Source organism: Salvelinus namaycush, chromosome 16 (assembly GCF_016432855.1).
Source record: "Salvelinus namaycush isolate Seneca chromosome 16, SaNama_1.0, whole genome shotgun sequence".
NCBI lineage: Eukaryota > Metazoa > Chordata > Actinopteri > Salmoniformes > Salmonidae > Salvelinus > Salvelinus namaycush.
Window position 1 is genome coordinate 36,141,606 of NC_052322.1, and position 144,179 is coordinate 36,285,784.

Consider the following 144,179-nt stretch of genomic DNA (forward strand, 5'->3'; position numbering starts at 1 on the left):
ACATCTACTTTCTGTATTATATTACAACAGACCAGCTATATCTACTGTCTCTATTAAATTACGACATACCAGATAGATCTACTCTCTCTATATTGTGTTATGGCAGACCAGCTACATCTACTGTCTATATTATATTACGACAGACCAACAAGATCTACTGTCTCTATAATATTATGACAGACCAGCTACATCTACTGTCTCTAATATATTACGACATACTATCTAGATCTATTGTCTCTATTATATTACGACAGACCAGCTAGATCTACTGTCTCTATTATAATATGGCATACTAGCTAGATCTACTGTCTCTACTATATTATGACGGACCAGCTATATCTACTGTCTCTAAAATATTATGACAGACCAGCTACATCTACTGTCTCTAAAATATTACGACATTACCATCTAGATCTATTGTCTCTATTATATTACGACAGACCAGCTAGATGTACTGTCTCTATTATAATATGGCAGACTAGCTAGATCTACTGTCTGTACTATATTATGACAGACCAGCTAGATCTACTGTATCTACTTATTTATGACAGACCAGCTAGATCTATTATATTACGAAAAACCAGCTATATTTACTGTCTCTAGTATATTATGACAGACCAGCTACAACTACTGTCTCTAAAATATTACGACAGACCATCTATATCTATTGTCTCTATTATAATACGACAGACTAGCTAGATCTACTGTCTCTATTATAATATGGCAGACTAGCTAGATCTACTGTCTCTATTATATTATGGCAGACTATCTAGATCTACTGTCTCTACTATATTATGAAAGACCAGATAGATCTACTGTCTCTAAAATATTATGGTAGACCAACTAGATCTACTGTCTCTATTATATTATGACAGACCAGGCTAGATCTACTGTCTCAATTATATTTTGACAGACCAGCTAGATCTACTGCCTCTACTATATTATGACAGACCAGCTATATCTATTATCTCTATTATATTATGACAGACCAGCTACATCTACTGTATTTATTATATTACGACAGACCAGCTACATCTACTGTCTCTAATATATTATGACAGACCAGCTACATCTACTGTCTCTAAAATATTACGACAGACCTTCTAGATCTATTGTCTCTATTATATTACGACAGACCAGCTAGATCTACTGTCTCTATTATATTATGGCAAACCAACTAGATCTACTGTCTCTATTATATTATGGCAGACCAGCTGGATCCACTGTCTCTATTTTATTGTGACATACCAGCTGTATCTACTGCCTTTAGTATATTGTGACAGACCAGCTAGATCTATTATCTCAATTAAATTATGACAGTCCAGCTACATCTACTTTCTGTATTATATTACAACAGACCAGCTATATCTACTGTCTCTATTAAATTACGACATACCAGATAGATCTACTCTCTCTATATTGTGTTATGGCAGACCAGCTACATCTACTGTCTATATTATATTACGACAGACCAACAAGATCTACTGTCTCTATAATATTATGACAGACCAGCTACATCTACTGTCTCTAATATATTACGACAGACTGTCTATATCTATTGTCTCTATTCTATTGCGACCGACCAGCTTGATCTACTGTCTCTATTATATTTTGGCAGACTAGCTAGATCTACTGTCTCTACTATATTATGACAGACCAGCTATATCTACTGTCTCTATAATATTATGACAGACCAGCTACATCTACTGTCTCTAATATATTACGACAGACTGTCTATATCTATTGTCTCTATTATATTACGACCGACCAGCTTGATCTACTGTCTCTATCATATTTTGGCAGACTAGCTAGATCTACTGTCTCTACTATATTATGACAGACCAGCTATATCTCCTGTCTCTATAATATTATGACAGACCAGCTACATCTACTGTCTCTAATATATTACGACAGACCATCTATATCTATTGTCTCTATTATTTTACGACCGACCAGCTAGATCTACTGTCTATATTATATTTTGGCAGACTAGCTAGATCTACTGTCTCTACTATATTATGACAGACCAGCTATATCTACTGTCTATATAATATTATGACAGACCAGCTACATCTCCTGTCTCTAAAATATTATGACATACTATCTAGATCTATTGTCTCTATTATATTACGACAGACCAGCTAGATCTACTGTCTCTACTTATTTATGACAGACCAGCTAGATCTATTATATCTATTATATTACGAAAAACCAGCTAGATTTACTGTCTCTAGTATATTATGACAGACCAGCTAGATCTACTGTCTCATATCATGGCAGACCAGCTGTATCTACTGCCTTTAGTATATTGTGACAGACCAGCTAGATCTAGTATCTCAATTAAATTATGACAGTCCAGCTACATCTACTTTCTGTATTATATTACAACAGACCAGCTATATCTACTGTCTCTATTAAATTACGACATACCAGATAGATCTACTCTCTCTATATTATGTTATGGCAGACCAGCTACATCTACTGTCTCTACTATATTATGACAGACCAGCTAGATCTATTATATTATGACAGACCAGCTAGATCTACTGTCTCTATTATATCATGGCAGACCAGCTATATCTACTGTGTCAGAAACGTGTGTATAGGTGGCAGGGAAGTCAGGCGCAGGAGAGTCAAACGGAGTGTAAAATGGAGTCTTTTAATAAATGTCCAAGAAACATGCTCCATAACACTAAATAGAAAATGAATAATAAACAAATATGGGTACGAAGACCCGTCGCGCACCTATACAAAATAAACACTATACTGACAACAAACAATCTCTGACAAAGACATGAGGGGAAACAGAGGGTTAAATACACAAGAGGTAATGGATGGGATTGAAAACAGGTGTGTGGGAAGACAAGACAAAACCAATGGAAAATGAAAAATGGATTGATGATGGCTAGAAGACCGGTGACGTCGACCGCCGAACACCGCCCGAACAAGGAGAGGCAACGACTTCGGCAGAAGTCGTGACAGTACCCCCCCCCCCTGACGCGCGGCTCCAGCAACGCGTCGACACCGGCCTCGGGGACGACCCGGAGGGCGAGGTGCAGGGCGATCCGGATGGAGGCGGTGGAATTCTTTTAACATGGAAGGATCTAAAACGTCCTCCACCGGAACCCAGCATCTCTCCTCCGGCCCGTACCCCTCCCAGTCCACGAGGTACTGAAGGCCCCTCGCTCGACGTCTCGAATCCAAAATGGATCGAATAGAGTACGCCGGGACCCCCTCGATGTCTAGAGGAGGCGGAGGAACTTCACGCACTTCAGCCTCCTGGAGTGGGCCAGCCACCACCGGCCTGAGGAGAGACACATGGAACGAGGGGTTAATACGGTAATTAGTGGGCAGTTGTAACCTATAACATACCTCGTTCACTCTCCTCAGGACTTTAAACGGCCCCACAAACCGCGGACCCAGCTTCCGGCAGAGCAGGCGGAGGGGCAGGTTTCGGGTCGAGAGCCAGACCCTGTCCCCTGGTGCGAACACCGGGGCCTCACTGCGGCGACGGTCTGTGCCAATTTTCTGGCGCCTTATGGCGCGCTGAAGGTGGACGTGGGCTGCCTCCCAGGTTTCCTCAGCGCGCCGAAACCAATTGTCCACCGCAGGAGCCTCGGTCTGACTCTGATGCCAAGGAGCCAGAACCGGCTGATACCCTAATACACATTGAAAAGGAGTGAAGTTAGTGGAGGAGTGACGTAGCGAGTTCTGGGCCATCTCTGCCCAGGGCACGAACTTCGCCCACTCCCCCGGCCGGTCCTGGCAATAGGACCGCAGAAACCTGCCCACATCCTGGTTAACTCTCTCCACCTGCCCATTACTCTCGGGGTGAAAACCTGAGGTAAGACTAACCGAGATCCCCAGACGTTCCATGAACGCCTTCCAGACCCTTGATGTGAACTGGGGACCCCGATCAGACACTATATCCTCAGGCACCCCATAGTGCCGGAAAACGTGTGTAAACAGGGCCTCTGCAGTTTGTAAGGCCGTAGGGAGACCGGGCAAAGGGAGGAGACGACAGGACTTCGAAAACCGATCCACAACGACCAGGATCGTGGTGTAACCCTGTGAAGGTGGAAGATCAGTCAAAAAATCCACCGACAGGTGCGACCACGGCCGCTGAGGAACGGGTAAAGGTTGAAGCTTACCTCTGGGCAGGTGTCTAGGAGCCTTGCACTGGGCGCACACCGAGCAGGAGGAAACATAAATCCTCACGTCCTTAGCTAAAGTGGGCCACCAGTACCTCCCATCAAGACAGCGCATCGTCCGACCTATCCCAGGATGACCAGAGGAGGGTGACGTGTGAGCCCAATAGATCAATCGGTCGCGGACAGCAGACGGAACGTACAGACGACCAGTTGGACACTCAGGAGGAGAGGGCTCTGCACGTGACGCCCGCTCAATGTCCGCGTCCATCTCCCACACTACTGGCGCCACCAAACACGAAGCTGGGAGTATGGGAGTGGGATCCATGGACCGCTCCTCTGTGTCATACAGCCGAGACAATGCGTCTGCCTTGACGTTCTGGGAGCCTGGTCTGTAAGTAAGAGTAAACACAAAACGAGTGAAAAACATGGCCCACCTTGCCTGGCTAGGATTCAGTCTCTTCGCCTGCCGGATGTACTCCAGATTGCGGTGGTCAGTCCAGATGAGAAAAGGGTGTTTAGCCCCCTCAAGCCAATGCCTCCACGCCTTCAAGGCTTTACGACAGCTAACAGCTCCCGGTCCCCCACATCATAGTTTCGCTCCGCCGGGCTGAGCTTCTTCGAAAAGAAAGCACAGGGGCGAAGCTTCAGTGGCACACCCGAACGCTGAGAGAGCACTGCTCCTATCCCAGCTTCGGATGCGTCCACCTCCACGATGACTGGCAAAGAGGGATCCGGATGAGCCAACACAGGCACAGAGGTAAACAGAGTCTTCAGGTGTCCAAAAGCCCTGTTCGCCTCAGCTGACCACTGCAAGCGCACCGGGCCCCCCTTTAGCAGTGAGGTAATGGGAGCAGCCACCAAAACCCCGGATAAACCTCCGGTAGTAATTGGCAAACCCTAAAAAACGCTGCACCTCCTTTACCGTGGTTGGAGTCGGCCAATTACACACGGCTGTAATGCGGTCGCTCTCCATTTCCACTCCTGAAGTGGAAATCCGATGCCCTAGGAAGGAGATGGATTGTTGGAAGAACAAGCATTTCTCAGCCTTGACATATAGATCATGCTCCAACAGGCGACCAAGCACCCTGCGCACCAGGGACACATGCTCGGCGTGTGTAGCGGAGTATATCAGAATATCATCGATATACACCACTACACCCTGCCCGTGCAGGTCCCTGAAGATCTCATCTACAAATGATTGGAAGACTGATGGAGCATTCATCAACCCATATGGCATGACAAGGTACTCATAATGACCTGAGGTGGTGCTAAATGCCGTCTTCCACTCATCACCCTTCTGAATACGCACCAGATTGTACGCACTCCTGAGATCCAATTTTGTGAAGAAGCGTGCCCCGTGCATTGACTCAATAACTGTATTTATCAGAGGTAACGGGTAACTATATTTCACCGTGATTTGATTGAGACCTCGATAATCAATGCACGGGCGTAAACCGCCATCCTTCTTCTTCACAAAAAAGAAACTCGAAGAGGCGGGTGAAATGGATGGCTGAATGAACCCCTGACGCAGGGATTCAGAGATATATGTATCCATAGCCACCGTCTCCGCTTGCGACAGGGGATACACGTGACTCCTGGGATATGCAGCGTCTACCAGGAGATCTATCGCACAATCCCCCCGTCGATGGGGTGGTAATTGAGTCGCCTTCTTTTTACAGAAGGCGAGAGCCAAATCGGCATATTCTGGGGGAATGCGCACGGTGGAGACCTGGTCTGGACTTTCCACCGTAGTAGCACCAACGGAAACCCCTAAACCCCTACCTGAGCACTCTCGCGACCACCCTGTGAGAGCCCTCTGTGGCCAAGAAACAGTGGGGTTATGACAAGTTAACCAGGGTAGGCCTAGCACCACAGAATACGCAGGGGAATCAATAAGGAAAAGACTAATCTTCTCCTTGTGACCCTCCTGCGTTATCATATACAAAGGTGGGGTGACCTCCCTGATAAACCCTGACCCGATTGGTCGACTATCTAAGGCATGAATAGGGATATGAATATCTAAGGCATATCCACAGAAACAATAGGGATCCCTAAACTATGAGCTAAATTTTTATTAATGAAATTCCCAGCCGCGCCTGAATCTACTAGCGCCTTATACTGGGAATGCAGGGAAAAATCCGGAAAAGTGACAGAGACAAACATTAGTGCAGCAGAGGGCTCTGGATGAGAATGGTGCCTACTGGGGTGATGCCAGAGTGCCCTGCCTGCCTTCTCTATTCCCAGAGGAACCACCGCAGCACCGACCAGCAGTGTGATCTCTGCGATCATAGATGGTGCTCGAGCGGGAACCCCCTCCGGTCTCCCTGCGCACCATCCCTCCAGCTATATCTACTGTCTCTATTATATTACGACAGACCAGCTAGATTTGCTGTCTCTATTATATTATGGCAGACCAGCTAGATCTACTCTCTCAATTATACGACGAAAGACCAGCTAGATTTACTGTCTCTATTATATTACGAAAGACCAGCTAGATTTACTATCTCTAGTATATTATGACAGGCCAGCTACATCTACAGTCTCTAATATATTATGTTAGACCTGCTCTATCTACTGTCTCAATTATATTATGACAGACCAGCTAGATCTACTCTCTCAAATATACTACGAAAGACCAGCTAGATTTACTGTCTCTATTATATTTTGACATACCAGCTAGAACTACTGTCTCTATTATATTATGACAGACCAGCTTGATCTATTATCTCTATTATATTATGACAGACAAGCTACAACTGCTGTGTTTATTAAATTACGACAGACCAGCTATATATATTGTCTCTATTATATTACGACAGACCAATTAGATCTACTCTCTCAATGGTATTATGACAGACCAGCTACATCTACTGTCTCTGTTATATTATGACAGACCAGCTACAACTATTGTCTCTACTATATTATGACAGACCAGCTAGAATTACTGTCTCTATTACATTATGACAGACCAGGTAGATCTACTGTCTCTATTATATTATGACAGACTAGCTAGATCTACTGTCTCAATTATATTATGGCAGACCAGCTAGATCGCCTCTCTCAATTCTACTACGAAAGACCATCTAGATTTACTGTCTCTATTATTTTACGAAAGACCAGCTAGATTTACTGTCTCTAGTATATTATGACAGACCAGCTAGATATACTGTATCTACTATATTATGACAGACCAGCTAGATCTATTATCTCTAATCTATTATGACAGACCAGCTAGATCTACTGTCTCTGTTATATTATGGCAGACCAGCTATATTTACTGTCTCTCGTATATTATGACAGACCAGCTAGATCTACTGTCTCTACTATATAATGACAGACCAGCTACATCTACATTCTCTTATATATTATGATAGACCTGCTAGATCTACTGTCTCTATTATATTATGGCAGACCAACTAGATATACTGTCTCTATTATATTATGGCAGACCAGCTGGATCTACTGCCTCTTTAATATTGTGACAGACCAACTAGATCTACTGTCTCAATTATATTATGGCAGACCAGCTAGATCTACTCTGTCAATTATACTACGAAAGACCAGCTAGATCTACTGTCTCTACTATATTATGGCAGACCAACTAGATCTACTGTCTCTATTATATTATGGCAGACCAGCTGGATCCACTGTCTCTATTTTATTGTGACAGACCAGCTAGATCTACTGTCTCATTTGCATTACGAAAGTCCAGCTAGATCTACTGCCTCTTTTATATTGTGACAGACCAGCTAGATCTACTGTCTCAATTATATTATGGCAGACCAGCTAGATCTACTCTGTCAATTATACTACGAAAGACCAGCTAGATTTACTGTCTCATTTGTATTACGAAAGACCAGCTTGATCTACTGTCTCTACTATTTTATGACATACCAGCTACATCTATTATATCTATTGTATTATGACAGACCAGCTACATCTACTGTCTCTAAAATATTACGACATACTATCTAGATCTATTGTCTCTATTATATTACGACAGACCAGCTAGATCTACTGTCTCTATTATAATATGGCAGACTAGCTAGATCTACTGTCTGTACTATATTATGACAGACCAGCTAGATCTACTGTCTCTACTTATTTATGACAGACCAGCTAGATCTATTATATCTATTATATTACGAAAAACCAGCTAGATTTACTATCTCTAGTATATTACGACAGACCAGCTAGATCTACTGTCTCTATTAAAATATGGCAGACTAGCTAGATCTACTGTCTCTACTATATTATGACAGACCAGCTAGATCTACTGTCTCTACTTATTTATGACAGACCAGCTAGATTGATTATATCTATTATATTACGAAAAACCAGCTAGATTTACTATCTCTAGTATATTATGACAGACCAGCTAGATCTACTGTCTCTAATATATTACGACAGACCGTCTATATCTATTGTCTCTATTATATTTTGACCGACCAGCTAGATCTACTATATTATGAAAGACCAGCTAGATCTATTATCTCTATTATATTACGAAAGAAAAGCTACATCTATTGACTCTATTATATTATGGCAGACTAGCTAGATCTACTGACTCTACTACATTATGACAGACCAGCTAGATCTACTGTCTCTACTTATTTATGACAGACCAGCTAGATCTATTATATCTATTATATTACGAAAAACCAGCTAGATTTACTGTCTCTAGTATATTATGACAGACCAGCTAGATCTACTGTCTCATATCATGGCAGACCAGCTGTATCTACTGCCTTTAGTATATTGTTGTCAGAGTCGTTTGTATAGGTGGCAGGGAAGTCAGGCGCAGGAGAGTCAAACGTAGTGTAAAATGGAGTCTTTTAATGAAAGTCCAAATACATGCTCCATAACACTAAATATGAAACGAACAAAACAAATATGGGTACGAAGACTCGTCGCGTACCTATACACATAAAAACAATACTAACAAGAAACAATCTCTGACAAAGACATGAGGGGAAACAGAGGGTTAAATACACAAGAGGATAATGGATGGGATTGAAAACAGGTGTGTGGGAAGACAAGACAAAACCAATGGAAAATGAAAAATGGATCGATGATGGCTAGAAGACCGGTGACGTCGACCGCCGAACACCGCCCGAACAAGGAGAGGCAACGACTTCGGCAGAAGTCGTGACAGTACCCCCCCCCTGACGCGCGGCTCCAGCAGCGCGTCGACACCGGCCTCGGGGACGACCCGGAGGGCGAGGTGCAGGGCGATCCGGATGGAGGCGGTGGAATTCTTTTAACATGGAAGGATCTAAAACGTCCTCCACCGGAACCCAGCATCTCTCCTCCGGCCCGTACCCCTCCCAGTCCACGAGGTACTGAAGGCCCCTCGCCCGACGTCTCGAATCCAAAATGGATCGAATAGAGTATGCCTGGACCCCCTCGATGTCAAGAGGAGGTGGAGGAACTTCACGCACTTCAGCCTCCTGGAGCGGGCCAGCCACCACCGGCCTGAGGAGAGACACATGGAACGAGGGGTTAATACGGTAATTAGTGGGCAGTTGTAACCTATAACATACCTCATTCACTCTCCTCAGGACTTTAAACGGCCCCACAAACCGTGGACCCAGCTTCCGGCAGAGCAGGCGGAGGGGCAGGTTTCGGGTCGAGAGCCAGACCCTGTCCCCTGGTGCGAACACCGGGGCCTCACTGCGGCGACGGTCTGCGCCAATTTTCTGGCGCGCTGAAGGTGGACGTGGGCTGCCTCCCAGGTTTCCTCAGCGCGCCGAAACCAATTGTCCACCGCAGGAGCCTCGGTCTGGCTCTGATGCCAAGGAGCCAGAACCGGCTGATACCCTAATACACATTGAAAAGGAGTGAGGTTAGTGGAGGAGTGACGTAGCGAGTTCTGGGCCATCTCTGCCCAGGGCACGAACTTCGCCCACTCCCCCGGCCGGTCCTGGCAATAGGACCGCAAAAACCTGCCCACATCCTGGTTAACTCTCTCCACCTGCCCATTACTCTCGGGGTGAAAACCTGAGGTAAGACTAACCGAGATCCCCAGACGTTCCATGAACGCCTTCCAGACCCTTGATGTGAACTGGGGACCCCGATCAGACACTATATCCTCAGGCACCCCATAGTGCCGGAAAACGTGTGTAAACAGGGCCTCTGCAGTTTGTAAGGCCGTAGGGAGACCGGGCAAAGGGAGGAGACGACAGGACTTCGAAAACCGATCCACAACGACCAGGATCGTGGTGTAACCCTGTGAAGGTGGAAGATCAGTCAAAAAATCCACCGACAGGTGCGACCACGGCCGTTGAGGAACGGGTAAAGGTTGAAGCTTACCTCTGGGCAGGTGTCTAGGAGCCTTGCACTGGGCACACACCGAGCAGGAGGAAACATAAATCCTCACGTCCTTGGCTAAAGTGGGCCACCAGTACCTCCCATCAAGACAGCGCATCGTCCGACCTATCCCTGGATGACCAGAGGAGGGTGACGTGTGAGCCCAATAGATCAATCGGTCGCGGACAGCAGACGGAACGTACAGACGACCAGCTGGACACTCAGGAGGAGAGGGCTCTGCACGTGACGCCCGCTCAATGTCCGCGTCCAGCTCCCACACTACTGGCGCCACCAAACACGAAGCTGGGAGTATGGGAGTGGGATCCATGGACCGCTCCTCTGTGTCATACAGCCGAGACAATGCGTCTGCCTTGACGTTCTGGGAGCCCGGTCTGTAAGTAAGGGTAAACACAAAACGAGTGAAAAACATGGCCCACCTTGCCTGGCGAGGATTCATTCTCTTCGCCTGCCGGATGTACTCCAGATTGCGGTGGTCAGTCCAGATGAGAAAAAGGTGTTTAGCCCCCTCAAGCCAATGCCTCCACGCCTTCAAGGTCTGTACGACAGCTAACAGCTCCCGGTCCCCCACATCATAGTTTCGCTCCGCCGAGCTGAGCTTCTTCGAAAAGAAAGCACAGGGGCGAAGCTTCAGTGGCACACCCGAACGCTGAGAGAGCACTGCTCCTATCCCAGCTTCGGATGCGTCCACCTCCACTATGAATGACAAAGAGGGATCCGGATGAGCCAACACAGGCGCCGAGGTAAACAGAGTCTTCAGGTGTCCAAAAGCCCTGTTCGCCTCAGCCGACCACTGCAAGCGCACCGGGCCCCCCTTTAGCAGTGAGGTAATGGGAGCAGCCACCTGACCAAAACCCCGGATAAACCTCCGGTAGTAATTGGCAAACCCTAAAAAACGCTGCACCTCCTTTACCGTGGTTGGAGTCGGCCAATTACGCACGGCAGTAATGCGGTCGCTCTCCATCTCCACTCCTGAAGTGGAAATCCGATGCCCTAGGAAGGAGATGGATTGTTGGAAGAACAAGCATTTCTCAGCCTTGACATATAGATCATGCTCCAACAGGCGACCAAGCACCCTGCGCACCAGGGACACATGCTCGGCGCGTGTAGCGGAGTATATCAGAATATCATCGATATACACCACTACACCCTGCCCATGCAGGTCCCTGAAGATCTCATCTACAAATGATTGGAAAACTGATGGAGCATTCATCAACCCATATGGCATGACAAGGTACTCATAATGACCTGAGGTGGTGCTAAATGCCGTCTTCCACTCATCACCCTTCCGAATACGCACCAGATTGTACGCACTCCTGAGATCCAATTTTGTGAAGAAGCGTGCCCCGTTCATTGACTCAATAACTGTATTTATCAGAGGTAACGGGTAACTATATTTCACCGTGATTTTATTGAGACCTCGATAATCAATGCACGAGCGTAAACCGCCATCCTTCTTCTTCACAAAAAAGAAACTCGAAGAGGCTGGTGAAATGGATGGCTGAATGAACCCCTGACGCAGGGATTCAGAGATATATGTATCCATAGCCACCGTCTCCGCTTGCGACAGGGGATACACGTGACTCCTGGGATATGCAGCGTCTACCAGGAGATCTATCGCACAATCCCCCCGTCGATGGGGTGGTAATTGAGTCGCCTTCTTTTTACAGAAGGCGAGAGCCAAATCGGCATATTCGGGGGGAATGCGCACGGTGGAGACCTGGTCTGGACTTTCCACCGTAGTAGCACCAACGGAAACCCCTAAACACCTACCTGAGCACTCTCGCGACCACCCTGTGAGAGCCCTCTGTGGCCAAGAAACAGTGGGGTTATGACAAGTTAACCAGGGTAGGCCTAGCACCACAGAATACGCAGGAGAATCAATAAGGAAAAGACTAATCTTCTCCTTGTGACCCTCCTGCGTTATCATACACAAAGGTGCGGTGACCTCCCTGATAAACCCTGAACCTAATGGTCGACTATCTAAGGCATGAATAGGGAAAGGCATATCCACAGAAACAATAGGGATCCCTAAACTATGAGCTAGATCTTTATTAATGAAATTCCCAGCTGCGCCTGAATCTACTAGCGCCTTATACTGGGAATGCAGGGAAAAGTCCGGAAAAGTGACAGAGACAAACATAAGTGCGACAGAGGGCTCTGGATGAGAATGGTGCCTACTCACCTGGGGTGATGCCAGAGTGCCCTGCCTGCCTTCTCTATTCCCAGAGGAACCAACCCGGCACCGACCAGCAGTGTGATCTCTGCGACCATAAATGGTGCTCGAGCAGGAACCCCCTCCGGTCTCCCTGCGCACCATCCCTCCCAATTCCATAGGTTCGGGAGAGAGGGTGCGGGAGGATGGAACAACCAGACCCCGATCTAGACGTCCACGAGTAGCCAGCATGTTGTCCAGCCTGATGGACATGTCCACCAGCTGGTCGAAGTTGAGGGTGGTGTCTCTACAGGCCAGCTCCCGACGGACGTCCTCGCGTAGACTACAGCGGTACTGGTCGATCAGGGCCCTGTCGCTCCATCCAGCGCCGGCAGCCAAGGTTCTAAACTCCAAAGCAAACTCCTGTGCACTCCTCGTCTCCTACCTCAGATGATAGAGGCGCTCACCCGCCGCTTTGCCTTCGGATGGGTGGTCGAATACTCTCCGGAAATGGCGGATGAACTCCTCAAAATCGTCCAACGCCGCATCCTCCTCTCTACACACAGCCGGCAGTATCTCCGTTGTATCCAATGGGTAGGGGTAAATGGATTTTGTTCGGTTCAGGAGGGGAAAAAGTGTTCAAGGAATACCCTGGTTGTGGGAGTGGAGGCGCTGGAGAAACTCCCTGTCTCTCCCAGCGGTCCATTTTCTGGACAATGCGATCCATGACTGCGCTCAAACATTCAATCTCCTCCGTTTGTTCCCGGACGCGTTCCTCCACCTCCATGAGCGTAGTGTCCTCTCCTGCTGACTTCATATTGGGTCAGAGATTCTGTCAGAGTCGTTTGTATAGGTGGCAGGGAAGTCAGGCGCAGGTGAGTCAAACGTAGTGTAAAATGGAGTCTTTTAATGAAAGTCCAAATACATGCTCCATAACACTAAATAAGAAACGAACAAAACAAATATGGGTACGAAGACCCGTCGCGCACCTATACACATAAAAACAATACTAACAAGAAACAATCTCTGACAAAGACATGAGGGGAAACAGAGGGTTAAATACACAAGAGGATAATGGATGGGATTGAAAACAGGTGTGTGGGAAGACAAGACAAAACCAATGGAAAATGAAAAATGGATCGATGATGGCTAGAAGACCGGTGACGTCGACCGCCGAACACCGCCCGAACAAGGAGAGGCAACGACTTCGGTAGAAGTCGTGACAATTGTGACAGACCAGCTAGATCTAGTATCTCAATTAAATTATGACAGTCCAGCTACATCTACTTTCTGTATTATATTACAACAGACCAGCTATATCTACTGTCTCTATTAAATTACGACATACCAGATAGATCTACTCTCTCTATATTATGTTATGGCAGACCAGCTACATCTACTGTCTCTACTATATTATGACAGACCAGCTAGATCTATTATATTATGACAGACCAGCTAGATCTACTGTCTCTATTATATTATGGCAGACCAGCTATATCTACTGTCTCTATTATATTATGGCAGACCAGCTAGATCTACTCTCTCAATTATACGACGAAAGACCAGCTAGATTTACTGTCTCTATTATATTACGAAAGACCAGCTAGATTTACTATCTCTAGTATATTATGACAGGCCAGCTACATCTACAGTCTCTAATATATTATGTTAGACCTGCTCTATCTACTGTCTCAATTATATTATGACAGACCAGCTAGATCTACTCTCTCAAATATACTACGAAAGACCAGCTAGATTTACTGTCTCTATTATATTATGGCAGACCAGCTGGATCCACTGTCTCTATTTTATTGTGACAGACCAGCTAGATCTACTGTCTCATTTGCATTACGAAAGTCCAGCTAGATCTACTGCCTCTTTTATATTGTGACAGACCAGCTAGATCTACTGTCTCAATTATATCATGGCAGACCAGCTAGATCTACTCTGTCAATTATACTACGAAAGACCAGCTAGATTTACTGTCTCATTTGTATTACGAAAGACCTGCTAGATCTACTGTCTCTAATATATTACGACAGACTGTCTATATCTATTGTCTCTATTATATTACGACAGACCAGCTATATCTACTGTCTCAATTATATTACGAAAGACCAGCTAGATCTACTGTCTCTATTATATTACGAAAGACCAGCTAGATTTACTGTCTCTAGTATATTATGACAGACCATCTACATCTACAGTCTCTAATATATTATGATAGACCTGCTAGATCTACTGTCTCTATTATATTATGACAGACCAGCTAGATCTACTGTCTCAATTATACTACGAAATACCAGCTAGATTTACTGTCTCTATTATATTATGACAGACCAGCTAGATCTACTGTCTCTATTTTATTGTGACAGACCAGCTAGATCTACTGTCTCATTTGCATTACGAAAGTCCAGCTAGATCTACTGCCTCTTTTATATTGTGACAGACCAGCTAGATCTACTGTCACAATTATATCATGGCAGACCAGCTAGATCTACTCTGTCAATTATACTACGAAAGACCAGCTAGATTTACTGTCTCATTTGTATTACGAAAGACCAGCTAGATCTACTGTCTCTACTATTGTATGACATACCAGCTACATCTATTATATCTATTGTATTATGACAGACCAGCTACATCTACTGTCTCTAAAATATTACGACATACTATCTAGATCTATTGTCTCTATTATATTACGACAGACCAGCTAGATCTACTGTCTCTATTATAATATGGCAGACTAGCTAGATCTACTGTCTCTACTATATTATGACAGACCAGCTAGATCTACTGTCTCTACTATTTTATGACAGACCAGCTAGATCTATTATATATATTATATTACGACAGACCAGCTACATCTACTGTCTCTATTATATTATGACAGACCAGCTATATCTACTGTCTCTATTATATTACGACAGACAAGCTATATCTATTGTCTCTATTACATTACGACCGACCAGCTAGATCTACTGTCTCTATTATATTTTGGCAGACTAGCTAGATCTACTGTCTCTACTATATTATGACAGACCAGCTATATCTACTGTCTATATAATATTATGACAGACCAGCTACATCTACTCTCTCTAATATATTACGACAGACCAGCTAGATCTACTGTCTCTATCATATTACGACAGACCAGCTAGATCTACTGTCTCTATTTTATTGTGACAGACCAGCTAGATCTACTGTCTCATTTGCATTACGAAAGTCCAGCTAGATCTACTGCCTCTTTTATATTGTGACAGACCAGCTAGATCTACTGTCTCAATTATATTATGGCAGACCAGCTAGATCTACTCTGTCAATTATACTACGAAAGACCAGCTAGATTTACTGTCTCATTTGTATTACGAAAGACCAGCTAGATCTACTGTCTCTACTATTTTATGACATACCAACTACATCTATTATATCTATTGTATTATGACAGACCAGCTACATCTACTGTCTTTAATATATTACGACAGACCATCTATATCTACTGTCTCTATTAAATTATGACATACCAGCTACATCTACTGTCTCTAAAATATTACGACATACAATCTATATCTATTGTCTCTATTACATTACGACCGACCAGCTAGATCTACTGTCTCTATTATATTTTGGCAGACTAGCTAGATCTACTGTCTCTACTATATTATGACAGACCAGCTATATCTACTGTCTATATAATATTATGACAGACCAGCTACATCTACTCTCTCTAATATATTACGACAGACCATCTAGATCTATTGTCTCTATTATATTACGACAGACCAGCTAGATCTACTGTCTCTATTTTATTGTGACAGACCAGCTAGATCTACTGTCTCATTTGCATTACGAAAGTCCAGCTAGATCTACTGCCTCTTTTATATTGTGACAGACCAGCTAGATCTACTGTCTCAATTATATTATGGCAGACCAGCTAGATCTACTCTGTCAATTATACTACGAAAGACCAGCTAGATTTACTGTCTCATTTGTATTACGAAAGACCAGCTAGATCTACTGTCTCTACTATTTTATGACATACCAACTACATCTATTATATCTATTGTATTATGACAGACCAGCTACATCTACTGTCTTTAATATATTACGACAGACCATCTATATCTACTGTCTCTATTATATTATGACATACCAGCTACATCTACTGTCTCTAAAATATTACGACATACAATCTATATCTTTTGTCTCTATTATTTTACGTCAGACCAGCTAGATCGACTGTCTCTATTATATTTTGGCAGACTAGCTAGATCTACTGTCTCTACTATATTATGACAGACCAGCTAGATCTACTGTCTATATTATATTATGACAGACCAGCTACATCTACTGTCTCTAATATATTACGGCAGACCAGCTAGATCTACTGTCTCTATCATATTACGGCAGACCAGCTAGATCTACTGTCTCTATTATATTGTGACAGACCAGCTAGATCTACTGTCTCATTTGCATTACGAAAGTCCAGCTAGATCTACTGCCTCTTTTATATTGTGACAGACCAGCTAGATCTACTGTCTCAATTATATTATGGCAGACCAGCTAGATCTACTCTGTCAATTATACTACGAAAGACCAGCTAGATTTACTGTCTCATTTGTATTACGAAAGACCAGCTAGATCTACTGTCTCTACTATTTTATGACATACCAACTACATCTATTATATCTATTGTATTATGACAGACCAGCTACATCTACTGTCTTTAATATATTACGACAGACCATCTATATCTACTGTCTCTATTAAATTATGACATACCAGCTACATCTACTGTCTCTAAAATATTACGACATACTATCTAGATCTATTATCTCTATTATATTACGAAAGAAAAGCTACATCTATTGACTCTATTATATTATGGCAGACTAGCTAGATCTACTGACTCTACTACATTATGACAGACCAGCTACATCTACTGTCTCTTCTATTTCATGACAGACCAGCTAGATCTATTATATATATTATATTACGACAGACCAGCTAGATCTACTGTCTCTATTATATTATGACAGACCAGCTAGATCTACTGTCTCATATCATGGCAGACCAGCTGTATCTACTGCCTTTAGTATATTGTGACAGACCAGCTAGATCTAGTATCTCAATTAAATTATGACAGTCCAGCTACATCTACTTTCTGTATTATATTACAACAGACCAGCTATATCTACTGTCTCTATTAAATTGTAGGCTGGACTATTATCGAACGCACCACAGAAATGTTTACACCATGTCTTGGTTACAAACCACTGCCTGTGCACACTCCCCTGCACTGCAACCCGAGTTTGATTGAATTTGGGCCAGAGTTAATGGAACTGTGGAAGATAAAACCATCTTCAACAGTTGCACCAGAATGATACCCTTTTACTACCACCATCCCTATCTACTGAATGGGATTGAATGCACGCCAAATACTATCAGAAATGTTTAAAAACATATTTCCTAATGACCAGCTTACAGCTTACAGGGTTACATAACATCCTCAGGCGCTGAGTGATCACGCTCATGTTTATGTTCAGTATGAGGATAGAGGCACACTGGCTCTGGCTCAAATGGTGCTCTACTGGTCAAGAGCACTGTACTATATGTGTCTTTTTGGAACACAAATACTGTATCAATGGCGACATATAGCTATAATTCACCTCTGTAGAGACTACGATTTAGCAGGGGGTAGTGGTGACGTATGGTGGATCCCCTATGGTGGGGGTGGAAGGCAGATTTAGTGGACAGCCCGGGGATGTTTGAAGTACGAGATGACCCTAGATGTGAGCCGAGGCATCGAATTCTCCTCAGCTATTCCTATTCAGCGCTCAGAATACTGATTGCGGAACCCTGGTTTCCCTGGCAACAAGGCCTCTGCTAATATAGCAACCAGCGCACGTGTCAGAAGTTGTTTTTTTTCTTCTTCTAATTCCAACCACCCCTACTCTACTCCTGTCTTTTCAAACGGTTACATGCCTGTGTTGTTGAGAGGTGTTCCAGCTGTAGACCTCATCTCTCAGGTCCCTCACCCTCATCTCTCAGGCCCCTCTCATCTCTCAGGCATCTCCCAGGATCCTCCCCCTCACATAGCGGGTCCCTTCCCCTAATATATCAGACCCCTCCCACTCATATAGCAGGCTCCTCCCCCTCATCTCTCAGCCCCCTCTCACATATCATGGCCCTCCCCCCATATATCAGGCCCCTCCCCCTAATATATCAGGCCCCTCCCTCTCATCGCTCAGGCCCCTCATCTCTCAGGGCCCTCATCTCCTGCTTATGTTTAAGTGACACATTTGATATTCTGGAATTCCCCTGATTGTCTATTCAATTAAAATGTGGGTCAAAAGGGAAATAAAAGCACAATGGGCTATGCCATCATTGTAGTTTAACTAATGTGCAATGATTTAGCTTAGAATTGATGTGTAGTCTGTTGATGCTTTGGATAGCAGATGTAACGTTAACAGAACTGCGGGAAAACAGTGCTTGGCAGGCGGGGGCGAAGGACACTGTGTACCGTTCATATGTTCATTGTGTTTTAGTTTCGACCCAAAGTGTGTTGTCAGTTGTTTGGATGCTATCCTCTCTTTGGTAAACAGAAAAAAAGCTTCTGCTTCCTTCTTGTCTCAGGCCTGGAAGTGACGTTTGTAACTTCTGAGAGGGGCCTGAGAGATAAGGTGGGGCCTGACAGATGAAGTCTGCGGTTATAATCTATTAGAGATGTTCACTCCTCCTCCAAGGCATTCCCCTCTGCTTTGAACATGTTTTATGAGCAGCAGAAATCCCTTTCTATCCACCTCTAATCAGCTGGTTTGGGGTGCCGTTCTGTAAAATGTCAAGCAGGCAAGCACCCCAGGACAAAGAATTAATTGAGGTTAAGTTGGAAAATCACATTGCTGGAGCCTATTATCTACTAAATTGAGGCCTGAAGCCATGATTATTGTCATTACTGTCACTGTGTTCCCCGTCGGTGCCCCAAAAGCCATCACTCACTTCCTGGGGCCAGTCATTGCATGGGAACAACAGTAAACGATTTTCAGTGTTGAACATTTGCACAGAGATGTCTTTAGGCCAGCTAATTGCCATGTAAGATTGTACAATATTGTGCAATGTGGTGCAGACCAGATTCCTTGCTTGTGGAGTTGAAAATGTGAGCTTAAAAGAAGATCAAACCATTGGAAAGGAACCTTTTACCATAAATATCCACACAGTGCCATCTGTTGGCTGGCTTCAGCAGTATACTAAACTCCTCAATAAAATGTATGCTTCATCTGATGAGATTAGATCGGAGCAGGAAGAATTTGTGTCATCAATTCATAGGACAAATGTTTAGCATTAAATTTGGTTATGCAACCCTACTCCTTAAATGCACTACTTTTGACATCACAGACTACAAGTTGTGGCAGTGGCATGGGGACCAGCCTAGGAGTGCATCATCTAGGGACTCGCTGCTATGCTGCCTGGCTAACTGTGTTTTATACTGTACCTGTACCACTAGACACATACACAGATAGATGTCCTCTCCCCCTACTCAGTCAGCCATGAGAGGAGAGAGAAAGGGTGAGTCTGGATGTCCTCTCCACCACTCAGTCAGCTATGAGAGGAGAGAAAAAGGGTGAGTCTGCATATTCTAATCTGAAGCAACTCACAATGGGACTGAGAGACCGTAAAAAGTTATCTCATCCATTTCATTAATGTTCTATTTCAAGCCATATTCCAGTCAGAGCCTGCATGATTTTTTCCACAGTATCACTTCAAAAGGGACTGGGCAAGAGAATGCAGACACTAAGTGATATTTCGACAAGCATTCCCTTGGTTGTCAACTGCAGAAATATAAAATCCTTAGAGGCGGAGCAGACACCTGCAGTAATGGAGTGCTATAGCCTGATCTATCCAGCCCCTGATCTTTCCAGTCATAAATGCTTACGGTCATGTCACAGTGGAGATCAAACAGCAGAGCAGACATTATCCACTCAGCGAGGTGTTATTCCCATTCTGACAGGCCAATGTACTGGCCCATTATACACTGAACAAAAATATAAACACAACATTCAAAGATTTTACTGAGTTACAGTTCATATAAGCATCTGGTGGTCACAGATACCTTTAAAAAAGTTGGGGGCGTGGATCAGAAAACCAGTCAGTATCTGGTGTGACCGCCATTTGCTTCATGCAGCGCGACACATCTCCATCGCATAGTGTTGATCAGGCTGTTGATTGTGGCCTGTGGAATATTGTCCCATTCCTCTTCACTTGCTGTGCGAAGTTGCTGGATATTGTCAGGAACTGGAACAAGCTGTCGTACACGTCGATCCAGAGCATCCCAAACATGTCTGGTGAGAATATAGGCCATGGAAGAAGTGGGGAATTTTCAGCTTCCAGGAATTGTGTAAAGATCCTTGCGACATGCGTTATCATGCTGAAACATGAGGTGATAGCGGCGGATGAATAGAACGACAATGGGCCTCAGGATCTCGTCACGGAATCTCTGTGCATTCAAATTTCCATCAACAAATGCAATTGTGTTCGTTGTCCGTAGCTCATGCCTGCCCATACCATAACCCCAACTCTACCTTGGGGCACTCTGTTCACAACGTTGACATCAGCAAACCGATCTGCCACACGACGCCATACACGCTGTCTGCTATCTGCCTGGTACAGTTGAAACTAGAGTTAATCTGTGAAGAGCACACTTCTCCAGCATGCCAGTGGCCATTGAAGGTGAGCATTTGCCCACTGATGTCGGTTACGACGCCGAACTGCAGTCAGGTCAAGACCCAGATGAGGATGACGAGCACACAGATGAGCTTCCCTAAGATGATTTCTGACAGTTTGTGTAGAAATTCTTCGGTTGTGCAAACCCATAGTTCCATCAGCTGTCCTGGTGGCTGGTCTCAGACGATTTCGCAGGTGAAGAAGCTGGATGTGGGAGGTCCTGGGCTGGCGTGGTTACACACGGTCTGGGGCTGTGAGGCCAGTTGGGCGTACTGCCAAATTATCTAAAACGATGCTGGAGGTGACTTATGGTAGCGAAATTAACATTCAATTCTCTGGCAACAGCTCCGGTGGACATTCCTGCAGTCAGCATGCCAATTGCATATTCCCTCAACACTTGAGACATCTGTGGCATTGTGTTGTGTGGCGAAACTGCACATTTTAGAGTGGCATTTTATTGTCCCCCAGCACAAGGTGCCCCTGTGTTATGATCATGCTGTTTAAAACTTTAGGGCTAGGCCCTTTTTTTCTCCAATTCCACCTGAATGACGTGCCCAAAGTAAACTACCTGTAGCTCAGGCCCCGAAGCCAGGATATGCATATAATTGGTACCATTGGAAAGAAAACACTTTGAAGTTTGAAGAAATTTTTAAATAATGTAGGAGAATATAACACAATAGATATGGTAGGAGAAAATCCAAAGAAAAACAAACCAGATTTCTTTTTTTTTGAGAGAGACCATCCTCTTAGAAATGCAAGAGAAAGGTAATATTGTAAATTAGCTCCCTGGATGCAATTCCCATGGCTTCCACATGGTGACAGCAGTCTATGTTCAAGGTTTCAGGCTTGTAACTTCAACAACGAATAAGAAATAACAGTTTTAGTAGAAGGACACAGCCTTGGAAATCCGTGTTTGTGCACCATGAAGAAATTACGCACCTGCTAAAATCGGTTTCCTATTGAACATACTTCTTTCCGAAATAAATATTACAGTTTGATTACATTTTAGGCTATCTGAGGAGTAAATAGAAACATATTTTGACTTGTTGAAACAAAGTTTAGGGGTAGATTTTCGGTTTCCTTTCTCTGCAAGTTGAACGAGTGGATTACTCAAATCGATGGTGCCAACTAAACTTACTTTTTGGGATATAAAGAAGGATTTCATCTAACAAAACAACACTACATGTTATAGCTGGGACCCTTTGGATGACAAATCAGAGGAAGATTTTCAAAAAGTGAATATTTCATCTTTATATGTGAATGTCTGAAACCTGTGCCGTTGGAAAAATATTTTGATGTGGGGCGTCGTCCTCAAACAATCGCATGGCATGTTTTCGCTGTAATAGCTACTGTAAATCGGACAGTGCAGTTAGATTAAGAATTTAAGCTTTCAGCCGATATAAGACACTTACGTACCTAAATGTTTAAAATCCATAATATTTATTTGAATTTATTTGAATTGCGCGCCCTCCAGTGAGCTGTGATGCATCATGACTCTACATTATACATTTCAGTCATTTAGCTCTTATCCAGTAGTGAGTGCATACATTTTAAGTGCTTTTTCGCACTGGTCATATTGAAGCTGTTCCGATGGCTCGTGATGGCCCAACGCCCTATTTAAGACACTTTATGTTGGTGTTTCCTTTAATTTGGCAGTTACAGTGCATTCGGAAAGCATTCAGACCCCTTGACTTTTTCCACATTTTGTTACGTTACAGCCTTATTCTAAACCCCCAAAAATGTACCCCCTCAAACAACATACAATACCCCGTAATGACAAAGCAAAAACAGTTTTTTAGAAATTGTTGCAAATGTATAAAAAATAAAAATATCACATTTACATAAGTATTCAGACCCTTTACTCAGTACTTTGTTGAAACACTTTGGCAGCGATTACAGCCTTGAGTCTTCTTGGGTATGATGCTACAAGCTTGGCACACCTGTATTGGTGGAGCTTCTCCCGTTCTTCCCTGCAGATCCTCTCAAGCTCTGTCAGGTTGGATAAGGAGCGTTGCTGCACAGCTATTTTCAGGCTCTCCAGAGATGTTTGATCAGGTTCAAGTCCGGGCTCTGGCTGGCCCACTCAAGGACATTCAGAGACTTGTACCGAAACCACTCCTGTGTTGTCTTGGCTGTGCGCTTAGGGTCGTTGTCCTGTTGGACGGTGAACCTTCGCCCCAGTCTGAGGTCCTGAGCAGGTTTTCATCAAGGATCTCTCTGTACTTTGCTCCGTTCATCTTTCCCTTGATCCTGGCTAGTCTCCCAGTCCCTGCCGCTGAAAAACATCCCCACAGAATGATGCTGCCACCACCATGCTTCACCGTAGGGATGGTGCCAGGGTTCCTCCAGACGTGACGCTTGGCATTCAGGCCAAAGAGTTCAATCTTGGTTTCATCTGACCAGAGAATCATGTTTTTCATGGTCTGAGAGTCCTTTAGGTGCTTTTTGGCAAACTCAAAGCGGGCTGTCATGTGCCTCTTACTGAGTAGTGGCTTCCGTCTGGCCACTCTACCGTAAAGTTCTGATTAGTGGAGTGCTGCAGAGATGGTTGTCCTTCTTGAAGGTTCTCCCATCTCCACAGAGGAACTCTAGAGCTCTGTCAGAGTGACCATCGGGTTCTTGGTCAACTCCCTGACCAAGGCCCTTCTCCTCCGATTGCTCAGTTTGGCTGGGCGGTCTTGGTGGTCTTGGTGGTTCCAAACTTCTTCCATTTAAGAATGATGGAGGTCACTGTGTTCTTGGGGACCTTTAATGCTGCAGAAATGTTTTGGTACCCTTCCCAGATGAGTGACTTGACACAATCCTGTCTCGGAGCTCTACGAACAATTTCTTCAACCTCATGGCTTGGTTTTTTCTCTGACCTGCACTATCAACTGTGGGACCTTATATAGACAGGTGTGTGCCTTTCCAAATAATGTCCAATCAATTGAATTTATCTCAGGTGGACTCCAATCAAGTTGTAGAAACATCTCAAGGATGATCAGAGGAACCAGGAAGCACCTGAGATCAATTTCGAGTCTCATTGCAAAGGGTTTGAATACTTATGTAAATACGTTTTTTTATAAATTTGCAAAAATGTCCAAAAAACTGTTTTTGCTTTGTCATTATGGGATTTTGCGTGTAGATTGATGAGGACTTTTTAAAAATGTAATCAATTTTAGAATAAGGCTGTAACGTAACATGTGGAAAAAGTCAAGGGGTCTTTAAACTTTCCGAATGCACTGTAGCTGTATCATAATAACTGCCAATCTCTCCTCTCACTTGTTCTCCAGTTGAGCAGTAATAGTTACCTTGTGGTAGTGATGCGCGGGTTGATTCATAACCTGCAGTCCCCATGGTTATATCCGCATGGTCATGAAATATTGTGTGGATGAAGGGCGGGTGGCAGGCAGGTTGAATAAAGAGCAAACAATATATTAAAAAATCCATACATGTATACTTATTGTGCAATTTATATATATATAGGCTACATTGAGGTTTTTCTTTCTTGAGGCTATATGGTAGTAGTGCGTTAGCCTAAACTTTTAGGGATTAACTGTAAACGGGGCAAATAGCTTACATGCCAAATGCTTTTGGGAACGGGCAGAAAAAGTCAACGTCAATCCACGGAAACAAAAAGGACAATGTCTGAGTTAAATTCAATAAGAGAAGCGCCGTGAATTGGAGAGTTGAAAATAAAGAGAAAGGAGGGCCAAAAAAGTTATATTTGGTGAAGTGGTAAAAGAGGATAATAGCAGTGCTGGCTATGTTATGTGTGATGATTGTGAGGCGATATAGCCTACAAATTCGGCAGTCACAAGACGGGGACTTAATAGGCCATGGCCTGTCAAGGGAACTGTAGCCTCCTGTTCAGATGGGTTAAATGGAAACTGAAATCTGGACACTGACTGTATGTCTATAACCTCTCACATAGCCTTAATATTAACTCCTTCAAATCTAGGCTACATTTTGACTTGGGGAAAAAGAGTGGAAAAATATGATTTATTTCTTTCAGCATCTTGAGAGAATGCAAATGTGCAGTTAGATACCGTCTGTAGAGGTGCTATCTTTATCAGCATCATAAAAGCTGATAGTATTTTAATCACATCAAATATGCATCCAAGCAGAATTGGGTTTATTTAATCTTCTAGGGCAACATATAATGACAGAAGAGAAGCTGCATGTATCTAATTATAGACAAGTTGACTAACAAATAGCATACCAAAATGTCTGAAACTATAAGCAGAAACATATCTAAATCGGGCAAAAAAAATATATCCTGCACCCCGTCAAAAAATGGTTATGTCGTCTCTGACTGTAGCCTACAGCACATTTTCTATATTAGCAGGTTATGGTCGGGGTACAGATTTTCACATATAGTCGGGCGGTTGCGGATGGGTTATTAGCAATTGCTGGCAGGTGTGGGCTTCTCGGGTCCTCTGGGTTGGGACACGGTTCCTCTTCACCCCCGTCAGTGGCCTGTTCATCATCCTCTTCTTCCTCTCCATACATTGCCTCGACACCCTCAGTGTCCACATCAGGAATGTGGACACATCCAAATTCCATAATGATAGTAGATTGGGAATGCTGTGTGCGGGTTATACTTATTGACACTAACCATGCTGCAGTGTGTGGAGTTTGACTGGATCATCTGTGTTCACCACAGGCTGTCCATGTAGGTGTGGAATATTGACACTCCTCTGCCCTTCATGCCCAGGCCCTGCATCGGACATGGTGGCAGTGCACCAGTGCCCACTGCCACGGGAGCCCTGGCAACAAACAACCACAACGTTGTGAGCAAGAATATGAAGCCTGCCATTGTCAATGTGTTTACAGTATGTCAATGTGTTCATTATAGACAGCGGTAACAGCTAATCATGACTGCAAATGGATTCAGTCAATCAACCTTCCTGTTGCTAACAACTTTAACAGCACAGAAGTCCCCCTTCTTCACCTCTGGGAGACCACTTGGAGGCACCACCACTCCAGGCAGCATGAGATCTGTGGAGAAGTGGAAAATGGAGGATAGAGTTTCAGAATACATGTGAATGACTGATACATTGATTAATATCAATCCAGGTTTTATGTAGGACAAATAACCATACCTGCCCCTGCAGCCAGCTTATGTAACACTGGAGGCCATGTTGTGAATGCTGGCAAGACATGGGGATAACGCCAAAGCTTATACACTGGAAAACAACAAGACATACAGTAGTCAAGATTTCTATTTTTTTTCCTGAGTTGTACGGTCAGTGCATCTCTGCCACTTGAGACATTTGGACTGTAACCCTACCTGTGGGATAGACATGTTGACTGTAACCCTTCCTGTGGGATAGACATGTTGATTTTAACCCTACCTGTGGGATAGACGCGTTTCTCCAGCTCAAAGAACACTGGGTTCTTATGAAGCACGGAGAGGGTGACTACATCTCCCTTGTGGGCATAGATCTTCACTACATTGAGCTCCTATTTGTTTGGGACCAACTCGGACAGTTTCTCCGTAGACAGAGAGGGAAAGGCTATGGATATGTCAGCTTTCAGCTTCCTCCTAAGGTGGGTAGAGGGTCAATATGAAATATTGTTGTAATCTACGTGAAAAGGGTTTCAGGAAATGTTGTGATGCTTCAATCCACAAAAATCCTATGTGAATTATAAGCACCATGTACATCTTTAGTTGTTTGTGAGTGTGACTCTAGAAAATGGAACAGGGGTTATTCCATTTGATTTCAATCACTTTTTTTTTTACCTCACCCTTTACATTTGAATGAAACTTTTCCATACATATTTGCCCATGTTAGAAGTGGTCAGAAAGTGACTTTTTGGACCTGAATGCAAAAACATTCAAGAGATTTGTGCTGAAAGTTTACCCATTTTGCATACCCCACCATACCATGAGACATACATGTCTTCATCACTGGAAAATACAAACGGTTGAGTTTTATATCAGGGTGGGTGTCATTTCAATCATAGAAATATAATTAATAGAATGAACCTATCCTTCTGACCACTGCAATTTAGAAATTGTAATTTAATTACTACCACAAAGATGGCCGTTGGTTCACCCATCGTCGAATGTCAACTTAAATGGGAATGTCTATTCTATTATCAATATTTCTATGATTTCAATAGGTTTCCTATGGAAGATTGACAGTGTACTTTAAAACAACTGATATTACCATTCAAGTCAATAGTATCTGATGTGTAGACGTCCAACCATCTTTGTGTACCATTTGATTCCCATTCCCATTTTAGTAAATTTAACACCCACCTTGTGTTAAGAGCATGGTGTCTCAATCATAATGAATCATAGTGGCCAAAAAGCTGTATTAGCATGGGCAGCGTCATTGAGGGCTTCCACCATTTTAATGTAGTCAACAGGTATGACTTCCAACTTCATTGGCTGATCTCTCCTTGTGACCCTGTTGGAGTCATGAAAATGGACTGCTTAAATGGAAATAGCCTCAATGGCACTGCCCATGCTGTCAGACACAACGCTGAGTCCTCTATCTATCTCTATGGTTTCAACCGATGGCGGCCACAACTCAAACACTTCAGATGATATAAAATAGGGTCTAATGCTGTGTTCAAAACAGCTGGGAACTCGGAACTCTCTGACTTAAGTGCATTAAAAACAACTGGGACCTCGAGAAGAAAAGAAAAAGAGAGATCCGACTGGGGGAAAAATCTATTTGAACAATCATCAAACTCAGAATTCGGGCCTCTTTCCAGAGCTCATACTTTCTGACCTGAAGATCACTGACGTCATGATTTGACCTGGTAATTTTCAGAGTTCCCAGTTGTTTGAACGCCGCATAAACTATAACACAGGTGAAAATTGAAAATAATCTGAGTTTATGCATTTTTTGAGAATTTAAATTAAAGATACAAAACATTTTAAAGTTATAGAAATGATCAAAGAGTTTGACAACACTCTTGTAAGCTTTTAAATGATATCAAACTGGACCGTTAATCTTTTCCAGTGATGAAGACATGGATGTCTCATGGTATGGTGGAGTATGCAAAAATTGTACACTTTAGGCACCTCCTCTACTGAATGTTTTGGCAATCAGGTCCAAAGAGTCACTTTCTGACCACTTCTACCATGAGCAAATATGTATGGGAGGTTTTGTTCAAATTAAAAAGGTGTGCGGTCAAAAAGTGATTGAAATCAAACGAAACGACCTACAGGTCTGTCACAATCTAGCATAGATGAAATGGCATATCTTTTCCGGGTACCTTTCTAACTACCAAAGAGGCTGGATGCCTGTTGAGTTGAGTGGCGAATAGAAAATACCGTGTGTAATTGCTGCCTATTCTTTGGGTGCTGAAATGTGTCGTTTTTTCATTAAAACGTCGGAGCTCCAGTCGGCCCACTAGTCGTCGCTCAACTCCATTGTAAATCGTTGAGTTTAATGTGGAACGAGTGACTCCTCACCTATCGGAGCGTTTAATCACTGTGTTGGACTTGACACAGAACCCTTTCGGTAACATACTGAAAACGACACCGTCGTCAACTCTAGTTCTTAATCTTAAAATGTATTCAATTATATTTACTAGCTAAATTTAAACCCACACTTCGCAAGTTCTTAAAAAACAAAACAAACATTCATAACGAAAATGGACAGCAGCTTTTTTTAGTGCATCACAAACTACGTCCGGAAGGATTCTGTCAAATGCCGTAAATTGGGTCCTATGAGATACCTTAAAGGCCCAGTGCAGTCAAACACGTGATTTTACTGTGCTTTATATATATCCCCACTATGAGGTTGAAATAACACTGAGAAATTATGAAAATGCACTTTTAGTCAAAGAGCTGTTTTAAAAGATTGTTTGCCCTCTTCTCTGCCAATAACAACTAGTTTTTAGGTTACACATCCCTATCATTAGGCTCCTCCAATTAGGCCCCTCAGACCACTCCCAGACAGTCCTAGCAAAATTCTTGCTTGAGAAATTACATTTAGCTAAGAAGCTGTTTTTGTTAATTTTTGACAATTGTAATTCTTTAATTAATTTGTTACACATAAGAAATTATTTGATATTGAGATAAAAACGTCCGCATTGGACCTTTATGCACAATGTCCACCAGATGCAGATGTTTCGTCATGTCTAGTCCCCATTTTCTGTACTTGAGGCACTTGCTTCGCTTTCAACTTGCTAAAAGATAGCTAGTTGGAGTCTGTGTGTACTTCTGTTTGTACCACCGCAAGGTAAAGCAATGCAGGATAAGAAATATTGAATGCATGCGGAACAGAGAATGCACCGCTACCTAGTGCGGCACCGCCAAAGTAGCGTTGCGGACTTCTCCATTGAAAATTAATGACCTCCGTGGAACAGAAAGAGCTTGATTCATCTGGTGGATATGAGGCGTTAACGCTTCGAACACACAGCCAGAGTTTTTGCGATTAATAGCACGCAGCATCTGGATATGTATGCAACAAAAGTTCAACATTCACCTTCTGCTACCATTTCTGTCAAACCGGTATGCGTTCGATAAATCCAATGTATGCACTGCACCTGCCTCTGCAACGCCGCAATGCAAACGCAGCGTTTCATTGTAAATGAATGTAATTCTGCTGTACCAAAATGCAAAAAGACTGTCGGTGTTTTTGAAGCGTGAAGGGCCTTTAAACTGAATTTTGACTGCACTGGGCCTTTAAAATATCCAATCTGTGGGAAGATCTCAATTGTATTCTTCTCGCATCCTCCTCGCGTCTTCTCTTCTCTTTCTCGAAACCCATTGGAGGAGACGATCAGAGGGGCGGGACTTCTGTCTTGTCCAATGGGTTTTGAGAAGGATACGAGGAGAGAGGGCGCAAGTAGGTAGAAATGGAGATCTTCCCGGAGAGTAGTCTCGAGCTAGCTAAACGTGTGAGGTCATTATGACATGACGGTAGCGAGAGTGGGGGAAAAAAACAAACAAGATACAACCTGAAAGTCGTGTCGACTGAGTCGTTCGATACTGAAGTGTGAAGATTTTATTCAGTGGGAGCTACCTTGAAAAGATAGAAAAGCCACCCATACTGGACAAGATAAACACATGTTCAAAGAACGGAAAGCGGATGCTTAACGAAAAAAAGCTCCTCCTATTTCTGGTGGTGACTTCACTTCAATGCAGGTGGTAGAGTGTCGAAACGAGTGAATTTAGAAGCTTCAGAGAGTTAGCTTTGTCGCGAGATAACTTTGAGTATTAAGGGACGGTTCATGAGCAAGTAGCTTAACCAATACGCGTGTTAGCTAGCAATCTAACTAAAGTTATTTTAAGGCCACGAGTCTCGACTGGAATTTGGCACTGAGGTATTAATTGTATAACTAGCTAACGTTAGCATGCGAGTTCGACCACATATCAGCAGGTAGCTAGCATTAGGAAACCACTATTTTTTTTTTTTTTTTTTTAACTGAGGATTTCCCTGCGGTAAAATTGGAATAGTTATAAGTGAACCCGCTCTCTCAAACCAAATCAGAACAATGTTATCGAACGCTCAGAACCAGAACCAACCGGCCTTTCCGAACCAGCAACAACAGCAAGCGCCAAATCTGAACTCTGCCCCCTTTCCTCCGTTTTTCGTCAAACCCCACAACCCTCTTCAAATAAAAAAGAATGCCATAACTGACGACTACAAAGTTACAAGTCAAGTCCTTGGCATGGGCATAAATGGGAAAGTATTGGAGATATTCCAAAAAGGAAGTGGAGATAAATACGCTCTGAAGGTAAATGTGTTTTGTGCATTCTTGTGATTTGAGACTGTATACTAAAACGTAAACCGTCCAAGTGAAACAATGTAATTTTAAAGAATGGGGCTTTTATAGCCGTGCATATTTGAGAACTCAATCGAGTATGATTACTTCCCCCCCCCCATCCCACTTATGAATGACCAATTATGGTATTGTACTGCCATTCTGCAAAAGTTCTTTCATTTGGACAGAAAAAATGCTTAGGAATTCCTCAAAACATACCCACGCTTTTCAAAGCACACAATACACCACCTTATTCCATTTCCAGAGTGGCATTTGAATAAGTTCACGAGTATCACTTGCAACTTTGTTACCATATAATGTTATCAATGTGATTGATCTATCTGAAGGCGAGAGAAACGCACACCTGTTTAGGCGCGGCGCTGGCTAGCGGAGTATAATATTTGAAAAAGAAAAGGAGAACTCCACACTCTAGGAGCTCTGATGCAATAATTTTATAACCAACATTTCGACCCTGTCAAGGTTGGTTGTAAAATTATTGAATCTGAGCTCCTAGGGTGTGCAGCTCTCCTTTTCTTTATCAATGTGATATAGCCTAAGCCTAGATGATTTGAAGTGCACTAGGTCTGTTGCACAGACATTTTCAGTGAGTGCATTTTATTGTGTTCAAGTTTTCAATTCCATTTGAGTGAGAAAGAAATCTGTTTACTCCTATACTGCTCACAAGAGAGCCGACCAGAGTACCGTTGAGGCCTAGTTAATCTCTTGTGGGTGCCACTTCCTCTGAGTCCCTGACTGTACACTAGAAATCCTATGATTCATATCTGACCATCAGGATTGCTGATAATGTAATCAAGAGCAATGATTTGCTCTGTCAGCCTCTCCTCTCACTTTAAAATGGGAAAACTTTCTGATCCTATTTGAATGTCTGCATTTAGGCCTAGTTGGTGCTGTTGTTTAGTGTCAACATTGCTTTCAACCAGGGCTTTTCTTTGCTGGTGATCGTCATACCGCAGCTGTCATTCTGGTCCCCAAATAGCTCTGGCCTCTTGTCTACCCTGAAGCAGATATGGAAACTAACAAAAGGTCTTCTGCTGCCATTATTTATTGTTTCATTGTTTATTAATTACTCTGAAAAATTAAAGCACATTGTGTCTAACACATTATCATTGATCTGTAGGCCTATTTATATAACACAGTTAAATAGTCATTCTGTGTCTTTGCCCTGACATTATTGACTTAGTAGGCTGGGCTTCAGGTACAGGCATATTCAGCAACTGTCAGATTCAATGAGTCACGAATAATCCATTGTTTGTGAAAATATGTCTCGGAATAAAACTAATCCGTTTCTTTTGTGCTATCAGCTTTTATAACAGAGGTTCCCAGGAACTTTTCAGAAAAAGGCTGATGTTTTTCAAAAAATGACAACTTATTTCTGAAATTCAGAAACTGATATGCCACTCATTTGTTCGCTTCAATGCATTGTTCTTTGTCGACCCTAAGAATCTCTAGATCATTGACAGACTTGAAACAGATGTCCCATGCTGATTTCTAAGTTTCCCAGATAAGCCCTAAACAATAGCAGCATCCTGCCACCTCTCTCCATTCACCTCACACCCTCATCTCACAGACACACTCTTACCTTCTTTCATTGCCACTCAGGGCAGTGTTTCTGCCTGCTGAGCCCCAGTGTTAGCCTTCAGGCAGAGATAATTGATAACTTCCACAGATATTTCCTCAGTCTGCTCCTCTTGGATCTATTGGTCAGCCCTGATGCATGTATCCCCCTCCTGCTCTGATTGGGCGACAAGGGTTGGTGGCATTGTGGTGCTGAGCACAGCTTGACTTTGCAGTGGAGATGAGGATGAGGTGTCAGATGTGTATATTACAGCGGTGTCAAACTCATTCCATGGAGGGCCTAGTATCCAGCTTGTATCACATCCGGCCGTGATTGGCAGTCCCATAGGGCGGTGCACAGTTGGCCGGGGTAGGCCGTCATTGTAAATAAGAATTTGTTCTTAACAGACTTACCTAGTTAAATTTAAAAAATAAAACTGCAGGCTTTTCCCTTTCAATTAAGCCCTAGACTACCAGGTATGGGGAGTTCCTTACTAATTAGTGACCTTAATTCATCAAGTGCAAGGGAGGAGCGAAAACCCGCTCTCGGCCCTCTGTGGAATGAGTTTGATACCTCTGGTATATGGGTTTATCGATCAGCTTGTAATGTTGTATTGTGACTGTAGCTCGGTCATATGGACAGAAATCCATATCGCAATAAATTGACAGAATTAAGGACGATACTTTTAACTTTTTAAAAACCTTTTAAACTACTACTAGTTTGTTGTAGCCATCAATTGTCCCATTAACAATAACCCATATTAGCAAACTTATTTCATTTCAAACTTCACATTTCTCTAGTATAGGCTACTTATCGTAATGAACGATATCAGGAAAATGCTCACGATAAGTGGTTGTTGCCGTTCAGTTTCCCCCCCACCAGCTCTAATTGTGACCAGGGCTTTGACTCTCAGGCCCCTTAAACCGGTATGCTGTAGAAGGGCTTCATTCAGTGCTGTATTTTACAAATTGCCTTTAGGAGGAATTGCACAAGAACAGATGTCATTCTTTCTTTCCCACATAGTCTAAGGCTAAAGATTTATATATCTGAATAAAGACTCAAGATCATGAACCTCTGAATATCTGTGACCTCTCAAATCCTTCCTTTTCTACTGCGTCCAAAGTCTTGAGGATGAGCGCTTTGCTTTTAGGCTTAGTCTACACCCTTTCCTCCGCTGCCCGGGCCAGGCTAATACTATTAGGCCTAATGGGGATAGAGAGAAGAGCACATGTTCCCTTAAAACATTTGAGTAATTGGCCACTGCTTTGTTCTTACTCTACCTTAAAGTGCAACTGAAATCAATAAACAACTTTTCTGATCAAAAACGGCCTATGTGGCATCAATATTAGTCAAACATTTATTCTAGTGTCAAAATTGACTACGAAGTAAGTAGCATAATTTTGGTCAGTCTCATCCAAAATTGAGTTTTGTCATGAGTTACTTTAGGGTTGGGTTTTGATTTTGACAATGCTCACTTGCCCACTAACACCAGGATACACAGCTGCGGTGATTGTGCTCTATACAATCCTACCGCAGAACACAGACAGTAGGATAGACCAGCCCAGCAGCAATGTTCACTTATTTACTTGATGTAAATTTGAGTGACTAAAACCTCTGCAAAAATGTCAATGACAGATTTGTTTTAATTTAATTTAATTTTTTAAGTATCTTAGATTCATTCTGACTATTTTGAGGAAGTGATACTGGCTTTGTTCCTATGTCTCATGGGTGGACTAACACCATTAACTGCCACATTGAACCCCCCCAGACTGAAATGTTTTTCTTTAAAGAGCGACAGAGAGAACATGTGGAATCGGTGCGTTTAGTCGCTCAAAGTCAAGTTCATCTACGATCTGAAGCTGAAAGGTTGGCTATTAGTAACCCCATCCTTGCTGTCTCTTCCTTCCCTGCTTGGCCCGTCGTAATACTATTAGCTGGGGGAGAAAAAGCCTATGTCTAAAGCATAAAACAACCTGAGAATCTGACTGTTGGTTGGTGCATCACAGTAGGAGGCCTTCTTTTGCTAGAACAAAAGATGTACCTGCTGTGTACCGACGAACCTGCTGTTTTTACTTGTGGATTCACAATGCTCGGCAGTGGCCGATAACTTGACTTTGAGCCAATCAGAGGGTAGGAACCTCCGTGTGGGGGAACTGACAGCATTGTTCTAACTAAAACAATAAAGCTGCAAAAAAATTCTAGAGCAATTCTTTACATCTTATATGTCTAAGGAGTTTTCTCCTTGAATGATTTTTGATCATGTTTGTTTATTAGCTAGCTAACGTTAGCTTGCTAACTGAGCAAAGTAGTCACACACTTCTTATGAAATTAATGGGGTGGTAAGTGCAGCACAATGCACACAACACTAAATGCTTTACCAAGCTAACTATCTCGCCACTGTAGCTAGTAACATAATTCAATCACAATAGATTAGTTTCCATGACGTAGCTGCCTGTAGCTGGCTGCCAAGAGTCAATGCAGTGTCTTTACCTAGCTAGCACAACAGCTAGCGAGTCATGCTAATGTTAGCCAGCTAGCAAAAATTTATATATGGGCTGTATGTGTTTATGGACAGTGAATATAATTGTTTCTTTGATCTCGCTAGCTTGTTATATATCAGCTAGCTAGAAAACATTGACTAGACCAGGGGTATTCAACTCTTACCCTACGAGGTCCGGATCCTGATGGTTTTCTGTTCTATCTGAAAATTAAATCAACCTGTCCCAGGTCTAAATCGGTCCTGGATTTTAGAGGGGGAAAATGAAGAAACGCTGTGGAACTGGCGTCAAGGTCCAGAGTTGAGTTTGAGGGGACTAGACCCTAAAGCAACACAGACATCCATTGCCAAACAATGCTACTGCCACCTGGTTTGGAGTATTTTAACAGGGCTTTGGCTGACGACTTTAAGGTATTTGCTGTGTGAACACAAAAGACATTGACTGCTGACACTCTGTACAGAGGTGCTAAGTACTGTCGGCAGGCAAACATTTTGACAGTCCTTCCGGTGTGTTTGAGCTCTAAAAGTAGCCTGGCGCGAGAGGCCAGAGATGACTGGAGGATTATTCGGTCTGGATTTGTACAGCACCATGCTCCACGCAGACACTCAACTTTTATTGGGCAGGTGTCCTGAGACAGGCAAACCAGAGGAGAGACCTCCCTGGAATGACGAACCACCATTTTAGATGGCCTTTCCCTCTTTGGATAGGGGTTTGCCTACTAGCCTACCCTCAGATCTGTACGTGCTTTAGCCTCTTATCAAGTGGGCTCTTGAGCATAGTACTGTATGAATCGCCTGCTGTGTGTGTGTATATATGTGTCAGAGATTCTGTGCTGGAAATGGAACAACATTGCCCTTCCCGACAGTGTCCTTTCAGGGGCTGTTGTGTAAGCAGAGCAGATTCTTCCCTGTCTGCAAATGCCTGTCGGTATACGGCCAATGGCTAGGCTGTCTGTGAGGAGGGATGAGACTCCTTCCTGTTTTTGCCTGTATGAATTATCAGCTAACCGGAATAGCAGAATACTGAATCTTACGATTTAAAACTGACTGGGCTGGTAGTGTTCTCCCCTGATTTAAAATACATTTCAGCAGACCTGAAATTTGGTCAGTGCCCAAATTTTTTTGGGACGGAACATTGGTCACGACATCTAAAAAATATAGATGTTGTGACTAGTGATGCACCGATATGACATTTTTGGCCGATATCGATGTCCGGTTATGTTCCTTGCCCCAAAAAACTTTTTGTGACCTTTTAAGCGTTCTAGTACAGTTAAATAGTTAACACACACACACACACTTGGACGCAGCGGTCTAAGGCAACGCATCTCAGTGCAAGAGGCGTCACTACAGTCCCTGGTTCGAATCCAGGCTGTATCACATCAGGCTGTGATTGGGAGTCCCATAGGGCGGCGCATAATTGGCCCAGCGTCGTCTGGGTTTGGCCGGGGTAGGCCGTCATTGTAAATAAGAATTTGTTCTTAACTGACTTGCCTAGTTAAATAAAGTTTGCTCACACCACACTGACCAAAAAGTTATTTTGTTGGCATTTACGTATATCCCCATTTACCAGTAAAACATCATCAAAACCTATTTCTTTCACTTGCTGTGCTGTTTCGTTGTTCATTTGTTCAGTCGTTTCATTCTCAATCAGGATTTCTATGGAACGCCATTTGCGTGTCAAAAAAATATACATGTCAAATAACTAGAGGTCGACTGATTTTTCAACGGCGATACCGATTTATTGGAGGACCAAAAAAAGCCGATTTATATAAAAAATCGTCTGATTTAATCGGTATCAGCTTTTTTTGGTCCTCCAATAAATCGGTATCGCCGTTGAAATATATACTTGTAATAATGACAATTACAACATTACTGAATGAACAATGAACACTTATTTTAACTTAATATAATACATCAATAAAATCAATTTAGTCTCAAATAAATAATGAAACGTGTTCAATTTGGTTTAAATAATGCAAAAACTAACACGGAACCCAAACCGGCTGCGCTATCGTGCATAAATGTATTTTGCCCCCCCCCACACCAAACGCGATCACGACAAGCAGGTTAAAATATCAAAACAAACTCTGAACCAATGACATTAATTTGGGGACAGGTCGAAAAGAATTAAACATGTATGGCAATTTAGCTAGCTAGCTTGCTAGCTAACGTTAATTTGTCCTATTTAGCTAGCTTGCTGTTGCTAGCTAAATTGTCCTGGGATATAAACATTGAGTTGTTATTTTAACTGAAATGCACAAGGACCTCTACTCCGACAATTAATCCACACATAAAACGGCCAACCGAATCGTTTCTAGTCATCTCTCCTCCTTCCAGGCTTTTTCATCTTTGAACTTATATGGCGATTTGCATCTAAACTTTCATTGTACTTCCACGACAACCGGCAACAAAGTTCGTCTTTCAATCACCCACGTGGGTATAACCAATGAGGAGATGGCACGTGGGTACCTGCTTCTATGAACCAATGCGGAGATGGGAGAGGCAGGACTTGCAGCGTGATCTGCGTCAGAAATTGGAATGAGTTCTATTTTAGCCCTTGGCGTCGCAGATGCTCGTTGGCGCAATAATTGAATAACATGGATTTCTAAATTTATTTTGCGACGCTCGCGCACACGACAGGTCCGGTCTGGTCAGTATGTAAGTGTTGGAGAAGAAAGTAAAAGTGCAATATGTGCCATGTAAAAAAGCTAACGTTTAAGTTCCTTGCTCAGAACATGAGAACATATGAAAGCTGGTGGTTCCTTTTAACATGAGTCTTCAATATTCCCAGGTAAGAAGTTTTAGTTTGTAGTTATTACAGGACTATTTTTCTCTATACCATTTGTATTTCATATACCTTTGACTATTGGATGTTCTAATAGGTACTTTATTGCCAGCCTAATCTCGGGAGTTGATAGGCTTGAAGTCATAAACATTGCGAAGAGCTGCTGGCAAACGCAGGTGTGCTGTTTGAATGAATGCTTACGAGCCTGCTGCTGCCTACCACTGCTCAATCAGACTGCTCTATGAAATCATAGACATAGTTATAATAACACACAGAAATACGAGCCTTAGGTCATTAATATGGTCGAATCTGGAAACTATAATTTCGAAAACAAAATGTTTATTCTTTCAGTGAAATACGGAACGGTTCCGTATTTTATCTAACGGGTGGCATCCATAAGTCTAAATATTGCTGTTACATTGCACAACCTTCAATGTTATGTCATTGGATTAGCAAATTAGTTCACAACGAGCCAGGCGGCCCAAACTGTTGCATTTACCCTGACTCTGCGTGCAATGAACGCAAGAGAAGTGACACAATTTCCCTAGTTTAATATTGCCTGCTAACATGAATTTCTTTTAACTATATATGCAGGTTTAAAAATATATTCTTCTGTGTATTGATTTTAAGAAAGGCATTGATGTATATGGTTAGGTACATTCGTGCAACGATTGTGCTTTTTCGCAAATGCACTTTTGTTAAATCATCCCCCGTTTGGCGAAGTTGGCTGTCTTTGTTAGGAAGAAATGGTCTTCACACATGTTTGAAACGAGCCAGGCGGCCCAAACTGCTGCATATACCCTGACTGTTGCACAGAACGCAAGAGAAGTTACACAATTTCCCTAGTTCAATCAAGTTTATTTTATATAGCCCTTCGTACATCAGCTAATATCTCGAAGTGCTGTACAGAAACCCAGCCTAAAACCCCAAACAGCAAGCAATGCAGGTGTAGAAGCACGGTTAAAAGAAATTCATCTTAGCATGCAATATTAACTATATGCAGGTTTAAAAAATATTTACTTGTGTATTGATTTTAAGAAAGGCATTGATGTTTATGGTTAGGTACACATTGGTGCAACGACAGTGCTTTTTTCGTGAATGCGCTTGTTAAATCACCCGTTTGGTGAAGTAGGCTGTGATTCAATGATAAATTAACAGGCACCGCATCGATTATATGCAACGCAGGACAAGCTAGATAAACTAGTAATATCATCAACCATGTGTAGTTTGATTGTTTTTCATAAGATACGTTTAATGCTAGCTAGCATCTTACCTTGGCTCCTTGCTGCATTCGCATAACAGGTAGTCAGCCTGCCACGCAGTCTTCTCTTGGAGTGCAATGTAATCGTCCGTGTCCAAAAATGCCGATTACCGATTATGACAACTTGAAATCAGCCCTAATTAATCGTCCATTCCGATTAATCGGTCGACCTCTACAAATAACACTATTTGACATGTCAAATAAGCTTGTTGACCAATCAGGACTTGAATATGACTGCACGTCACATCATTTAATGCGTTCATACATTTTTTTTACGTTGTTATTACATATTGATTACACTCACTCGTATTTTATATGTCACAACGATTCATCGATATGTATGCTATGATGCTGGTAAAGTTGTCTTGCACACCTACAGTGCTGGTCATAAAATAAAAGCTAGCTAGCTCATGGATGCAAACAGTAGCTACTGTTTCAGTAGCTATAGCCAGGTATCATCTAAAATAACCCTAATTTATAAGACAGTTCTTATTTGATTAATGGTGGTCGGACCATCTATGTGAAGCTAGCCACAATAGTGGACTTTGCGGTTAGCTTTCAAAATAAAAGTATGTAATTGACAGTGATGCAAATTAATACAAATAGTATAGTTATGCCATAATTGAATAGATCATGCAAAATAAGGCTGGAATGTTATGTAAAATCAACAAAAGACAATTTTGTTAAGTTGACAATGTTGAAATCACACTGGATGTATTATACTTTAGAATTGCATTGGGGGCATACTTATTTAACAGCCTTACCCCATGTCATTGATCCACAATCCATAGGTATCAGTCTACTCAGTGACATCCAGAAAAACATTAGCATCGTAGCTCTTATTGCGGGACTCTGAAACAACGGAGTAGAGCCACATTTATTTTCAACCTATGTGTATTGAACACTTTGGGAGGACGTTGGGAAAAAATATATTGGGTATTGAGTAGACTGATACCCCATTTTATTGATCCCCAATCCGTTGGGAAAGCTGTACATTGCAATATGAATGTCAATACACCCAATAGGCTGACTGGGGAGGTGATTTCACACGTTCACAGTCCTACGATAAGACCTACAATGCTAATATTTGCGTAAACTCTGGCCGGTCTTTGCTTGTTTGCAGACTTTTTTGTACAGCTTTGACAGTGCTACTGATAGTAGTGGGGGCGCCTGGCCTGCAATTGCAAATTCTGCACACACAACATTCTATAATAGAACTGTTATTTGATGTGTCAAGTTAAAGGCTTATTTAATGCATCAAATAGTGTTATTTGACATGTATCTTTTTTGACACGCTTAGACCCAAATGGCGTTCCAAAGTATGTTGTGAAGCTAATAGCAGTGACGCTAATACTGTGTAACTCCGGTAGGGAAACATCTGAAAAATAGTGCACTTGGTAGTGTGTACCGGTGCTCGACCAGTCGCGAAAGCCAACATCACCGACGACAGAGAACGGTTGATTGTCAAGGGCAATGAATTCCATTATCTTGGCGATTTTAAGGGATTTCTCCTTTGAGTTGTCTCGCTGAAATTTTCTGTTTTGCCAGTGTAGCGCAAAATGTTATGTGGCGTCATTACGTCATGTACCTACGTTTTATATAGGTATGCACGGCAGCTTTGACATTGGTTTTGCACATCGGCATTAAACTAGACATCGGGCCGATACCGATGTTGGCATTTTTAGCCAATATCGTCCGATTCCGATATATTGTGCATCCCTAGTTGTGACCAATATTCCCTCAAATGTTTTCAGTCACTGAGCAAATTTCAGGTCTGCTGAGCGCAAACTTGAACATTGTGAAAATTCTCTGCAGCTGTGAACACTGGCTGTTCCTGCTTTAAGTTAGTTTTAAGTGGCCAAGTAGGCTACTGTGTCTATTTGATCATAGTGTAGGCCTACCAGAGTGGCCTACCATAAACTATGGTAAAAATGCTTCCCATATAATTTTAACATGGCAATAGCTGTTCTATCATTCAGCCTACAGTTGCAGCCAATGTGGTGTTTAATGTAGGCCTACATTCCATGAGACATTTGAAAAAAAACATGCAGGGCTTCACATTAACCTGTTTATCCACTTGTCCTTCAGACAAGGTGACTCAACATGTTTGGTTTGCATGAAAACACTTTACAAAATAAAATAAACAGAATCAGACACATTATGCTACCCCTCTGTCTATTGGCTACTTAACTTATTCAAGGCTGTCTCAAAATACAACACTGCCCCTTTAAGACAAACCAGATCTTTACCTGACTTGCTTTTCAAAGATGTCTAGAAATCAGCACATTTTGTGCAATTGTAGGACGACCGCCCCCCCAAAAAAGTAAATGGCACAACAAAAAAAGTAAATGGCACAGATCCATATATGGCAATGGTCTATTTGCATATAAGCCTACTGCAGCGCTGATTGGCTATGCCGCACCGGTCTGTGTAGAGTACAGGCTGAATTGTGTGCAATAGAATCCTACTCCTATGCCTTCTGCCTACAACAACATTTCTTGCATAGTTTGTTTCGGTATGTTGCGTTGAAAGTGGCTAATATTGCATTGATTCGATCACAATTGACACTGTAAAGGGAAACATTGATAGTGTTAACTAACAGGGAAAACTCTAGAAAGTTGAGTGAAGTTCAATCTCCTGCTTCTCTCCATGGGCTGGTATTTATTCTGCTCTTTGTGCAGTTCTCATTGCAAGGCTCAGGTAGCCCATAAACATGTCTGACGTGTGTGGGTACATACGCGTGGGTGGTGTGTGTTATGCTGAGGGAATGACAGTGCCAGCTGTACAGAGCCCCCTCCTCCCAGGGATACTGAATGACGTCAGGGAGTGACTTGTTTGTTGATGTGCAAGTGGGTAGGCTACAAATTGGGGTTTGGCACTATTCAGATTTTCATAACTTAAACCGTTTCTGTATCAAACCGGGTATACGGTATTACTGGAAGTGCACGCAAGGGGCACCATTACATTTTATTTTATATACAGTACCAGTCAAATTCGGACACCTACTCATTCCAGGGTTTTTCTTTATTTTTACTATTTTCTACATTGTAGAATAATAGTAAAGACATCAAAACTATGAAATAACACACGAGATCATGTAGTAACCAAAAAATTGTTAAACAACTCAAAATATATTTGATTCTTCAAGTAGCCACCTTTTGCCTTGATGACAGCTTTGCACACTCTTGGCATTATCTCAACCAGCTTCATGAGGTAGTCACCTGGAATGCATTTCAATTAACAGGTGTGCCTTGTTGAAAGTTAATTTTTGCTAAATCTTTCCTTAATGCTTTTACCAAATAGCCCTATTTGGTAAAAGACCAAGTCCATATTATGTCAAGAACAGCTCAAATAAGCAAAGAGAAACGGTAGTCCATCATTACTTTAAGACATGAAGGTCAGTCAAAGCGGATAATTTCAAGAACTTTGAACAGTCGCAAAAACCATCAAGCGCTATGATGAAACTGGCTCTCATGAGGGTTGCCACAGGAAAGGAAGACCCAGAGTTACCTATGCTGCAGAGGATAAGTTCATTAGAGTTACCAGCCTCAGAAATTGCAGTCAAAATAAATGCTTCAGAGTTCAAGTAATAGACACATCTCAACATCAACTGTTCAGAGGAGACTGTGTGAATCAGGCCTTCATGGTCGAATTGCTGCAAAGAAACCACTACTAAAGGACACCAATAAGAAGATACTTGCTTGGGCCAAGAAACACGAGCAATGGGCATTAGAAAAATCTGTCCTTTGGTCTGGAGTACAAATTTGAAGTTTTTGGTTCCAACCGCTGTGTCTTTGTGAGACGCAGAGTAGGTAAATGGATGATCTCTGCATGTGTGGTTCCCACCATGAAGCATGGAGGAGGAGGTGTGATGGTGTGCTTTGATGGTGACACTGTCAGTGAATAATTTAGAATTAAAGGCACACTTAACCAGCATGGCTACCTCAGCATTCTGCAGTAATACGCCATCCCATCTGGTTTGTGCTTAGTCCCACTATCATTTGGTTTCAACAGGACAATGACACAACACACCTCCAGGCTGTGTAAGGGCTATTTGACCAAGGAGAGTGATGGAGTACTGCATCAGAAGACCTGGCCTCCACAATCACCCGGCCTCAACCCAATTGAGATGGTTTGGGATGAGTTGGACCGCAGAGTGAAGGAAATTAAGCCGACAAGTGCTCAGCGTATATGGGAACTCCTTCAAGACTGTTGGAAAAGCATTCCTCATGAAGCTGGTTGAGAGAATGCCAAGAGTGTGCAAAGCTGTCATCAAGGCAAAGGGTGGCTACTTTGAAGAAACTCAAATATAAAATCTATTTTGATTTAACACTTTTTGGTTACCACATGATTCCATATGTGTTATTTCATAGTTTTGATGTCTTCACTATTATTCTACAATGTAGAAAATAGCAAAAATAAAGAAAACCCCTTGAATGAGTATGTGTGTCCAAACCTTTGACTGGTACAATAGATGGATCGATCTTTCTTTTATGCACACATTTTTTTGCCAAGACGCTTTACCTTGACATCTAGCCACTTAGATAACAAGTTAGCAAACCAAATGCATAGCTGGAGCTTTGACACATCTTACATTTCTTGTAGTTATAAATAACTTAGTTATAAGCAGGGGCGTAGCACGCACCCACGGTATTGAAAACCATTCAATTGGTATTTTGAAATACCCTGATAAACAGTATATCGCCCAAGCCTATTACGCACAGTAAACAGGGCCAGGAGGACGCAACACCACTGACACCTTGGGCCTCGAACCTCCGACATGCATTAAGTGCGAGCTTTCTTTAAGCCTATAAGTGCTGTTCACTTGTAAAAATCAATTTGCCTACTTTTTAGTTGCTCTGGATTTCTGCATGTTCGGGTTTAGTGCATAAAGGACTAGTTGCATTAAGTCAATACCAGGAGTCAAAGGTACTGGGTAATCCCACATTCATACAATACTTTGAGGAGAATACAGTGTTTTTCTTACATTCCAGAAGAGCCTGAAAGTGGAACTGACAGCGTTTTAAGTACTTCGCAAATATTAAAGACAATCATAATTGTCCATAACCTCAAATTCCGAGTTTATGCTGCCAAACCAACTTTTTATAAGAGGTTTTTAAAAATAGGTCATATCAGGTTGTAAATCATAGCTGGCCTGGTACATTGTTTGCTGCCTCCACCCATTTGGGATGCACTGTTTTTCAGAAAAACGGAGGAATGTAACTAAGGCTGGTAATGTCAATGCTAATTTGATTGTAAGGGCAGTGATAACATGATTAATAGGCTAGCATATCTGTTTATGTAGCTATTTACTTAGGCTCTGTGTTTTTAGCTTGCTAGCTGCTGGGAGGATGTCATGTCATTGGAGGACTGGGTGAGTGACCAACTTTTTCCACTCATATTGTTTTTCGGTGGCTACAGCTAGAGATGCAGGTGTCATTTGGTTAGCTAGCAAGAAATGTGAATCGCTATGCTGCACTTGAACGACTACTATCCATTTGGTCATATTCAGCCAGTTGCGAGTTCGTAACATGTTAGCAGCCTAACCAACTCTGCTAGGGTGAGTAAAATGGTCAGTGAGGTGTTCTCTCATTTGTCTGGAAGTATCTAGCCAACTTTAGCCAGTTAGCTTGGGTGCTTGACTGCCACTGTGAGGAACGCTGGGATCATACACCACCATCTACTTTACTGGAGTGTGAGGCCAGTCACGGCCTAACTACATTTAAATGACCTTCATTATTCCTGTTCCTCTATCCCCGAGCCTACTGACACACTGGAGGAAATTTACAAAAAAATAACTTTAGTTGTCAATCCAATGTATTTGGCATCAATCCAATGTATTTGGCATCAATCAAATGGGCGAGCAGGCAAGTTCACATTGTTGTCAAAACGTGGGTTGGGACAAGCATGCATTGGCAGGCAAGCTGCATAAGGAAGATTAGGCTACCCCATTGTTTATCAGTGCAATTTTGACAGCCAACTAGCTGAAAAGATTGAGAGGGTTTGTCTAATGTTCACTCGTTAGAGTTTGGCTCATCTCGCTTTGGCTTGCATTAGTTGATGTTGATGTGCGTACCTGAGGGAGAGCGAGCCAACCTTTTTCATGGTGGTTTGATCAATAGGACTGTAAAGTTCCCAAATGTAAGGGGACTCCTGTGGTATTTGCAGAAATCCATTTGGGTGAATTTTGTGGCTTTTCACGAATGCCTTTGAGCTAAAGTTGCGCTGTTGCTACTGCCTGTATACACAGTCCATTTCAAAGGGACTGATGGCAGGCCTGTGTGGCAATGGCTTATTTGCATAAAGGCCTACTGTAGCTCTGATTGGCTATGGTAACACCGCTCTGCATAGACTCAGGTATTGGATAAGACATATTTTATGTATTGCCATGTTTAACCCTTAGCCCACAATGGTAGCTTGAATAGGTATGTTGGTGTGACCGTATTACCATCACACCTGCTGTCAAGAAGGCAGTCAAATTCCGTGTGACCGTTTAGTCATGGTAAGGCGAGCTTCAATGCCGTACAACTCTCCTTCCGTGGCCTCCAATTGCTCTTAAATACAAGTAAAACTAAATGCATGCTCTTCAACCGATCGCTACCTGCCCGCCTGTCAAACATCACTACTCTGGACGGTTCTGACTTAGAATATGTGGACAACTACAAATACCTAGGTGTCTGGTTAGACTGTAAACTCTCCTTCCAGACTCACATCAAACATCTCCAATCCAAAGTTAAATCTAGAATTGGCTTCCTATTCCGCAACAAAGCATCCTTCACTCATGCTGCCAAACATACCCTTGTAAAACTGACCATCCTACCAATCCTCGACTTCGGTGATGTCATTTACAAAATAGCCTCCAAAACCCTACTCAATAAATTGGATGCAGTCTATCACAGTGCCATCCGTTTTGTCACCAAAGCCCCATATACTACCCACCACTGCGACCTGTACACTCGTTGGCTGGCCCTCGCTTCATACTCGTCGCCAAACCCACTGGCTCCAGGTAATCTATAAGTCTTTGCTAGGTAAAGCTCCGCCTTATCTCAGCTCACTGGTCACCATAGCAGCACCTACCTGTAGCACGCGCTCCAGCAGGTATATTTCACTGGTCATCCCAAAAGCCAACACCTACTTTGGCCGCCTCTCCTTCCAGTTCTTTGCTGCCAATGACTGGAACGAACTACAAAAATCTCTGAAATTGGAAACACATCTCCCTCACTAGCTTTAAGCACCAGCTGTCAGAGCAGCTCATAGATTACTGCACCTGTACATAGCCCATCTATAATTTAGCCCAAACAACTACCTCTTTACCTACTATATTTATTTTTATTTTGCTCCTTTGCACCCCATTATTTCTATCTCTACTTTGCACATTCTTCCACTGCAAACCAACCATTCCAGTGTTTTTACTTGCTATATTGTATTTACTTCACCACCATGGCCTTTTTATATTTTTATTTATTTATATATATATTTTGTTTGCCTTCACCTCCCTTATCTCACCTCACTTGCTCACATTGTATATAGACTTATTTTTCACTGTATTATTGACTGTATGTTTGTTTTACTCCATGTGTAACTATGTGTTGTTGTATGTGTCGAACTGCTTTGCTTTATCTTGGCCAGGTCGCAATTGTAAATGAGAACGTGTTCTCAACTTGCCTACCTGGTTAAATAAAGGTGAAAAAAAATGGTAATTAGGCTTCTCCAAGCTCTGCTGCTGCTGATGGTCATTAGCAAGTTTGGTAGGCTACTAACTGCCTGGTACTCAGCACTCTATTGTCCAGTGGTGGGAAAAGTACTCAATTGTCATACTTGAGTAAAAGTAAAGTTAACTTAATTGAAAATGACTCGTGAAAGTCACCCAGTAAAATACTACTTGAGTAAAAGTCTAAAAGTATTTGGTTTTAAATATACTTAAGTATCAAAAGTAAATGTTATTGCTGAAATGTAGTTAAGTATCAATAGTAAAAGTATACATTTCAAATTCGTTATATTAAGCAAAACATATGGCACCATTTTTTTTTAATTTTATTATATTTTTTTTTATTGTTTACGGATAACCAGTGTCGCCCTCCAGCACTCAGACATCATTTACAAACTACGCATTTGTGGTTAGTGTGTCCGCCAGATCAGATGCCGTAGGGATGACCAGGGATGTTCTCTTGATAAGTGTATGAATTGGACCATTTTCCTGTCAAAATGTAGCTAGTACTTTTGGGTGTCAGGGAAAATGTATGGAGTAAAAAGTAAATTTATTTTCTTTAGGAATGTAGTGAAGTAAAAGTTGTGAAATATAAATGGTAAAGTACAGATACCCCAAAAAATGACTTGAGTAGTACTTTATTTTTACTAAAGTACTTTACCCCACTGCTATTGTTCCTCTAACCACTCTGACATCAATGCAAATGTTACGAAAATCTAATCATACACTTCATGATGGCTCATGTTGCGCAACATTTCAATAGTCTATGCAATTGTGCGAGAGAACAGAGTGATGGCCTCTACTAAAAAGAGGGGGATCAACTTTCTATAGGCTAGGCATTCTATATTTATTTCTCTTACTTTCCTAATGTTAAGCACATTTCTAATTTACAACAGGAGTATAGCCTACCTGGCTGGCATGAAAATAAACCACAGGGAAAAGTGTCCTCCATTCGCTATTAAGTGCGTAGATTACATTTCCGCTGGCTAATATTGTCACCCTTAACTTATATATTACTTGTGAATGATGCCCAGCATAAGAAACAATGCATTTTTTGCGACTTTTTCTAGTCATAGTCACACACCTCATGTAGCCAAGCCCATAGGCCTATATGTTTTAATAAGCTTTAGTGATACAAAGTCGCCAAATAACTTCTTAAAATTAAGTACATTAATCTGCTTTACAGGGGTGTAGAGCATAACTGGCCTAAATAAGCAGAGCGTGGGTTTCAAGTTTGGGAAAGATAATTTTCACCATTAAAAACGCACCTTTTCATAATAAAAGGCATTACATGCCAAATTGCATTTGCGGTCACTTTTGATAATGGTGTTTTCTGCTAATGGAACATTCACGCTCAAATGTTTTGATCTGTTGTCAGCCACATTGCGTAAAAAAATGTTTTTGATGCTAGTGGTTGTATTAATTTGATTAAATCTCATCCCGCAACTGTCCCAGACTATGTTTGGAATATTTATTTCTCGGACAGAATAGAATAGGTCAACCTTTGTACTATGGGGGATAGTAGAATGAATTAAGCTAGTGTTTTAACTGTTCGTTAGGCCTACTCATCTTGTTCGCTGACAAAGTAAATGTGGACAGTTTACAATATCTTCAATTATGCACCTCGGAATTGGATAAGAACACGTAGTTGCGTCCCCGATGTGTCTGCCTTCACTTGTAGCCTGTGAGAAAGACCCGATCATGTGATGGAGCGTGCAGCACTCAGGGAGAAGGGCACACCGGCCACTGGCCGCAAAAGGCATGGATTTCTTATTTTTTGGGGGGATGCATTACAGCCACACAAAGGGGATGCGGCCGTGAGATTCTAGGCATTATCAAGTGCTTGTGAAATTGTGAATGAGTGACTGATATAGAGTGTAAAACTTGCACAAAAAACATAAGCAACTTTTCAAATCATCATTAGTCTCATCATACAGCCTTACAATGTATAACAATTCAAAATATAGCCCAACATTTGTAGAACAACTAAAGTTGCATTAATCATTCTAAATTAAGCATAAAGAGGAATACCTATTTCTTTGTTAACTGCTCGACACAGAATAGTGTGCGCACTTCCTCAAATCGTTTGGAGAAAATATCCTTTCTATTTTATTCAGCTTTGTTCAAAGTAATGCAACTGAATTCTAAGCAAATCTTGTCTGCTAAAATTGTGTAGCACACAGCCATTTGGCGTAGCCAGATCAGGACCTAACATAAGGACAACTCAGAGTATGCAATTTATGTTCTTCTGGAATATACATTTTCTTCATATCATGCTTCTTTAGACCTGTCTAAAATGAGTAATGGATTTATTGTGTAGGCTATATATATATATATATAGTATGAGACTCTTTTTTTTTTTTTATGTAGATGTTCCAAAGGTCTTCATCAGTGGCTTGTATGTAAGCCAGTAGAAGCTTAATGTGTTTATGTTCATTAACGGTCAGTTACCGTGAGACCGACAGTTATTTGCTTGACAATCACCGGCTGATGAAATTTCGTGAACGCCACAGCCCTAGGTATGACCATCTTAAAACAATTCCATATGTTAGCTTAGAAGCCCTGGGGGTGTATATGAACAGATTTGAATAACATTTCATGTAGCTAAAACACTGTCAGTTATACTTTTAAATGTCAGTCTGTCTCTCTGTGTGTTCCTGAAGCCTTTCCCTACCATGAAACTGCTCTGCTACACGTGACTTAACTGGCCTCTACACTGTTCAAGTCTCAGGATGTGACACAGGCTAGTGGACGTTATCCACAAAGTAATATAGTTTACAGCCAGCTTAATCTGGAGGAAGAACACGTTGGAGAATTGATGCCAATCCAAGATTCCCTTGATTAATGCATCTGACTGTAAAGTGTTTACCAATGTGTGCTTTTGTTTACTAGCATATCACAGCAGGCACGACGAGGGTTAAGCCTTTACCTTATTCACCAGCTTGGTGTTTCATACAGTATTGTTCTTGCACTCCCAAAGTTGTAAGTAAAGTCTTTAGGTTGCTTAAGGCTGGCTCCGGAGCAGTAGCATCTGGGAAGAAGGGAAATTCTATTATGATGTCTGAGGCTACCGTAATCAGATCTGAATGGCAGAGTCAGGGAAGTGACTACCTCTGGAAGGCTTTTGCCCCGTCATGGTTTGAGGTCTTCTCTAAACTCGTAGTAAACTGATGACTGATGACGGAAAAGCCACTGCGTTGTTTCTCATTTAGAAACAAAGGTGACAAGTTAGACACTGAAAGTTTGAGACCCCTGGCCTGATGCATCCTCAGTAGTTGAGGAAGTGGTACACTAGTCACTGGTTGAGGAGAAATCTAGACTACGTAACCTTCTTTGAAAGATGTCAGCAGCTCGGCTCTGTGTGGTTTACCATAAGCTTGCGTCATTGTTGGTTATTAGTTCAAGCCTAAAAATCCCCTTCTGATGCTGGGTAATTCTGACTGTCTGTTATATTGCTTTCACTTTTATGTAGAAGGCCTACTGTCTGTTATAATCAGTGGTGATGAGTTGTAACCTCTGATTCCATTCTCACCCTTCTCTCGTCTCCTCCCTCTCTTCAGATGCTGCAGGATTGTGCGAAGGCTCGTCGGGAGGTAGAGCTGCACTGGAGGGCGTCGCCCTGCTCTCACATCGTACGCATCATGGACGTCTACGAGAACCTCTACCAGGGCAGAAAATGCCTGCTCATCGTCATGGAGTGGTAGGTCACACATGCGCACACACACACGCACACATCCTTTTAGTCTATGTTATTAAATGTTTTTTCGATCTTTTAGCATGGATGGCGGTGAGCTGTTTAGCCATATTCAAGACAGAGGGAACCAGGCATTCACAGAAAGAGGTAAAGGCATATATTTTTTTTTTTTTTTTTGACCATTTGAATAATGTCTCCCTTCACTCCACTGGTATTCAACTGTTCACTTGCTCAGTAATGCCTTGAACTCTTTCTCCTCTCTCCCACCCCCTATCTAGAGGCCTCTGACATTATGAAGAGTATAGGTGAAGCCATCCAGTATCTGCATGCCATTGATATTGCTCACAGAGACATCAAGGTAAAGCCTGTCTGAACAGAATTGTACCGTACATGCCTTCAGGCAGAACAAATTTTATGTACATGTTTAGTCAAAAAATGTAATGCTTTTTTCCCATCTCTCAGCCAGAGAATCTGTTGTACACCTCCAAAAGGCCAGACGCCCTCCTCAAACTCACCGATTTTGGGTTTGCAAAAGAAATCACCACACTCAACTCCCTGGCAACGCCATGCTACACCCCCTATTATGTTGGTAAGGGCATGCCCCTCGATCTGCATGCTTGCTGTTCAACATGCTTACTGTCTCTGGTTTATAATACACCCTACATCTTGTTGGTGTAATTATTCATGAAGACCTCAATGCCATTAATTTACTATGTTCTTTAAATATAATGCTAGAATGTCTTTTGGTTTTTCTCCCTCCTTTATCCCAGCTCCTGAGGTTCTTGGTCCAGAGAAGTACGACAAGTCCTGTGATATGTGGTCTCTGGGCGTCATCATGTATATTCTGTAAGTGATACAAAATAGTTTGACAGCATGAATCATTTCCCAATAGCAGCATTTACAGGACGTAGCATGTTTTGGTTTGTGTAAATGTTCCTCTCCACCTCTCTCCCCAGGCTGTGTGGGTATCCTCCCTTTTACTCCAACCACGGCCTGGCCATCTCCCCAGGGATGAAGAGACGCATCAGGAACGGACAGTACGAGTTCCCAAACCCAGAGTGGTCTGACGTGTCTGAAGAAGGTAATAAAAAGAAGCCAGGGGCATTTATATGGGCCAAATTCAAAATGAATATCATGACATTGATGGGAATTATGTATAAAAACAATATACATTTTAATTTCACATATACTGCATAGGTGCAGTTTTAATTCTGTATGAATTGCTTACAATAGTTGTAACTCTGATTTCCTGTGTTTTTCTCTCTCCCAGCCAAGCAGCTGATCCGCCACCTGCTGAAGACTGAGCCCACCCAGAGGATGAGCATCACAGAGTTCATGAACCACCCCTGGATCAATGTAAGCACAGCACCCCTCTGTGTTCCCCCTAATATACCCTTTGGCCTAGGTGGTACACCCATTGAGCAACTGTTGCTACAGTGTGTTTTGATCACAATGTAATAGTACAAGGTTATTATTAAGAATATGTACAGAATCCAATACACTGTGGTGTTAAGTTCTTTTTTGTGATATCTGTACTTTACTATTTATATTTTTGACAACTTTCACTTTTACTTCACTATTTTTCTAAATAAAATAATGTGCATTTTATTTCAATGCCTCTGATCTGGCGGACTCACTAAACACATGCTTCGCTTGTAAATTACGTCTGAGTGTTGGAGTGTGCCCTTGGCTATCTAAAAATAAATAAATGGTGCTGTCTGGTTTGCAGTGGAGTAAAGTATTTAAGTAAAAATACTTTAAAATACTGAAGTTGTTTTTTTGCTGTATCTTTACTTTACGATTGATCTTTTTGACAACTTCACAACATTCCTAAAGAAAATAATGTACTTTTTAATCCATACATTTTCCCTGACACCCAAAAGTACTCATTACATGTTGAATGCTTAGCAGGACAAGAAAATGGTTATCAAGAGAAGAGAACATCCCTGGTTATCCCTACTGCCTCTGATCTGGAGGACTCACTAAACACATGCTTTGTTTGTAAATTATGTCTGAGTGATGGAGTGTGCCCCTGACTATCCGTACATAAATAAAAAACAAGAATAGTGCCATCTGGTTTTCTTAATATAAGGACTTTTAAATGATTTATACTTTATTACTTTTGATACTTAAGTATATTTTAAACCAAATACTTAGTATTTTACTGGGTGACTTTTACTTGAGTAATTTTCTATTAAGGTTTCTTTACTTAATAGTAAAGATGCCTTAAGTTAAGGACAAATTCTTATTTACAATGACGGCCTACCCCGGCCAAACCCGGGGTACTTATCAAGTATCCTCCAAGAATTTCTGAATAGTTTTCACATTTCCAGTTTGCTCCTATATTCACGTGCCTTGGTTTGACACAATGTGTTTTCTAACGCTATGTGCTAAAGCTAACCCATGCTGGTCTTCCTGCAGCAGTCTATGGAGGTCCCTCAAACCCCTCTCCACACCAGCCGTGTGCTGCAGGAGGAGCAGGACGTCTGGGAGGAGGTCAAGGTGAACACATGCACAGACACAGACACTGTAGTGATTTGATAGTGTTCTTTCTGCTTCTGACTTGGATCCACACGGCTCTTCCATGCTGATTGAGCACAACAATATCCTACTCTAGACTGTACAACATAGAAGCAAACACTCTACACAATTGCGTATTTGCTTCTTTAGATTTTCTATGTGCTTTACACATGATTTGAAATTGTTTCTATGTGATATGCTAATGGTGTTTTTATTTTTGTTACTAGGAGGAAATGACAAGTGCCTTAGCAACCATGAGAGTGGACTATGAGCAAATCAAAATCAAGACCATCAAGGACTCGACCAATCCGCTGCTGATGAAGAGAAGAATGAAGGCAACCAAAGCACTCACTGAAACACCGGGCCTGTGAAACAGACACACACACACTCATGCGGTGAAAGAGAGCTAATAGGACAAGCAGAGATTAAGGGGTGAAAGTCAGAATCTCAATCTTTTTTTTCTCCCCATTTTAGGTTTTAACTTAATTTTTAGCAGTTTTATTCTCATCGTTTTACCCCCTTTAATCTTTTTTTTTAACATTGCCATTCAAGGTAAAGAACTATATTTTTTTGTCTGCAAAGAGATCAGATGTTTATCACATGGTATCTGTGAGGCAGTGGGTTTTGTTGTTGTTGATCACTATATGCGAGCCGACAGCACTGTAACTAATTCAGTATCCGACCCATCTCTGTTCTGTGTTCTTCAATGTTGATTCCCCTCAGTATTGGCCACATGGTTCTCATGATGATACTGTCGTGGGTAAGTAGCTTAGAGACCATGGAAACATCCAGTTATACTGTGGTTACCCCTGCTTTAAGGACATGGCTATGTCTAATATTTGTTTTCCTGCTATGCACTGGAAACATTACCTGTGCACTGAAGGGCCACATTAGTTAACTCTTCACAATGGGGGATGCAATGTTTTCTGTTTCAATTGTATGTATTTTAGTTTATTGCTTTAGTTGTCATTCGTTGTATATACTTATTCACACCAACGGTATTCATTTTCTATTTGTTGTGTGGGACTTTTTCTTTGCCATGAACTCTTTGCTTTGTTTTAGATTGGACTTTTGAATTGTATGACTGAAATTTAATGGGTTTTCTTTGTTGGTTGGGTTTGATTTCTTAGCCAACACACCTGTAGCCAGAACTATAACTATAACCACCACCATTAAAGTGGACTGACTGTTTAGAAAGGAAGACTGTGTGCCTTGAGAACATTGGGCCGAATTCTTACTTGAGACCTGTGCACGTAGCCTAACTTTTCACACACCTCCCATTGACGTTATCCGTGATTGACACAAATTCAAGGTCTGTGCACTAGTCTCAAATTTGGATTTTTCCCAATGTGATGACAGTGAGGGAATATTCAAGCCACCTTGTGGTAGACAGTAGTGCAGGGACATTGTTATCCAATATCCACCCAATAGAATGAGCTCACAAAAGCCCATAGATGGTGTAGCCCATGTCACTTCTCCTGATGAAAGTCACAGATTAATGCTGATTGCACTCTTTTGAAAATCTTATCAGAGAATTCTTACTACTGAACTCTACAACATCAGTGTCACTAACTATCGGTTTCAACACATCACCAATAGTGTTGTTCAGGGTTTCTGCTGTGGTAGGTGATGGGGAACACTGAGGGTAAGGGCACCATTGTAATGCATGGGGGTATGGCGGTACACATATGAAATGTAGCACATCTAGTCTCAAACTGCTGTACTAATGTCCTGGCTGTCTTTTACTGTGGATTAAAACCCGTACAAAGTCGCTTGTCCTCTCGAAAGTGTTGATTTGGTATGTGACTGGTGGTGTGCCAGAATCCTAAAGTAGCCTTGATGTCATACTGAGGCAATGTAAGACATTCTCCTGTTTGTACAGCCCTTTACCACCCTCTGCTGTCATGGAGATGGAAAGACAAGCTTTCAACCTCTGATATATGCGTGACTTGGAGTGGACGATTTTGTGATGTAATGCAGGGTTCTAAGGCTACGTTTACACGGGCAGCTCAATTCTGATATTTTTACCAATCACAGATCTTTTTCAGAGTTGGTCTGATTGGTCGAAAGACCAATTAGTGAAAAATGTCAGAATTGGGCTGCCTTATTTTGCGTCAATACACTGCAAGGAAGAGGTTTAAATAAGATATTTGGTTATGTCATTATTGCTATGTCCCCTGATGTGTTAGGTGGTGTGTGGTCACATCTAGATCAAAGATAAAAGGCCCACACACTGGCCTGCATTAATTAAAACAAATGATCAAACGGAATAAGTAAGCATTCTATTTAAGCATCCTGCTATAACAAATATTTTTTTCCTATTCAAACTTTTTTGATATTTTCCAATGCCAAAGATGACCAGTGTTTCTGGAATAGAAGGCTGCTTTATGTGCAGCTAGGTTCTTGTTCCAGCAGTGCATTTGTCTTAATTGAAGATAAGTTGAATCAGGTGTGTTAGTGCTGGGTTCAAACAAATTATGCACACTGTGTGGTACTCCATGTCTAAGATTGGTCACCTTAAGTTATGCTGTGTTCATAACTAAGTTGGAAGGTAGTAATTAGCAGTTGTGAAGTTGTAAATATTAGATAGATGCATTCACATGCTGTGAACCTATTGAGAAACGTTGATTGGATAATGGCCAATAAGCTGTGCCAACCATAACTAAAAGTACAGCTGCCATGCTTGTAAACAAATTAGTGTTCAAAAACCACATTAATATACTGAACAAAAATACAGACGCAACATGTAAAAGTGTTGGTCCCATTTTTCATGAGCTGAAATAAAAGATCCCAAAAATGTTCCATACGCGCACTAAAAGCTTTTTTCTCTCAGATGTTGTGCACAAATTTGTTTACGTCTGTTAATGAGCATTTCTCCTTTGCCAAGATAATCCATCCACCTGACAAGTGTGGAATATCAAAAAGCTGATTAGACAGCATGATCATTACACAGGTGTACCTTGTGCTGGGGGACAAAAAGTTACTCTAAAATGTGCAGTTTTGTCACACAACACAATGTCTCAAGTTTTGAGGGAGCGTGCAATTGCTGACTGCAGGAATGTCCACTGTCGTGACTTGACTAACATTAATCTGAAGACAGTTAATTAGATAAGTAACAATGTTTAATTGTTACCCGATTTAAATTAATCATGTAACAATTAACTCAGGATCTGGGGCACCACGAGAGTAATTCTTTAATGAGTTACCATCTACTGAATTAAACTCTAAAAGGTTTTTACCTATCACGTCTATAAACAGTAAACTTATCAATCATAACCTCAAATCATATCATCATTCTGAACAGTTATAACCTTGCATCTGCAAAAACCCGAGCCTTATGATTCAGTACTACACAAATTGGTTTATTTATTTACTAGCTAATTAAGTGGGAACACAGGATAAACATACATACTGCACTGGTTATTGACTGGAGACGTAATAACCTAATCCCCGCTAGTTTCTCTACGGGTGAAAGGATTGAAGTTATTAATTGCAAACCTGATATTACCTATTTGGATTCTCGTGGACAGTCATGACACAACCAGAACTTTTACCAAAGAATGTCATGTTAATTTCTCTACAATAAGCCGCCTCCAACATCCTTTTAGAGAATTTGTTAGTACGTCCAACTGGCCTCACAACTGTAGACCACGTGTATTGCGCCGTGTGGGCGAGCGGTTTGCTGACGTCAACGTTGTGAACTGAGTGCCCCATGGTGGCGGTGGGGTTATGGTATGGGCAGGCATAAGCTACGGACAACGAGCACAATTGAATTTTATCGATGGCAATTTGAATTCACAGGATCTGTACGCAATTCCTGGATGCTGAAAATGTCCCAGATCAAATCACATTTTATTGTGTAGCGAAATGCTTGTGTTCCTAGCTCCAACAGCTCAGTAATACCTAACAATACATAACAATACACACATCTAAAAGTAAAAGAATGGAATGGCATTGACTAAAATACAGTAGAATAGAATACAGTATATACATATGAGATGAGTAAAGCAGTATGTAAACATTATTAAAGTGACTAGTGTTCCATTATTAAAGTGGCCAGTGATTCCATGTCTATGTATATAGGGCAGCAGCCTCTAAGGTGCAGGGTTGAGTAACTGGGTGGTAGCCGGCTATTTAACAGTCTGATGGCCTTGAGATAGAAGCTGTTTTTCAGTCTCTCGGTCCCAGCTTTGTTGCACCTATACTGACCTTGCCTTCTGGATATAACGGGGTGAAAAGGCCGTGGCTCGGGTGGTTGATGTCCTTGATGATCTTTTTGGCCTTCCTGTGACATTGGGTGCTGTAGGTGTCCTGGAGGGCAGACAGACCGCACCACCCTCTGGAGAGCCTTGCGGTTGTGGACGGTGCAGTTGCTGTACCAGGTGGTGATACAGCCCGACAGGATGCTCTCAATTGTGCATCTGGGGTGTGAGGGTCATAGTTCTTCCATGGCCTGCATACTCACCAGACATGTCACCCATGGAGCATGTTGGGATGCTCTGGATCAACTTGTACGACAGTGTTCCAGTTCCTGCAAATATCCAGCACCTTCGCACAGCCATTGAAGAGGAGTGGGACAACATTCCACAGGTCCCAATCAACAGCCTGATCAACTTTAAGGTATCTGTGACCAACAGATGCATATCTGTATTCCCAGTCATGTGAAGTCCATAGATCAGAGCCTAATGAATGTATTTAAATTCACTGATTTCCTTATATGAACTGTAACTGAGTCAAATTTTTGAAATTGTTGCATGTTGTGTTTATATTTTTGTTTAGTATAGATTACCTTTTATAATGTTTTGTTGCATTTCACTGCCTAAAATGCTGTTATCGAGGTAATTTCCCTAGTAGGTGACGTCAGAGCTCAGCATGTGGGAGAGGTCAGAGCTGAGGGATGATAGACGAGTTTCCCATTAGTAATTACCTGTTGGAGGGCCTGGATTTTTCCCAGTCGTATGTGGTAAATACCACCTTCTCACTTGGTTATGAACGTAGCATTATATACAGCCTATTTTTCATGTACCTGTTTGAAACCTAAGCACCTGAGGTAGTAGGTATGGTCCTATTAAACCATGACACAGATGGCTCCTACTGCTGGTTATATTCATACCAAACCATAGCTAATCATAGTCAGTGAGTTGAACTTCAAGGACCAAGCCAAGGCACTGAAACAGGAAACACTTTGCATTCTTTCTGCTTGGTGTCATGTTGTTCACAACCCTGGCCAATCTTCACTACACACAGAGAGACCAATTATCAAGTCTACCTCAGGCACAATCAGTGGTGCCAGCACCCTATGTGGTGCCAGCTCCCTAATACAGAGACTGAGGTTTAGATGCAGACACTTGGACAAATACCGGACATTTTAATCTACAAAAAACTAATGAAGTCATGGATTTAGACCTGAGGTTGTTTGTAGTTTGAGGTTGTTTCCAAGTAAGCCCATATTACTGACCTCACTAGTAGAGTTCTAATTACAATGATACTGTAAGTCCATCAGTGGCCTGGCAATATCCAGGTAGACCCAATATTCATCCATTGCTCTTGTCATGTTCATACTCCATTAAATGGAAGGGCATTGTGTTTGTGATAACAGACAATGGTAATTACATGTGAAGTGTTAACGACACCACTTTGGTTTTTGACTTTCCTTTTCCACAGCTGAAGAGGATGCAGATAAGTTGAACTTGAGATCATTTGCATAATTCAGGTAATTCTCTCCTGTTTTCCAGGTAATAGAGGAAAGGGACACTCTTTAGGGAATAGTGGTCATCTGTCTGAATGGGCGCCAGTCAAGGCGTTTGCTAACTTTCTCCACAGTTTAAAGACTATAACTTGCATTTAAGCTTCAAAGCTGTGAATTTGTTCCCCGAGGCGTTCTGACAGAGTGGAGCACGTTTTGGTGTGAAGGTCTAATTGGATTGATTGCAGTCATACCTTGGCATGTTTTGTATGATTGTATGTGGTCTCATACCTTAACCTCTTTACCAGCATCTCTTTCCCGAAAGGCTTTACATAGAAACATCAAGGCATAACCCTTGTTGCTAAGCTAAAGCTGAGTTAATGACAAGGCACAACAGAGAGAGAGGTGGAAAACAAGGTTGTTGAAGACCAGATGGTCTAACGTCATAGATTTAGCCGGTGGTAATTTGTGGAATAGACACTGGTTGGAATGTGGTTTTAACCAATCAGCATTCAGGATTAGACCCACCCGTTGTATAATGTATGGGTTGTAAAGTGACAGAGTGGCTGGGCTGCAGCTGGGGATGACGAGAAGGGGGAGAGGGCTATTTACACAATGGTAAATCCCCTCTCCAGCACAGATTGAAGGAGACACTGCAACAGAGACTGGGGAGGAGGAACTGCCTCTAAACAACTGTGGTTACTTTACTTTAATGTATATTTATTTCCATTCATTTGAGAAATTATGTATTTAAATGAAAGCGATTGTTTGTTGATAAAAACACTTGAAAATTCTCAGAGTTTTCATTAAACAACAAGGTTTTGAGAAAGAGTAATGGGCAAACTTCAAGCATTATCAAGCCTTGATTTTACAGTTTTGTCTTGGTATTCACTTGTAAATGACTAATGACCTAGCTTTGTATTTTAACCTTTATTTAACTAGGCAAGTCAGTTAAGAACAAATTCTTATTTACAATGACGGCCTACCCCGGGCAAACCCGGACGACGGTGGGCCAATTGTGCGCCACCCTAAGGGACTCCCAATGACAGCCTTTTGTGATACAGCCTTGGAATCGAACCAGGGTGTCTGTAATGACGCCGCTAGCACTGAGATGTAGTGCCTTAGACCGCTGCACCACTCAGAAGCACTGAATGGCAAGTACAATAACTCTTTTCTAGACTCAATTTCAACACAATTGGAAAGTAATAGGTAGAAAATAGTGTTTTTTATTTCAATCAATCACAAAGAAAAGTAAAATGTAACCCAATTATTATAATTTAAGCACCACAGTGTACACCTGTGTTCTGATCTCTGTTCCCCTTCCTCTCCCTGCAGTGACCATGCAGACGGACGGTGGTGTTCCTGATCGTGGCTGGACTGGTGGACCTGAGCTTCACCCAGCACTCCAGTGGCTCAACTACCTGCGAAGCCACTGCCACCCCTCGTCCATGTGGGCCGAGCGGCTGGACGATGACTGCCCCCTAGAGTGTGACTGCCTGGCCAGCTTCCCCGTAGCCATGTACTGCCACAGCCGCAATATACAGCACGTCCCGTATGTCCCCTCCCACATGAAGTACGTCTCCCTGCAGCGGAACTAGATCACAGGCATCCAGGATGGGGTCTTTGACAAGCCACCAGCCTCGTCTGGGTCATCTTGCACCAGAACCTCAGCTCTTACAAGGTGGGCAAGAACGTCTTCAGCAAGCTCGCCTGTACTTGGATAGCAACGAGATGGCCCGCGTGCCCGTGAACCTACCCAAGTCCATCAAGGATCTACGCATGGGTCACAACAAGAATTCCAAGATCCATGTTTGAGGGGATGACCTACCTCACTTACTTCCATCTTCATGTCAACACTGTTGAAGAGGTCAGGGGGGCTTTCAAGGAACTCAAGTCTCTGACTACTGGATATGAGGAAAAACAAATTGAAGAAGATTCCAGATAACCTCCCTCAGGTGTTGCATCAGCTCTACCTGGAGTTTAACGACATAGCAAGCGTCCCTGTGAACTTCCTCACTACGTATCCCAAGCTGCAGTTTGTCAGGCTGGCCCATAACAAGTTGACTGACAGAGGGATTCCTCCCAACACGTTCAATGTCAGCGGTCTGGTGGAGCTGGACCTTTCCCACAACAAACTGGAGAAGATTCCCACCATCAGCAAGAGAACCTCTACCTTCAGGCTAACCAGATTAACGGTAAGGAAGTGTCTGTTATTCCCATCGTGATATTCTGTGTGTAGCATTCACTTTCTGTATAATGCCATATAAAATGGACATGTCAATCTGATCCTGGTTTGTGTTGTACTGTAACAGTCTGATTATGGTAATGTAGTTGAATAAATATCATGTGGTCGTGGTCGTATGGGTTAAAAGATTATACATTTGAAAAAGTACTAAATCGAATTTCACTATATAGTTGGCCAAAGAGGTGGCTATTGTTTATTGTTTTCAACTTTTAGATTTTCTTTTGTATGTCAAGTGAGAGAGAAAAACAAAAAACAATCCCAAACATTGCTGTTAGGTAGGTATTCAAGAGGAAATTGTCAATAAACTGTGCCTTCTCCCTCTCCTCCTGTCAGAGTTCTCCATGGGCATTTTCTGTAACCCTACCTACCCTCTACCATCTACCATTATTGGTTGCATTACAATTCTAGAAGTATGTAGCCTACTTGGTCGCTCCTTTTTTTATTTTTTTTATTTCACCTTTATTTAACCAGGTAGGCCAGTTGAGAACAAGTTCTCATTTACAACTGCGACCTGGAGTGATAGATGTGCATATTATGATGTGCAAATAGAGATACTGGGGTGCAAAAGAGGAAGAGGGTAAGTAATAATATGGGGATGAGGTAGTCGGGTGTTCTATTTACAGATTGGCTGTGTACAGGTACAGTGATCGGTAAGCTGCTCTGACAGCTGATGCTTAAAGTTAGAGAGGGAGATATAAGACTCCAGCTTCAGAGATTTTTGCAATTCGTTTGAGTCATTGGCAGCAGAGAACTGGAAGGAAAGGCTGCCAAAGGAAGTGTTGGCTTTGGGGATGACCAGTGAAATATACCTGCTGGAGCGCGTGCTACGGTTGGGTGTTTCTATGGTGACCAGTGAGCTGAGATAAGGCGGGGCTTTACCTAGCAAAGACTTATAGGTGACCTGGAGAAAGTTGGTTTGGCGACGGATATGTAGTGAGGGCCAGCCAACGAGAACATACAGGTCACAGTGGTGGGTAGTATATGGGGCTTTGGTGATAAAACAGATGGCACTGTGTTAGACTACATCCAGTTTGCTGAGTAGAGTGTTGGAGGCTATTTTGTAAATCAATCAATCAATCAAGTTTATTTTATATAGCCCTTCGTACATCAGCTAATATCTCGAAGTGCTGTACAGAAACCCAGCCTAAAACCCCAAACAGCTAGTAATGCAGGTGTAGAAGCACGGTGGCTAGGAAAAACTCCCTAGAAAGGCCAAAACCTAGGAAGAAACCTAGAGAGGAACCAGGCTATGAGGGGTGGCCAGTCCTCTTCTGGCTGTGCCGGGTGGAGATTATAACAGAACTATGCCAAGATGTTCAAAAATGTTCATAAGTGACAAGCATGGTCAAATAATAATCATGAATAATTTTCAGTTGGCTTTTCATAGCCGATCATTAAGAGTTGAAAAACAACAGGTCTGGGACAGGTGGCGGTTCCATAACCGCAGGCAGAACAGTTGAAACTGGAATAGCAGCAAGGCCAGGCGGACTGGGGACAGCAAGGAGTCACCACGCCCGGTAGTCCCGACGTATGGTCCTAGGGCTCAGGTCCTCCGAGAGAAAGAAAGAGAGAAGGAGAAAATTAGAGAGAGCCAAGATTTTCAAATGACTTTTCAAATGACTTTTCAAATGACATTGCCAAAGTGCCCTTGAACAGGGTATGGTGGTAGGTGCCAGGTGCACTGGTTTATGTCAAGAACTGCAACGCCGCTTAGTTTTTCACGCTCAACAGTTTCCCGTGTGTATTAACAATGGTCCCCCGCCCAAAGGACATCCAGACAACTTTACACAACTGTGGGAAACATTGGAATCAACATGGGCTAGCATCCTTGTGGAACGCTTTCGACACCTTGTACAATCCATACCCGACGAATTGAAGCTGTTCAGAGAGGTGCAACTCAATATTAGAAAGGAGTCCTTAATGTTTTGTGCAATCAGTGTATATCATTATGTATGGGGGTAAATTGGTATTCAAATGTTTTTTGTTGTTGTATCAAAGTACCATTGGACAATGCTCAATGCAGTAGTCAATGTTTATTATATGTTACTTACCTTGTTTTCTGTTTTGCTGTCTTTTTAGCTACCACTAAAGCTGTCATAAATAATGTGAAATTCACGAATGATTGAAGCTTTTGTGCTTTGCTACACACGCAGTACAGTCATTCTCTCTCTAAGCGGCTCTCAAGGTGCACAGATAACGTTTCCATTCCCCTGCTCAGACATTGCATGCATGCTATGTCATCGACTGACAGATTGCTATAACATATGATGTGGTTAGCTGATAGGTAAAATACCTATCCAGACGTAATAAGATCTTGCATGCGTTAGCAACACCTTGGCAGAGGAATGCGCCCAACATTTTAGTGCCACTTTATTGGAACTAACTGCCTTTGACTTGCCGTGCCCTTTGTGCTACTGTCAGGGCCGAATCCTAACTTGAGAAATATGTGCATAACTTTCTGTTCTGAAAAATCATGTGTTGGTGTCAATGAGAGATTTATCCTGAGTTTTTTGCGGCCATGTTTATCTAGGATCAGCCCTCAGTGTTTTGCTTCCCTCATGTGGAACAACGTTGTATTAGACAAGTAAGTACATTGTATCCATTACTTGTGCAGTTAGTGAAAGTAATGGATTCAATAGATATGTGAATGTGATATGTCTCAGTACTAAATATGTAATGATGGATAATCAGAAACTGACAAAGACCATGTTTGGATCTGAAATTATCTAAATAATTACACACATTTTAAAGGCTGACCAACCAGTATAATGCAATTAAACAGTGTTTACTAGATACACATAGAAAGAAAAAACAACAGTTTTTTGCAAGCAGGACTGAAAACCAGCCCCATGTTCCTCCTTTGCCTTCTCCCTCCTGTTTCACCTTAAAGCGCTCACTCCAGGCTGGGCGGCCCTCCAGAAAGTGCTTATCTTATTCTGGTGCCAATTTTCACATATTTGAACTAAATCATATTTGGACATCTGTCAAAGGCTCCTCTTTTCATCTTAAACAGCTGCCTTTAATCCCTAACAGACAGCAGCTCCATCGAGTCATGGGAATGCTTTTCCTCTTCTCGTAACGGAGCAGGAAGGGAGAGATTATTGACACATTATGCAACTCATACCATGGCATCCACACCAGGGTTAGGCTCAATTCAGAATTGAATTGAGAATGTTTCATAAATTCCAATTAAATTCTTGAATTTGAATTGAATTTGAAGTGAAGTACTTAACAGGATACAGAATTGCAATTCAAATTTTAATGAAAGGAAATACAATTCAATAACATGCAAATGCCTCTTCTATTCTATATTAGGTGTAATCTATACAAATATACTGTATATTTTGTACATAAAAGATCATGCATGTTGTTATATACGAGCATATCAAATATTGTTGAAACAATAGATTTTCGGGAAAAACTCTTAAAATGAATGATCAAGGAAAACAAAACAATATAATTGATTTCCCAGAATACATTAGTGTTACCTTTAAATTGATGCCTTCAAAAATAAGCCAAACTAAATGGTTGTTAGGAATATAATTGACTATTCTAAGCACTAAGGTTAAACGAGTATATAAACATTGTTTCCAGAGGAAAGTGATATATTCTTTGGTATCTGGAAGTGTGAACTGTCAGATTCAATGAAACTCATGTTCTATGACTGAGGGGAATTTATTTGAATTGCACTGAATTAAAATGTACTTCCTGTCATTCAAATTCTACATAATGTGGGGAGTGGCCAATTCAATTCCAATTTCAACTCATGAGTTGAATGGGAGTCAATTCCAAAATTCTGAATTGAGCCCAAACCTGATCGACACTGAGGATATGTTATACACTTGTAGAAGGTTATGGATAATTAAAACACATTTTGGATTCCTTAAAAAGTATTCAGGGAAAAGCTTGTGCCAGTAGACCAACACCACTGCTAGCCTGTGTATTGTCTACGAGAAGTGTTAACTGCTAAAAAAAAATGCAAGGGCGGTTTCAGTCTTCCCCTGACGGAATGGCAAAGCTTTTGATATCTGATGCATCTGGATTGATGGAATTATTGTTGTTATCATAACTGCTATTACACTCGACACTCAACCCTAAGCCTAATATGTTTTCCAAATATCTATAGATCCAGTTAATTTTAAACCAGAGTTGAGAGTGCTTTAACGAATCTGACAATTAGAGGGATGCAGATTGACTCAGTTCAATAGCTCGGACTTGAACTCCTCCCAAAGTAATGACAAGCAAATTAGTATCAGTTTGCAGAGTAATATCCACCATTGCTATCCAGGTGCAGGGTGGGAATAGGTCATAATGTCTAGGCATTCCAGGTGTTTTAATGTGTTTCACTCAAACCAAAGATCTGATAAGATTGGTCTTGATAAACAGATAGGCCTGCATGTTGTTGAATTCGTTTTCCCATGTTAGAGCCAATATCAGCAACAATGAAACCCCTCTAAATTAAATGTATGCATATTTAAATGAATTACAGTATTATTGCTGATCATGTGTTATTTGAGACCTTCTGTAATGCTGATCCGAGCTCTCTTTTAATAACTCAGTATTTATTCTAGGATAACTGTATAGTAACAACAGAATACGTTTTCTAGGCCCAGGGTGTAGAAACAGCTGTATTAATAGGTAGGCCTACAAGTAGACTTAAACGTTTTTAAATAAACTCAGCCAAAAAAGAAACGTCATTTTTTCAGGACCTTGTCTTTCAAAGATAATTCGTAAAAATCCAAATAGCTTCACAGATCTTCATTGTAAAGCACATATGTCAGAGTCAAGGCCCGCGGGCCACATCCGGCCCGCGAGAAGGTTTTTTACGGCCCCTGGGATGATCTTGATTTATTATTAGAACCGGCCCGCAGACCGCAGCAAGCCGGCAGCCCGCAGATCTTTTACACGCACCAATACTACATTTCCCACAATGCAACGGTGACGCACCGAGCAGTAGGCTGCTTCATTTCAATATTTATTGGCACAGCAGTCGTCAGCATCACAGTAAAATTAACTTTCAGATACCCATCAAAAATGGCAAAACGGAAGGTGGACACTGAGAACCGGGGGTTTCAAACAAGGTGGGAGTCGGAGTATATGTTCACGGAGGTAGCTGGAAAACCTGTGTGTCTTCTGTGTGGAGAAAGTGTGGCGGTACTGAAAGAGTATAATCTGAGACGACATTATGAAACGAAACACGCGGACAAAAACAAGAATATGGACATGGAACAAAGGCTACAAAAGGCAGAGGAATTAAAACGAGGCCTCAAATCTCGACAGGCTCTGTTCAAAAAAGCCAAATCACAAGGCCAGGCTGCTGTCAAGGCCAGTTTTATTTTGGCAGAAGAGATCGCTAAATCAGCCCGGCCATTTACGGAGGGGGATTTCATCAAAAACTGCATGATTAAAGTTTGTGACGAAGTTTGCCCAGAAAAAAGGCAAGGTTTTCAGTAGGTTCAATTAGGTTCACTAGACTATATGCGTCATTTAAAAATTTTTCAATGAACATTCGAACAGTCCGGCCCTCGGCTTGTAGCTAAATTTTTTATTTGGCCCTCCGTCCATTTGACTTTGACACCCCTGTTGTAAAGGGTTTAAACAAGGTTTCCCATGCTTGTTCAATTAACCATAATCAATTAATGAACATGCATCTGTGGAACGGTTGTTAAAACACTAACAGCTTACAGACGGTAGGCAATTAAGGTCACAGTTATGAAAACTTAGGACACTAACGAGGCCTTTCTACTGACTCTGAAAAACACCAAAAGAATGATGATCAGTGTCCCTGCTCATTTGCGTGAACGTGCCTTAGTTTATTTTATAGGCGTGCTGCAAGGAGGCATGAGGACTGCAGATGTGGCCAGGGCAATAAATTGCAATGTCCGTACTGTGAGACGCCTAAGACAGCGCTACAGGGAGACAGGACGGACAGCTGATCGTCCTCGCAGTGGCAGACCACGTGTAACAACACCTGCACAGGATCGGTACATCCAAACATAACACCTACGGGACAGGTACAGGATGGCAACAACAACTGCCCGGGTTACGTCCGTCATGGTCTGGGGCGGTGTGTCACAGCATCATCGGACTGAGCTTGTTGTCATTGCAGGCTATCTCAACGCTGTGGCGTTTCAGGGAAGACATCCTTCTCCCTCATGTGGTACCCTTCCTGCAGGTTCATCCTGACATGACCCTCCAGCATGACAATGCCACCAGCCATACTGCTCATCCCGTGCGTGATTTCCTGCAAGACAGGAATGTCAGTGTTCTGCCATGGCCAGCGAAGAGCCCGGATCTCAATCCCATTGAGCACGTCTGGGACCTGTTGGATCGGAGGGTGAGGGCTAGGGCCATTTCCCCCAGAAATGTCCGGGAACTTGCAGGTGCCTTGGTGGAAGAGTGGGGTAACATCTCACAGCAAGAACTGGCAAATTTGGTGCAGTCCATGAGGAGGAGATGCACTGCAGTACTTAATGCAGCTGGTGGCCACACCAGATACTAACTGTTACTGTTTTGATCAGGGACACGTTATTCAATTTCTGTTAGTCACATGTCTGTGGAACTTGTTCAGTTTATGTCTCAGTTGTTCAATCAATCAATCAAGTTTATTTTATATAGCCCTTCGTACATCAGCTAATATCTCGAAGTGCTGTACAGAAACCCAGCCTAAAACCCCAAACAGCAAGCAATGCAGGTGTAGAAGCACGGTGGCTAGGAAAAACTCCCTAGAAAGGCCAAAACCTAGGAAGAAACCTAGAGAGGAACCAGGCTATGAGGGGTGGCCAGTCCTCTTCTGGCTGTGCCGGGTGGAGATTATAACAGAACTATGCCAAGATGTTCAAAATGTTCATAAGTGACAAGCATGGTCAAATAATAATCATGAATAATTTTCAGTTGGCTTTTCATAGCCGATCATTAAGAGTTGAAAACAGCAGGTCTGGGACAGGTGGCGGTTCCATAACCGCAGGCAGAACAGTTGAAACTGGAATAGCAGCAAGGCCAGGTGGACTGGGTACAGCCAGTTGTTGAATCTTGTTATGTTCATACAAATATTTACACATGTTAAGTTTGCTGAAAATAAACGCAGTTGACAGTGAGAGGACGTTTCTTTTTTTGCTGAGTTTATGTACGAAGTGGTGAGAAAAAAATAATATACTGGCTATGAAATGGCTTTTAAAGTTTTAATGAGCTTGTTGATTGGCTGTTTTGAAGGAAGTTTTCAACATTCTGGATAAATGTACATTAATCCCCCCACAAGCAAAGAACTGGAAGACATCAATGGTACAAACTACAATTCAAACACTATTAGCCCTTAATGGAGAAAGTGTTCCAAAAACACATGTTTTCTTGGGACACTGACGTTTTAATGTGGACACGTGAAGCATTCCAAAAACACATGTTTTCATGTGGACACGTGAAATGTTCCAAAAATACATGTTTTCATGTGGACACACATGAATCTTATGTGTGTCCACATGTGATCTTATGTGAAGTTAATGTGATAACATGTAAAGCAACTTGTGATAACATGAAACTACACATGTGAAAATGTGATCACATGTGAAGTCTTCCAAAAACACATATTTTCACATGATCATGTATTTTTTCTGTAAGGATAGTTAAGTATTATTATCAGTAATGTTGGCGATAACTGTATAGGAATTCTTCGATTGAAACTTTTTTAACAGTCGATTTGAAACAACAAAACAATGATTGTTTTTTACAGTGGACAAAGGCACATTATTCACCAGATCAATCATCATAAACAGTATAAGAAAATATTGATTTTAAGTCAAGTTATAAATATATATGTATACATACATTATATATATATATACGTACATACACACAATATACAACATAGATTATGAAAATATCCCATCTTTGAATAGCATTCTCATAAAGATAAGGTCCATTCAAATCCATTGATAGTGCCTGTAGGCCAGAAAAAGACTGGAAATGTCCATAGGATGTTATATCAATCAAATGTATCATATGTAACCCACCATTGTACATTGTTTATTGGAGATGAGAGCTTGATGGTATATCTTCCTCTTTGGATATGCTCCTCCATCTGCAGCGATCTGTCTTTTACGGCCTTTGTGGAGAAAGGAGAAGTATTCAGAATATGTAGCTACAGCAAATGCATAGAGAGACTGACAGATGATAGATAAATAATACTCACTTTATTCCACCTGCATCTCTATGTCCGGAATATCTGTATGCAAACTATAAGTAAAACTTTGAATTAGAACCTACATATATGTTTGGGTTGTCATCATGTTGCGTTGGTTCAATTATTCTAGATACTGTGTGATACTTTACCTTGAGTTTTGGTACCCTAGTGATGTGTGATGGTCAGTACTGTAGGACATCTGTGGTGGAACAAAATCACACAAACAAAGGAACTTGGGAAATATACATAAAATGCAATTTACCTTTCTCTTAATTTTTTACTGTGATACTGAATTTAAAGGCATCAGGGGTATTTAGTGCTGTTTAGTAACTCAAACTTCTTAGTATGCATTATTACCTTGTGTGTGATGAGGCAATAGAGAGTGAATATGAACAGCAGTCCTCCACAGACTGATGGAGCTATGACCATGAAACCAAACTTGTACAAGTTTCCATCTTGGTCTCCATCTAGACCAGTCTGAGGGGCTTTCTCTGAGTCCCAAAAGGTGCTGACTGGGGACAACGAGACAGGTCAAAACAGCCAGGTTATAATATGTACAAGTGAGGTTAAGATAATCAGAGAGCTCAGCAAGTTGATACATGCAACACCAGAGGACAGTGGGTCTGATTCTCTAAGCTACTTTGCTAAATTGCTGTACTGGATTATTATATTCGATAATAATGTAATTCTCTGTTTTATGCCTTTGCCAGGGAACCTCTACGGACCTTGAGGAAGTTGCCCACCTGTAGTCAGAGAGTGTGCTGTAGGGAGGGCTGTGGGAGGCTCTGCGGTGTCTGTGTACTCCCTCTCACAGCTCCAGTCTACTGGTGAGTCCATGGTGGTCACCAGCTCCCAGTACGCAGACAGGACATCCTGGACCCTCCCCAGGGCCTCAGATGGAGAACTGCTGAATGACATTCCAAAACTCACTGGGTCGTCCTAGTCAATAGGGTCAGAAAATAATGTTTGTAAAATGTATATGGGATGCATGTCCTATCTATACAATTATACAATAGTTTTATGAGCTTAGTATTGAGTTCCTTGAATCTTCTTTAAAACACCCAAGTAAAGCTGTTATTTATTAATGAGAGAGCTCTTGAGCATCAAACCTCCCTCACCTCCAGCTCCTCATTGATCTGTGGCACACATCTCTGGGAGTAAATGTTGTGGATGAGAACGGTCAGCGACAACACGTAGCTGTGGTTGTCTGATCCCCGAGTGTATCTGAAGTGTCCGGTCAGGAGTTCCAAGATCCAGGGCATGGCAGCTTTCACATAGCAACATTTATTCTGCCATGGAATGGAAGAACAGTCCAAATTCATAAGAGTTATGATACAAGGTATGCTTGATATCTGGGACTTGTTCTTGGTTAGCCATAATGATTATAGTTAATGCTTATTTTTACAGTCCTTTTTTTAGCTGAGATAAATGTGGTGCACAGTGGATACTTTCTGCCACTCTCCTAAAAATATAACAAATAATTTGTAAAAACAATTAAAATAAATGGTACCAAAATCAAAGAAAGTATAATTTCTTACAGTAAAAAATAAAAATAGTTAACCTAATGTTCTTTGTGAATTTCCCTGTGATCTCCCAAGTTTTAACTGCACATGCATTTTATGCATAGAAATTACCTTACCAAACTTCTCTGCTCAATAAATGTGTAGGTTATTGAGCATCCACTCTGCAACTGGTTATCTATCTATGTAAAACAGAAATAAATGCAAAAATCAGGAGTCATTAAGTTAACAACATAGATATTAACTTCTCATATCTTGTGTTCATGAGAGGAATTTGCTTGACATTCAACGACCCCAATCATCAGTGTGTAATGGTTCTAGTCTAACTGTGAAAATCTAACTGAAAATATGCTCTCTACCAGGCACGTGCACAGATAGAGGTCTAAGAGTTCCTGAATACCTGCCCTGAGAAAAGTGCCCTTTCAGCTTGGTGTTTTTTTCTTCACTTTGAGCACCTGCCCCTCCAAAGGTTTGTGCATGGCCCTGCTCTCCACTGTGAGCCACTGTGATTAAACACGTATTTCATAAACCACTCTTGGTTATGTATAATTTTTTGTCATATTATAAGAGCTTTATACCGCTTACATTTTTTCATGTTTAAAAAAATATATATATATTTATTTCCCATTGTTCAGTATAGTTGTACTACTCACCAGGTGTCTTATGGTCAGCAGGTGATCTCTGGTGATGGAGTGTCTGCACGGACCAGGGTCTCCCATGGTCAAGGGGAGACTCAAGAACACCATCACACACAGACACTTTACCTGAAAGGGAAGGATATCATGGTTTATTTTTGCTCTAATGAAGATCTGAAACCAATGGTGAAACGTATCAGCTTCATGAACAGAAAAATAAAGTTGTACGAAATTTGGTGATATATTTATTTTATATATACTATTTATAAAATATAGAGTTCTATAGAATATAAAACATAATATTTCCTATTTCTCAATGGACTTTGTCCCTATGAATCTTCAATTTTGAAACCATATTTTGTGGTTGCACATTGGATTCTTGAGTAGCACTTTAAATTTACTGCACTGTTCTTAGAATCTCCTCATTCAAACATATTGATATTTCTATTTAATTTGTAATACGTATTGTTGATGCCACAAATACACTACATTAGAACAGGATTTATTACAAACAGAAATCCAGATGAATAGAATGAGTCAAGCAGAGGGGACGATAGATACTGGGAATTTTAACTCCAGTTATATGAGTAGAGCGGAGCCTCATGGGGTGGAGCTGTATGACATATAACATCCATTTCCTTTTTTACTTGTTCTATTGGTTATCTATATTAAAAAGAAACCTACATTTCCAATGTTAGAAAATTACTGAAAATAAACATGTTTTGGAACATTCTCTGAACACTCAATTGTTAACCTCTGGCTTAGGTCAATAACATTATTAATGATTATCACACATTAGAAATAATCTAATATAACCATAAATTAGCTTTCATAAAGATTACCCACATTCATACAGTACAGTACATTATAGTCACATGATGTGAATTAACTGTCCATGCCCTGTTTCCATTTTCTTCTACAGTAGTTACATATATTCATTTCAAACCTGTTAGAGACAAACCTGAAAGTATGAAGTCTGAAACGCCAAACTACTGCAAAAAAATACAACATTCACATTTCCAAAAGAGGGACATAAGTCATTTAATGTGTTCCGTTCTAATGTCAAATCAGTCATACCGCGGGGAAAAATGCAGCAACTGTAGATGAATCAAACAGAATACAATAATGTCAAAGGCAGTTTTGTCAAAAGATTTCCTTCAGAAGAGCATAGCAAAATGAATGAAAGTCATGCAGAAGTAACTGTTTCTCTTACTTTGGTTTTGCACTGAATGTGGGTTGGCACGAGGAGGGTCATCTGGCTCACCTATGAAAATAGAGAAGACCAGACTCCTCTGTCAGAAGCATTGGAGAAGATAGATGATGTGTATCTTCTCTTTTAGCCCTGATCAATCCCTCTAGTAAACCTCTGGAGACAAGACATGCATTAAAGAGAAGCTGACAGTCCTCTGGCGTGGATGAAGCCCAGGTTTCCCCAGCATGGACTGATGTGGTTCGACTCCCCTCCGAAAGGTCTGGAGCTCACAGTGTGACTGCCTGCCTGAGCTGTAACTCAGAGACTATTTTAAGACCTCCCTCTTCCTGCTCTCTCTCTCATATGGTTCACAGGAAACTATGCCCCGTATCCCAGCTTTCATGATTCCCAATAACAACTGGAGGGTCTCGACTTGAGACAATGTTCTGTGGACAGATGATTCAAAAGTATAACTTTTTGGATGACATGGGTCCCATTATGCCTGGTGAAAACCAACCACCAAACCCACAAATGTCGCTGAGTTAAATCAGTTCTGCATGCAATAGTGGGCCAAATTTCCTCCACAGCAACATGAGAGACTGATCAACAACTACAGGAAGCATTTTGTTGCAGTCATTGCAGCTAAAGGTGGCACAACCAGTTATTGAGTGTAAAGGGGCAATACATTTTTATTCATTTTACAGACACCTTTCGGGCTCCCGGTTGGTTCAGCGGTCTAAGGCAGTGCATTCTCAGTGCTAGAGGCGTCACTACAGACCCTGGTTCAATCCTGGGCTGTATCACAACCAGCTGTGATCGGGAGTCCCATAGGGCGGTGCACAATTGGCACAGCGTCGTCTGGGTTAGGGGAGGGTTTGGCCGGGGTAGGCCATCATTGTTATATAAGAATTTGTTCTTAACTGACTTGCCTAGTTAAATAAAGGTTAAATATATATATTTTATTTATTTCACACAGGGGCATTGGGTGTTGCATAACTTTGTTTATGAAATAAATTAAATAAGTATGTAATTGTTGTGTTATTTTATGACTCAGGTTCCATTTATCTAATATTTGGTTTTGGTTGAAGATCTGATAACATCCAGTATCAAAAATACATAAAAGTAGAGAAAATTTAAAAGAGCACAAATACTTTTTCATGGTACTGTTTTGTTTATAACTGCAAAGGTTTTATGTTGTTTTTGTTCCCTGCACAGAATATCCTTTTGAAATCTTTTCTACACATCGATGCAATGTTTTATGGTGATAAACTCTTACAGATGTTGCAACCCACTGGGCACACACAGCCTGGTCTCATAGACAAGACGTAACATAGTAAATGTTAATCCGGGAACACTCAAATTAGTATGATATCTTACATTTGGTATGGTTACATAAGATGCTACACTCATACATAGGTAGAGTCTGGTGATAAGGTCTTACAGATGTTGCACCCCACTGGGCACACACAGCCTGGTCTCATAGACAAGATGTAACATAGTAAACATAAATCCGGGACACTCAAATTAGTATGTTATCTTACATTTGGTATGGTTACATAAGACAGAAGGTTACTTAAGGCAAAATGTAATGTTGGTTGGTCGGTCGGGGTGGATGGGTAAGCATATAACACAAACGTCTAGCAACCCAAGGGTTCCATGTTCGAATGTCATCATAGATCATTTTAGCAACTTTGCAACTATTTATGACTTTTTAGCTACTTTGCAACTACTTAGCATGTTAGCAAAACCTTCCCACAACCCTAACCTTAATCCTTTAACTTAACTCCTAACCCTTACCTTAACCCTATTCTTAACCTTAACCCCAACCATTACCCAGCTAATGTTAGCCAGCTAGCTAACGTTAGCCACAACAAATTTGAATTCGTAACACATGAAATGTTTTACAAATTTGTAACATATTGTACAAATTACAAATCGTGACATATCATACAAATTGTAATTCGTAACATATCATATGAAATGGGTGATGGACATCCACAAATTAATACATACCATACGAAATGTAACATATCATACAATTTGGAGTGTCCTGGATTTACCTTTACTATGTTGCGTCTACCCCTGAGGCCACATTGGTACACACTGAGTTAATCAATGTTGTTTCAACTAATTTATCAATGTATTGTGACGTGAAATCAGCATAGAAAATACATTGGATTTGAAAAAAGTAATCAACCAGTACTGTTTCATCTAATTTTAACTAGCGTTGTAAACATTGAAATTAGTGTAAAACTTCAATTTAAATACATTGACTTAATCTGACTCTCAGGTTGTTACTTTAATCTAATTTCAATATAATCATCAGGTAGCCTAGCGGTTAAGAGTGTCGGGCGTTGGGCCAGTAACTGAAAGGTCGCTAGTTCAAATTCCTGAGCCGACCAGGTGAACAATCTGTCAATGTGGTCTTGAATAAGGCACTTAAAACTTCTTATGGCTGCAGCCCGACGTCGGTACACTTATGACAACAGCCAGCTCAAAGTGCAGGGCGCGAAATTCAAAAGATATTTTTTTTAAATATTTAACTTTCACACATTAACAAGTCCAATACAGCATATGAAAGGTACACATCTTGTGAATCCAGCCAACATGTCCGATTTTTAAAATGTTTTACAGGGAAGACACAATATGTAAATCTATTAGCTAACCACGTTAGCAAAATACACCACTTTTTTTACTCCAACAGTTTTTTACTCCATCAGTAGCTATCACAAATTCGACCAAATAAAGATATAAATAGCCACTAACCAAGAAACAACTTCATCAGATGACAGTCTGATAACATATTTATTGTATAGCATATGTTTTGTTAGAAAAATGTGCATATTTCAGGTATAAATCATAGTTTACATTGCAGCTACAATCAGAAATTGCACCGAAAGCAGCCATAATATTTACAGACACCAACGTCAAATACCTAATTACTCATCATAAAACATTTCTGAAAAATACATAGTGTACAGCAATTGAAAGACAGGCATCTTGTGATTCCAGACAATATTTCCGATTTATCAAGTGTTTTACAGCGAAAACACAATAGAGCGTTATATTAGCGTACCACAATAGCCAAAAACACAAGCAATTTCCCATTAGCAAAAGTTAGCGATCGTAACAAACAAGCAAAAGATATATAATTTTTGACTAACCTTGATTTTCTTCATCAGATGACAGTCCTATAACATCAGGTTATACATACACTTATGTTTTGTTCGAAAATGTGCATATTTAGAGCTGAAATCAGTGGTTACACATTGTGCTAACGTAGCATCTTTTTCCCACAACGTCTAAACAGCAACGATATTTTTCTGACACGTTTTCTGACACACATATTCTGACCAAATAGCTATTCATAAACATAAGTAAAAAATACATGTTGTATAGGAAATTATAGATCCATTAGTTCTTAATGAAATCGCAGTGTTAGAATTCTAAAAAATAACTTCATTACGACATCCAGCTTCGGTATAGCTGAGTACCCCAAAGTTGGGCGCCCACGACTAATTCACATGCACGACAGATATATGAATTAGCATCATAAAATGTTTCTTACTTTTGGTGATCTTCCGTCAGAATGTTGGACAAGGTGTCCTTTGTCAAGAACAGTCGTTGTTTGGATTCAGAACGTTCATTTTCCCTCTCGATTTAGCATGCACACTTGCCAAGTGGCACAAAGCTCTCCAAGTCAACAAACGGAAGAGAACGGAACACGGCAAAACTCCCGCAAAATTTTCAATAATCTGATGAAACTATATTGAAAAAACATACTTTACGATGATATGGTCACATGTATCAAATAAAATCATAGCCGGAGATATTAGTCGTCCATAACGACAGCTAAACAGAAGGCAAATCCATGTCCCTTTCGCGCGCTCCAGAAAACAGAAAATGGACGGTCACGTCATACAAAGAGCTGTTATTCCACCTCAGACCAAGATAAATACGAAATTTCTTCTCTCACCGCCTCTTGACACCCAGGGGAAGGTGTATGAAGTGCACGTAGACTCTTACGTATCATGCCCATGTATAGGCAGGGAGTAGAAGAGAGCCTCGGTTTCAGACATTCCACTTCCTGGTCAGGAAGTGTGCTGCAGAATGACTTCTGTTTCACTCAGAGAAATAATTCAAACGGTTTTAGAAACTAGAGAGTGTTTTCTATCCAATAGTAATAATAATATGCATATTGTACGAGCAAGAATTGAGTACGAGGCCGTTTGAAATGGGCACATTTTATCTGGCTACTCAATACGCCCCCTGCAGCCCAAACAGGTTAACCCTAATTTCTCATGTAAATCACTCTGGGTAAGAGCGTCTGCTAGATTAATTAAATGGAAAAGGCAATTTGACAATCTAAAGAAATTACACCAATATCTCTCAATTCTACGAATCACGTCATCTCATTATACGCCGACAATATCTTACTTTATCTAGACAATGTATGTCAATCCCTCCCTAAAGCGTTGAAGATCATAGACAAATTCAGTTCTATCTCAAGGTATAAAATAAAACCAAGTCTGTCCATCTCAAGACCCCGATGGAGGACTCCATCTCCAATCGTTTCCCATTTCAAATATTTGGGAATAGATATATATTTCCTTCCTTTGTCAGAAACTTTAACAGAACGCTCAAATCAATTAAATACGACCTCAGTAGATGGACTAATATCCCAGCTGCTTTAACCGGAAGAATATCTATTGTCAAAATGTATATATTGCCACGGCTGAATTTCTGGTACTCTTCCCTCGTCTCCTCCTTCTGGCTACTGGGATACAATCCATAGTGCGGTTTCAACATTTATATGGCAAGGTAAGAGAGCCCCGATAAAATTAACAAACTTGCAAAGAAGGAAAACGTGGGAGGACTATCCGTACCAAACTAAATACACTGCTCAAAAAAATAAAGGGAACACTTAAACAACACAATGTAACTCCAAGTCAATCACACTTCTGTGAAATCAAACTGTCCACTTAGGAAGCAACACTGATTGACAATAAATTTCACATGCTGTTGTGCAAATGGAATAGACAAAAGGTGGAAATTATAGGCAATTAGCAAGACACCCCCAATAAAGGAATGGTTCTGCAGGTGGTGACCACAGACCACTTCTCAGTTCCTATGCTTCCTGGCTGATGTTTTGGTCACTTTTGAATGCTGGCGGTGCTTTCACTCTAGTGGTAGCATGAGACGGAGTCTACAACCCACACAAGTGGCTCAGGTAGTGCAGTTCATCCAGGATGGCACATCAATGCGAGCTGTGGCAAAAAGGTTTGCTGTGTCTGTCAGCGTAGTGTCCAGAGCATGGAGGCGCTACCAGGAGACAGGCCAGTACATCAGGAGACGTGGAGGAGGCCGTAGGAGGGCAACAACCCAGCAGCAGGACCGCTACCTCCGCCTTTGTGCAAGGAGTAGCACTACCAGAGCCCTGCAAAATGACCTCCAGCAGGCCACAAATGTGCATGTGTCTGCTCAAACGGTCAGAAACAGACTCCATGAGGGTGGTATGAGGGCCCGACGTCCACAGGTGGGGGTTGTGCTTACAGCCCAACACCGTGCAGGACGTTTGGCATTTGCCAGAGAACACCAAGATTGGCAAATTCGCCACTGGCGCCCTGTGCTCTTCACAGATGAAAGCAGGTTCACACTGAGCACATGAGCACATGTGACAGACGTGACAGAGTCTGGAGACGCTGTGGAGAACGTTCTGCTGCCTGCAACATCCTCCAGCATGACCGGTTTGGCGATGGGTCAGTCATGGTGTGGGGTGGCATTTCTTTGTGGGGCCGCACAGCCCTCCATGTGCTCGCCAGAGGTAGCCTGACTGCCATTAGGTACCGAGATGAGATCCTCAGACCCCTTGTGAGACCATATGCTGACACATGCACATTTGTGGCCTGCTGGAGGTCATTTTGCAGGGCGCTGGCAGTGCACCTCCTTGCACAAAGGCGGAGGTAGCGGTCCTGCTGCTGGGTTGTTGCCCTCCTACGGCCTCCTCCGCGTCTCCTGATGTACTGGCCTGTCTCCTGGTAGCGCCTCCATGCTCTGGACACTACGCTGACAGACACAGCAAACCTTTTTGCCACAGCTCGCATTGATGTGCCATCCTGGATGAACTGCACTACCTGAGCCACTTGTGTGGGTTGTAGACTCCGTCTCATGCTACCACTAGAGTGAGAGCACCGCCAGCATTCAAAAGTGACCAAAACATCAGCCAGGAAGCATAGGAACTGAGAAGTGGTCTGTGGTCACCACCTGCAGAATCACTCCTTTTTTGGGGGTGTCTTGCTAATTGCCTATAATTTCCACCTTTTGTCTATTCCATTTGCACAACAGCATGTGAAATTTATTGTCAATCAGTGTTGCTTCCTAAGTGGACAGTTTGATTTCACAGAAGTGTGATTGACTTGGAGTTACATTGTGTTGTTTAAGTGTTCCCTTTATTTTTTTGAGCAGTGTATAATTTCCAGGCACTAGCATTTCGTCCCCTCTTAATTTGGCTTAGACATGATTCTTCTTCCCCCTGGCTGAGTATAGAGAGAAATATGGTGTGTCCTATAGCCCTGGAAGAGGTGGTCTTCACTGATACAGTATATCCCATAAACAATGTACACTACACTTTGGTTCTATTATCCCTCACACAATTTCTATTGCCTTGCAATTTGGAGGGCAGCATTCCCCCAATGGTCCAAATGTGGAATCCGGACATTTGCTGATATCATGGACAGTAATGGTTTGACAACATTCCAAGATTTGAAAGACATTACAATTTAGGTCGGTTATGCTGGCCGATGGAGTCCCTTAGGAAACCCAACTACCTAACCATCCAGTGATGGGATTTAGAAATGAATTATCTGGGCTACCGAAAGGACTGATCCCTATAATATATAAACAATTCATATTCTGTGTTGGCCATTAAAAAACTATAGTCCACAGATCTAAGTGAATCTGAATAACCCTTTAACTGGAACAGAATATGGAAAAATAAGACCTTGGCATCCCATAATCTGAACCATCAATTTGTTTGTTCACAGACTGTATTTAACACCAGACTGTATTTCTTTTAATGGAAATGGCTCCAACTCCCAACTGTTCAATGTGTCCCATAAATCAGGTAGGCACATTCCTTCACATGGTGTCGGAGTGCCCTGCAGTTAAATGCTTCTGGGACAAAGTTACAAAAATAATTTTGAAGTGCATGAATGTAAATATTCAATGCGTTGCCTCTACTATGTTACTTAACAATGATAGCATCTTGAATGTCTCAATCAATCCGAGACGATTACTACTGGCGGACAACCCTGCCGCAAAAAAAATGTTGGCTCTCCCAATTCACCAGTGGATACAGCTACTATTAGAAGTTATAACATTAGAATTATCGACAGCGAAAATGAATGGTGCTAGTGAGGGAACAATTGACTCCTGGACAAATATACTTGATTCTGTAAAGAATAATCCCCAACACATACAAATAAACAATCTATAAAGCCCAAGACATGCATACAAAAGTGTGTGTGTGGGGGGGGGTAAAAGCATAGATTGAGATATATGGGGTGGAGACTGACAACTAACCTGTTGTCAGTCCCATTAAATACTCTCAGTATGGCGTCGGAGGAGATGGCTGCCGTTTTACAAGCTCCTAACAATTATGCTATTTTGTGTATTTTTTCACGTTATTTTTAACTTATTTTGTAAATAATGTTTCTGCCATTATCTCTCATGACTGAAAATAGCTTCTGGATATCAGAACAGCGATTACTCACCTCGAACTGGACAAAGATTTTTTCATTAACTAGTCAGATGCAAAAGATTTACTCCAGATACCCGACCAGGCCCAAATCCCTGTCATTCGCGTGAAGAGAAAACACAGATATAGGGGATGCAGGTCCAGGTTCCTTGTCGGCAAGTGGGTAACCTGCCTCTACCATCCGTCCTATTAGGCAACGTGTAATCATTGGATAATAAACTGGATGAGCTCCGTTCAAGACTATCCTACCAACGGGACATTAAAAACGGTTATATCTTATGTTTCACCGAGTCGTGGCTGAATGACGACATGGATAATATACAGAACAGCTGCATCCGGTAAGACAAGGGGTGTCTATTTGTCATTATACGCTGTGTGGACTGAGCCCTGAATTCTGATTGGCTGAAAGCCATGGTATATCAGACTGTATACCATGGGTGTGACAAAACGTTTAGTTTTACTGTTCTAATTTAATTGGTAACCAGTATATAATAGCAATAAGGCTCATCTGGGATTTGTGATATATGGCCAATATACAGCTAAGGGCTTTGTCCAGGCACTCCGCGTTGCGTGGATAAGAACAGCCCTTAGCCGTGGTATATTAGCCATATACCACACCTCTTCGGGCCTTATTGCTTAAATAACAACTGGTGCGCGAAATCAAATATTAAGGAAGTCTCAAGGTTTTGCTCGCCTGAGGTAGAGTATCTAATAACAAGCTGTAGGCCACACTATTTACCAAGAGAGTTTTCATCTATATTTTTCGTAATAGTTTATCTACCACCACAAACCGATGCTGGCACTTAGACCGCACTCAATGAGCTGTATAAAGCCATAAGCAAACAAGAAAATCCTCATCCAGAGGTGGCGCTCCTAGTGGTCGGGGACTTTAATGCAGGCAAACTTAAATCCGTTTTACCAGCATGTTAAATGTGCAACCAGAGGAAAAAATAACTTTAGAACACCTTTACTCCACACACAGAGACGTGTACAAAGCTCTTCCTCGTCTTCCAATTGGTGAATCTGACCATAATTCTATCCTCCTGCTGATTCTAGCTTACAAGCAAAAAACTAAAGCAGGAAGTACCAGTGACTCGTTGAATACAGAAGTGGTCAGATGACAAAGATGCTAAGCTACAGGACCGTTTTGCTAGAACAGACTGGAATATGTTCCCAGGATTCCTCTGATGACGAGTATAACATATCAGTCACCGGCTTCATCAATAAGTGCATCGATGACGTCGTCCCCACAGTGACCGTACGTAAATACCCCAACCAGAAGCCATGGATTACAGGCAACATCCACACTGAGCTAAAGCTTCTGCTTTCAAGGAGCGGGACTCTAACCCGGACGCTTATAAGAAATCCCTCAGACGAACCATCAAACAGGCAAAGTGTAAGTACAGGACTAAGATTGAATCCTACTACACCAGCTCCGACGCTAGTTGGATGTCTCAAGGCTTGCAAACTTTTACGGAATACAAAAGGGAAGCCCAGCCGCGAGCTGCCCAGTGACACAAGCCTACCAGACGAGCTAAATGACTTCTATGAGCGCTTCGAGGCAAGCAAAACTGAAGCATGCATGAGAGCACCAGCTGTTCCAGATGACTGTGTGATCACACACACCGTAGCCGATGTGAATATGACCTTTAAACAGGTCAACATTCACAAGGCTGCAGAGCCAGATGGATTACCAGGATGTGTACTCCGAGCATGCGCTGACCAACTGGAAAATGTCTTCACTGACATTTTCAACCTGTCCCTGGCCGAGTCTGTAATACCTACATGTTTCAAGCAGACCACCAAAGTCCCTGTGCCCAAGAACAGCAAGGTAACCTGCCTAAATGACTACCGACCCGTAGCACTCACGTCTGTAGCCATGAAGTGCTTTGAAAGGCTGGCCATGGTTCACATTAACACAATCATCCCAGAAACCGTAGACCCAATCCAATTTCCATACCGCACCAACAGATCCACAGATGACGCAATCGCTACACTGCCCTTTCCCACCTGGATAAAAGGAACACCTATGTGAGAATGCTGTTCATTGACTACAGCTCAGTGTTTAACACCATAGTGCCCTGGTAGCTCATCACTAAGCTAAGGATCCTGGGACTAAACAACTCCCTCTGCAACTGGATCCTGGACTTCCTGACGGGCCACCCCCAGGTGGTAAGGGTAGGCAACAACACATCTGACACGCTGATCCTCACCACGGTGGCCCCTTATGGGTGCGTGCTTAGTCCCCTCCTGTACTCCCTGTTCACCCATGACTGCACGGCCAAGCATGACTCCAACACCTTCATTAAGTTTGCCGATGACACAACGGTGGTAGGCCTGATCACCGACAATGATGACAGCCTGTAGTGAGGAGGTCAGTCCTGGAAGTGTGGAGCCAGAACAACAACCTCTCCCTCAACGTGATGAAGACAATGGAGATGATTGTGGACTACAGGAAAAGGAGGGCCAAGCACTCCCCCATTCTCATCGACGGGGCTGTAGTGGAGAAGGTTGAGAACGTCAAGTTCCTTGGTATCCACATCATCGTCCAAACACACCAAGACAGTCATAAAGCCTATTCCTCAGGACACTGAAAAGATTTGGCATGGGTCCTCAGATCCTCAAAAAGTTTGACAGCTGCACCATTGAGAGCATCCTGACGGGTTGCATCACCACCTGGTATGGCATCTGCTCAAACTCCGACCCCAAGGCGCTACAGAGGGTAGTGTGTACGGCCCAGTACATCACTGGGGCCAAGCCATCCAGGACCTCCTTACCAGGTGGTGTCAGAGGAAGGTCCTACCGGAGCGCCAAGTCTAGGTGCAAAAGGCTTCTGAACACCTTCTACCCCCAAGCCATAAGACTGCTGAACAGCTAATCAAATGGCTACCCGGGATATCTGCATTAAACCCCCCTTTACGCTGCTGCTACTCGCTGTTTATTATCTATTATCTATGCATCATCACTTTACCCCTACCTACATGTACATTTTACCTCAATTATCTCGCTAACCTGTACCCCACATTGACTCTGTACCGGTTCCCCCTGTACATAGCCTCCTTGTTGTTATTTTAAACTATTTCATAGTTTTGATGTCTTCACTATTATTCTACAATGTAGAAAATAGTACAAATAAAGAAAAACCCTTGAATGAGTATATCCTAAAAATATTTGTTGTCCTATATTCTATATATATTGGGTTATTGAAATTATGCTGAATTTCATAGTTGCTTAGACATATTTTATTTGACCTTGTTTCAGTGTTGATAGCTAGTACAATTGTATGTTTGAATCAACGTTATTGTTTTAATGTCATGCTATCAACCTGAGTAAAGAGGTACATTGAAATAGAATGTGATGTCAATGTAGCCTACATAAACCCAGCCTCACTCCGAATTTACCTTCACATACAGCTTGCGTAAGAAAAGTTAGAGAAGTTATTTTCAACTATTCAATGATATTTAGGAATTCTACACAAATGAGTGTGGAAGCTCATCAATGTGTTGAAATGATAGCTCAGCTGAAATGAACAGCTGGTTTCCAAAGCTACGCAGGGTGCATACCGGTAGGCATCTGGATGGTAAACTTGTTCTCACTTAAGTTCATTACCCATCATATACCAGTAGGAGTCAGCTATTCAGGCAAAAGTCATTGTACTGTGGATTCACATTTTATTTAAATTGCGTTGAAACAATGTTGATTCCACCAGTGTGTAACCAGTGGGACACATTGAGCCATATTTGATTGTAGCCTAAATGCCTGGACATGGGAAATCCTCTTTGCCCTTTCAACTCTTACTGTCCTGTTGTTGCCCCAGTATGGATGTTAACATTCCAAAAACAGGTCTGGCAAAGAAAATAAAATCATGATGAAAGTACATTGATCGAAACATTGTCTTCTTTTACGATCCATTTCAAATGTTGTGTACCATTTAAGAATGTCAATTTGCATTTACTTGGTATGAGGTGGAGTTTAAATTTCCAAGGAAAAGAAAGTGAATATCCACTGTTTCCTGTATTGTCTTTCTTTACTTGAGCTGCTGGTATACTTTATCACTGTATCAATAGCCCAAATCTAGATCACCCTCAGGGAGAAGCAAACAGGTAGTAGTCACTTTTTTCACTGCTTCTTTTTTCCAGCTCCTTTGCCAATTTAGTGGGTAGTTCCTCTCTTTGACTTCCTCTTATCTCAGGCCATTCAAGGCAAAGCCTACAAGATCTAGCAGGGTTGGTGGTGAATTACAGTACATTCGGAAAGTATTCAGACCCCTTGACTTTTTCCACATTTTTTATGTTACAGCCTTATTCTAAAATGGATTAAATAGTTTTTTCCCTATTCGATCTACACATAATACTCCATAATGACAAAGCAAAAGAGTAAAAAAAAAATATATAAAATAAAATTACTGAAATATCACATTTACATAAGTATTCAGACCCTTTACTTAGTACTTTGTTGAAGCACTTTTGGCAGCGATTACAGCCTTGAGTCTTCTTGGGTATGACGCTACAAGCTTGGCACACTTGTATTTGGGGAGTTTCTCCTATTCCTCTCTGCAGATCCTCTCAAGCTCTGTCAGGTTGGATGAGGAGCGTCGCTGCACAGCTATTTTCAGGTCTCTCCAGAGATGTTCGATCTGGTTCAAGTCCGGGCTCTGGCTGGGCCACTCAAGGACCTTCAGAGACTTGTCCCGAAGCCACTCCTATGTTGTCTTGGCTGTGTGCTTAGGGTCATTGTCCTGTTGGAAGGTGAACCTTTGCCCCAGTCTGAGGTCCTGACGCTCTAGAGCAGGTTTTCATCATGGATCTCTCTGTACTTTGCTCCATTCATCTTTCCCTTGCTCCTGAATAGTTGCCCAGCGCCTGCCGCTGAAAATCCCCACAGCATGATGCTGCCACTACCATGCTTCACTGTAGGGATGGTGCCAGGTTCCCTCCAGATGTGACGCTTTCATTCAGGCCAAATAGTTTAATCTTGGTTTCATCAGACCAGAGAGTCATTTATTGAGGAGTGGTTTCCTTCTGGCCACTACCATAAAGCTAAGATTGGTGGAGTGCTGCAGAGATGGTTGTCCTTCTGGAAGGTTCTCCCATCTCCATCTCTGGAGCTCTGTCAGAGTGACCATCGGGTTCTTGGACCAAGGCCCTTCTCCCCCGATTGCTCAGTTTGGCCAGCTCTAGGAAGATTATTGGTGGTTCCAAACTTATTCCATTTAAGAATGATGGAGGCCACTGTGTTCTTGGGAACCTTCAATGCTGCAGACATTTTTTGGTACCCTTCCCCAGATCTGAGCCTCGACACAATGCTGTCTCGGAGCTCTATGGACAATTCCTTCAACCTCATGGCTTGGTTTTGCTCTGACATGCTCTGTCAACAGTGGGACCTTATATAGATAGGTGTGTGCCTTTTCAAATCATGTCCTATCAATTGAATTTACCACAAGTTGACTCCAATCAAGTTGTAGAAACATCTCAAGGTAGTTCACTGGAAACAGGATGCACCTGAGCTCAATTTCGAGTCTCATAGCAATGGGTCTGAATACTTGTTAATATGGTATTTCAGTTTTTTATTTTAAATACATTTGCAAAAAATCTAAAAATCTGTGTTCGCTTTGCCATTATGGGGTTTTGCGTGTAGATTGATAAAGACAAATTGTTTTTTAATCAATTTTAGAATAAGGCTGTAAAGTAACAAAATGTGGAAAAGGGAAGCGGGGCTGGGCAGATAAAATTGCAAAAGACCCTGGCTGCACACTGAAATTCCAACACCCACCAGTATCATAGTAACAATACAACAATTGATCCAAACACATCTACGCCAGTTTTCTGTTTTTCTTTCCTATTTATCCTTTATTTATCCTCCAACTATCATCTGGTGTGTTGTCCTTCAGCCAATCAGAGTTCAGTTCAGTTGTTTCCTTTCATTATCCTGCTTTCTGTATCTGAGATATCCCAGCTAGCATATTTGGTTCCTTGGAAGTTGAGTGAACATGTGTTTTTGGTAATCGACTGCATCCAATTTGCTGAGTAGAGTGTTGGAGGCTATTTTGTAGAGTGTACAGTCTAACCAGACACCTAGGTATTTGTAGTTTTCAACATATTCTAAGTTAGAACCGTCCAGAGTAGTGATGTTGGACGGGCGGGCAGGTGTGGGCAGCGATTGTTTGAAGAGCATGCATTTAGTTTTACTTGCATTTAAGAGCAGTTGGAGACCACGGAAGGAGAGTTGTATGGCATTGAAGCTCGTCTGGAGGTTAGTTAACACAGTCCAAAGAAGGGCCAGAAGTATACAAAATGGTGTCGTCTGCGTAGAGGTGGATCAGAGAATCACCAGCAGCAAGAGCGACGTCATTGATGTATACAGAGAAAAGAGTCGGCCCGAGAATTGAACCCTGTGGCTCCCCCATAGACACTGCCAGAGGACCGGACAACAGGCCCTCTGATTTGACACACTGAACTTTGTCTGAGAAGTTGTTGGTGAACCAGGCGAGGCAGTAATTTGAGAAACCAAGGCTGTTGAGTCTTCCGATAAGAATTTGGTGATTGACAGACTCGAAAGCCTTGCCCAGGTCGATGAATATAGCTGCACAGCATTGTGTCTTATCAATGGCGGTTATGATATCATTTAAGACCTTGAGCGTGGCTGAGGTGCACCCATGACCAGCTCGGAAACCAGATTGCATAGCGGAGAAGGTGCGGTGGGATTCGAAACGGTCGGTGTTCTGTTTGTTAACTTGGCTTTCGAAGACCTTAGAAAGGCAGGGCAGGATAGATATAGGTCTGTAGGAGTTTGGGTCTAGAGTGTCTCCCCCTTTGAAGAGGGGGAGACTAAGAGTGCTGCAGCTCTAAGAGTGCTGCAGCTCGAAGATAAGGGAGCACTGGAAGAGAAACCCTCTGCAGGATCCTGGATATCCAGCGTAGCGCTCCGGAGGAGGTGAGCAGGGTTCTCAGGAACCCGGGATAGGCTGGGGAGAAGCGCCGCTTGTAGTAGGTTACTTAGAGTCTGGGGGGTTACTGTAGAGGCTTATTGCCTATTAGAATGTCCGCTCAGTTGCTCCAGCAATACATTGAAGCGCGGTCATGGCGTTCTGCTAAGTTCTGGAGTCCTTCCATAAGGTTTTGAAGTAACTCCTCGTGTCTTCCAATGGTGGCTCTTTGGGAGGAGACAGCGATGCGTAGCTGGTCTGAGTCTGCTGGTCAGTCATGGCCAGTTTCCTAGTTTTCCCAATAATGGGGGGGAGATGGTAGACACCTGGTGGGGGGTGGAGACAAACACAAAGACAGGTGAAAGAGATCAGGGTGTGACAGTAACCATGTTTGAACTTTTAGGAAACAAATTGCTCAGAATATTTATAAAACATGACACCAAATCAAATACATTTTTATTGGTCAGTTTACACATACTTTCAGATATTATCGCGGGTGTAAAGAAATGCTCATGCTCCTTAGTCCAACAGTGCAGTAATACTTAACAATACAAAACTATCAGAACTCAGGATAAGACCCAGATGCAGACAGCTAGAGTCACAGATGTTTATTGATCCAAACAGGGGGCAGGCAAAGGACAGGTCACAGGCAGGCAGAGCTCCGTAATCCAGGGCAGAGCCAAAAAGGTACAGAGCAGCAGGCAGGCTCGGGGTCGGGACAGGCAGAGGTTTATAAACAGGTCAGAGTCAGGCAGGTACAGAATGGCATGCAGGCTCGGGGTCAGGGCAGGCAGAATGGTCAGAACCGGGGATACTAGAAAACAGAACTTGAGAAAGCAGGGAGATCAAAATAAATTCAAAGATCAAAGTCTATGTTGAGACCGAAGTGAGCAAGGGTCTTTAAATTCAATTTAAAGATCAAAGTCTACATTGAGACCGAAGGGAGCAAGGGTCTTTAATTAAAAGACCCTTGCTCCCTTCGGTCTCAACGTAGACTTTGATCTGAAGCCATTTTTGTGATTATTGTGATTTTGCTATTGTAAATGTTTGTAGGCTTTATGTAGCCAAATTGTATCTATGAGCGTACGCTATCCATTTATGTTTTTTGTATGCTATTTTAATATATGAGAATTAACCAATGATATCAGGCCACACCCGGCCATGATTACAGACACCTGTATGTCTTTTGACACTATATAAATGAGTCATCCGCAGTGTTTGTCATTATACCCTGATGAAGACAGCTTGTCTGTCGGAACGTTGGACATAACATTTTTGCATCTGCGCTTCTAGAGTGTGCGGCTCTCTTTTAATTTTTTAATTGTACATTTAGTGTATCTATATACTGGTGTGTACAGACAGTATGGACAGTATATGAATATAGAAAGGTGTGTACAGCAGTAGATATATAGAATGAGCCTTGACTAGAATGCAGCATATCAAATAAAATAAAATTTTATTTGTCACATACACGTGGTTAGCAGATGTTAATGCGAGTGTAACAAAATGCTTGTGCATCTAGTTCCGACCATGCAGTAATATCTAACAAGCAATCTAACCTAACAATTTCACAACAACTACGTTATACACACAAGTGTAAAGGAATGAATAAGAATATGTGCATAAAGATATATGAATGAGCGATGGCCGAACGGCATAGGCAAGATGCAGTAGATGGTATAGAGTACAGTATATACATATGAGATGAGCAATGTAGGGTATGTAAACATTATATAAAGTGGCATTGTTTAAAGTGGCTAGTATACATTTATTACATCAATTTTTTTCATTATTAAAGTGGCTAGAGATGAGTCAATATGTTGGCAGCAGCCACTAAATATTAGTGATGGCTGTTTAACAGTCTGATGGCCTTGAGATAGAAGCTGTTTTTCAGTCTCTCGGTCCCCGCTTTGATGCACGTGTACTGACCTCGCCTTCGGGATTATAGCGGGGTGAACAGGCAGTGGCTTGGGTGGTTCTGTCCTTGATGATCTTTTTGGCCTTCCTGTGACATCGGGTGGGTAGACACTCTCCAGGTGTCCTGGAGGGCAGGTAGTTTGCCCCCGGTGATGCGTTGTGCAGACCTCACTACCCTCTGGAGAACCTTACGGTTGTGGGTGGAGCGGCTGCCGTACCAGGCGGGGATACAGCCCAACAGGATGCTCTCGATTGTGCATCTGTAAAAGTTTGTGAGTGTTTTTGATGACAAGTCGGATTTCTTCAGCCTCCTGAGGTTGAAGAGGCGCTGCTTCGCCTTCTTCACAACGCTGTCTGTGTGGGTGGACCAATTCAGTTTGTCCGTGATGTGTACGACGAGGAACTTAAAACATTCCACCTTCTCCACTACTGTCCCGTCGATGTGGATAGGGGGCTGCTCCCTCTGCTGTTTCCTGAAGTCCACGATCATCTCCTTTGTTTTGTTGACATTGAGTGTGAGGTTATTTTCCTGACACCACACTCCGAGGGCCCTCACCTCCTCCCTGTAGGCTGTCTCATCATTGTGGGTAATCAAGCATACCACTGTAGCGTTGTCTGCAAACTTGATGATTGAATTGGAGGTGTGCATGGCCACGCAGTCATGGGTGAACAGGGAGTACAGGAGAGGGCTGAGAACCCACCCTTGTGGGGCCCCAGTGTTGAAGATCAGCGGGGTGGAGATGTTGTTACCTACCCGCACCACCTGGGGGCGGCCCGTCAGGAAGTCCAGGACCCAGTTGCACAGGGCGGGGTCGATACCCAGGGAATAATGGTGGCCCTCTTGAAGCATGTGGGAACAGCAGACTGGGATAAGGATTGATTGAATATGTCCGTAAACACACCAGCCAGCTGGTCTGCGCATGCTCTGAGGACGCAGCTGGGGATGCCGTCTGGGCCGGCAGCCTTGCGAGGGTTAACACGTTTAAATGTTTTACTCACGTTGGCTGCAGTGAAGGAGAGCCCGCAGGTTTTGGTAGCGGGCCGTGTCAGTGGCACTGTATTGTCCTCAAAGCGAGCAAAGAAGTTGTTTAGTTTGTCTGGGAGCAAGACATCGTGGTCCGCGACAGGGCTGGTATTCCTTTTGTAGTCCGTGATTGACTGTAGACCCTGCCACATACCTCTCGTGTCTGAGCCGTTGAATTGCGACTCTACTTTGTCTCTATACTGAAGCTTAGCTTGTTTGATTGCCTTGTGGAGGAAATAGCTACACTGTTTGTATTCGGTCATGTTTCCGGTCACCTTACCCTGATTAAAAGCAGTGGTTCGCGCTTTCAGTTTTGCGTGAATGCTGCCATCAATCCACAGTTTCTGGTTGGGGAATGTTTTAATAGACGCTGTGGGTACAACATCACCGATGCACTTGCTAATAAACTCGCTCACCGAATCAGCTTATTCATCAATGTTATTGTCCGACGCTATGCGGAACATATCCCAGTCCACGTGATCGACGCAATCGTGAAGCTTGGAATCCGATCATATGCATATACATATGAAGTGTGTAAAAGAGTATGTAAACATTATTAACTTCTTATGGCTGCAGGGGCAATATTGAGTAGCTTGGATGAAAGGTGCACAGAGGTGCCCAGAGTAAACGGCCTGCTCTTCAGTCATAGTTGCTAATATATGCATATTATTATTATTATTGGATAGAAAACACTCTGAAGTTTCTAAAACTGTTTGAATTATGTCTGTGAGTATAACAGAACTCATATGGCAGGCAAAAACCTGAGAAAAAATCCAAACAGGAAGTGGAAATTCTGAGGCTGGTGGATTTTCAACCAAGATCCCATTGAAATTACATTGAGATATGAATGGGTTTGCACTTCCTAGGGCTTCCACTAGATGTCAACAATCTGTAGAACTTTGTCTGATGACTCTACTGTGAAGGGGGGCCGGATGAGAGGAGAATTAGTCACCACTGCCATGAGGTGACCATTCTTTGACCATGCGCGTTCACATAAGAGGGAGCTCCGTTCCATCGCTCATCTGAAGTCAATGTAATTCTCCGGTTGGAACGTTATTCAAGATTTATGTTAACAACATTCTAAAGATTGATTCAATACATCGTTTGACATGTTTCTACTGACTGTTACGGAACTTTTGGACATTTCGTCACGTTTTAGTGAACGCGCTTTGTGACTTTGGAATTGTCTACCAAACGCGGTGGCAAAAGTAGCTAATTGGACATAAATAACGGACATTATCGAACAAATCAAGCATTTATTGTGGACCTGGGATTCCTGGGAGTGCATTCTGATGAAGATCATCAAAGGTAAGGGAATATTTATCATGTAATTTCTGGTTTCTGTTGACTCCAACATGACGGCTAATTTGACTGTTGTTCTGAGCGCCGTCTCAGATTATTGCATGGTTTCCTTTTTCTGTAAAGTTTTTGGGAAATCTGACACAGCGGTTGCATTAAGGAGAGGATATCTATAATTCCATGTGTATAACTTGTATTATCATCTACATTTATGATGAGTTTTTCTGTTGAATTGATGTGGCTATGCAAAATCACTGGATGTTTTTGGAACTAGTGAACGTAACATGCCAATGTAAACTCAGATTTTTTTATATAAATATGAACTTGTTCAAACAAAACATACATGTATTGTGTAACATGAAGTCCTATGAGTGTCATCTGATGAAGATCATCAAAGGTTAGTGATCAATTTTATCTCTTTGTGCTTTTTTTTACTCCTATCTTTGGCTGGAAAAATGACTGTGTTTGTCTGTGATTTGGCGGTGACCTAACATAATCGTTTGTGGTGCTTTCGCTGAAAATCCTATTTGAACTCGGACACTTTGGTGGGATTAACAACAAGATTACCTTTAAAATTATATAAGACACATGTATGTTTGAGGAATTTTAATTATGAGATTTCTGTTGTTTGAATTTGGCGCCCTGCACTTTCACTGGCTGTTGTCATATCGATCCCGTTAGCGGGATTGCAGCCATAAGAGTGACTAGTGTTCAATGTACATAGGGCAGCAGTCTCTAAGGTGCAGGGTTGAGTACCGGGTGGTAGCTGGTTTGTAACAGTGACTAATGTTCCGGGCAGGGTACTGTGCGGGGGCCAGTGGTGACTATTTAACAGTCTGATGGCCTGGAGATAGAAGTTGTTTTTCAGTCCCAGCTTTGATGCACCTGTACTGTCTCCGCCTAGATGGTGGAACAGGCCGTGGCTCGGAGCTCCTTGATGATATTCTTGGTCTTCCTTGAAAACAGGTGCTGTTGATGTCCTGGAGGGCAGGCAGTGTGCCCCCAGTGATGCGTTGGGCTGACCGCACCACCCTCTGGAGTGCCCTGCGGTTAAGGATGGTGCAGTTGCCTTACCAGATGGTGATACAGCCCGACAGGATGCTCTCAATGGTGCATCTGTAGAAGTTTGTAAGAGTCTTAGGGGCTAAGACATTTCTTCAGCCTCCTGAGGTTGCGCCTTCTTCACCTCACTGTCTGTGTGGATGGACCATTTCAGCTTGTCAGTGATGTGCACACCGAGGAACTTGAAACTTTTCACCCTCTCAACTGTGGCCCGTTGATGTGGATGGGGCATGCTCCCTCTGAAGTCCACGATCTGCTCCTTTGTTTTGTGGACGTTGATGGAGAGGTTATTTTCCTGACACCACTCTGCCAGAGCCCTCACCTCCTCCCTGTAGGCTGTTTTGTTGTTGTTAGTAATCAGGCCTTCCACTGTTGTGTCGTCTGAAAACGTAATGATTGAGTTGGAGATGTGCGTGGCCACGCTGTCATGGGTGAACAGGGAGTACAAGAGGGCACTGAGCACGCACCCTTGTGGGCTCCCCGTGTGTGAGGATCAGTGTAGCGGAGGTGTTGTTGCCTACCTTCACCACCTGGGGTCGGCCCGTCAGAAAGTCCAGGACCCAGTTGCACAGGGCAGGGTTCAGACCCAGGGCCCCAAGCTTAGTGATGAGCTTGGAGGGCAATATGCTGTTGAAGGCTGAGCTGTAGTCGATGAACCACATAAGTATTCCTCTTGTCCAGATGGGGTAGAGCAGTGTGCAGTGCGATGGCGATTGCGTCATTGGTGGATTTGTTGGGGCGGTATGTAAATTGTGGTGGGTCTAGGGTGTCGGGTAAGGTGGAGGTGATCCTTAACTAACGTCTCAAAGCACTTCATGATGACAAAAGTAAGTGCCATGGGGCGATATACATTTAGTTCAATCTTGGGTAAAAAATCAATGGGGGACATCTTGAAGCAAGTGGGGACAACAGACTTGGATAGGGAGAGATTGAACATGTCCGTAAACACTCCAGACAGCTGGTCTGCACATGCTCTGAGGACGCGGCTTGGGAAGCTGTCTCACCTACATCAATAAGCGCAAAACGAATATAAAAGCAGGAACGCAGGCTTTATCATTGTTTTTTTATAGAAATGTTTGGCGATTGACTAGAAATGCCTTGGACATCAACCAGTAGATCACAATCAACCGGTTGGTGACCACTATGTTAAAGTAATGGAATAACAAGAAAATAAAGTTTTTTTGTCAAGGTCCTTAAATGTGCTGAAAATGTTCCTAAGTCAAGCAACTATCTTGTACCATTCCCAGAAAGTTGTGGGAAGGTTGTATGTAAAATAACCATAGGACAACCACGCTCTCACCAAGCTCCAAGAAACATATGGTTCTCAGAACGTTATGTGCTAGCTGGGATCAGATTTTGAATTTTGTAATCTGGGAAGTATCCAGTGACCTCTCTTAAGAAAAATAAGAACTATAGAGTGAGCCCAATTTACTGTCTTTTACAAAACACTCTGGTCTGGCTGGCAGAATCACACAGAGAGGAGAACTCATACCTCTGTAACACATGCAATGGGGCTGCTGCGTCTGCTAATGGCACTGTTATTCATCATCCAAACTCTTAGTCTTGAGCCCTTTATTATCTCTGGGTTTAAACTCCAGGTCTTTTAGGATTCTTTAATAACCCTTACAAAGCATCATATCTGAGAGATCTATGGATTCCTCTATAATTCAAACCTGTCTGATCTTTGATGAATACATGGAGACACTCCAGTAATGGCTGAAGTTGATGACATACAGATGTAAGATCTTAATTTGATCAAGCTGTTGCAATGCAAGAAATATACAACTTGTATTTGAGGTTTAAAAAGGCTTCAGAAATGTGTAATTTCCACTTAGAAATCTCGGACTTGATTTTCCCCAATGAAAAATGTGTCAACCCCTACAAGGACCATGGATACAAAAAGTATTATATTTGTATCTACATTCAACTGGTGAAAGTTGGGGGGGGGGTCCCTATTAGGGTGTGGTGCCTGGCCTTATTATTCCTTGTCTGATTCAAATTTTGGAATCTATTTTTACCAAACTAGAATCATAATATAATTAAAGAAGTTCATTGAAGGTTGATTATGATAACTATGATAATTATGATCACAATGCTTTTACTTAAAGATTTTTCTCTTTTCTTTCTCTCCCACCATCTAAAATGTTTGTGGATTGGTTGGGAAGGCTATTCACTACAATCAGGGCTATGTATACTTACTACAAAATGGCACCTTTATAGCAAAGACTAGGTCTCACGGGGGGCAGCGATGTATCCTGATTTCATTCAGGATGGTAATATGGAAGACTATTATTGCTATGCTTAAGTTTTTTACAAGTATGCCCCATTACAAATTGTCTTTAATTATCATTAGCATGATGCACTTTCTTTATCTTTCTTCACAGCCTGAATGGCCACAAATACTTTAGGTTCCACTATTATGATAAGCTGAAATGCAAAGGGACTATCAGCAGAATAAGAAGAAATAAGATTATCTCACATTTACACAAATTAAATGGCAGAAATTGTTTTTCTCCAAGAAACCCACCTACACCCTCGAGGTCAAAATCGTCTTGCAAATGTATGGGTGGATCAACAGTTCCACACACATTTTAACTCCAAAAGCCACAGTACAGCAATTATAATACACAAGGACGTGCAGTTCACTCCTAGCAATGCCATATCCGATGACAATGGGCATTATATGTGATTGTTTCTGGAATACTATTAAAAAAATTGGGATGACCATATCTTCTTTACTAACATGATTTCACTGATCCCAAACATGGATACACACCTTCTAATACTTGGTGGGAACTTAATTTGTGTTCTAAATCCAATCCTCGACCACTCCAAATAAATAAACAGCAACCTTCATCTAAAAAAATCTGTTTCTGTTATTAATACTTAATGCAATTACAGTTGATTCGTAAAGTATTCAGACCTCTTGACTTTTTCCACATTTTGTTATGTTACAGCCTTATTCTAAAATGTATTTTTTCATCAGTCTACACAATACTCCATAATGACAAAGCAAAAACGTTGTTTTAAAAATTGTTGGCAGATTTATAAAAAATAAATAAAAAGAATATCACATTTATATAAGTATTCAGACCCTTTACTCAATACTTTGTTGAAAGTATTTTGCATCGATTACAGCCTCGAGTGGTCTTGGGTATGACGCTACAAGCTTAGCACAAGGGGAGTTTCTCACATTCTTCTCTGCAGATCCTCTTAAGCTCTGTCAGGTTGGATGGGGAGGGTCGCTGCACAGCTATTTTCAGGTCTCTCCAGAGATGCTTGATCTGTTTCAAGTCCCGGCTCCTGCTGGGCAGCTCAAGGACATCCAGAGACATGTCCCGAAGACACTCCTACGTTATCTTGGCTGTGTGCTTTAGGTCATTGTCCTGTTGGAAGGTGAACCTCTGTCCCAGTCTGAGGTCCTGAGTGCTCTAGAGCAGGTTTTCATCAAGGATCTCTCTGTACTTTGCTCTGTTCATCTTTCCCTCAATCCTGACTAGTCTCCCAGTCCGTGTTGCTGAAAAACATCCCCACAGCATGATGCTGCCACCACCATACTTCACATAGGGATGGTGGCAGGTTTCCTCCAGATGTGATGCTTGGCATTCAGGCCAAAGAGTTCAATCTTGGTTTCATCAGACCAGAGAATCTTGTTTCTCATGGTCTGATGAGCCTTTTGGCAAACTCCAAGTGGACTGTCATGCGCCTTTTACTGAGGAGTGGCTTCTGTCTGGCCACTCTACCATAAAGGCCTAATTGGTGGAGTGCTGCAGAGATGGTTGTACTTCTGGAAGGTTCTCCCATCTCCACAGATGAACTCTGGGGCCCTGTTAGGGTGACCATTGGATTCTTGGTCACGTCCCTGACCAAGGCCCTTCTCCCCCGATTGCTCAGTTTGGCCGGGTGGCCAGAGTCTTGTTTTTTTCAAAACTTATTCCATTTAAGAATGATGGAGGCTACTGTGTTCTTGGGGATCTTCAATGCTGCAGACATTTTTTGGTACCCTTCCCCAGATCTGTGCCTCAGCACAATGTTGTCTCGGAGCACTACTGACAATTCCTTCGACCTCATGGCTTGGTTTTTGCTCTGACATGCACTGTCAACTAAGGGACCTTATATGGACAGGTGTGTGCCTTTCCAAATCATGTCCAATCAATTGATTTTACCGCAGGTGGACTCTAATCGAGTTGTGGAAACATCTCAAAGATGATCAATGGAAACAGGATGCACCTGAGCTCAATTTCGAGTCTCATAGCAAAGGGTCTGAATACTTATCTAAATAAGGTATTTAAAACAAAATGTAACTACTCTGCCCCAATTAAGACAGGCTTCTACATCTGGCCAAATTGCTATATTACGGCACAAAAATGGGAACGCGTTCGTAGACCCCAACGACATCAATTTAAATGTTTCTACCAGAACTCATATATGTCAGAAACGACAAACAGCTCCCATATGGAGTCTTTCTATGAGAAACTTGACGTTCCGACTATAAATAAAGAACAATGAACCATACTTGCCTGTTCATTCTCTATATCGGAAATAGGTCAAGCCATCGCTAGCATGCAATGCGGGAAATCACTGGGACCCGATGGATTCCAGGTAGAATTTTATAACATATTCTCTCTTAGATTAACCCCACTTTATGCACGGTTTTCTCCGAGGTAATTGATACAAATAAACTACCTCCAACCCTTAATCAGGCAGTCATATCAGTCTTACAACAAAAAAAAGACAAAGACTCATCCATTTGCGGATCCTACAGGCCAGTCTCTTTGCTTTGTGTCAATTTATAAGATGTTAGTGAAAGTCCTCTCACACCATCTGACAACTGTCATGCCATCCATAATTCACCCGGATCAAACAAACTTTATGGCAGGACGACAATCGATTTTCAACATCCGACATCCTTTCAATATAGTCAATGCCAGTTAGTCAACGGAATCGCTTTAAGTAGTAACCTCGCTGGGCGCTGAAAAGTCATTAGATCGAATCGAATGGGAATACATATTTACAGCCCTTGGTAAATGACGATTTGGTGAAGTACTTAAATCATGGATCAAAATATTATACTCATCCCCCATGGCGTCTGTATGTACAAGCAAAAGTAATCTCAGACTACTTCCCTCTACATAGAGGCACGAGACAGGGATGTCTACTTTTGCCGCTTTTTTATGTTGCGATAGAACTGCTTGCTACTGTAAATCTCTACGAACAAATTAACATTTTGCAAGTATAAATAGAGCCGGTGTAAATCACAAACTTTCGTTATATGCAGAAAACCTTCTGCTGTTTATTTCGGACCCTCACAATACAATCCCCACGGTTATAGATACGCTGAATATATTCTGCAGGATCTCAGGTTTAAAAAAACCCTGAGATTGGCCAGTTGAGAACAAGTTCTCATTTACAACTGCGACCTGACCAAGATAAAGCAAAGCAGTGCTTTGGATTTTTTCTCGGGTTTTTGCCTGCCATATAAGTTCTGTTATACTCACAGACATAATTCAAGCAGCTTTAGAAACTTCAGAGTGTTTTCTATTCAATACTAATAATAATATGCATATATTAGCAACTATGACTGAGGAGCAGGCCGTTTACTCTGGGCACCTCTGTGCACCTTTCATCCAAGCTACTCAATACTGCCCCTGCAGCCATAAGAAGTTAACTTGGCTTTCAAATACTTTAGAAAGGCAGGGCAGGATGGATATAGGTCTGTAACAGTTTGGTCTGTAACAGTTTGGGTCTAGAGTGTCAGTTTGGGAGTTTCTCCCCCTTTGAAGAGGGGGATGACCGCGGCAGCTTTCCAATCTTTAGGGATCTCAGACGATACGAAAGAGAGGTTGAACAGGCTAGTAATAGGGGTTGCAACAATTGCGGCGGATAATTTTAGAAAGAGAGGTTCCAGATTGTCTAGCCCAGCTGTCTGGATTTGGGTGAAGGAGAAGAGGGGAGGGGGCTTGAGCAGGTTGCTGCGGGGGGTGCAGAGCTGTTGGCCGGGGTAGGGGTAGCCAGGTGGAAAGCATGGCTGGCTGTAGAAAAATTCTTATTGAAATTCTCGATTATCATAGATTTATCGGTGGCGACAGTGTTTCCTAGCCTCGGTGCAGTGGGCAGCTGGGAGGAGGTGCTCTTATTCTCCATGGACTTTACAGTGTCCCAAAACTTTTTGGAATTAGTGCTACAGGAAGGTTACAAGCTGAACCTGAACCAAAGGATTATATTCCCAGTGAATGACACAGCATCTTGTGCATCTTTCAATGGAATTCCCTTTAAATTAACCCCTTCATTTAGCTTGGTATAGAAATAACCCAGAGCTATAGTACAATGAGGTTGACGGCCCATGCTGCCAATCTCCTCCTCAGGCCGCATTAATTCCATCAAAATTGTAACATTGTCCAATTTTTTACAAATAATTTCTAGACATGACACATTTTCATTCCCACCTCTTTTTTTAAGTCTCTTGACCAAATCATAACATCTTTCATTTGGAACAACAAGAAACCGAGAATCTGCAAACCAGTTCTAGAACAACCGAAAATAAAACCATCTTTGCTGTACTAAATTTCTACACCCTCGATTTTGATCTCGAGGGTGTAGGTGCGTTTCTTGGGAAAAAACTATTTCTGCCTATTGGACATACACATATAAAAACAAGGATGAACGTACAGTATATTGTCTGTTATGGAAAAAGACTCATTCTCTCTGATCGTTCCACTCTCGCTACTCTGCTCCCAAATAAGCATGGGACTAACCTCCCACATAGGGAACCCCGCAGAAGTGAAAAGCGCCTTGAAGATATGGACACGGTTCAGAAGTAATTTTGGTCTGAAAGAGATGATCACTCTTATGCTGTTATGTGCCAACTTCTATTTCCAACCATTAACTGATTCCGCATTCAAGCAATGGTATCAAAACGGAATTTCGACCCTTGTGGATCTCTTCCCAAACTTCCAGAATTCCTGAAAAGCAAACACAATTTCATTTTTTCCCAGATACTTACAAATACAGAGCTATGCTTCAAAGCATCTCAACCTGTTGCCATCTCTTCCACCCAGGAGCATCATTGGCTAACACTTAGAATAACCTCAGTGCCAGGGGAAACATCTCCAGAATATACAAAACCATCCAAAACATGAGAAGCCTGTCATTAGTAAAGACAAAGGCTTCCTGGGAGAAAGAAATGGCAACAGAAATATCAGAAGACAAGTGGCAATCCTCCATTAAGCGTATTCATACATCATTTATTTGTGTAAGACACAGTTTGATTAAATTTAAAACCTTTCACTGTCTGCATCTGTCAAGAAGCAGGATGTTAAAAATTAACCCAACAATGGACTAGGTGCCAAATCAAATCCAATCAAATTGTAATTGTCACATGCGCTAAAAACAACAGATATAGACCTTACCGTGACATGCTTACTTACAAGCCCTTAACCAACAATGCACTTCAAGAAATAGAGTTAATATAAAATATTTACTAAATTACCTAAAGTAATTTTTAAAATAAAAAGTAACACACTAAAATAACAATACCAAGGCTATAAACAGGGGGTACCGGTACCGAGGGGTACAGGTTAGTCAAGCTAATTTGTACATGTAGGTAGGGGTAAAGTGACTATGCAAAGGGGGTGGGGGTTCAATGTAAATAGTCCAGGTGGCCATCTGAATAATTGTTCAGCAGTTTTATGGCTTGGGGGTAGAAGCTGTTAAGGAGCATTTTGAACCTAGACTTGGCACTCCGGTACCGTTTGCCGTGCGGTAGTAGATAGAATAGTCAATGACTTGGGTGAATAAATTGACCCCAACCCAAATTTTTGGGGCCTTCCTCTGACACGTCTAGTATATAGGTCCTGGATGGCAGGAAGCTTGGCCCCAATGATGTACTGGGCCGTGCGCATTACCCTCTGCAGCGCCTTGCAGTCGGATGCCAAGTTTTTGCCATACCAGGCGGTGATGCAACCAGTCAGGATGCTCTCGATGGTCCAGCTGTAGTACTTTTAGAGAATCTGGGGACCCATTCCAAATCTTTTCAGTCTTCTGAGAGGGAAAAGTTGTTGATGTGCCCTCTTCTGTCTTGGTGTGTTTGGACCATCATAGTTTGTTGGTGATGTGGACACCAAGGAACTTGAAACTCTCGCTCCACTACAGCCCCGTTGATGTGAATGGGGGCGTTTTCGGCCCTCCTTTTCCCGTAGTCCACGATCATCTCCTTTGTCTTGCTCATGTTGAGGGAGAGGTTGTTGTCCGAATAAGGCGGTGTATGGTTGGGGTCTCTGACCTCCTCCCTATAGGTTGTCTCATTGTTGTCGGTGATCAGGCCTACCACTGTTGTGTCATCAGCAAACTTAATGATGGTGTTGGAGTCGTGCTTTGCCACGCAGTCGTGGGTGAACAGGGAGTACAGGAGGGGACTACGCACGCACCCCTGAGGGGCCATCGTGTTGAGGATCAGTGTGGCAGATGTGTTGTTGCCTACCTTTACCACCTGGGGGCAGTCCGTCAGGAAGTCCAGGATCCAGTTGCAGAGGGAGGTGTTTAGTCCCAGGATCCTTAGCTTAGTAGTGACCTTTGTGGGCACTATGGTGTTGAAGGCTGAGCTGTAGTCAATGAACAGCATTCTCACTTAGGTGTTCCTTTCGTCCAGGTGGGAAAGGGCAGTGTGGAGTGCCATCCGGCTCCTGCTACATTATATCATATGTTTTGGGAATGTCCGTCTTTATTTTTGGTCCGGCATTTTCAATACTTTATCCAGGGCCTGCGATCAAACAATTGACCCCAACCATACACCGCCTTATTCGGGATAACCCCAGGGAATAATGTCACAAATAATCAATCGGACATCATGGCATTCACATCTCTGCTAGCCCGCTGACTAATCTTATTTGAGTGGAATTCTGCTACCCCACCCTTTCATTCACAATGGGTTGGAGACATTCTATCTGTCTTTACATTTTAGAAAATTAGGTTCACTACCCAAGGTGCTACTGAAAATGTGCAAAGTTAGGGCAGCCTTTTGAATGTATATAATCAAGGTCAGACACCTACAGATGTAGCCCTACACACAAACTACAGATGTAGCCCTACACACAAACTACAGATGTAGCCCTACACACAAACTACAGATGTAGCCCTACACACAAACTACAGATGTAGCCCTACACACAAACTACAGATGTAGCCCTACACACAAACTATAGATGTAGCCCTACACACAAACTACAGATGAATAAGATAAATGCGCTCTACACACAGCAAAGCGGAGAAGTATTTGTGAACTCGGGGCTGAAATAAAATAAATGAGTATATCCACATACAGTACTTTGTATATATAGTGTATTTCAATACTCTTTCCACCTATAATGTACACGTAACAAAAATATAAACATAACATGTAAAGTGTTGGTTCAATGTTTCATGAGCTGAAATAAAAGATCCCAGAAATGATCCACGCACACAAAATGCTTATTTCTCCCAGATTTTGTGCACAAATTTGCTTACATCCCTGTTAGTGAGTGTTTCTCCAATGCCAAGATAATCCATCCACCTGACATGTGTGGCATATCAAGAAGCTGATTAAACAGCATAATCATTACCCAGGTGCACCGTGTGCTGGGGACAATAATAGGCCACTCTAAAATGTGTAGTTTTGTCACACAACACAATGCCACAGATGTCTCAAGTTTTTGAGGGAGTGTGTAATTGGCATACTGACTGCAGGAATGTCCACCAGAGCTGTTGCCAGAGAACTGAATGTTAATTTCTATACCATAAGCCACCTCCAACAGAGATAACGTGATGAGATCGTGAGGCCCATTGTTGTGCCAGTCATCCTCCGCCATCCCCTCACATTTCAGCATGATAATGTACGGCCCTATGTCGCAAGGATCTGTACACAATTCCTGGAAGCTGAAAATGTCCCAGTTCTTCCATGGCCGGCATACCCTCCAGACATGTCACCCATTGAGCACATTTGGGATGCTCTGGATTGACGTGTACGACAGCGTGTTCCAGTTCCCTCCAATATCCAGCAACTTCGCACAGCCAATAAAGAGAAGTGGGACAACATTCCACAGCCTGATTAACTCTATGCGAAGGAGATGTGTTGTGCTGCATGAGGAAAATGGTGGTCACACCAGATACTGACTAGTTTCTGATTAAGGTATCTGTGACCAAGAGATGCATATCTGTATTCCCAGTCATGTGAAACCCATAGATTAGGGCCTAATGAATTTATTTCAATTGACTGATTTCCTTATATAACCTGCAACTCAGTAAAATCTTTGAAATTGTTGCATGTTGTGTTTATGTTTTTGATCAGTATACTGTACAATAAGTGCAAGATGCATATTACCTGTTCTATTGGTTAAATACAGTTCCTATTCAAATCCTTATGATGCCACTGTGAGAATTGGTCAGATGGAACATGGTTTGTGTCCCTTAGGTTCAATGCAGACCACAGTTCATAAACACAGCATATTCCAGGAAATACTTGACAATAACCTTTGGTAATTCGATATTCCTCCTCAACATAGAATTATGTAAAACATAACATGTGCTTCCATTCTAAAGCCACTACAGATCTAGTGCTAAATGAAATGGAGATGTTTTGTAGAGTCACGTAGAGAGAATACTTGTACAGTATGTTCAAAAGTACCAGCATTAAAAGTAGCAGTGCTAGTATCTTCACCTTAACCTCAAAACACATTTTTCCAGATAATATCTTAGTTGAACAATTCATGGATGTGCCGGGATGAAGGCAAGGAAATTGTTGTTCGTCTTCCAGTCTAGGTATCTTTATTCTCTATACCCCACATCACTGGACGGACTTTCCCTCTGGAAATAACTCCACAACAGTTTGCAACAAATATGACTGCATTTATTGTCTTTTTATCTCTTTGTGTGTCTACTAGCTATAATGGAGGTTAAAGATACAAGAAGAACAGAGTCTGTCTTCCGGTAATTCTGTTTGCAGAGCAGGTTTCACTTTCAATGTCATCCTCCAGTGACAGGTTGTATGACCTTTCCGACCTGTGATTGATCATGACCTCTGATCTTTGTGGTTGAGATGTACACTGAAATGGTCTTATGTTTCCTTGAGGACATCATGGGACATTTCCATCCTGTCCTGTTTCGTTTCAGAGAAATCACTCTACATTACAATAAATGTTAAGTTTTGCTGAAGTTGAATTGCTTCACCCCTCTTACCAGCATGAATGGTGGGCAGAGAATTTTTATTTGTCCACAAATGCTGTGGAAAAATACACTAGCTCATACAAGTTTTATAAATAATGACCTAGCCAGCTGGCACATGGTGAGAGAAGACAAATAATCGAGAGAGGGAGAGAAGAGAGAAAAAAGAGAGTGAGAAGGTATAGAGAAAAGAGAGGGAAGATAGAGAGAAGAGAGAATGAAGAGAAAAAAGAGCGAGTGAAGAGAGAGAAAAGAGAGAGAATGAAGAGAGAGAAAAGAGAGAATGAAAAGAGAGTGAAGAGAGAGAAGAGAGTGGAGAGAGTGAAGAGAAAGAGAATGAAAAGAGAGAAAAGATAGAGAAACGAGAGAGAGGCGACACTATGCTGTGAAAGGCATCTTCAGTGTGGCGGGAACAGCAGAACAGAAGATAAATCACTCAACCGGTTTTCTACATCCACCCCTGGATCCTACACATACAGTGTGTGCTATTTTCACACCATCAGTTCCCACATTAGATCAACACTCTGTAGACCAAAGCCTGCCAGAACTAAGGACTTAAACACTGTCTGATATCAATTCATCTCTAGCTCAACTTCAGAGGATAAATCATATTAATATTGTGACTCAAAATAGAAGACATCTGGATAGTTTATTTCTGTACAGACATTAAGATGCTCGTGTTTCTGCGGTCAGTGAATGAGGAACACTTTGTTTTCTGCTGGAGTTTCCCCTGATGAAAAACAGACATTCTGACAACTTAGAGTGCAAACAAAATTCCTTGACTGCAGACAATAACAATAATATAGACATTTCCATTAAAGAAGCTTTATTCTTGTTACATCATGACATTGTAGACAGTGCTATTACATGAGGATTGTTTAAAAAAAAATTAACTATGACATGACATCAGCATGCCATGTGATATATAACACAAAATAAGTGTGTTGTTGTTAGCTGCACGTCAATGATCGTCAACTAAAAACAAAGATGTATTCTGATTGGGTGATACGAGGTGAAAAGTGCAATTGGCACAGATTGAATTCAAAATGATGACTTGACATGGCAGAATGCAAGAAGTATAAAAAAGATGGGGACAAAGGGCAGGCCCTGTGATAAAGACACAGAGAAAGAGAGAGAAAGAAAGAGAAACGCAATAATAGAGTGTAAGTGAGAAATACAGGCTGATAGTAAGAGACAGTAACAGAGACAAAGAGAGTATGAAGGAAGTAAGAGCAAGAGAGTGAAAGCTTGGTGGCTAAGCAGAGGCTCCTGTCAGACTGCTGTGGCGAAGCCTATGCGGTTGTTGCGACGGTCAAACTCTGTGTAGTAGCGGGCGATGAAGTTAGCTCCCAGGATCCAGATAGGGCCAGTAGGAGGCGGCACATCCAAACCCCTAAAGGTCACACTACAGATGTCCTCTCCAAACTGAGATTGCTGCAGACGGAGAGCAAATCATAAAAAAATACTGATAAAGACTTCCATAAATGTGTATTTATAAAACCTACATGTCACATCTATAACACAAAGTAAACATGACATAGTAGCTACAAATGTAAACATGACAATTGCCCTGTACGGTATATCCCAGTTGCGCCAATTTCCGTTACTTACCCATAAGATGTAGTCCTCCTCAGTGAGTGAGTACTCATGTCCTCCGAGGTGGAAGGTGACACTGGGTAAGGACTTCACCAGGTCACAGTTTACAGTGTACTGAAAGGAGAAAAAACAACACATCTTATTCCACCCATAAGGTAAGGTAAGATGCTAGTTAAGAGACTGTTTAGGCAATAAAGATACAGTCTGTGGCTCTGTGATGTACATACCCCTCCCTCTGCCAGTTCTGTGGCTCCAATGGTTTTCATCAGTACAGACACAGAGGAGGCGGGGCCTGTGATGTAGGAGGAGCCTGTGTCAATCACTGCCGTACAGCCTTCCTTACAGAACAGCATCTCCTCCCCCACTGTCACCCTGGGAGAGAGAGAGAGAAAAAGAGAGAGAAAATTACACACACATACACATGTAAAGTTCATTGACACAGGAAAATGTGTATATACTGACCCACAGATAAACAAACAAACAGACAGAGACAGACAGACAACTTGCACATCAGTGGAGGTTGGTGAGAAGAGCTATAGGAGGACGGGCTCATTGTAATGGCTGGACTGGAATTAATGGAACGGAGTCAAACGTGGTTTCCATATATTTGATACCATTGCATTTATTCCATTCTAGCCATTACAATGAGCCTGTCCTCCTATAGCTCCTCCCACCAGCCTCCACTGTTGCACATGTACACATACACACATAGCTGTCACATCTCACCCTTTCATGTTGACCTCCCATTTTCCTGCCTCACTGGTGCCCATGTAGTTGAAGGTACCAGTGTAGTACTCTGGGTCTGTTCCTCCCATCACTAGCTCTCCACCTGGTTTGTGCATTGGGTCCCTGAGAGAAGAAAAACAGATTGCCCGGATTACTATTCATAGGTTGCACCTCCATCAATCGGTTGCATCATGCCATTGTTGTGCACGTTTTCAAGCCGCCCTCTGCCTTAGTGGTGCCAAAAAGTTGTAATAAGCTCAGTCATTCTGAACGGGGGCCACCCAGTCACTCTGAACGGGGGCCACCCAGTGTGCAAAACCTGATTGAATCAGCATTGTTTCCCCTTCATTTCAACCAAAGAAATATTTGTGATGTTGAATCAATGTGGAAAACTGATTGGATTTGCAAAAAGTCATCAACATAAGAGAACTTTGTCAATGATATGGTGACAATTTTTGTTGATTTCACATTGAATTCACGATAGTTGATGACAAAAGTAGACATTGAAATGACATCCGTGCCCAGTGGGTAATGACTGTTTCATCTAACTTTCACTATAGTAGCCTGGAAATGCAGTGACATTGCTAAAGTAGGCAAATATATTGTTAAACATGGACTTAAAGGAGATTGGAATAATACTGTGAAAATTATGATAATGCCCTTTTAGTGTAATACCTGTTTGAAAAGGACATTTTGCCTGTTTTGGTGGGATGGAGTCTTGGCCTGCCAGGTGACACCACCAGGCAATAAATTAGTTAATAGACCAATAAGAAATAGAGTTCCAAACCTCTCTGCCAATGTCAGCTAGTTCTCAGTTTTCCCCTCCCCACTCAGACCATTGAAAGACAGTCCTAGCTAAATTATTGCTTGAGAAATGTCTCTTTCCTAAGAAGCTATATTTGATTCTTATTGACCATTTCAATTTGAAAACAATCACAGTAAGGTACATAATTGGTACCTAGAAATTATTTGATATTGAGATAAAGGTCCAATGCAGCCATTTTTAAGTAAAAAGAAGTCTACTTATCTCAAGTCTGAATCAGGCCCTATATAAACAGTGACAGTGATATCACCTACTTGCTATAATAGACAGAGAAGACCTCCTCCTTGAGGACGTGCTGGGACATGATGCGGTCGAACACAGGGGTGATACCGTCAATGGCCACGTTGGGGTAGCCCATCCCAAGGACCCCGTCAAACTTGGCAAAGATGAAGGGGATGGCAGGCAGGGCTGTGGCCTCTGCAAATACCTGGACCACTGGGATGCCACCCACCTGGGGAATGCACAGAGTAAGATATAAATTGTCCCTCAATACCTAGATCCAGGTTTACCCCTAGTAAGATAATCCTTCAGTAGATCAGTACTTATGGGCAATGTCTACTACTTTTCCCATATTGATCACAAAAAAGCATGTTTAAAAGGGATGATAGGACACAGATGAGGAGAAAGGGTACGAAGATTATTTTCTTAGAGTGGTGTAACGTTACACTCACCACAACCACATCCTCACTCAGGAATCCCCTGACGTTTCCAGAGGCATACTGGATGGAGAAACCTGTCCCGTTCTTGATGTGCGTCCGGGACTTAGAACTGTCGTATCTGTTGTGGGTAACTGGGAGTTCAAAGGTCATTGTGTCATAATCGTCCAGGAAGCAATTAAACATACAGGTTTTATGTGTGTGTGTGGGAGGCCAGGGGGACATGCTCATTTTGGAAGTGGGCTGTTCATTTGACGGCTACATGTAGCAGGCCATTGCAGAGAAGCTGCATAAGTACCAGCCCCTTGTGGCATGCTTGGACACCCTCGGGTGTAGGTGCAAGCTGGAGGCTCTGATATTTGGCAGTCTCGGCCACGTACACAGGCTTGCAGTGCATGGCCTCCAGATTGCGGGCCTGACAAACTATGGCAAAGCTATTGGGTAAGTACTGTGCTGTTCAGCTGTCGTGGGCTGCCTCGCTGGTTGGAGAAGGAGGTGCTTTCTGTATCCTTGAATGCCATGCATACGGGGATCTTTGAAATGGTTGGATCCTTTTTTTGTAAATTTGATTAGTGGATTCAAATAAAATGTTTAAAATGTGTGTGTTTGTATGTGTGTGTGTGCGCATGCGTGTGCATGTGTGTAGGGCCATCATGCACCCCAAAAATATGAGGTGGCACAAAGTACGCTAGCATGGCTCGGGGGTTGAGAATTTTACATTATTCAAACACCTGAGATATCTTTTTCCTGCTATCTAGAGACACTTAATATGTTTCTCTGCATCTCTGCTAAAACCTGGGTAAAAGATTGAAAAGAATGCGAGTCTTATTCAGTACATTTAGTTATGGCTCGCTTTTATAAAGTCTACCATCCTTGTCAGCAGGAGTGCCAGCTAAGATACAGCTAACTGCCAAAATAATGGAAACACTTGAGTAAATGAGACATACAAAGTATATTGAAAGCAGGTGCTTCATTATATGGTTCCTCAATTAATTAAGCAATTAACCTTTTACAGCAGTGGGCTAAATCAGGTTGTTTGGCAGTATTAAATATATCTACTTTGTAACAAAAGTACACACCTCACACACATGGTTATGGGCTTTAAAAAATTCAACCTGTACCATGTCAGATATAGAGTCGGAACAGAGTCAATGTGCAGGGGCACCACATACACTTAGGCTGGAGTCATTAAAACTAGTTTTTTCAAACACTCCACAAGTTTCTTGTTAACAAACTATAGTGTTGGCAAGTCGGTTAGGACACCTTCTTTGTGCATGAGACAAGTCATTTTTTCAACAATTGTTTACAGACAGATTATTTCACTTAATCACAATTCCAGTAGGTCAGAAGTTTACATACACTAAGTTGACTGTGCTTTTAAACAGTTTGGAAAAGTCCAGAAAATGATGTCATGGCTTTATAAGCGTCTGATAGGCTAATTGACATCATTTGAGTCAATTGGAGGTGAACCTGTGGATGTATTTCTAGGCCTACCTTCAAACTCAGTGCCTCTTTGCTTGACATCATGGGAACATCTAAAGAAATTAGCCAAGACCTCAGAATAAAAATTGTAGACCTCCACAAGTCTAGTTCATCCTTGGGAGCAATTTCCAAATGCCCGAAGGTAACACGTTCATCTGTACAAACAATAGTATGCAAGTATAAACACCGTGGGACCACGCGGCCATCATACCGCTCAGGAAGGAGACGCGTTCTGTCTCCTAGAGATGAACGTACTTTGGTGCGAAAAGTGCAAATCAATCCCAGAACAACAGCAAGGGACCTTGTGAAGATGCTGGAGGAAACAGGTACAAAAGTATCTATATCTACAGTAAAACGAGTCCTATATCGACATAACCTGAAAGGCCGCTCAGCAAGGAAGAAGCCACTGCTCCAAAACTGCCATAAAAAAGGCAGACTACGGTTTGCAACTGCACACGGGGACGAAGATCGTAGTTTTTAGTTTTTTTAATGTCCTCTGGTCTGATGAAACAAAAATAGAATTGTTTGGCCATAATGACCGTCGTTATGTTTGGAGGAAAAAGGGGGAGGCTTGCAAGATGAAGAACACCATCCCAACCGTGAAGCACGGGGGTGGCAGCATCATGTTGTGGGGGTGCTTTGCTGCAGGAGGGACTAGTGCACTTCACAAAATAGATGACATCATGACGAAGGAAAATTATGTGGATATATTGAAGCAACATCTCAAGACATCAGTCAGGAAGTTAAAGCTTGGTCGTAAATGGGTCTTCCAAATGGACAATGACCACAAGCATACTTCCAAAGTTGTGGCAAGATGGCTTGAGGACCACAAAGTCAAGGTATTGGAGTGGCCATCACAAAGCCCTGACCTCAATCCCATAGAAAATTTGTGGGCAGAACTGAAAAAGCATGTGCGAGCAAGGACGCCTACAAACCTGACTCAGTTACACCAGCTCTGTCAAGTGGAATGGGCCAAAATTCACCCAACTAATGGTGGGAGGCTTGTGGAAGGCTACCCGAAACGTTGTCAGGAATTGTGAAAAACTGAGTTTAAATGTATTTGGCTAAGGTGTATGTAAACTTCCGATTTCAACTGTACATAGAGTTATTAAAGTGACTATGCATAGATAATAACAGTGTAGCAGCAGTGTAGAAGGGTGGGCAATGCAAATAGTCTGGGTAGCCATTTGATTAGATGTTCAGGAGTCTTATGATTTGGCGGTAGAAGCCTCTTAGACCTAGACTTGGTGCTCTGGTACCGCTTGCCGTGCGGTAGCAGAGAGAACAGTCTATGACTAGGGTGGCTGGAGTCCTTGACAATTTTTAGGGCCTTCCTCTGACACTGCCTTGTATAGAGGTCCTGGATGGCAAGAAGCTTGGCCCCGGTAAATACTGGGCTGTATGCACTGCCCTTTCTAGTGCCTTGCGGTCGGAGGCCGAGCAGTTGCAAAACCAGGCAGTGATGAAACCTGTCAGGATGCTCTCGATGGTGCAGCTGTAAAACCTTTTAAGGATCTGAGGACCCATGCCAAATCTTTTCAGTCTCCTGAGGGGGAATAGATTTGTTGTGCCATCTTCACAACTGTCTTGGTGTGCTTGACCATGTTAGTTTGTTGGTGATGTGGACACCAAGGAACTTGAAGCTCTCAACCTGCTCCACTGTAGCGCTGTTGGTGAGAATGGGGGCGTGCTCGGTCCTCCTTTTCCTGTAATCCGCAATCATCTCCTTTGTCTTGCTCACGTTGAGGGAGAGGTTGTTGTCCTTGCACCACACGGTCAGGTCTCTGACCTCCTCCCTGTAGGCTGTCTCATCGTTGTCGGTGATCAGGCCTACCACTGTTGTGTCATCGGCAAACTTAATGATGGTGTTGGAGTTGTGCCTGGCCGTGCAGTCGTGAGTGAACATGGAGTAAAGTAGGGGACTGAGCACGCACCCCTGAGGGGCCCCGTGTTGAGGATCAGTATAGCGGATGTGTTGTTACCTACCCTTACCACCTGGGGGAAGTCTAGGATCCACTTGCAGAGGGAGGTGTTTAGTCCCAGGGTAGTTAGCTTAGTGACGAGCTTTAAGGGCACTATGGTGTTTAACACTGAGCTGTAGTCAAAGAATAGTATTCTCACATAGGCGTTCCTTTTGTCCAGGTGTGAAAGGGCAGTGTGGAGTGCAATAGAGATTGAGTCATCTGTGGATCTATTGGGGCAGTATGTAAATTGCAATTATAATTGTAAAAAGTAATTTTTCAAACAATTGTTTACAGACAAATTATTTCACTGTATCACAATTCTAGTGGGTCAGAAGTTTACATACACTAAGTTGAGTGTGCCTTTAAAACAGTTACACGAGCTCTGTCAGAAGGAATGGGCAAAAATTCACCCAACTTATTGTGGGAAGCTTGTGGAAGGCTACCCGAAACGTTTGACCCAAGTTAAACAATTTAAAGGCAATGCTTCTAAATACTAATTAAGTGTATGTAAACTTCTGACCCACTGGGAATGTGATGAAAGTATTAAAAGCTTAAATAAATTATTCTCTCTGCTATTATTCTGACATTTCACATTCTTAAAATAATGTGGTGATCCTAACTGACCTAAGACAGGGAATTTTTTACTCGGATTGAATGTCAGGAATTGTGAAAAACTGAATTTAAATGTATTTGGCTAAGGTGTATGTAAACTTCCGACTTCAACTGTACATTGTTCAAATACTTTGACGAACTATTGTCATTCTCAATTGATTCTAAAAATAGACTTAATTTACTTGCTGTTTAAGGTGAAGAAAAATTACTTTGAGAAGCTCCACAGCTCATTAGGGGTGGTGAGTCAAGACAATTAGAAATACTATCAGACATCCCCAAATGGGCACAATTAAAGGCCTACATTTGTGCGCAGGCCAGGTAGACTAGTCCTACTTCTATATGCGTAATCAGGTGTGCGTCCTTACTCACCATTGACTGGAGCATTTCAAACAAAAGACAATGAATGAATTGACAAAACTCATAAATGGAATGAAATAAACAGAAACTTGTTTCTCACAAGTGTAGCATAGGTTGTGAGTTCTTCAAGACACTCCGACAATGAAAAATGGTAAATGACTGTTATAATAATAATAATAATAAATTGAATGCATTAAAAGAAATGACCATAACCAACAAACGTCACAGATTCAAAATTATAGCAATTAATGGTAAATGTAAACTAGTACTTGTGATATATGTTACGGGGAATTTATAGACACAGTGAACAATGCACACAATTAAGTTTATGAAACTATGAACCCATAAAATGGCGGGAGAGAGCCTATTCTGGAGAGAGACGTTCCTTGTGCATCTGAGCCCCAATCCCCATATTCTTGGACTGTGGAGTCCTCAATGCATTAGTCCACTGAGACAGGTGCAATGCAGAACTTGACATTTTTGCCATCCATTGTGACATTGTTCTAGGATAACCAACCTTTCAATTAATGGCAATGCATCATTAGCCATTAATGCTAGGTTACACCGTTTTTTCAGATTACAGTCTCCAGTATCAACATTTCCAAGCAAACAAAAACAGGGAGAAGGGGAAGTCTGTAGACATGCTGAGATTAACGAACATAATCTTTGCCTTCACAAGATCATAACATATTCAAATACAGTATGTCCCCTTTTATGTTGTACACCTTCAGCAGAGGAATTATATTTCTGAGTGCATGATATTAAGTTTAACTGGTATATAGGATGTTCTATGGATGTTCTTAATTATACTGCAGTAATTTATGTCTGAGATTATAAGACCATCCTTGACATATCTGTATACATTCATCATTATCAATAGTGCTTCCCAGGTCTTCCTCACGTTTTTGTTTGACCTGTTTGTGTCATCGGAAAAAGCCTCTATCAACCCTTGATCCAGTTTAGAAATCAACTTTACAGGGTTGTTAGACTGCCTTAAAATAGTTTCCATTTTTGAAGCTTCCGGCTTGTCCAGTGTTAATAAAATGTTGTTTCTGCAAAAAAAAAAGTTAACCTCAGTGCCGTCACAGACTGGTCTCCCCATGGTTGCCTGACCTGCTGAGACCCCTGTCACCATCTGATCCTACTCAGAGGCATGACAATGTATTACCATGATGTACATTTATACATGATATTATCCAAGAATAGAATCAATGGTTCAATAATTGAAAAGGCCATTATTCCCAGATCCCAGGCTATAGCCTACCCATCAACAAAACAATGAATGTTGTATCCGTTCACTGATTGTTATAATAATACACTGCAAAATTCACTTCAGCTCTGTAGACTGGTCTTCCCTGGCTGTCTGACCCTGCTGGGACACCTGTCACCATCTGATCCTGCTAAGACATGATGAGCATAGTGTTGTGTACTGACTGTGCACTGTAGAGCTGTTTATACCGTGTCCATGTGAAAAGTAGAGAATTAGCTATGGAAACTGACAGATCAATAGCCGTTACATTGCTATACTGACTAATAAAAACTCGCATTGCGCTGTAAAAAAACTTCAGCATAATCGGTCTTCAGTTTGGCCGCTGGTTTCACCCGGCACAGCCAGAAGAGGACTGGCCTGGTTCCTCTCTAGGTTTCTTCCTAGGTTTTGGCCTTTCTAGGGAGTTTTTCCTAGCCACCGTGCTTCTACACCTGCATTGCTTGCTGTTTGGGGTTTTAGGCTGGGTTTCTGTACAGCACTTTGAGATATCAGCTGATGTACAAAGGGCTATATAAAAAATACATTTCAAATAAATTTGATTTGATTCAGGTCTAGTGTGATTGAGGCAAAAATAATAGTAAAGTTAGTGAGCTAGCTAGCTTTAATGGTAGATCAACTGGCAAAAACTAGCCTAGTCAATTTACTTCTGTTGAAACGGGACAAAAAGGCTACAAACATTTCCATACACACAACAGCTGCTAGATGCTGCTACGTGACAGACAACTAGAGGCTAGAGCTGAACTAGTTGTGGTAGCTACAAGCTAGCTAGTTCATTTTCTTCAGACAGAACTTCAAATCGAGAGAGGATGAAACATTAGCTAGCGTTACATGTCAGTTACACTACTAGCTCAGCACTGTGAATAAATACTTTTTTTTCTGTTAAGTCAAACAAAAGTTACCTTGCCAGCTACATCAGTCAAATAAAGAGACGCGAGTTTCTGCTCTGCTTGCTTTTATAACTCAGAGAAAAAGTGCAACACACAGAGACGGCAGCTGCAGACAACAACACCGTGCTGGCCCTATAATAATATCTTTGCCTTCACACAGCCTGTCCGTACACTCTGTGGTGTCCACGCAGTCCTAAATCCAGCCGTCTGATATCGGCAAACAGCCAACTGACCGCTCTGAGGCGTCCGCATGGTCCTAAAGCACACCGATTCTCCTTTTTGTATCACAGTGCAATTTTAAAACTGGGGAGGGGGGGGGGCAAAAATAAAATTTTAGAATGTGGGAGGGGTCAAGTCCCCCCCGTCCCCAGTGAAAGTTACACCCTTGCATTTATGGGAGACTCTAGAGCGGCGCCTGAGACAGTGTTTTCCACCACCATCAACAAAACACCAAATTATGGAATTTCTCTTGGAAAAATTGTGTTGCATTCCCGGTGTTTCCTTTATTTTGGCAGTTACGCGTAGTTAGATAAACTAGCTACTCTAACTTGATTGTTGGCTTCTTGGTAGCTAGTTATGAGGTAGTGAAATTGGAAACCCATCTGGGTTAGCTAAAGTCAACTTCATAAAATGTGTAGGTGGCTAGTAGTATTACAGATAAAACATTTTTTTTTTCAAGAGGACAGATCTAAGGGGCCCTTGCCCCTGTGCCCCCTATGGGCATGACGTCTCTGAATGTGTGTGTGTGTGTGTGTGTTTGTGTGCACTGTACTTACAGCAGGCAGTATAGAGAGGGGAACAGCTGTGTGAGGGCACCCACAGGTTGGCTGAGCCTGTATCAAACACTACGTTGAACATCTGGGCAGGAGAACCAATACTGATCTCCCCATAGTACTGGGTCTGAGAAGCAGAGAGAAGAAGCAGCAATGAATAATTTACCCAACTAAGTTTGGCACGTGCTTAGTGTTCTCTCATTTGGAACATAATGTTTCCATGTCAATTGCATCTACAGTATGGGTGGTCAGTGCAGTGTCTCTCACATCCAGGTAGTTGATGAGGGGGGTGGGGGCTGTCCCGTTGCTGGGGGAGAGGTCATCTTTGCTCTTCTGGGCCAATTCAGTGAATAACTGCGCTGGGGACACACCCATCTCATGTAGGGTTTCTCTTATGGAGGGCATCTTCTTCAGACTGATCCTGATTAGATATGACGACAGTGAGGAAAAATCATCCAATAGAATGATACATAGGAAGTGAGCAGGGGTGGGATGGGACTGGGGGGTATACAATGCATTCTGCAATCATGGACCATTGTTGACATGAGACCATGTGTCCTCATGAGACCATGTGTCCCCATGTCTGTATAACGTTGTTTCTACAGCTCTGCCAAAATACACATTCTCAAATGATTTAGTTTAGAAAAATTGTCTGGTTTAAATTGATAAAACACCTCAAAGTATCCATTCAAGCTTCTTCACTGTCTATTTTAACGATCCAGAGCAGTCAAAAACATGATTTTCCTGCTTTTTATAAATATTTCCACACAATGAGGCTGGAATAATACTGTGAAATTGTGAAAATTAGGATAATACCGTTTCATTTTAAGAGCAGTTTGAAAATACATGTCTGCCTATTTTGGTGGGATGGAGTTTTGCCCTGCCTGGTAAATAAGTTAATAGACCAATAAGATGGAGAGTTTCAAACCTCTCTGCCAATAGTTTTCAGTTTTCCGCTCCCCACTCAGATCACTCCCAGACAGTCCCAAAAATGATTGCTTGAGAAATTGCTCTTTGCTAGGAAGCTATTTTGTTTTTGACAATTTAATTAGAAAACAATCCCAGTAAGTTATTTAATTGCTAACCAGAAATAATTTCATATTGAGGTTCATTACACATTGCAGAGTAGGACTGTTGGTTCCACTTTTCTGGGCTCCGTTATTTACTTAACAAATAAGGACTACTCAAAATGTGCACTTATAAATCATATCATTTTAATCAAATTACAGCTGTAAACAGAAGTCAAAGATCAAACATCAAACATACAACTGATGTCTCTTCTGAGTTCTGCAAAATAGGAAAAGTCCAAGTTGCTTTTAATGTGCTTGCAGTCAACTCCTAGTGATGTTACTGCCTACGTCAACACCTTCTACTCATGAGACCATGCATATACAGTTATACAAACTTGCAGGAGAGAACAATAGTTCCAGTGTTTTCTAAGGGCTCAGCAGTGATTTCCCACTCCCCAAGTTGCTTTATGGTGGTATGTCTGACTTGTCTCTTATCTCTTTCACTCCCCTGCAGGGTTCTGTGTCTATGAATCTCTTTTAGCCTTGAGGCGATTTCTCAGACACCCTGTTTTGACTGCAATAACTCACACATCTCTCAGACCATTTCTTATAAGAAGCAGAGACTAGAAAATAACTGTGGAACAATATTAAACCTTATAAAGAATATATATTGCTAATCTGTAGTCCAGGACCCTATAAATGTAGTGGGGGAGGGGTCTTATAGCCCTTCCTCTTCTATTAATACAGCATAAGCATAATCGATTATTATAATACATCAAACATTTGTTGCAGCCCCTATCATGACCCCAAGTTGACCCCATCAGGACCATAGCATTTAGGTTCATTACACAGTAGACAACATACAGTGATAAAAACACAAAGAAAAAGATGGCGTTACCTTTGTAAGGCATGGCTGGTGGTCATCGTGAGTGACAGAGTAATCACACACACCCAGCATTGCATCAGCAGGGCCATGGAGACCCTGGAGTGTGAAGGAGTGTGCGAGGAGATGCACAAGTTAACTTGACTAGGTTTTCCTTGTACCGTTCCTCCGGGAAAACCAGCTAGTTGTACATCTGATCTTCTGAAAGATTGGCCCCTCTCTGTCTGTCTACTCTTTTTATACCAGCTCTGAGCTTCCCTAAAAGTGTCCACCAACCCTTTCCCTCCATTCTACCTCACCCAGCCCTCCCTTGAAAAACAGGTCCCAGGGTGAGATGTGAACTGTGACCCTTGGGAACAGACTGGAGACAGAAAGCAGGGATGAGAGAGAGCGAGAGAGAGAGCTCTCTGACCAGGCTGGGTTTACATCATGGCTGCAGGGTGAACATCGATTAAGGCCTGTGAGAAGAGGAGTGGGAGCCTTGGGGTGGGGGAGGGAGAAGGGAGAAGCTTTAGGGGGGACAGAGGAGTAGGAAAGGGTGCTGATTTGGATTACCCAGGCGTAGGACACAGAAACGAGCCCTGTGGAATCTGTAAAGGAGTCAATTTATACTTGAATTGTGTGGCGAATTGAATGGTGTGACAAAGGCATTTAATCTATATGTGGCCAGTGGCTATAACATCTGAAATCAATGATTGCCAGATGATACTCATATGTAATATGTAGACAATGCAGAGAAGGGAGAAGCTTTAAAGGGGACAGGGAAATAGGAGAAGGATGCTGACAGGGATTACCCAGTCTTTCCAGATGATGAATTAATCCATCAAAACCTATTGAAATGGACTGTAAAACATTACATGCTAAACAGGCCAGATGTTCATTTATAGCGCCATCTCTTTCCTTTCTGCTGAAGTATACTGTATCTGCACCAACTTTGCAGTGTATGCTGCAACAGTTTCACTTTATCTTGTCTGCAATAGGAATACTCAGTAGGGAATGGAGTTAATCCTACATTTTGTTTGTGGGGGTTGTGCTGTGGACTTCAGGCTAGATTTTATTTATTTATTTCACCTTTATTTATATTAGATACTTAGTTAGGCTAGCTCATGTCTGTCTGTCTGTAGGCTATTAAAGGTCTGTAAATGTATAGGCCTACATACTGTAGGCTATGGGTCAGAGGCTAGTCAAGGTCTATGGCTAGCTGAGGTTTCTCTCGCTCTATCTCTCCCTGTTAGCTGTATCAGCCAGATTGGGTTCCCACAGTATCTGCTCTGTGGGGCTGGGGTCATATGTGTACTGTAGTGACCACCCAGCCTAGCAGGAGATATGAGCATCCACGGCAAGCAGAGACTTGGACAGCCTTAGTGGAAGTCAGGGGTCAGCCCTTCAGCTATTCCCTGCGGGTAGAACTGCCAGGAACCTGATTACGTGGTCATCCACAGCATACAGGGGTACTGACGACTTCTAGCATCTCAGCCAAGGGGGTGCTCTGGTTTCATGGACAGGGAAGTTTTGGAAATCATGTGTTCTCTTGGAATGTGATGTCATGAGGAAAAGCAATGATGTGCGCTAACATCAAATCAATTTTGTATTTGCCGAATACAACAGATGTAGAACTTACTGTGAAATTCTTACTTACAAGCCCTTAACCAACAATGCAGTTCAAGAAATAGAGTTAAGAAAATATTTACTAAATAAACTGAAGTAAAAAAAAAGAAGTAACTCAACAAAATTACATAACAATAACGAGGCTATATACAGGTGGTACCGGTACCGAGTCAATGTACGGGGGTACAACTTAGTCCAGGTAGTTTGTGCATGTAAGTTGGGGTAAAGTTTAGATAATAAACAGCGAGTAGCAGCAGTGTAAAAACAAGGGGGGGGTCAATGTAAATAGTTCAGGTGGCCATTTTAATAATTGTTCTTATAGCTTGGGGGTTAGACGCTGTTAAGGAGCATTTTGGACCTAGACTTGGCGCTCCGGTACCACGCAGTAGCAGAAAGAACAGTCTATGTATATAAGTCCTGGATGGAATGAGGCTTGGCCCCAGTGATGTATTGGGCCGTACACTATAAAAAGAGAGGAGAGCTGGTATGAAGTTAAATTCATGGAGGAGGCGAGGGCCTGGTCGATAAAGTTCTCCACGAAACCGGTGTCCACTAGAGCTGTAGAGACAACACTTGAGGGACAGCCAGCCAGTGAAATTGGAACCAGAAAGGGTTTGGCGGAAAATTATGATAATGGAATACTCACACCTACTCTGGGAAACGGAAGGTCACGGGGCCGCCCCTATGCTCTCTAGTGGACCCTGGGTTGGAACGCACTGGACACCATTGAAGCTGGTGCCTTCCTGGCCGCAATAGGGACAGAGCCCCAGCTGTCTCCGGCTCTGCCGCTCTGCCGCGTAGAGGTGTGTGGCCCCAATCTCCACGGGTTCAGGCTCTGCCTCAGGACAGCCAAAGGAGGGAGGAGAGTGGCGAGATGGACACCGGCACTCCTGAAGAAGGTTATCCAGACGGATCGCCATCGCGATGAGAGCGTCCAAGGTGATGTTGTCATCCCGACATGCCAACTCCGTCTGGACCTCTTTGCGCAGTCCACTGTGGAATAGAGTGAGGAGCGCCAGCTCATTCCATCTGCTGGAGGCTGCCACAGTCCGAAAGCTGAGGGCATATTCCGCAGCGGTCTGGGCACTCTGATGGATTTAGAAAGTCACCCACCTCCCTCTCTGCCCTCTGGAGGATGGTCGAAGACTGCCCTGAACAGAGCCATGAACCTCTCATATGAACCCAGCTACTCTCTTCTCTCCCAGACCGCCATATGCCAATCAAACACCTGATAGGCGAAATAGAGGGAGCTCTGGAGTAGGAAACTGAGGCATTTCGTCATACTTCTCCGGAAGAGACAGTCGGGCATCACTGACCTGGGCGGATGGCTGGGTAGGCTGGGGGACTGACTCACTATGGTAGGAGTTCCACCGTCAGAGGTATGGAGAACCTCGCTGGTGGTGTCGAGGCGGTGGAGAACGCGGAGGACCTCCTTCGTGGTCGTACCCAGTAGAGCCAGCTGGTCGTGGTGTTGGTGGAGTAAATGACCCTGTTCCTCGACCGTCTGGAAGATGGTGGAATCTTCTGTTGCTTCAATATTTTCTGAGACAGTATTCTGTAATGTATGCGCAGGGAGTCAGGAAGATGGTGCAGAAGGTGAGTTTGCTGAGGGCTATATGAAGGAAGAGTAATCAGGGTGGTGATGACGTCCATGTGTTCTTAATAATGGGGAGCAGGTGTGCGCAATGATGGTTGCCAGGTGTGCGCAATGTGGGTTGCCAGTGGTTAGAAGCCAGGGGACGTCAAACTTTGTATCTGTGTAATTGTTCATAGTAGTCCTTGTGCATTGAGTTGTAAAACTTTGAAATCAATGGTTTTTGTGTGGCATACATTTAAAAGTGACAAATCTGAGTCAAAGCGTAATTCTGCTAGTGTGGAATTGTCGCTTGGCTTTTGGTATCCTATTCGAAGAATCACTGTTTTTCCATCAAAAGTCCTCTCATTCTCTTTTGAACCTGTTACTCTACTTTAGGACAGCACTGTAGAGGGCTACATTGAGTTCTCCCAATTAGTCTTGGTGACACATTTTGGCAGGCAGCTCTGGGGCACTCTCAGCAACATCTGACCTTTGATCCCCAGGGAAAAATGGATGCCCATCAGTCTGTTTCCCACACTGCCCAGGGAAACCCATGCGTCACTCCTGCCTGGCCTCCAACCCCCTCCTCCGAACATGGCCTCCACTGGTGGGCATGGGAAACCTAGTGACCAATACTTTAACATATTTGAGAGTCACAAACTCATATTTGCATGGACTTAAATATAAGGGGAAGACTTGGTGTCAGTGTGTGTTTCTAATCAGTTTACTCCAAATGTATGTTAGGTTTACTACTATGTTGTCATTTTAGATTATTTCATACAGAACCATAGCTGAGACTTCAATCCCCACAAAACAAAGATATTAAACAAGGTTATCAGGATAGTAGACATTGCAGAAACCCACAAGTTGAGACAATAGGACAAGGGTTTGTGCTAAAACTGCTGCTATACACAGTTCAGAGATTGAATCCAGAGCAGGCCATTTTACATCAAACTGACTGATCCATCAAGATAGGGGAGATATGAGGCAGAGTGAAGGTTGTTGGGAGGAGATGAGGGTTTGATTGGGTTAATCACTACATAAACAATTTGCTTTTACCTTTCCTTTACTCAGGAACTGAACCACATTCTAATCTATCAGGATTCAGAGTTTACTAAGTGTCATTCTTCATTCAGCTGTGCATTTATCCTTTTGATCCAGTTAGCTCCAAGTATTTCCTGGGAATTTTTTGGAAAGAATCTGTGCCCCCACAAGGTTAGCTGTACAAGACTGTGTGTGTGTGTGTGTGTGTGTGTGTGTGTGTGTGTGTGTGTGTGTGTGTGTGTGTGTGTGTGTGTGTGTGTGTGTGTGTGTGTGTGTGTGTGTGTGTGTGTGTGTGTGTGTGTGTGTGTGTGTGTGTGTGTGTGTGTGTGTGTGTGTCACAGGCAGTCGGTGGCACCTTAACTGGGGAAGACGGGCTCATAGTAATGGCTGGAACGCAATTGATTGAATGGTATTAAACCTATGGTTTCCATGTTTGATGCCATTCCATTCACTCCATTGCAGCCATTATTATGAGCCGTCCTCCCCGCAGCAGCCTCCTGTGGTGTGTTTGTGTGTGTATGTGTGTGTGTAAAAAAAACCCCAGAAAGAAATAAAAAAGCAGACAGAGAGGGATAAATAATTTGAGACTTTGTTATAGTCCGACATGTGAGTAGAGTGCCAATCAGTCCGCAGTGGCAAGGTTATCTGTCTGCGGAGGCTCATGGTGACAATGCAACAGTAAACAACCTCTAAGAGGTCTGTGATTCATCAAGCTGTATCTCTGTGCCATCCTGTTCTCCCATGGCGTCGGTGCCACTGTGTCTCAGTCTAATTCATCTGTATGAGCAAAGCTGTGCTCTGTGGATCACTGTCACCTGGCCACAAGGGTACAAGATATAGCAACGAATAGTACTTGTCTAACAATGAGACTGACGTCTATATTTCATTGGTTTAATAAGAGCCCCAATACAAACTGCTACGGTACAGTGTGCCAAGACTACTGTACGTGTGCAATATCTTTCTTCACCAGCAGGGTGAAGCATTGCTCCTCCAGGTATCAGTTATGCCTCTTGTTAAAGCTTTCCCTGTGCACACACTGTAGAGCTCACCTGAGGGAGCCAGACTGTGATGACACCAAGCAAACTACAAGAGAGGCCATGCAGTGTGATGCAGTTTGATGCAGTGTGTGTTGTGTGTGTGTGAACCTGTCGAAATATCTCTAACCTTTCTTTAAGCCTTATTAAAGTTTTCCTCTCGCTCTCTCTCGCTCTCTCGCTCTCTCTCTCGCGGCATATCACCCAGCTGGACATGGACTGATAGACCTCTAATCCATTTACAGCGACATGGACACCAAAGGCCTTGGTGGTGTCAGGTGTGTGAGATGTGTACTGTATCATTGGATGGCCATGTATTATCTTCAAGGAAAGGATATTTGATGATTATTGGTTTAGACAGCAAGTCACTGCATTGACCAGAAAAAATATACAGTAAGATACTTAGGCAGTAGACATACAGTGGGATGATTCTTGCGACTAGAGTCAAAGCATTATTTTCATGAATTTACAAAGGATTTATGCATCCTGTACATCCTCATTCATAACCCACAACAATGTAGGTGCATTGTTGCCAATACAATAGGAATCTTACAGGTTACAGGAAATGTAAATGGCTGAATGAATAAAAGGACCACACACAATCAGAAGAAAGGATCGAATGGTTGTTTTGCCTCCGGTGCAGGAATGGTGCTACTACCTAGCAACGAGCCCTTAGAGACAGAGAACAGGTGTTCCATAAAAAACACCATGTAGTAAACAAGACAAGAAGCCATGGTAACAAATCTTGTTTTCCACCATGTAAGCGACACGACAAAGTCTCCAGGTCCATCCATCTCTATACAGCCCATTAATATTTCATCACATCGCTGCTGCTCCTGCTGTTGCTGTACTGTAAGTGTACTGTTGTGTCCAAGGCCTAGTTAAATGTGTGGCTAGGCCCCTATGATTATAGGTAGAGCTGATGGTTATTCCTTGGTTTCATACATATTGTTGACAAGCAACTTCATTTCCCATTCATTTATACAGTCCATGGGTAGCGTGCATACATCTAGCACCCTGAGTACTTGTTTTCATCCCTCTGTGAGAGTGGCCTGTTGGGGGTGATTATGTAGACTGTCTATATGAGCCAGTGAATGTTAATGTGTGATAGAGTTGATCAGGGTACATTATGTATTTGTTCATGACATATATGATGGCTGTGAGAATTGTGTATATGTATGTATTTATATATTTATATATATTTATTTAGTGCCATCCGTTTTGTCACCAAAGCCCCATATACTACCCACCACTGCGACCTGTATGCTCTCGTTGGCTGGCCCTCGCTTCATATTCGCCGCCAAACCCACTGGCTCCAGGTCATCTATAAGCCTTTGCTAGGTAAAGCCGCGCCTCATCTCAGCTCACTGGTCACCATAGCAGCACCCACCTGAAGCACGTGCTCCAGCAGGTATATTTCACTGGTCACCCCCAAAGCCTATTCCTCCTTTGGCCGCCTTTCCTTCCAGGTCTTTGCTGCCAATGACTGGAACGAATTGCAAAAATCACTGAAGCTGGAGACTCATACCTCCCTCACTAACTTTAAGCATCAGTTGTCAGAGCAGCTCACAGATCATTGCACCTGTACATAGCCCATCTGTAAATAGCCCATCCAACTACCTCATCCCCATATATTTTTTTTTCTTCTCCTTTGCACCCCAGTACTTTCCAATTCATCTTCTGCACATATATCACTCCAGTGTTAAATTGCTAAATTGTAATTACTTCGCCACTACGGCCTATTTATTGCCTTGCCTCCCTTATCCTACCTCATTTGCACACACTGTATATAGATTTTTTTCTATTGTGTTATTGACTGTTTGTTTGTTTATCCCATGTGTAACTCTATGTTGTTGTTTTTGTCGAACTGCTATGCTTTATCTTGGCCAGGTCGCAGTTGTAAATGAGAATGGCCCACCTGGTTAAATAAAGGTGAAATGAAAAAAGTAAAATAATGTGTGTGTATGTGTGCTTGCATGTCTGGCCCTGTATGTCTGGCCCTGTATGTCTGGCCCTGTATGTCTGGCCCTGTATGTCTGGCCCTGTATGTCTGGCCCTGTATGGGTCTGTGCACAACATCAAATAATCATCACACACAGGGGTCTGGTAATATGAAAAGACTCACAGCAGTGAATTTGGAACCAATGAATAAATAAATGAGTGAACAAAGCTCTGGTATTATGCTTAGAGAAGCCAACTGTTTTGTACTTCAAAGCCCTGCTAATATTAAAACAGGCCGGTTAGGCTGCCAGCACTCCTCTGAATGCATTCCATGGCTCCACATAATGATCCAGCAGCTAAAGACTGGTGCTTTGTTTATAACAATTGGTATTATATGTGATTCATGCAGTTGTAATAAAAATGTGTTTTATGGTCACTTACAGAAATGTAATGAATACGATAATTTTACTATTGATATACATTTTTGTTGTAGTAGGGCTAAATGTGATCCCCGTTTCATACCTGCATACAATTAACACTAGCTTAAAAGAAAAAGTAAAACTTACCATGAACCGGTTGGGCCTATATGAAATGACCTAACAGGTATGAGATGTACTGTATGAGGAGAGTGTGTCAGTGGCGCCCCCTGTGTGTGGAGCACTGGTACTGACCTGCACTAATGAAGACAGAAGCACTCCAGCCAAACGACACATTGAGTTAGACAGCTGTCGCCTCTTTCCCATGTTCAGCTGAAACTGAACACAGAGACATTGGAGAGCTTCAAAGAGCGCACCGAGCAGCCATACGACGTGACAAGGATGAGAGGAGAAACATATCTCTGTTAGAGACTTTCATATTTGTAGAGAGACTTTCATATTTTGTAGAGGGAGAGACAGACAGACAGACCGAGAGAGAGAGAGAGAGAGAGAGAGAGAGAGAGAGAGAGAGAGAGAGAGAGAGAGAGAGAGAGAGAGAGAGAGAGAGAGAGAGAGAGGGAGAGAGGGAGAGAGGGAGGGAGGGAGGGAGGGAGGGAGGGAGGGAGGGAGGGAGGGAGGGAGGGAGGGAGGGAGGGAGGGAGGGAGGGAGGGAGGAAAAAGCAAAACTCCCATTAGAAAACAAACCTGATTTTGATAAACTCCCATATCTACTGGGTGAAATACCACAGTGTGCCATCACAGCAGCAAGATTTGTGAGCTGTTGCCACAAGAAAAGGACAACCAGTGAAGAACAAACACCACTGTAAATACAACCCATATTTATGTTATTTATTTTCCCTTTTGTACTTTAACCATTTGCACATCGTTACAACACTGTATATATAAATAATATGACATTAGGGAGAGGGCGAGAGAGAGAGAGAGAGAGAGAGAGAGAGAGAAAGAGATTGAGACAGAGAGAGAGAGAGAGAGAGAGAGAGAGAGAGAGAGAGAGAGAGAGGGGGGGGGGGGAGAGAGAGAGAGCAGAGAGGTCATAAGCATTTTTCAACATGTTCTTAAAAAAAGATAGATTTAGAGTTCGACAAACATGGATTTCTTGTCAGGGACATATACAGGATGCTACCCTTTACAACAGAACCTTCACTCCAAATCAAAACTCAAAACCTACAACCTGATTTTGGACGGAATTACGGAATCACCTGGAAGGTTTACAACTACCAAAGATTATTATTCCAAAGCTATACAGCAAATGCTCTGGAAAACAACAGAAACCTGAAAACCCCATCCAGCCTGGAACTGAGTGAGTAATGTTTAGTCTGAAGCTACAGTTGAAGTTGAAGTTTACATACACTTACATACACAACCACTCCACACATTTCTTGTTAACAAACTATAGTTTTGGCAAGTCAGTTAGGATATCTACTTTGTGCATGACACAAGTCATTTTTCCAACAATTGTTTACAGACTGATTATTTCACTTATAATTCACTGTATCACAATTCCAGTTGGTCAGATTTTTACATACAATAAGTTGACTGTGCCTTTAAACAGTTTGGAAAATTCCAGAAAATGACGTCATGGCATTATAAGCTACTGATAGGCTAATTGACATCATTTGAGTCAATTGGAGGTGTACCTGTGGATGTATTTCAAGGCCTACCTTCAAACTCACTGCCTCTTTGCTTGACATCATGGGAAAATCTAAAGAAATCAGCCAAGACCTCAGAATAAAAATTGTAGACCTCCACAAGTCTGGTTCATCCTTGGGAGCAATTTCCAAATGCCTGAAGGCACCATGTTCATCTGTACAAACAACAGTACACAAGGATAAACACCATGGGACCACGAAGCCGTCTTCCCGCTCAGGAAGGAGACGCGTTCTGTCTCCTAGAGATGAACGTACTTTGGTGTGAAAAGTGCAAATCAATCCCAGAACAACGGCAAAGGACCTTGTGAAGATGCTGGAGGAAACAAAAGGTACAAAAGTATCTATATCCATAGTAAAACGAGTCCAATATTGACATAACCTGAAAGGCCGCTCAGCAAGGAAGAAGCCACTGCTCCAAAACCGCCAAAAAAAGGCAGACTACGGTTTGCAACTGCGCATGGGAACAAAGATCATACTTTTTGGAGAAATGTCCTCTGGTCTGATGAAACAAAAATAGAACTGTTTGGCAATAATGACCATCGTTATGTTTGGAGGAAAAAGGGGGAGGTTTGCAAGCCGAAGAACACCATCCCAACCGTGAAGCACGGGGGTGGCAGCATCAAGTTGTGGGGGTGCTTTGCTGCAGGAGGGACTAGTGCACTTCACAAAATAGATGACATCATGACGAAGGAAAATGATGTGGATATATTGAAGCAACATCTCAAGACATCAGTCAGGAAGTTAAAGCTTGGTCGTAAATGGGTCTTCCAGATGTACAATGACCCCAAGCATTCTTCCAAAGTTGTGGCAAAATGGCTTAAGGACAACAAAGTCAAGGTATTGGAGTGGCCATCACAAAGCCCTGACCTCAATCCTATAGAACATTTGTGGGCAGAACTGAAAAAGCGTGTGCGAGCAAGAAGGCCTACAAACCTGACTCAGTTACACGAGCTCTGTCAGGAGGAATGGGCCAAAATTCACCCAACTTATTGTGGGAAGCTTGTGGAAGGCTACCCGAAACGTTTGACCCAAGTTAAACAATTTAAAGGCAATGCTACTAAATTCTAATTGAGTGTATGTAAACTTCTGACCCACTGGGAATGTGATGAAAGAAATAGAAGCTGAAATAAATTATTCTCTCTACTATTATGCTGACATCTAACATTCTAAAACATTCTAACATTCTTAAAATAAAGTGGTGATCCTAACTGACCTAAGACTTTTTTACAAGGATTAAATGTCAGGAATTGTGAAAAATGTATTTGGCTAAGGTGTATGTAAATTTCGTACTTCAGCTGTATATTTTATTTAGTAAAGCCAAGAAGAAAAATACATTACATTACTTTATAAGGACTGAATGCTAAGTTGAGGCTACCAAGCTTGATACAACTTCAATTGGGGCGGCAGGTAGCCTAGTGGTTAGAGCGTTGGACTTGTAACCGAAAGGTTGCAAGATCAAATCCCTGAGCTGAAAAGGTAAACATCTGTCATTCTACCCCTGAACAAGGCAGGTAACCCACTGTTCCTAGGCCGTCATTGAAAATAAGAATTTGTTCTTAACTGACTAAAGGTATAAATAATAATAATTAGCACTGACGAGTGAGAGGTGTCTCAGCCCAACAATGGCAGGAGAGTTGCACTGTCTACTCAAACCAAATGGAGAGGCCTTAGAAGCTACCTCCTGCTGTTCAGAGTTAATTCAAATACAGTACCCTGTGTATGAAAAGAGCACAAAACTAAGGTCCTTATGGAAAATCAAGAGACACTTTTTGCTGACTATTATAAAAATGGGAACATCAGCAACCTCATCTTCCACACAGACCCTGGCATGGCACAGTGCTGTATTAGCATACTACCCCTCTGTTATCTTCTTATGGCTGTGGGCAGTATTGAGTAGCTTGGATGAAAAACGTGCCCAGAGTAAACTGCCTGCTACTCAGTCCCAGTTGCTAATATATGCATATTATTAGTATATTTGGATAGAAAACATTCTGAAGTTTCTAAAACTGTTTGAATGATGTCTGTGAGTATAATAGAACTCATATGGCAGGCGAAAACCTGAGAAAAATCCAACCAGGAAGTGGGAAATCTGAGGTTTGTAGGTTTTCAACTCTTGGCCTATCGAATACACAGTGTCTATGGGGTCATTTTGCACTTCCTAAGGCTTCCACTAGATGTCAACAGTCTTTAGAAACTTGTTTGATGCTTCTACTGTGAGGTGGGGCCGAATGAGAGGGGAATGAGTCAGGGCTCTGGCAGAATGCCTGGAGCTTGTGACGCTCGTTCACGTGAGAGCGAGCTCTGTTCCATTGCTTTTCTGAAGACAAAGGAATTCTCCGGTTGGAACATTATTGAAGTTTTATGTTAAAAACATCCTAAAGATTGATTCTATACTTTCTTGGACATGTTTCTACGGACTGTAATATGACTTTTCGTCTGAACTTTTGCCTGGACCTGCCCGCGCGTCGTGAGTTTAGATTATGTACTGAATGCGCGAACCAAAAGGAGTAATTTGGACCTAAATTATGGACTTTATGGAACAAATCAAACATTTATTGTGGAACTGGGATTCCTGGGAGTGCATTCTGATGAAGATCATCAAAGGTAAGTGATAATTTATAATGCTATTTCTGACTTATGTTGACTCCAACATGGCGGATATCTCTTTGGGTTGATTTGTCGTCTGAGCGCCATACTCAGATTATTGCATGGTTTTCTTTTTCCGTAAAGTTTTTTTGAAATCTGACACAGCAGTTGCATTAAGGAGAAGTATATCTTTAAATCTGTGAATAACACTTGTATCTTTTATCAGTGTTTATTATGAGTATTTCTGTGATTTGATGTGGCTCTGTGCAAATTCACGGGATGTTTTGGAGGCAAAGCCAAATGTAAACTGAGGTTTTTGGATATAAATATGGACTTGATCGAACAAAACATACATGTATTGTGTAACATGTTGTCCCGGGAGTGTCATCTGATGAAGAATATCAAAGGTTAGTGATTAATTTTATCAATATTTCTTCTTTTTGTGACTCCTCTCTTTGGTTGAAAAATCGCTGTATGATTTCTGTGACTAGTTGCTGACCTAACATAATGATATGTTCTGCTTTCGCCGAAAAGCTTTTTTGAAATCGGACACTGTGGTTGGATTAACGAGAATGTTATCTTTAAAATGGTGTCTAATACTTGTATGTTTGAGAAAATTGAATTATGAGATTTCTGTTGATTGAATTTGGCGCCCTGCAATTTCATTGGCTGGGGCGCTAGCGGAAGCGGAACCCCAGGTCTAGACAGGTTAAACATATATATCAACGAATTGGTGAGGGCACTAGAAGAGTCTGCAGCACTACCAGAATCTGATGTTAAATGTCTACTGTTTGCTGATGATCTGGTGCTTCTGTCACCAACCAAGGAGGGCCTACAGCAGCACATAAATCTTATGCACAGATTCTGCCAGACCTGGGCCCTGACAGTAAATCTCAGTAAGACCAAAATAATGGTGTTCCAAAAAAGGTCCAGTCGCCAGGACCACAAATACAAATTCCATCTAGACACCGTTGCCCTGGAGTACACAAAAAACGATACATACCTCGGCCTAAACATCAGCTCCACAGGTAACTTCCACAAAGCTGTGAACGATCTGAGAGACAAGACAAGAAGGGCATTCTATGCCATCAAAAGGAATATAACATTTGACATACCAATTAGTGTCTGGCTAAAAATACTTGAATCAGTTAGGGAACCCATTGCCCTTAATGGTTGTGAGGTCTGGGGTCCACTCACCAACCAAGAATTCCCAAAATGGAACAAACACCACCAGTGTTCTCACTTTGTAAAAAATCGTTCCCAAATTAAACTGCCTCGTACTCAATTCTTGCTCGTACAATATGCATATTATTATTACTATTGGATAGAAAACACTCTCTAGTTTCTAAAACCGTTTGAATTATATCTGTGAGTAAAACAGAACTCATTTTGCAGCAAACTTCCTGTCAGGAACTGAGAAATCTGAAATCGGGGGCTCTGTTCCAGGGTCAGCCTATCAATTTGCATGGAATCTATGGGTCTACATGCACTGCATACGCCTTCCACTAGATGTCAGTAGGCAGTGAGAGTTGGAATGGGGTGTATAGCTCTATGTGAGGCCGAACAAGACCTCTTGGAACGGTGGGTCCAGTCTTTTCACCGAGTCTTTTCACTGAGGGAGCTCAGGATTGCGTTCTGAAAAGCATTCGTTATAGGCGTTAGATATATCCAGCTCTGATTTTATTTGATATATGTGTTAAAAACATCATCAACTAGTTATATTAAACCGACTTATATCAGTTTATATCAGTTTATTGGTATTTTCGGTATTTTCTTTGTTATGCGTTCTGGTGAGTTGGACACTTCTGTGCCGTATGGCCAGCTTTGTTAGCTAAATCGACAGATGAAGACGACATTCTACAACCGAACAACGATTATTCTGGAAAAAGGACACCTTGTACAAGATTCTGATGGAAGCTCATCAAATAGTAGGAACCATTTATGATATTATTTCGTATTTCTGTCGAAAATGTTTAGACTATATTCCGCCCAGATTTCGGGCGCTGTCTCGCTATAACGTAAACTGTATGTCGTACTAAGGTTATTTTTAAAAATCTAACAGAACTAGTGTATCTTTCATTTGCTGTCCAACCTGTATTTTTTAGTAAAGTATATGATTAGTTATTTGATTAGATGATGTGAGTGTCAGAAATATATCCGGATTATTTTGTGCAGTTTGGCTACTTATTCACATTGTTCAACCACGAATTGTACCGCTAAATATGCACATTTTCGAACAAACCATATATGTCTTGTGTAATATGAAGTTATAGGACTGTCATCTGATGAAGTTTGAGAAGGTTAGTGAAAAAATTTATATATTTTGCTGGTTTATTCGCTATCGCTAACGTGCCTTGAATGAATGCGGTTGTGTGGTAGGCTATTGTAGTAAGCTAATATAATGCTATATTGTGTTTTCGCTGTAAAACACTTAAAAAATCTGAAATATTGGCTGGATTCACAAGATGTTGTCTTTCATTTGCTGTACACCGTGTATTTTTCATAAATGTTTTATGATGAGTATTTAGGTATTTCACGTTGGTTTCTGTAGTTATTCTAGCTGCTTTGGTGAGACTTGTGATGGTGGCTGCAATGTAAAACTATGATTTATACCTGAAATATGCACATTTTTCGAACAAAACATATGCTATACAATAAATATGTTATAAGACTGTCATCTGATGAAGTTGTTTCTTGGTTAGTGACTATTTATATCTTTATTTGGTCGAATTTGTGATAGCTACCTATGCAGTAAAAAAATTGTGAAAATATGCGGTTGGGTCTTTTGCTATCGTGGTTAGCTAATAGAAATACATATTGTGTTTTCCCTGTAAAACATTTAAAAAATCGGAAATGATGGCTGGATTCACAAGATGTGTATCTTTCATCTGGTGTCTTGGACTTGTGATTTCATGATATTTAGATGCTAGTATTTACTTGTGGCGCTATGCTAGGCTATGCTAGTCAGCTTTTTTACTGATGAGGGTGCTCCCGGATCCGGGATGAGTACCAAGTAGAAGTTAAATTCTACAACCACCTAAAAGGAAGTGATTCCCAAACCTTCCATAACAAAGCCATCACCTACAGAGAGATGAACCCGGAGAAGAGTCCCCTAAGCAAGCTGGTCCTGGGGTTCTGTTCACAAACACAAACAGACCCCCAGAGCCCCTGGAGAGCAACAGAATTAGACCCAACCAAATCATGAGAAAACAAAAAGATAATTACTTGACATATTGAAAAGAATTAGCACAAAAAATGAGCAAACTAGAATGCTATTTGGACATAAACAGAGAGTACACAGTGGCAGAATACCTGACCACTGTGACTGACCCAAAATTAAGGAAAGCTTTGACTATGTACAGACTCAGTGAGCATAGCCTTGCTACTGAGAAAGGCCGCCGTAGGCAGACATGGCTCTCAAGAGAAGACAGGCTATGTGCACACTGAGCTGCACTTCCTAACCTCCTGCCAAACGTATGACCATATTAGAGACATATTTCCCTCAGATTACACAGATCCACAAAGAATTAGAAAATAAACCTGATTTTGATGAACTCCCATATCTACTGGGTGAAATACCACAGTGTGCCATCACAGCAGCAAGATGTGTGACCTGTTGCCATAAGAAAAGGGCAACCAGTGAAGAACAAACACCATTGTAAATACAACCCATATTTATGTTTACTTATTTTCCTTTTTGTACTTTAACCATTTGCACATCGTTACAACACTGTATATATAAATAATATGACATTTGTAATGTCTTTATTCTTTTGTAACTTCTGTGAGTGTAATGTTTACTGTTCATTTTATTGCTTATTTCACTGCTGTATATTATCTACTTCACTTGCTTTGACAATGTTAACATATGTTTCCCATGCCAATAAAGCCCCTTGAATTGAATTGAATTGAGAGAGAGAGAGAGGTGGGAAGAAAGAGAAAGAGAGAGAGAGACAGAGAGAGGGAGAGAGAAAAGCAAGTAGAATATCTTGACAGAATATCTTCATATAGGGCTGCTCTGACTAGGATAGCTCAAACCCCATGATAATACAGACTTATGGTTTACTCTTTGTGCCTTTCCAAATGAAATGCATTCAAATAGATATGTCTGAAATGTTGACGTGACTGAAATGTCTTTGTGACTGTCTGGGTGATTGAAGTGTGCTTTCCCAATCACATAATAAAGCCTTCAAAGAAAGGCAAGCCTTGTCTGTCATTACCAGGTCACATGACAGGATTGTGTACAGGATATCCATGTGTAAAGAATGCACTCTGTTCTATTTGCCTTTCTCTGTCACTTCCTGGACAATAAGCCTTCACATCCTCCCTCCCTCCCTCCCATCCACCAAACATCCTCTCTCTCTCCACAGGCATGCCAGACTGACCATGACAGGCCCTGACACATCCTACCAGGGAAACCCTCAGGGAAGAAGACTATGAAAATCTCTGTCACTGTCAGTATTCTCTGTTTAACAATATATTGACCAACCAAATCCAGTCTGACCAGGGTTATAGAACGAAGAACAAACTAGATCAGAGGACGGCCCAAAAAAACTGTCAAAATCTCCAGTCACCCAAGTCATAGACTGCTCTCTCTGCTACCGCACAGCAAGCGGTACCGGAGTGCCAAGTCTAGGTCCAAAAGGTTCCTTAAAACAGCTTCTACCCCCAAGCTATAAGACTGCTGAACAATTAATCAAATGGCCACCCGGACTATTTAAATTGACCCCCCCCCCCCTTTTGTTTTTACACTGATGCTACTCGGTGTTGATCATCTATGCATTGTCACTTTACCCAAATGTACAAATTACCTCGACTAACCTGTACCCCCGCACATTTACTCAGTACCGGGCCCCTGTATATCACCTCGTTATTGTTATTCTACTGTGTTAGTTTTTAGTTTTACTTTATTTTATTACGTAAATATTTTCTTAACTCTATTTCTTGAACTGCATTGTTGGTTAAGGGCTTGTAAGTAAGCATTTCACAGTAAGGTCGACACCTGTTGTATTTGGCGCATGTGACAAATAACATTTGATTTGATTTAATCTACAGTGTACAGGGCCTTCAAAAAGTATTCACACCTCTTGACTTTTACCACATTTTGCTGTGTTACAGCCTGAATTAAAAATTGATAAAATGCGATTTTGTGTCACTGACCTACACACAATTCCCCATAATATCAAAGTAGAATTATGTTTCTAGACCTTTTTAGAAATGAATACAAACCTAAAAGCTGAAATGTCTTGAGACAATATGTATTCAACCGCTTTATTATGGCAAGACTAAATAAGTTCAGGAGTAAAGATTTGCTTTACAAGTCACATAATATGTTGCATGGACTCACTCTGTGTGCAATTATAGTGTTTAACATTACTTTTGAATGACTACCTCATCTCTGTACTCCACACATACAATTATCTGTAAGGTCCCTCAATCGAGCAGTGACCAGGGCACCTATTGTTAGATTGGTAAATAAAAAATAAAAATGAAAGACATTGAATATCCCTTTGAGCATGGTGAAGTTATTAATTACACTTGGAAACCACTCAAGGATTTCACCATGAGGCCAATGGTGACTTTAAAACAGTTACAGAGTTTAACGGCTGTGATAAGAGAAAACTAAGGATGGATCAACAACATTGTAGTTACTCCACAAAACTAACTTGAATGACAGAGTGAAAAAAAGGAGGCCTGTACAGAATAAAAATATTCCAATATATACATCCAGTTTGCAATAAACAACTAAAGTTACAACTGAAAAAAAATGTGTCCTGAAATCAAAGCGTTATGTTTAGGGCATATCCAACACAACACATCACTGAGTAACACTCTTCATATTTTCCAGTATGGTGATGGCTGCATTATGTTATGGGTATGCTTGTCATAGGCATGGACTAGGGAGTTATACAGCATAAAAAGAAATAGACTAGGCAAAATCCTAGAGGAGAACTTGGTTCAGTCTGCTTTCCAACAGACACTGGGAGACAAATTCACCATTCAGCAGGACAAAAAACTAAAACACAAGGTGAAATATACACTGGAGTTGCTTACCAAGACAACATTGAATGTTCCTGAGTGGCCTAGTTACAGTTTGATTGACATCGGATTGAAAATCTATGGCAAGACTTAAAGTTGGCTGTCTAGCAATGATCAACAACCAACTTGACGGAGCTTGAAGAATTTGTAAAATAATTATGTGCAAATATTGTACAATCCAGGTGTGCAAAGCTCTTAGAGACTTACCCAGAAAGACTCACAGCTGTAATCGCAGCTAAAGGTGATTCTAACATGTATTGACTCAGGGGTGTGAACACCTTTTCTGTATTTCATTTTCAATAAATGTCTAAAAACATGATTTCACTTTGTCATTATGAGGTATTTCATCCATTTTGAATTTCGGCTGTAACGCAACAAAATGTGGAATAAGTCAAGGAGTATGAATACTTTCTGATGGCGTTGTACATTCAGAGACACAGAGGGTATTGGAAGTTTAGTAATAGGTCTTCCTTTGATCAATTTATGTCAATTCTGCACTGTAAGATCTGTCCACTGATCAGCATGAGAGCTAGAATTCCAGAGAACGGTTTACTGATTCAGTAAACCGATGCTCTGTTTAATTTCACTGACTCATGACAGCACCCCAGTAAAACATGTATTGATCCCTGATTTGACTGATCTATGAATGAAGCACTCACAGAGAAAATCTGCTCACTGTCTCTCTTCAACTCTGCTGCCAGAGGAATGCCCCGTGGAAGAAAAGGAATTGACGATGGTTGTGTAGTATGAAGAGATAAGTTCATCAATCATTTAGAAAGCCTGCATTGATATTTCTGTGTAACTAAAATATAAACAATAACCACAAAGTTGAAGTCGGAAGTTTACATACACCTTAGCCAATTACATTTAAACTCAGTTTTTCACAATTCCTGACATTTAATCCTAGTAAAAATTCTGCCTTAGGTCAGTTAGGATCACCACTTTTATTTTAAGAATGTGAAATGTCAGAATAATAGTAGAGAGAGTGATTTATTTCAGCTTCTTCTTCTTTCATCACATTCCCAGTGGGTCAGAAGTTTACATACACTCAATTAGTATTTGGTAGCATTGCCTTTAAATTGTTTAACTTGGGTCAAACGTTTCGGGTAGCCTTGGGGAAAAAGTTGGGTGAATTTTAGGATTGGGATTGAGGTCAGGGCTTTGTGATGGCCACTCCAATACCTTGACTTTGTTGTCCTTAAGCCATTTTGCCACAACTTTGGAAGTGTGTTCATTGTTCATTTGGAAGACCCATTTGCGACCAAGCTTTAACTTCCTGACTGATGTCTTGAGATGTTGCTACAATATATTCACATAATTTTCCTACCTCATGATGCCATCTATTTTGTGAAGTGCACCAGTCCCTCCTGCAGCAAAGCACCCCCACAACATGATGCTGCCACCCCCGTTCTTCACGGTTGGGATGGTGTTCTTCGGCTTGCAAGCTTCCCCCTTTTTCCTCCAAACATAACGATGGTCATTATGGCCAAACAGTTCTATTTTTGTTTCATCAGACCAGAGGACATTTCTCCAAAAAGTATGATCTTTGTCCCCATGTGCAGTTGCAAACCATAGCCTGGCTTTTTTTAATGGCAGTTTTGGAGCAGTGGCGTCTACCATGCTGAGCGGCCTTTCAGGTTATGTCGATATAGGACTCGTTTTACTGTGGATATAGATACTTTTGTACCTGTTTCCTCCAGCATCTTCACAAGGTACTTTGCTGTTGTTCTGGGATTGAGTTGTACTTTTCGCACCAAAGTACATTAATCTCTAGGAGACAGAATGCGTCTCCTTCCTGAGCGGTATGACAGCTGCGTGGTCCCATGGTGTTTATACTTGCGTACTGTTGTTTGTACAGATGAACGTGGTACCTTCAGGCGTTTGGAAATTGCTCCCAAGGATGAACCGGATTTATGGAGGTCTAATATTTTTTTCTGAGGTCTTGGCTGATTTCTTTTGATTTTCCCATGATGTCAAGCAAAGAGGCAGTGAGTTTGAAGGTAGGCCTTGAAATACATCCACAGGTACACCACCAATTGACTCAAATGATGTCAATTAGCATATCAGAAGCTTATAAAGCCATGATGTCATTTTCTGGAATTTTCTAAGATGTTTAAAGGCACAGTCAACTTAGTTTATGTAAACTTCTAACCCACTGGAATTGTGATACAGTGAATTATTGTAACGATCTTCGTTGGGAGAAAGAGAGGAGGACCAAAGCGCAGCGTGGTAAGTGTTCATGATGAATATTTAATGGAACAAACCTGAACACTGAAATACAAAACAATAACGTGAACGAACTAAAACCGAAACAGTTCCGTGTGGAACACACAGACACGGAAGACAACCACCCACGAAACCCAGGTGAAAAAAGGCTACCTAAGTATGATTCTCAATCAGAGACAACTAACGACACTTGCCTCTGATTGAGAATCATACCAGGCCAAACGAAAAAACCAACATAGAAAAACGAACATAGATAACCCACCCAACTCACGCCCTGACCATACTAAAACAAAGAAATAACAAAAAAACTAGGGTCAGAATGTGACAATTATAAGTGAAATAATCTGTCTGTAAACAATTGTTGGAAAAATGACGTGTCATGCACAAAGTAGATGTCCTAACCGACTTGCCAAAACTATAGTTTGCTAACAAGAAATTTGTGGAGTGGTTGAAAAATTAGTTTTAATGACCCCAACCTAAGTGTATGTAAACTTCCGACTTCAACTGTATATTCTTTTTTTTTTTTTGCAGGACGTAACATATCATACGAAATGGATGACTTTGTACACAATTTACGGTGGCCCGTTTTGGCTTGTGAGCGTTACTTTTAAAACCTCTACGGACCCCCCCTCCCGGATCCGGGATCATCCTCATCAAAAAAGCTGACTAGCATAGCATAGCCTAGCCTAGCGCCACAGGGATATCATATAATATTAATTTCATGAAATCACAAGTCCAATACAGCAAATGAAAGATAAACATCTTGTGAATCCAGCCAACATTTCCGATTTTTAAAATGTTTTACAGCGAAAACACAATATATATTTATGTTAGCTCAACACAATAGCCAAACACACAACGCCATTTTTTCACCGCAAACATAGCTTTCCCACAAATAGAGATCAAATTAATCACTAACCTTTGAACAACTTCCTCAGATGACAGTCTTATAACATCATGTTATACAATACATTTATGTTTTGTTCGAAAATGTGCATATTTATAGCTACAAATCCTGGTTTTACATTGTGAATATGGCGCCAAAATGCACCAAATTGTCCGGAGAAATTTTGGACAGTCACATAATCTAACCAAAAAACTCATCATAAACTTTGCTAAAAAATACATGTTGTACAGCAAATGAAAGATACACTGGTTCTTAATGCAACCGCTGTGTTAGATTTAAAAAAAATTACTTTAGTACAAAGCACAGCATGCAATAATCTGAGACAGCGTCCAGCCATTCTCCGCCATGTTGGAGCCAACATATTCCACAAAAATACGAAATAACATCATAAATATTCTCTTACCTTTGATGATCTTCCATCAGAATGCAGTGCAAGGAGTCCTAGTTCCACAATAAATCGTTGTTTTGTTTTAGAATGTCCATTTCTTCTGTCGAATTAGCAACTTTGGCTAGCATGGTGGAGCGCACATTTCCATGAACTCTTGGCGCATGGAACGAAAAATTCCAAAAGTCATAATAAACGTCAAATAAACTGGTCAAACTCAGTTGAAAATCCATCTTTATGATGTTTTTCTCATATGTATCCAATAACGTCCAAGACGGAGCATTTCGTCGTGTCTACCTAACGCATTTCAGAAAATAATATGGTGCTCTCTGGTGCGCAGCAAAATACTGCCAATATGGCGGACCTGTCACTCCAAAAGCTCTCATTCGGTCTCACATCAAGCTAGACACCCCATTCAACATTCTACTGCCTGTTGACATCTAGTGGAAGGCGTATGAAGTGCATACAGATCCATAAATATAAGGCAATTGAATAGGCAAGGCCTTACACAGACACCCATTTTCAGAATTTTCACTTCCTGTTTGGAAGTTTGCTGCCAAATGAGTTCTGTTTTACTCACAGATATAATTCAAACAGTTTTAGAAACTTCAGAGTGTTTTCTATCCAATAGTAATAATAATATGCATATCGTATGATCTAGAACAGAGTACGAGGCTGTTTAATTTGGGCACGATTTTTTCCCAAAGTGAAAACAGCGCCCCCTATTAACAAGAGGTTTTAAAACTACTGGCTGAAATTGTACAAAATCTTTAAAACACATCTTTAATAAGGTTTCCTACAACCAGAACCACCATACTGCCCCAGATTGACAGTGGTTGTCAGGTGGAGGGTGGAGGGTGTGACAGGGTGAAGGAGTCTTGAGGACAAATTCACCCCTCTTTTCAGAACAAGGCCTGCTATTCACACCCCTGTGGCTCCATAGTGAGGAGATTAAAATATGAATTGTGGGTTCATTTTCATATAATTATTGCATATTAGCAAACAATTGCATCTATTAATATTCTGCCAAATGTTGGGTTGGTTGACCTTTGATCCCAGCGGACATCTGGGGGTGTTCCGAAGACTGTGGAGTAGAAAAAACACATTTAAAACACACACAAAACACACACATTAAATATGTTGTGTGTGTTTGAACACCATTATTTCTGATCTATACACTGATCTGAACACACACTTGCACGTGTATACCCAGAATGAACAGTCAAATACCTTAACGCCAAATGCTTATCAGATGTTAACAATTGTTTAACCATAGTGAACAATATGTCAGCTATGCACGGCAAAGTATCCATCTTGAATGAGGCCATTTAGGTCAGCCAGTGGATATGAATGTGATCACAATGGCCAGGCAGGAGATGCTGTGGCATTTCAGTTGTGGAAGTTCAGTGGTCAGCTCTGTCAACCAATCAGTGATTGAAGAGAAACATCAAGCGATGTGTGTGGGTGTGAAAACCAGTTCACATCAAACCCCCATAAGCCCCTCAGAGATTGCTGTAAAATAAAATATAATTTGTGGGGAGAAGTTGGGAGTACTTCACTGGGTGAGTATTGGATTGACTCCATACATAACAAGAGCCTCAGGCTCCTTAAAGAATTCTGACTGATTTAGAACAGCAGGCAAGCAAGGAGGAGGGAGGGAGGGATAGAGAGGGAGGTGTAGTATATATGGACTAAGCTTGAGGTCTGAGAGGGAGACGAGCCTCATGGCTGGCAAACAATTAACCACTGTGTAAATGTGTGTGTGTGTGTGTGTGTGTGTGTGTGTGTGTGTGTGTGTGTGTGTGTGTGTGTGTGTGTGTGTGTGTGTGTGTGTGTGTGTGTGTGTGTGTGTGTGTGTGTGTGTGTGTGTGTGTGTGTGTGTGTGTGTGTGTGTGTGTGTGTGTGTGGTTGTTCAGAGCTGAGGATGAGGTATGTCGTTAGAAGTTTGTATGTTGACATTTTTCTACTAACAAAAGAATTTTGCTGCTCCCGCTATAACATCTGCTAAACTGTGTACTAAACCAATAAACTTTGATTGGATTTGAATTTGGATAGATATGTTTGTATAGACCTTCCAAGCCTCCTCTGTAACCAGCTTGCCCAGTAGAACACTCCGTCGACCAACCTCATTCAACATGGTGAATGGAACCCCAAGGTTCCTCCCTTCCAGTGCCGAGACATTCTCTGCCCCTAAATAATTTAATCTGTCTCACTCTCTGCTCCTCTTGTGTGCCGCAAGGTTGGGAGGCAGTGAAGGGGAAGGCTGAATGCATGGAGACAGGCTAGTTTTCTACGCCTGCAGCCAAGCGAGCGAGTGGCTTACGTAACGGAGGGGGGTATTAGAGGACCAGTGTTGAACATCTACCACATGACAACCCCTGTCTCTTTGTCATCATGTGCTTTCACTCTTTCTCTTTGTCAAATCCTCAAAAAGTTATACAGCTGCACCATTGAGAGCATCTTGACTGGCTGCATCACCCCTTGGTACGGCTTTCTCTCTCTGATGCACACACTCTTTCTCTCTCTCGCTATTTAATCAGTGGGTAGAAATGTAATAATAAATGTACACTCTGTCCATTTCAACACTCTCTCACTCTTTCACTCTTTCTCTCTCCCTCCCCCTCTCTCTCTCTCCATCAGCTGACTGTTCAGAAACAATAATGATGTACACTCTCTCTTCATTCCAACACTCGTCACTATTCCCCTCTTTCACTCTCACTCTCATTCTCCCTAGGAGCAATGTGCAACCACAGCATTCTGAAACTACCTGCCTCTTTTACAGGTTTCCCCTTGGTTTCAGAACCTGTAGGTAATTCCTGTGAGATGTTTGGAACCTGGAAATTCAGCTGGTGCCTTGTGCATTATTGAAGAGAAAAGCAAACCCTACGGCCATTTGATTTCCCTCAGGTGTAGAAGACTTATGTTCCTAATTATTTCACACAACACCAATAACATGTCCGTCTAATACGGAATAACAAATGTACTTCTGAAGTACTTCGCATTTTACTAAACAGCAACTGTGTTGTGCTGATTTCAATAATGGTTGTGTAACGGTAGACTTTGAATTGCTGAAGTTGTTTTGGTTTCATTGTCATGCTTAAAGGGAAACAACAGTGCAGTACATTCAGTACAATTCAATAAAAAATCCAATGAGGATACAAACATACTAAAACTGACAATGCTAAACGTGACATCTGATAGAGTACTAGATGAGATATGTGTGTCTCCATAGGTGAAAATGATCACAAAGTACACAGATATCAAGCACACACACACACACACACACACACACACACACACACACACACACACACACACACACACACACACACACACACACACACACACACACACACACACACACACACACACACACACACACACACACACACACACACACACACACACACACACACACACACACAGGCCTTAGTGATTAATTTAATGAAACACCTTGATCCAGCCTACTGTGAGCTCTCTGTCTCTGTGGTCACCTGGGACAGGTTATTCCTTTACTCCGTGGCACCACAGATCAATATAGCTCTTTGACTTCCTGGTTAATATTAAACACTCTGCATTGATTGGTGGACGCACAGCATTCCAGAGGGATGGCCACCCAATTACTGTCAGTTATAAAGCTAAATAGGAAGGCGGCTTACACAATACTGTTCGCTTTGTACTGCTCCTTTCACAAGGATCTTTATCATACACTGGCCTTAGTGTTCACTTTAAAGTCATGTGTTTGTCATTATTAAAGAGAATCTGCGTAAACCAGTAATGAGTTTATTTATTAATTGTCACATTAAGTTCACCACGTTGTTTATTTTAGTTTGAGGTAAATAAAACAGATTACTCAGTGAAATTCAGATGTCATTGAGTCAATATTCAATATTGATGTAATGCGGCATGAGACAGAGAGGGTGACTGCATTTGCAGATGATGGGAGATGGTAGACAAGTGTGTGTATGAAACAGCAGGTCACACACCAGCAGTCACAGCGCATCACTGCCCCAGAAGTGGCTGACGTGAAGAAGCCAGCAGCAGTAAGCTAGTGGCCTCTAACCCCTTCAGAATGTCATGTAGCATGTGACTGGCACTGGCAGCGCCCATACTACTAGAGAATGAGAGCAACAGAGAGGCTGCCATAGGAAATAAAGGGATTATCTTTCTAATTAAATATTTATTTAGGGATGTTAATCACTGAGTACAAGCATCGTAGACTCCCCAATGAAACCCATTACCCCCACCAACCCCTCCTTCCTACCCTACACAGGATGCACATGAAATGAAATTTTTGTCTAAATGACAACAAAGTAAAGGAACGCATTTCCTCCTGTACTGCACGGCCAGGCACGACTCCAACACCATCATTAAGTCTCGCTACTGTTATTTTACTGCTGCTCTTTAATTACTTGTTACTTTTATTTCTCATTTAGTATTTATTTTCATTATTTTTGTTAATTTTTTAAATATATTTTTGTCTTTTTTTTTTTTAACTGCAATTTTGGTTAGGGGCTCGTAAGTAAGCATTTCACTGTAAGGTCTACACCTGTTGTATTCGGCCCATGTGACTAAAACAATTTGATTTGGTTTGATTTGATTTAATAAGGTAAGGGATCACGAGACATAATCCAAAGTTAGAGTGCATAAAAAACATGAGTGATAAAAGCAAAGGTGAGTTTGTCAAGTCACCATGCAGGCTCCCAGGCACTCAATGAGGAGATGAAATGGGATGGAAAGCTGCTTTCCATGCAACACTATGCAGGCCACTACTCTCACAGCCTGTAGTGTTGTGGGGTAATCAACTGCTATCTGTACAGGCACAAACGAGAGGGAGCTTTTCCGATGGAGAGCAGTGTGCGCATCCCATCTGATCCTAGCTACAGTACAGTACTGTACCTCATGCCAAGATACTGCTTTTCCCTTGTCAACATACTGTGACTCCATACCAACTGTAAAGAATAATACTGCTGATAGTTGTTTAATGAATTAGTGGAAACCTTGTTTCAAAGATATTATTATGGCTTTAACTCAAGAGTTCTGATTCAACTGGTGCTCTCCTGATAAATCAACAGGTGTTCTCTTGTAGCCTACTTTGAAGGCTACTTCAAAGAACCTACCTACCCAAATCAAATCAAATTGTATTTGTCACATGCATGGTAAACAACAGGTGTAGACTAACAGTAAAATGCTTACTTACAGGCCCTTCCCAACAATGCAGAGAGAAAGAAAATAGAGAAATAATAGAAAAGTAAAACACGTAATAATTAAAGTAATTATACACCATGAGTAATGATAACTTGGCTATATACACAGGGCACCAGTACTAAGTCAACGTGCAGAGGTACGAGGTAATTGAGTTAGATATGTACATATGGGAAGGGATAAAGTGACTAGGCAACAGGATATACAGTGGGGCAAAAAAGTATTTAGTCAGCCACCAATTGTGCAAGTTCTCCCACTTAAAAAGATGAGAGAGGCCTGTAATTTTCATCATAGGTACACTTCAACTATGACAGACAAAATGAGGGAAAAAAATCCAGAAAATCACATTGTAGGATTTTTAATGAATTTATTTGCAAATTATGGTGGAAAATAAGTATTTGGTCAATAACAAAAGTTTATCTCAATAGTTTGTTATATACCCTTTGTTGGCAATGACAGAGGTCAAACGTTTTCTGTAACTCTTCACAAGGTTTTCACACACTGTTGCTGGTATTTTGGCCCATTCCTCCATGCAGATCTCCTCTAGAGCAGTGATGTTTTGGGGCTGTTGCTGGGCAACACGGACTTTCAACTCCCTCCAAAGATTTTCTATGGGGTTGAGATCTGGAGACTGGCTAGGCCACTCCAGGACCTTGAAATGCTTCTTACGAAGCCACTCCTTCGTTGCCCGGGCGGTGTGTTTGGGATCATTGTCATGCTGAAAGACCCAGCCACGTTTCATCTTCAATGCCCTTGCTGATGGA

The 144,179-nt window shown here is 42.0% G+C and overlaps 3 protein-coding genes, 1 long non-coding RNA gene and 1 pseudogene across 6 annotated transcripts; 2 read left to right on the forward strand and 3 right to left on the reverse strand.

The window, feature by feature from the left end:
* Positions 1-25,447: 25,447 nt before the first annotated feature.
* LOC120061390 lies at positions 25,448-30,377 on the reverse strand. Of its 2 annotated transcripts, none has more exons than XR_005478322.1 (4): positions 30,262-30,377; positions 26,691-26,881; positions 26,439-26,522; positions 25,448-26,334 (listed from the first exon to the last, which is right to left on the reverse strand). It is a non-coding gene; the product is annotated as an uncharacterized LOC120061390 (long non-coding RNA). The 2 variants fall into 2 exon arrangements; XR_005478321.1 differs by lacking the exon at positions 30,262-30,377 and adding an exon at positions 28,570-28,977.
* LOC120061372 (MAP kinase-activated protein kinase 2-like) lies at positions 30,143-54,880 on the forward strand. Of its 2 annotated transcripts, none has more exons than XM_039011141.1 (10): positions 30,143-31,041; positions 50,456-50,595; positions 50,672-50,736; positions 50,868-50,947; positions 51,052-51,178; positions 51,360-51,435; positions 51,546-51,670; positions 51,860-51,945; positions 53,011-53,091; positions 53,337-54,880. In XM_039011141.1, exons 1-10 carry the CDS (start codon positions 30,799-30,801, stop codon positions 53,478-53,480), a joined length of 1,167 nt encoding a protein of 388 aa, XP_038867069.1. In that variant the 5' UTR covers positions 30,143-30,798; the 3' UTR covers positions 53,481-54,880. The 2 variants fall into 2 exon arrangements, with proteins under 2 accessions (XP_038867069.1, XP_038867070.1); XM_039011142.1 differs by having other exon boundaries at positions 53,014-53,091.
* Positions 54,881-57,981: 3,101 nt separating this feature from the next.
* On the forward strand, positions 57,982-61,034 carry LOC120061654 (annotated as a pseudogene).
* A 7,131-nt stretch (positions 61,035-68,165) lies between these two features.
* Positions 68,166-72,846, reverse strand: LOC120061379. Its single transcript, XM_039011154.1, has 9 exons — positions 72,585-72,846; positions 71,390-71,500; positions 70,856-70,918; positions 70,335-70,505; positions 69,960-70,155; positions 69,574-69,728; positions 69,366-69,415; positions 69,226-69,269; positions 68,166-69,138 (listed from the first exon to the last, which is right to left on the reverse strand). Exons 1-8 carry the CDS (start codon positions 72,624-72,626, stop codon positions 69,227-69,229), a joined length of 831 nt encoding a protein of 276 aa, XP_038867082.1. The 5' UTR covers positions 72,627-72,846; the 3' UTR covers positions 68,166-69,138; position 69,226.
* Positions 72,847-104,559: 31,713 nt separating this feature from the next.
* On the reverse strand, positions 104,560-116,968 carry LOC120061369 (renin-like). Its single transcript, XM_039011136.1, has 9 exons — positions 116,794-116,968; positions 115,153-115,306; positions 114,889-115,012; positions 107,556-107,674; positions 107,139-107,335; positions 106,062-106,184; positions 105,563-105,707; positions 105,351-105,449; positions 104,560-105,173 (listed from the first exon to the last, which is right to left on the reverse strand). The coding sequence occupies exons 1-9, from the start codon at positions 116,868-116,870 to the stop codon at positions 105,012-105,014; spliced, it is 1,200 nt and encodes a 399-aa protein (XP_038867064.1). The 5' UTR covers positions 116,871-116,968; the 3' UTR covers positions 104,560-105,011.
* Positions 116,969-144,179: the final 27,211 nt, after the last annotated feature.

What these genes read in the sequence shown, in the direction of transcription:
- LOC120061379 (XM_039011154.1), bottom strand. Translation starts at nt 72,626, where the DNA reads ATGACCCTCCTCGTGCCAACCCACATTCAGTGCAAAACCAAA. An exon ending in TTATTGAGCAGAGAAGTTTG is followed by an intron (nt 70,506 to 70,855) that starts GTAAGGTAATTT and finishes ATTCCATGGCAG; the next exon opens with AATAAATGTTGCTATGTGAA. An exon ending in AGCACACTCTCTGACTACAG is followed by an intron (nt 69,729 to 69,959) that starts GTGGGCAACTTC and finishes CGTTGTCCCCAG; the next exon opens with TCAGCACCTTTTGGGACTCA.
- LOC120061372 (XM_039011141.1), top strand. Translation starts at nt 30,799, where the DNA reads ATGTTATCGAACGCTCAGAACCAGAACCAACCGGCCTTTCCGAACCAG. An exon ending in CTACACCCCCTATTATGTTG is followed by an intron (nt 51,179 to 51,359) that starts GTAAGGGCATGC and finishes CCTTTATCCCAG; the next exon opens with CTCCTGAGGTTCTTGGTCCA. An exon ending in TGAACCACCCCTGGATCAAT is followed by an intron (nt 51,946 to 53,010) that starts GTAAGCACAGCA and finishes GTCTTCCTGCAG; the next exon opens with CAGTCTATGGAGGTCCCTCA.
- LOC120061369 (XM_039011136.1), bottom strand. Translation starts at nt 116,870, where the DNA reads ATGGCCCTGCTGATGCAATGCTGGGTGTGTGTGATTACTCTGTCACTC. An exon ending in CCCTCTCTATACTGCCTGCT is followed by an intron (nt 107,675 to 114,888) that starts GTAAGTACAGTG and finishes TTGAACTCCCAG; the next exon opens with TTACCCACAACAGATACGAC. An exon ending in TGGGAGGTCAACATGAAAGG is followed by an intron (nt 105,708 to 106,061) that starts GTGAGATGTGAC and finishes TCTCTCTCCCAG; the next exon opens with GGTGACAGTGGGGGAGGAGA.